General features: G+C 43.4%; 5 protein-coding genes across 6 annotated transcripts; 1 reads left to right on the top strand and 4 right to left on the bottom strand.

Annotated features, from left to right (window-relative positions):
* Positions 1–6,251: 6,251 nt before the first annotated feature.
* tmem97 (transmembrane protein 97) lies at positions 6,252–17,353 on the bottom strand. 2 transcript variants are annotated; one of them, XM_079271278.1, is made up of 14 exons: positions 17,267–17,353; positions 17,141–17,176; positions 16,945–17,012; positions 16,761–16,854; positions 14,826–15,030; positions 14,299–14,437; positions 12,832–12,930; positions 12,526–12,686; positions 12,270–12,407; positions 11,282–11,393; positions 10,765–10,864; positions 9,869–9,968; positions 9,085–9,232; positions 6,530–6,577 (listed from the first exon to the last, which is right to left on the bottom strand). In XM_079271278.1, exons 3-13 carry the CDS (start codon positions 16,979–16,981, stop codon positions 9,119–9,121), a joined length of 1,299 nt encoding a protein of 432 aa, XP_079127404.1. In that variant the 5' UTR covers positions 16,982–17,012; positions 17,141–17,176; positions 17,267–17,353; the 3' UTR covers positions 6,530–6,577; positions 9,085–9,118. The 2 variants fall into 2 exon arrangements, with proteins under 2 accessions (XP_079127405.1, XP_079127404.1); XM_079271279.1 differs by lacking the exons at positions 9,085–9,232; positions 9,869–9,968; positions 10,765–10,864; ... (8 more) ...; positions 17,141–17,176; positions 17,267–17,353 and adding exons at positions 7,675–7,819; positions 7,956–8,087 and having other exon boundaries at positions 6,252–6,577.
* Positions 17,354–18,339: 986 nt separating this feature from the next.
* On the bottom strand, positions 18,340–72,427 carry usp32 (ubiquitin specific peptidase 32). Its single transcript, XM_079271684.1, has 34 exons — positions 72,291–72,427; positions 59,977–60,104; positions 56,107–56,212; positions 53,917–54,035; positions 52,781–52,940; positions 43,676–43,807; positions 43,394–43,501; positions 42,868–42,983; positions 41,427–41,489; positions 39,718–39,801; positions 39,540–39,601; positions 39,342–39,444; positions 37,833–38,019; positions 37,050–37,228; positions 35,481–35,621; positions 34,564–34,729; positions 32,287–32,444; positions 30,306–30,387; positions 30,111–30,185; positions 29,636–29,774; positions 29,444–29,549; positions 29,130–29,303; positions 27,267–27,441; positions 27,020–27,171; positions 26,310–26,421; positions 26,018–26,217; positions 25,583–25,767; positions 25,033–25,119; positions 24,675–24,795; positions 23,385–23,576; positions 23,012–23,237; positions 22,374–22,804; positions 22,170–22,262; positions 18,340–21,515 (listed from the first exon to the last, which is right to left on the bottom strand). Exons 1-34 carry the CDS (start codon positions 72,346–72,348, stop codon positions 21,342–21,344), a joined length of 4,794 nt encoding a protein of 1,597 aa, XP_079127810.1. The 5' UTR covers positions 72,349–72,427; the 3' UTR covers positions 18,340–21,341.
* A 1,151-nt stretch (positions 72,428–73,578) lies between these two features.
* Positions 73,579–75,951, top strand: LOC306779771 (uncharacterized protein; the record flags this gene model as incomplete). The annotated part of the gene is given in 7 exon segments (XM_079271774.1): positions 73,579–73,637; positions 74,217–74,312; positions 74,918–75,030; positions 75,393–75,516; positions 75,609–75,781; positions 75,884–75,889; positions 75,892–75,951. Coding segments are annotated over 7 exon segments (612 nt in total). The 5' UTR covers positions 73,579–73,597.
* Positions 75,952–91,069: 15,118 nt separating this feature from the next.
* appbp2 (amyloid beta precursor protein (cytoplasmic tail) binding protein 2) lies at positions 91,070–102,470 on the bottom strand. The gene is made up of 13 exons (XM_079271205.1): positions 102,242–102,470; positions 99,923–100,011; positions 98,859–99,010; positions 97,694–97,817; positions 96,620–96,788; positions 96,397–96,486; positions 96,226–96,293; positions 96,033–96,138; positions 95,825–95,949; positions 95,351–95,436; positions 94,107–94,297; positions 92,866–93,031; positions 91,070–91,957 (listed from the first exon to the last, which is right to left on the bottom strand). The coding sequence occupies exons 1-13, from the start codon at positions 102,377–102,379 to the stop codon at positions 91,695–91,697; spliced, it is 1,767 nt and encodes a 588-aa protein (XP_079127331.1). The 5' UTR covers positions 102,380–102,470; the 3' UTR covers positions 91,070–91,694.
* Positions 102,471–103,575: 1,105 nt separating this feature from the next.
* Positions 103,576–111,885, bottom strand: LOC306780273 (protein phosphatase 1D-like). Its single transcript, XM_079272582.1, has 6 exons — positions 111,313–111,885; positions 110,148–110,376; positions 108,717–108,841; positions 108,037–108,218; positions 107,610–107,834; positions 103,576–106,766 (listed from the first exon to the last, which is right to left on the bottom strand). The coding sequence occupies exons 1-6, from the start codon at positions 111,836–111,838 to the stop codon at positions 106,386–106,388; spliced, it is 1,668 nt and encodes a 555-aa protein (XP_079128708.1). The 5' UTR covers positions 111,839–111,885; the 3' UTR covers positions 103,576–106,385.
* Between the last annotated feature and the right edge of the window lie 12,719 nt (positions 111,886–124,604).

Raw genomic sequence — 124,604 nt, 5'->3', positions numbered from 1 at the left:
AAATAACACACACCAGGGACTGTGACAGTCGCCTCTGTTGAGGACGACCCGCTCCTTCTGGCAGCAGACACGTGAGCTCCTGAGGAACAGGCACTGGTCTCCTTACAGTTACAGCTGCAAGGAGAGAAGGATCACAAAACACAATCAACAGTTCATAACAGATATGAGCACAGTGAATATGACAGATGTGTTTACATGTTGGATGTATTTACCATCTACTTGTGAACCCTTCAGATGAGTTGGTGCAGCCAGTGTAGCAGATGGTTCTACAATGGAAAACACCTTGTCAGTAATTTATATTTTGACAATATACAAACACAACTGTTAGTATCGTTACTTCACCTTTCTCAGCCGTATCCAATGACAGACTGTTTCTCACATTAATATATAAAGAATATACTTCATTCATACACGTGTGTTTGTCTTTCAATGGGTTAATATTCAGTGGCCAGTCATTGTGATGTAACCTAGGCAGGTGAAGCAACATGGCACACTTCAAACACATGCATTCAGGTGTTAGTAACACAGCAGTTTCAGACATGCATATTGTTTCTTTTTATCCATATAAGAAAACAAAGAGTGATACGTACCCTCATCATGACTGGTATCAATTCATAGTCACAAGGACAACAAGCAGAACACCTAAACATGAGACAGAACGGTTCAATGCTTCATGTGGGATAAGAAGTCATGGTCCCATGCTTGTCTGTTGATGGCAGAACGTTTTTGGTGAAAAACCTCTTTCTGTTCCCGGAGCCTGTTGTTGTCTGGCTGTCATCAATGCAGAAACTGTCACGGGAGTTCACAGATAGGACCCAAACGCAAGACCACAGGAGACAGAAGTGAATGTTAAACAGGCTTTATTTATAGACAGGTGGGTGCAGGTGTGGAGCCCGTGGTCCGACACCCGAGTGGCAGATCGACAGTGTGATGTCCCGTGGCTCGACACTGGAGAGTTGACAGATCGACGGTGTGAGTCCCGTGGCTCGACACTGGAGGGCTGGTGAGTTGACGGCGTGAAGTCCCGTGGCTCGATACTGGAGTCGACAGAGTGTAATCCGTAGACCACAACGAGAGCAGAGCGGCGGAGCGCATCCACAAACACAAGGAGGGCAGAGCGGCGGAGTGTAATCCACAGACACAAGGAGGGCAGAGCGGCGGAGTGTAATCCACAGACACAAGGAGGGCAGAGGATGCCACGGGGTTTCAGCCGGTTAAAGACGGTACGACCTGACACTCCCAGACTGCAGGGCCAGAGCTTATATAGTGGCAGGATACTCATTAAGGGGCCCTGAGTCTGGTGTGTCAGGCTGCAGGAGGTGATCAGCTTGAGTGTCCTCAGCCGTGCACGATTAAGGGTGCGGCCATGGGAGGTGTCTGGAGGCAGAGGACAAACACAGAGCACATGGCACACAATAACAGACAGGGGAATGACAGAGCACATGAGGAGAGGAGATCAGGGGACACACACACCGGGTCAGACAGGGATCCTGGATCCTGACAGAAACAGCTGGTAAACAAACAAAAAACATATCATATACACTGAATAGAACACACGATTAACCGGTCAGCAAACCGGCTGAACTGTAACTGATTTTAAATCTTCAGGTGGTAGAAATGAAAGACATCAAATGTTTACTCTCAGCTCTGCACATGTGGCTTTGAAGGAGAGATACTCAGCATCCCTCTCTCCAGCTCTTCATCTTCATCCATCACTGAGATGCAAACAGACGAGAATTAGAACTTCATTAAATTAATATCTTCTTGCACTTCTTGTACATAAACATTATTTTAACAGTGATGGAGAAAGTCTACACATCTTGTACTTCAGTAAAAAAATATGTATTAATACCACCACATGGTGTAAATACTCTTTAAGTGAAAGTCCTGCATTCAAATCTTACTTACTCAAAGTCTGACTTCAGTAAAAGTACAAAAAAGCATGTGTTCATCACTTTAATGACTTTATATACTGCTGGTAGTTTAATCTGTAATAACACATCATTTATTAGTTGAGTATATTTTGTCTGATATCCTGAATCTGCCAAGTAACTAACGTTAGTAACTAATGCTGTCAAACACACGTGGAGCAGTTAATGTACATAACTATGAACTACATGCATTAATGACGATACGTGACGTGATACAACGGAGACGTGCGTGTTTATTTAACGTTAACGTGATTGACATGAACCACCGGGTCCGGTCACAGCTTGTTGTTCTTTTGTTACGTGTCCGTAAAGTAACAGAGTATATCTTACGTTCACCACAACCTCAACCGGCCGCTGCTCAGCCTCTGTGTTCACTGACATGCGTAGTAAACGCAAACTCATTTTATTTGAATGCACGTTCGTGTTAACTTGTGATACTTTTGGTCACAAAAACGCATCAAAGTCGGACATGAATTAACCGGTATGAACCGTTAACGGCTCCAGATTACGTTACGTTGTAAGGTAACGAACTCATACAGAAGTCCGACTTCGACACAATATAACACAAAAAAAACACAACTAACTTTATCTTTGAAGCTTTCAAGTGAATGTCAGACAGCCCAGACTAATTGTCATGACATTTTAATTCATTGTTATTCATCTTAATGACTTACCGTTCAACGTAGTGTCCACCCAGCGAATAGATCCGGAAAATGCGGGCTGTCCCCGCGGGTTTACGTTGTGCGCAGTCACGCTAACCATTCGGCCACGGAATGTAACCGTCGTTAGGAGCGTGAAAACAAGTATATATGGCTTCGATTAGACAAAAGAGATGACATGTGATGTGTGGAGGACGAAATTGTTTTTAAGAATAAATAAATGCAATAATAAATGTATAAATGAATACAGGATGCAATAATAAATGTATAAATGAATACAGGATGCAATAATAAATGTATAAATGAATACAGGATGCAATAGGAATGTCTAAATAAATGTATAAATACAGAAATGAATAAAACACAGAATACATAAATGCGGAAATAAGTGTTTTTGTCTTTCACATTTTGTCTTTTTTGTGACAGATGTTGATGAGTTCATTCATTAATATTAGTTCAAGATTAGTAAGCTGCTTGATGCAAATGTTTTGCAGGCCCTTGGAAGAAGCTGAAGACAAGTTAAACAGTTACGAAGGGGTTAAAAGAGACACTGATCTGGCCTTTGCTAACTGAGAGGAAAGACACAACTCAAACACTGTTTGGTCAACTTCCACATCCATATTGGCACTGAGCTGAGCTGACACAATTCCCCTCCTCTTTACAAGAGCATCTGATTTACAGTGCACACCACAGGTAAGTGACCCCATGATGCTAAGTCAAAAACACTCCTCTGAACTCTCACAAAGTACTTTCTCAGAAATGACCCTGAATAAAAAATGAAGGAAATCTAGACATAATTAAATAAATAGAATCAGGTCAGATGTTTTGTTTTCAAGCAAAGGAGTAACAAAGGTGGATTGAGTGTTTGTCCTAAAGATGCAGTTTTTGACATGAGTACACTCACTCACTCACTCACTCACTCACTCACTCACTCACTCACACACACACACACACACACACACACACACACACACACACACACACACACACACACACACACACACACACACACACACACACACACACACACACACACACACACACACACACACACACATTTATACTGTGTGTATATATTATACACACTAGAAAAGTCTTGGAAGCAATGGAAAAAAATCAGCTTGTGTTCCACCTGTGTCCCTAGACACAGCCGTATATACTAGACTGGCCGTATATCACCCTCTAGACCTGCCCACATCACATGTTTAGCCGTTTTGCTAGGTTTTCAATGTCACATCGAATCGAACGCTGATAAATACTTAGCCAGAGAGAAATGAGGTGCAGTTCCGTTTTCAGCCACAACAAAGTGTCATCGGGCTAGTGGCTCAGTGACCCCCTCTGGTGGATGAAAACATAACTACAATAGTACAGAAGTAGAATTGTGTCTTCAAGCCACCCTGGCATTATTAACACAACCTGAACACATATCAGGCTACATAACGATTCAGGCCTGTAGGCTGGGGACGCTGGGGTTATTTAGAAACATGGAGGGGTCACATTCTTCAGTCAAAATGTATTATGGTCTGTACAAAAACTAGCGGCTTGGGATTGATATTGATATGAAATATCTTCCTTTGGGGAATATAAATATGCTTGACCCAATTTTTTCTTAATTTAGCAAAATATATCTACTCAATGCATCTGTCATCATGAATAAAATGTCCTAAAGTTATCAAAATGTAAATGACTTAAACAAGGAATCTGACATGGCATGGCTGTGGCATCCAATCAGAAGATCAGCAATTCGATCCCTGGCTCCTCCAGTCCATGTCGATGTGTCCTTGGGACACTTAACCCCAAATTACTCCCGAGAGCTGTGCCATCGGCGTATGAGTGGGAATGAATGGGTTAGTTAGTCCTGACGGGCAGGTGGCACCTTGCATGGCAGCCCCTGTCATCAGTGTATGAATGGGTGTGAATGGGTGAATGATGACATGTCGTGTTAAAGCGTTTTGAATGGTCGGAATACGAGAATATACAAGTACAAGTCCATTTACCATTCTAAAGCATCACTACTCAGTGCTGCAGACACATGTGGCGGTCGTCGGGTGATGATGGAAGAAGACACTTCAATGAATCAGTTATTTCAGCTGTTAAAAAGTAGCTTGAGGTAGCACTACACATCCACAGCTGCACCTGTATTTTCCTCCTCTGGTGGTGTTTGAAATCGTGTGAACTGCTTGTCCGAGTTAAAATGTGTTGAGAGTGGTCCCTCACTCGATCTCTCCTCTGTATGGGGCTCTCTTGGCCCACTGGAGCCCCAAGCTTGAGCCCCTGTTGGGAGGCTACATCGTGAGGTACGGGCACTGACACCAGTCAATCAAAACTCAAGTAACAACAGTGTTCTAGTTAGTATTGGTACAATTTCAATGTGACTTGTCTTTAACAATGCAAGTGTTAATGTGCTGATCATAAAGTAAAGAGACAGTCGAGATAATATGTGCACATGTGGAGACAAGACACTGGTCTAGATAAAAACGAGAGAGTAGATAAGCTGATGAACTGGGGCTGTTAAAGGCACTATGTGGAACATTGAACTATTATGAAACAGTCTCAATTTAATACAAATGTCCTTATATGACCAACATACGTCAACGAGAGCATCAGCAAGAAGATTGGTTATTTCTATCCAAGTATTCTTAATGCTGGTCATCGGTGCCACCGGGTCAGACTCTGTGCAGTCAGATAATACCATGAAGGTTCACCAGCAACTCTTTCAGCTCAGACTCCAGCAGGGCCTCCTGCAGCAACTAGCCCACCCCGGATGGACCCAGATCTGGCTACGCTGCTGCTTTCAACATGTGGTCGGAAGCTCCGGCTGGAGGAGAGCTCTGGGCCCGGCAGCAGCTTCTCTTCCTCCGATCAGGAGCAGAGCTTCATGTCGCTGCTCCACCGGTTCCCGCTGAAAGATCTGGAGGCTTTTCCAGGGCTGTGGAGGCAGTCATGAGCAGGAGAGGAGATCCAGTAATACCAAGACTGAAATTCTGCCACTGTCAGTGTTCAAGTGGATGTCGTTGAAGACCTTAACAAGAGCAGTTTCAGTGCTGTGGTGCTGCCGAAAGCCTGACTGGAAAACATCAAAACTGTTATTTACGACCAAGAAGTTGTTCAGCTTTTGAAAAAACACTTTCAATTATTTTACTTAAAAATGGGAGGTTTGATATTGGCCGATAATTTTTCATCGTTGCGGAGTCTAAACTAGCCTTCTTTAGGAGCGGTTTAATAACTGCAGTTTTTAGGGCTTGTGGGAAGACACCTGAGAGAAGGATGCGTTTACAATATGTAAGAGATCAGTGGTCATGCAGTTTGAAATATGTTTGATACATGAATATGAACAGGCTGCCAATGGCGCTGCTGACAGCAGACATCTCTTGCTTTTGTTTCCAGAGTCACTGACTAACCACCAGGGCCACACTTAGATCTTTATAGATATGCATAAATACATATCAGGAGAACAACCTGTATATCCAGATTTCATACTGAGTCCCTTATAAGTGTATTCATTTCACTTTGGTACTGAAAAAAGACAAACATTTTTCAACAATTTGTTTACTTGCTCATTCTGGCTGGTTTAACCAGAGACAATTCTTTCTAATGACAGTGTGACTCACACAGCCTCTCAGATAGGCCTCTATATCACCTACAAATGGTACATTGAGAAACGTAGGATATCTGCTAAAATAAGAGTGAATCAGCTTTAGTCTGGTGTTACGCGTCACTTCTTCTTGGATTTGGCTGGCTTGTGTGCAGACTTGGAGGTGGAGTTGTATGTGGAGGACAGCAGCATGGTGATGAGCAGCAGCATGGGTACCAGCAGATATGGTAAGTATATGGAGACCAGCAGCCAGCGCTCCTGCAGGGTCTGGGGACCAGGGTGGGGTTTCATAGGGAACTGGTACAACAGGATGTGAGCGAGGATCGGGACCAGCGTGGTGGCCACATGTGTGGAATACACGATGGCAGGAGTCCTGATCCACTTACAGCCACCTGAAACACAAGAAACACTTTGAGTGATCAAAAGAAGCTCCAGGCTGCACAACACACTCTGTGGTAAAAAGTAAATCCAGTAACAACTCTTGACAGACAAGTCTTTGGATTATCCAGACTATGGACACATGGACTATGTTTTTTGAAATGATGTTGATTATGTTGTACAAATGTTGTGTAAAATAAATTCCATTCAACATTTATTTGGGTTTGTAGCAGAAAAATCTGCATGACTAAATACTAATTTAAAAAATTTAAATTCACTGAATATACCCTAACTGAATTGGTATTTCATTCCCCACAAAAGTGTTCTGGGTTTCTTGTATTAAAAAGGTGTTAAATTGAGAGCATATCTACGATTGAGCGATTGCCTCCACATGGCTCTCAACATGGCAACAGCTGAGTCGGCGGCTGTCAGCTAACGGTGCAAATAACGGCAACAGTGCTGACGAGGCCAACAGTGTTTACCTCGGGGGGAACCGGAAGGTGGCCGTTACGGTTCCAGGGTGACGGCGTGAGTCGGGATGCCATTATCAGCACTAACCGCTGTACGAGCGCTGACTCCATAACTCCACTATATTAATGCTTTGACTTTTGAGTGAAGCACCTTTAATACTGCAAACATTTGAGTGGGATCATTTCCATGTTCCTAAGGCATGTGTGATATGAACCAACATTGGTAGTGACTGGTCAGGGCTAATTCTTGCAACTCAAACAACAAAGGACCGAAAGGAGATGGGCGTGTCAAAAGCATTTTCAATGGTAAAAATCAGTTTAGCCACTGTGGAGATATAAATGTCAAATGAGCACATATTTGAGTGATTTCAACATATTGACTCAGGGAAACAGACATTTCACATTTGCCCTAAAGGAAACCATTGGTGAGAACATCAAACCGTTTGAAAGGTCTCCTTAATGTGTCATATTAGCAGGATTTAGAGCTGGGGAACAATCGTGAAACAATATTTCAAAAGACCATTCATTCATGCTGATGCGCGTTTCTGTGTCAATAAGCAATTAATAACAGACGCGTTCAGGCACAATATAAAAAAACTAACTCAACAGCGTCTCCTCCACCACGTTCTGTACGGACTGACCTTTCAGGAAAGCATACGCTGCTACGGGGAAAAAAGGCGTTTGAAGCAAAGCCTCGCAGATAATGAAAGACCTGAACCAGACTGGCGGATCCACAACCATGGGGTCTCTGAACTCCTCTGCGTACCACTTCAGAAGATCTCTCAGCTGGTGGAGAGAAAGACTCAATGTGTGATTTGTCTCGCAGAAACTAAACAGTTGATTGTGACGTTGGAACTTTTTTTGTCGGCTAATTTACAACTGATTGTAATTTGGTGTGTTTTCTGCTGGGTCTGACACTTACCGGCTGAGGATACACATGTCCAGGGAGCAAGGCTTGTAGGTCGATAAACAGTGTGATAGGAATATGAGAGGCGAAATAGAAGAAGAAGAGTATTTCCAACACACGGACAGACATTATCTCTCACTTATTCGCTGCAAATCACAGATAACAAACTGGGACTAAGTCCGTAGCAGACGCGTGTTACAGAAGGTAGAAACGCGTGTTCACCACGACGAATCCCATTGGCTGGCAAAGAGAGAAGGGGGCGTTCCTGAACCCAATGCTGCTTCAGGTGCTCTTCGTAAATGTTGCTTTTCCTCATACAAATATTTATGGAAACTCAAATGTAAGCATTTTACAACCGATTTTTTACATTTCTTTTAGTTAGTTATTTTTTCTTCTCAGCATTATCTATTTATGTAATTATTCAATTCACTTCAGACTTTATTAAGGACACACCTCATCTATCCATCTATCTAAATAGATATAAATATATATACAGTATATTTTGATTGTATATAGTTGGTATGCATATTGGTTGAAATGTAATTTCGGTTCTGCTGATAATACATTGCTAAAATAATGTGTTCTATATGTTCTTGATTTTGGAGGAAAATTAAGAAACAATCAAGGCTGAATGAATTATTAAAATAAAAACCTTGAATTTAAATATAAAAGTAGGGAATTACAAATGTACTATTAATAATAAATAGGAAAATGAGAACACACAAGAGGTTTATTTCAGAAAGTAAACAAGCTTCTATGACAGCAGAGCAAAAAAACGACACAGAAATTGAGTTATCAAAAGGATGGATGAAAAAAGATTGACATGAAAAAAAAATGACTTAAGAAGAACATGTAGGTACGTCATTTTACCAGGCTCTCTGCTGTGATCAAAGGTTGCCCCCGATCAGATAAATGTAGCTTATAAATTACAGAAGAAGAATGACTTTCCCTGGAGAGGTTCCAGTTTTTCCACTGCTTGTTATTACACACACACACACACACACACACACACACACACACACACACACACACACACACACACACACACACACACACACACACACACACACACACACACACACACACACACACACACACACACACACACACACACACACACACACACACACACACACACACACACCTTCAGAATTGTGCCTCTTCTGATGCCTTGGTATTTAGATGGGACTTGTATCTTCCACGATGATGCTGGCTGCCTGTAGACATTTAGCTTCCTGATATTCAGCCTCATCTTTCACCAAAAGCTGAGGACTCTCAACATCCACATAATCCTGCAAAAAAACACAAAAAACTTCTATGTATTTAAGAAAAATACCACTACAATCTACTGCTTTTCCAGCTGCAGAAACAAAACTGTGACGTAACATAAGCAGCTCAGAATAAAATATTTACATTTTCTGTTCCAAATGCTGTGGTCTGATGGGTTGCAAGTTGTTTTTGGTATATTTCAATAGCCAAACAATGGATATTCAAAGAAGCATGTTCTATTTTTGTGATTGATTGACAAGTCATCTCATAAGAAACATCATAACGAGCCTTTAAGATAAACGGGTGTTTAAAAATAATGAACTCAAACTGAAACTTTCACTAAAACTGCAGAATAATTTTGTCCTGGCATCTTTGAAAATATGATGCGTTACATAATACGACTTTAATCAAGTATGTAAAGTCAAATGGCTGTTTAAAGTCATATGACCTAAACCCTGCAGTCTAACTTAAGATACATATTATTAAGGTTGAGACTATTTCTGGCACCATGAAGGTCCCCTGAGGTTTGTTTTCTTTATTTCCTTTACAAATTACAACAAGAGAAGGATTGAAAAGATGAACAAATGACACAACCTTCAAAAGATGAATAATCAATTTTGTAAAACAATTAAAAGACGGCGTAGCCAGCCGTTCCTTACCGCGTCGTTTTCTATGATGTTCTCCAGCATGCAGACAATGTCAGTGAACGAGGGTCTCAGAGTGTACAGCGCCAGCCAACATTCTCGCATGATATGAAGTCTGTAGGGTTCCAACAAGGGATTCATCGTGTTAGGAACTACTAACTATCATACTTCATCCTAAAAATGTTATAATAACAATGTTAGAGTGCTAAAGTAAAATGACTGTCAAAACTGATTCAGAATCAGATAGCAGATTCAGACTGATGGTTTGGGTTGATACTGTTTTAGTCTAGATCTGGTATCGAGTACTCATGATGTCTCTCTGATAACAAAGAAGTGTCTCCCTCAGTACGGCTAACAAGTTAAAAATGTTATTTTATGAGCTGCATATCATTAGTTCACGGTCAGGCTCAGGCTTATGTAGCTGATCTACTTCGCCCCTATTCAACGAATTACTCCTTTTTATATTTTGAGCTCCCTCGTGCCTCTCAAAAGTAGAGGAGGGGCCTCCCTCTCTGCCTCTGTGGACCAGCCTCCTCTAGTTAGCATCCAGTTTGAGGGGTTAACCCTGAAAACGGACGAATGAGAATCGGGGTGTGCTGCACCGACAGACACTCTGTGTCAGAGCTTAGCTTCTGTGGTGTAGCCTGCGCCTCGTTGGTGGAATGTTGTCCTAACTCCTGGCTGGGCAAGAAAATATATGACGTAGAGTTAGCTGCCCATCACTCGCACACATTTCCTTCAGGAAGCTTTCAAGGTGCAGCATATTTTTTGGACTTCTTGGTTACGTAGAGGATTGCATTACGATATTAGTAATCCAATCCATGAAACAATGATGTATACATTTGCAGATAAGGCTCATGGTGTACATAGACTATCATTGAAATGCTTGTTAATTCTCAGTTTGCACTTACATCTCTGGACTGCAGCCTTCAGGGTCTGCGTTCTTCTGACCAATACAGATGTGGTACACCACTTCCTCTGAGGTCTCAAGGTTTGGGTATGGCAGTGCACCTGAAAATATATTGCAAAGTAAAAAAAACATTCATGACATTTTATATCGATCACTCTCGTCATGTTTTTCTACTTAAGGTCTCTGACTACCTGCTGTCTTTTAAAATGTACCATGATTTCATTTCATGCTCTTTGGTTTTGTAAATAATAGGCATCACCTACTGTAAGAACTGTCAGAATCATCAAGATCACATACATCAGTTTAACAAATAGACCAATATTGGCCAGACTAATGCCATTGTTTTAGGGTGGGAATGAATGTGATACTGCCTTGAAATACATTTACAACACATACGTTTAATTACAACTAAAGCACTCAAACAGGGAATGAAAAATCTCTTCTTTGGCCTTTGGTTTTAGCTCATATATTGAATCATTTATTTTGCATTTCTGTTATTACGTGTGCAACCAACTCACCAAATGTCTGCATCTCCCACAGCACGATGCCAAATGACCACACGTCCCCCTTGAAGCAGTAATAGTTGTTCTTGAAGTACTCGGGTGGGTACCAGCGCAGCGGCACCCGCTGCTGTACAAGTAACATACAATGGAAAAGGTCATCAGTATACAGTGTCAGTGGTAACTGCAATATATTGATATCACTGTCGTAAACTAATGAGCTGATGGTGGAAGCTATGAGTAACCTCTGGGCTACACGAATGACACCTTCACAGCTGGTCTCTCTCTAAATCAAGGCCTCTTTTTAGAAACTGTTGTTTTCTGTTGCAGAACATAGATTCATTTTGCGCAACAGAAGAGCTGATAACAGCCTTGGTAACAAGTTAATATGGTTTCAAACCAGGTTCATAAGTTAAAGTCAGCTACCGGTAGTTCAAGACATTTTCAATCAGCCGCATGAGGACTTCCTGTCTGCAGCATACGGGCTGCCAACCGTACACTTCCTGTCATTACCACTTGATAGAAAAACACCGACCTTACTGAAGTGCCACAAGTTCGCACACACATTGTTACCAAACAGTTAAGCATGTGTGACAAGTTCATATGGTAATGGTAAAATGTGTGTGTACAAGTTTGTGTCACGTGTTGCATTGTTGTGTTGTTTATTTTCCAAAACAATGCAACACGAGACCTGGCATCCTGTTGTACAGTCACTTAAACCAGGTTTTCAAAATGAGAGAAAGTAGTTTAGCAGATTAGTTTGGAGTGTAACTGCTGGCAGAAAATGACAACCCTGTCAGTTTCAACACATTTATATAACATTTATATACAATCTGTCACTTGTTTAAGTCAAATCTTCTGATGGTCTCATGCTCAGTTATTAGGGTTGTACAGTAGCACATGACAATTTAAACTTGACAACTCGTAGGATGAGTGAAATCCCAGCCGCATCAACAGGAGAGTTTACTCTGCGTGTGTGTGTGCGCGTGTGTTGATACTGTCGTACCCGTGGGTTTCTCCAGCGGCTGCTGCGACGGCTGGTCATGCGTGTTAAGTCTCGAGCCAGGCCGAACTCCGCTACTTTCACTTCCCAAGGAAACCTATTGACCACGATGTTCCTCAGAGCCAAGTCACAGTGCACAATCTGCAGGGAAGACCACAGCGACACCGCTTAGCATGCGACTATATAATAGTATAGTAGCATAGTAAATCATTATTCCGCAACCGACTGAGCACTTCATAACAGCCTGTAATGTTGTTACCATTTTGGAGCGCAGGTGCTGCATGGCCAGAGCGATGTGGTAGGAGGCAATGGTGAGGAGGCTGTGCAGCTCAGGGTCTGCGCTCAGGTGCACTCTGTTGGTCTGCAGGAAGGTCCTCAGAGTGCCGCAGCTCACATGCTCCATGATCAGAATGTAAGGCTCTGCACAAATCAAAGCAGAGAGAGGATGGAGGACTAACAAGGAGGAACATATCCAAGGGCTCATCTACCTTCATTGGTGATCTTTAATCGGAAAGTGATTTCAATCTTGTAGAGGAATAACAGTCTGTGGATAAATGTCTCTGACCCTCAGTGGTGTTCCACTCCAGTAACTGGAGGATGTTCTTGTGGTGCACCAGTTTCCTCATGATGGAAACCTCCGTGTCCACATGCTTTGGACGGACACCTCAAGGAAAGAAGAGGGAAAAATAAGAGTGAAATCCACTGAATCTAGGAGGACTCAAAAGTGAAATGTGAAGGGGCTTCCAACATCGAGTCCTGTGGATAATAATTAGTAACAATATGAACTGGAAAACGGAAAATGACTAAAACAGCAAACTAGCAATTAAAATCACTTCCAAATTCAGTTTAAATTACCATCTTTAGTTCGCATGTCATTCATAATTAGTCACATGTCTGTTCAAACGCTGTTATCTCGCCGTCAAAAGTATTCATCTCATTTCTCAAAAGTGTCATTACCGGTACTGTCATGTACTTCACATGAGCGCTGATGTTTCTGGACAAACAGTGCAGTTTGGATTGAGTTTAGATTTCAGAGACTTCTACATGAAATGGAAGATAATTTATTCGCTGCTACCAGCAGCTCTGGAGCTCACTCTGTCGGGCGCTCCACAAACATTCTGCATGGAGGTCAAGTCTGTGGGATGTTAAGTTGTGCGTTTGTGTTCATGCCAATTGTCCTAAGTAGAGCAGCCAGGATAATTGGACTGTGCCATTCTGCAGCAGCAAGAGGGGTGTTGTCGGGAACCTTTGCTGTCGTCACACCCCTGCAATTGACTATGGACTGGGCCACCTTGTATCTATCCTGCAGGTAGGAGATGAAGAATGTAGTATCCCTTGATCAGAAGAGCACTCACCATGTTGTTTAACCTAAGTTCTGTTTAATTGTGTTAAACTGAGATTTGAGTGTAATTATGTTAAGTTTATACAGTTCTTATAATTTGTCCATTTTGCTTGATTTTGTCTCCCATCCTAAATATCGTACATATTTTGGGTGAATAAAATCCCTATTTTTCTCACTTTACCTGCTCTCCTAGCTGTATGCGTACCCTGGTCCCTCACAGACCCATTGTTGTTATAAAAATATGAATTATCTGATTTAAGAAAGAACAGTCTTCAAAACTGAACGTAAATATAAAGGAGAGCAGTACTTCCTGTGTAAAATGTGTGCGATTGCTGCTCGCACTGATACGGACTGTTACCTTTATATGAGTCATAGCATCCATTTTACACAGACTTGGATATGATTCATCATCGTCATCATTCCTCAGTGTGAAATCATGCACATGTTAAAACATATGTAGCCATAACCATTTCTGATTTACAAGTTAGCAAAAGAAGATATGGAAGAATAAGTCGTAAGCAACATGTGTGTTGTAGCTGTACACCTCGCCATTTACTTGGGCTGATAAATTTAGGTTCTTCTGCCCCTGCACCATGACTTTCACCTCAATACTTGAGTGATTATCTGCCTCCATGGCAGCTCTGCCTCAAATAAATGCTTGTAGGTCGAGATCTACAGAGGAAAATGTACCTTCCTTGCTGATCTTGCAGGTGAACATGTTGTGGCCTTTACACGTCCCTCTGGTCATCCTGGCCTGGTAGAAGACCCCCTCCTTCCCTGCTTTGATCAGCTGCAGCAGGTTCAGGTCTGACTTGATGACACGAGGACCCTTGAAATAAATGTCAAAAGAGTGGACTTTGCAACATCAAATCAGAGCAGAAAAGCAAGGGATTAGGACAAGTGACTGAGAGGAAACAACACCATCCTGGTCAAACTCATTTTTGCCCACATTGTATAAGAATTGTGATTCTGGCTCTATCTTGAACCACAGTGATACCATCTGTCGCACAAAAGAGACATGATCAGCACTAATACTGTCAATCAACATTGTTGAGATGATGCAGATAGAGAACATGGTTCACATATATCTGTCATGTGAGATTTCCCTACGCTGCTTTAGCTGACTGCTAGTGGAAATCAGGCACAGGTCAAATATCTGATAGCAGAAAATATGAGCATTATGTGATGAGATGAAGTGGGTGTTGTATCAGTAGTACCTGCTGCAGGCCTTTCCACAGCCCCCTGGAAGAGGGCCTGACTGTGCTGCTCTGCTGCAGGGAAATGAGGGGAGGACGCTCCTCCGCCTCCCCCGCTGCTGGCACCGGCCTCACAGGCATGATGGGAGCTTCCAGCCGAGGAACGGCATCCAGCAACAACTTGCTACCTTGCAGCTCTCGAATGGTCTGGACCAAAGAACGATATCTGCAAGAAAGAGAAGTGTATAATGTAAGACACCGTACACTGTACAAGGTTTAAGGGAAAAATATTACAGCAAAAGCTCAAGGCCGCCGTACCAGGGGTGTTTTGTTTGATGGAAAAATAAATAAAATCTAGCTGATGAAACAAAAGTTGGCTTTTTTCTTTTTTTTAACAATGACTGAAGAAAATGCAAGCTTCTCTCAATATGTACACATACGTCACTCTCTCCAGGCTCGCATGTGTTACTTGAGAAATCATTAACAGGACCATATAGCCGACCCCCTACCCCGCTGGCAGACTACTTCGGCCAGAGGAGAACAGACGGAGAGGACGCCTGGCTGGTTAGCTCACTCGTCTTTGGCGTTCCAGCCTGCTCTCCTGCCGGTTGAAGCGGTGAGGATGGAGGCGGAGCGACCCAGAGCTGCTGCTGGTCTCCAGCAGTATGGCATGAAAGCAGCTCTGTTGAGGGCCAAGCTTAGCTGTTGCAGAACAATTAGAGATGGAGAGAAATGTTGCCAGAGTGCTAAACTATTATGGAGAAGAAGATATAGCCTGCTGTTGTGCTCATCCTCTGCAACCAGTAAAGCACCAAAGCATGGCGGAACCAGCAGGCCAACCAGCGGCAATGATTCCACCATTAGCAGCTCTGTTGGGCTGTATAGAACAGTGGTAATGCTAATATTACCAGGCTAATATGCTCACGTTGACAATGCTAAGTTGCTGATGTTTAGCAGGTTATAGCCGGATATCTTTCCCATCTCGGTTTCCTGTGTTAGCATGCTAATTAGCAGTAAACTCAAAGTACAGCTGAGGCAGATGGGAATGTCATGCTGTCTTTCTTCATGCAGGTTTGGTGATAAACCGCAGTACAGGAAAAACTTTGACCTGATGGTGGCTCAACAAAGTGAATGCAATTAATTCTGAGGGAAACATGAAATGTCTGTACTAAATTTCATGGCAATCCATCCAATAATTGTGGAGAGCATTCACTCAAACCCAAAACGTTCAACCTGCTGGTGTTTTGTGAGGGGAGCCTGTGGAAATATATGTTTGACAAATAAAATGTTTTTTTCCAAGTGATGACATACCTCCAGGTATAGCTCCTGGTAGCTTGCTACTAAAAGGGCTTGCTTCCAAAAGGGCTTATCAATTTGGTTTTTCAACTCTCAATATTGTACAATGACCAAATAAAAGACAATATATGGCTTGAGACCACCCAGCTGCTGGGATACGATGAAGATGGTAATGTAGCTGATGGGACCTTGCTAACGTTAGTCACAGAACGGGGCTAGTGTTAGGATACAATTCTCAGTGTCATTGGCTTATATTGTGTAGTTAATGTTAGACCAAATTTGCATTCAGATTTTCCGTAGTCACGCACTGCATTTCCGCATCACAATGGTGAGAAACAGCTTTAATAATGACTGCGTTCCATTTGATCTCGGCTTATCAGGACGTTGCCATGAGGTTAGTCTGCTTTGACAAAAGTATATAATTGTGAAAACTAAAGTTTTCCCAATACCAGAACCAGGTAATAGAATAAACTTTAGTTTTCACAATCTAGAACAATAAATTAAACTGCACTTGTTGAAGTAGTCTTTAAAATGTGTTTTCAGCTTATAAAACATTTGTTTTATGAAATCTTGCCTAGAGTGCAACTTTAAATCAGGCAAATGAAAAGACACTGACAAATGACAGTAAATTCCTTGTGAAATCCTTTCAGCCTCCCTTACTTTCTGAGGAACACGATCCCCAGCAGTGCGACCACCAGGACGGTGAAGGTCAGGGTCCCTATGAGGCTGTAGACAAGAGAGTCCAGGGCCCGACCTGAAAGCCAACGGGACAGAAACAGTCAGCTCCAACATGCTCTCACAACGGGTCACTGACCACAAGTGGATGTAAAACCATAGAGCTCACCTGAACACGCACTTCCACTTGTGGAATTAGCAGACATAGCGTCTCCTGCTCAACGACGTCACCTCAGTCTGGAAAGTGATATTGTAGCATTGAGAATGAAAAAGAAGCAGGAACAACATGAATGATGTATAACCACAAATCAAACAAATTGGACTTTTTTTCTCGATTATTAATTACATAGAGGAAAAAAACTGACGTTTTACAGGTTTGGTGGAAGTACATCCTGTCAAACCTGAAGCCCAGAAGAAGAACGCAATATAAGAGACTTATTAAGATCATACAATCACATGTAATGCTCTATTAAGCTACTAAACAGCCTTACCTGTGTTTTCTGATGAACACCAGTTTGATAATTGACTGATTCTGATAAGAAGCCAGCTGGAATCGTTACATTGAAGCAGTCTGTCCGTCTCCGATCGGTGTTTATTCTGTTTCGAGCTGTACTTAGAACCCTTCAAGAACCCAACCATGCGTTGCGTGAACCTCGAGCCTGTCTGTGTAGTCACCAGCATGAGCTCTCATCGCGTGTCAACCACAACAGAAGCAGAGGAAATGAACAGAAGCAGCAGGTGGTTTGAGCTGCATGACACTAACACGTTCTACATGTTCCTGATGTTGAGCATTTCAATAGACTGAACCTAAACTTTGCTTAAATGGGCAGTGAGTGGGGATGATAAAGCAATGACTGGTCACTGATTCGTTTATTAGGGATTCAGAGGTTTCAGATGAAACGAAAATGGAAAACGAGGCACATGAGAATCCCAGTTTAGGCCGTAAACCTCGAGTCACTTCAACAGATTTCAATGCAAAACCTAAAATATGTGTGGAGCTAGTTGTTGAATTTCTAGGATAAATCGTGGGAAGGAAAAAGCACAAATGCTTATTTTCCAGACATTTTTAACCCTCATTGTGATGTAAGATCCATGACAGCAGTTCAACAATGTAAAAATACACCAATACAAGTAAAAGTCTTGCTATTAGTCAAAATTCAACATTATCAAACTTGAAGTATGAAAACAACAGGTGTCCCTGTCTTTGTTAAATGTGCACAGTATATTTTATCACTGAAGCACGGTCATGTGTAGCAGCATTTTAAGGTTGTAGCTGCTGGAGGTGGAGGAAAAGCCCCTTCACATGAGAGAAAGGTCTGTTTCAGCTGCAGTGTTTACTTCGGGGAAGTGACAGAGACCCTGCATGTGGTTACCTTCGTCATCCGCAGGCAGACCACCGCTGCAGCATACTGGAACTACAACCAGGAAGGAGAGCGGGGCAACGTGTCGTATTGCAGGTAGACAACTGAGGCTGATGGGAATCGGGTATTTGGTCATAAAACAACTTCAGCCAAAGACGCATTAAGGTTATTGACCATACAGAGCAAATGGTTATGCAGTCGGTCTTTATTTATTAAGAGGAAATAAGTTCTCCCAGCAAACATTAGGTCTTAAATCCACAATCACAAACCTTTAGCATGGGAAGAAAAGGTTTGAGATGGTGGAGGAACAGCAAAGGTTGTTGTCAGCTAATGCAAGTGTGAACTAACATGACGCTCCATGTATTGGACAACCGGAAACTTCAGATTGGACAAGACCAATCCCCAAATGTACAACTCATCCTGTTAGGAATTAGACTGCATTGCTTAGAGCGCGCGCACACACACACACACACACACACACACACACACATTTGTTGCTTGGGTATTTTGTTACAGATCAACGGTATCACTCCATATACAACTACAAGTACGGTATTTTGTACAGTTCATACTGAAATACAGTTTTCATTGGCTTATTTACAAAACACATTTTTTTTTATGTACATGTTTTCATGTCAGTGCAACGTCACTTTCTTTCAACATACATCTTACAAAAGAATTCTTTAAATTAACACGTCTGGTTAAATAATATGAGGCTACAGACATTCAGACACTGACAGACTGCTCAGTAGTAAATTGCACTGCCTGCCGGGGTGGGGGGGGGGGGGGGGGGGCTTAATATATTATTTAACTTGGATCAAAGAAAGGAAATATTAAATACATATTTATGCATTATCAATCTAATATCAGAAACTTTTTTCTCCATACAGTTTGAAATGTATGCTTGCCTGTTGCCAAATAAGTCGAGCGATTAACAGGAATTCACTGATTTGAAGTGCATCAGTTGAAACCGTCTCCACTTCCTCTCTAATTGGCACCGAAGTTTTTGTTCTTTCTAGAAATCTTCCAATGATTTTGCAGTTTGATAAAACGTCCTTTATTGGACATTATTGGCTCTGTGGGACTCATTAGGGCTAAAGTGACCCGCGAGGGGACATTAGGGCCACACATTGGGTACAGTGCTACTTTGTTTTGACGAATTAGGTTATGGTAAATAAATGAAACACATTCACTGCAGAAGTATGATATTAAGTAAATTACTAAAAGCAGTAAAAGTAGATTTCGACATATGGGCCCATGAGAGTCTGGGACCCTGAGGGATGTGCCCTCTTTGCCTGGTAGCTAATCCCGTAAAATCAAGTTTTACTGAAGCTTCCACGGATATTTAGCGGGACGCCATTTTGAAAATCAAATTCACCACAAGGCGAAGGTGAGCGTTGCATGTTTGGCAACGTTGAGAAGAGCAACTTAACACCCGCTGAAGATGTGTTTTCTGGTGACAGGCGCAACCAAGCACATGAAACAGGACTGAACCTCCAACCAGAGGGGGCAGTATAACCCCCTCGTGTTCAACGCAACTCAACAAAGTTACATGTACGCAGTGAGCACTGTGTGAAGAAAAGAGTCTTGTGTGCCTCCAGAGGGAGCTGTTTGAAGTCTGATGAATGTCCTCAAGTGACGTCACTTGAGTCAGTGTCGGTTGGGGCTAAAGACTACAAGTCTGAAAATGTAAAAAATAAATCAGAGGGTGCGGAGTGAAACAGAGGTGAGCTTACCAGACCTCTGAAGCCGTTTGACCGCTACTAGCATAACATGCCCAAATGTTGAGCTGCATTGTGGGTAATGTAGGCGCAAAGTATCGACAAGCTGAATGTGTGGAATAGAAAAGATGGTACCTCATGTTCTGCCAAATCTATTTTGATCTTTTAAAAACTGGCCTTGGTGGGTCTGACATGGCTGTGAGAGTGCGTTGCTAAATCAGTGGAGGACTCTGAAGTTACTCTTTAAACGGTAGAATGTTAAAATGACATGTAAAACCATTTTGTAACTGCAACAAAGTTATCCCTAACTTTCCAGGGAGCGTCATCAGTATCACAGATGAGTTTGGATCTCAACAGTTAAGAGTTGCAGCAGTCGAAAAGTTCATGTTGCTACAGCGTGGAAACAAGCCGGATGCCTGGTGAAGCTTTGAGGCTCACTTCCATTCCTAACCTGACCTGGCCTTAAGAAAAAGAAGAAGAAAACGCTAAAATAAATCTTTTATAAAACACATTTGCAGAATCCCCCCCCCCCCTAAAGAAGTATTAAACATATACTGTATATGAATCTTTTGAAATCATGGCACCTGTCCTAAACAAACCCAGACTGATACTTCTCGAGTTTCAGAGACGTTATGGGTACACACAGGTCAACATTGCACAAATCACCACTGATGTTTGGCCGCTGTGGAATGAAACACAGTTTTGGCAAAATGCCTTCTTTTATGTCCATCAGGACCTGTGAGCGTGTCCTAGCAGGGGGAGATATCTTTTGAAATAATAATACTGTCACAGACTTTTAGGGCCGACAGACTGCAGGAAGCGATGAGGTAGTGCGTGACTTATGTTTCCCTAGTATCAATATACTAGATTCCTAACGTCAACATCATGTTGATCTGTGGCATCAAATATCAGCACAGGCTCTTTAACCCGTGGGCCCCGTTTGCTCTCGGCATTTCAAACCCAACCTGTATCCAATCATTGGCTTTGCATTTACATCTGGACATTGCGAGGCCTTCTCCAGGTCAGATATCCAGGCTCAGATCACATGATCACTCCCGCTGGAAGTGCTTTTCATTCTGACATCACAAGTGATGAACGCACAATCACTAAGCAACATCACTTCATGACGTGGCCATACTGGCATACATTCAGAGATGCGTTAGTATGCAAGTATAATGGTACATGTTTGTTATGGCGAGGGTTGTTCGCAATGGGAGAAGAGGCGGTTGGGGGGGGGGGGGGGGTTGTCAGGCTCAGCAAAGTACACAAGTTTAGTGCTTTCACCGGGGCTTCATTGTTGTCTTGGCAAACCTCTGCACTAAAATTTGCGATGAGTAGAAAGTGCTGCGACGCATGTCTAAGGGCAGGGACCACAGTCCGACTCCAGTCACTGGCAGTTCATCTGAATCCTTCAGAGTGGTCTGAACGTCTGCTGCTTCCTGCTCAGAGCAGGAGTAGTGCTGGCTGACGGAAGACAAGGGCCATCACTGGAGGACACAGTACTTCTTGTAGTCGGACTCAAAGTCTTCATCCATGCTACTGGTGTCAGCCATCTTCTTGCCATCGATCTTTGGCAGGAACTGGGAGTAGTCCACTCCCTGCTGCTCGTAGAAGAGGATGTAGGCCGAGTCAGCGTCGATCTCCTCAGAGTGCACTTCCTGTGTGAATTATTCATTTTTTTTTTTAAACAGAGGGTATTTGATTGATCTTCTCACGGTACATGTCAATGAACCTCTTATGTGTTGTTACAAAAGCTGAGCCAATTAAGACATGACAGGCAGATTTAAGGTGTGTAGTGGCATTCATCTAAAGTCAAGAATCTCCAAGTACTACATATTACAACACATTTTATTCCAATCAATTTGTATGAATTAGTTTTAATTTGTACACCTTTATCATTGGTGTAATGATAAAATCACTGTCATATAACTGACCTTTTGCTACCCAGACCCATTCATTCAAAGGTTCAGAGCATTAATTCAGCATCAAACAACTATTCGCTGGATAAAGATATGCTGGAGCAATGTGAACCCCAGCAGAAAATGTCTGCGCTCTTTATCCAAACTTCTCTGTGCTCTGATTGGACCGGCAGCATGTTGGACTGCATCCACATCCACCTTTTATGTTGCTATGTCGGTCAAGCTTTCCAATCCAGCACTCAATATATGCAGGTGACAATAATAATGGAGGCAGATTTACCACAGTGGACTCTGGACTTCAGACAGAATGATGCAGATTCATTTTTCATTGGTGACCGTTGGAAAGTATGCTTTCATTTCAGAAATAGACTAAAAGGTGTGCTCATGTCTTACCTTACAGCTGCTGTCATTATAACAGTACCATTTCTCATTGGGGTTTTTGGCATATGTCACATAGTGGCCTCCTCCCATGATTCCTGAATGGCACTGAGGACAGGAAGCAGAAACATATTTTAGACTTGTTTCACAGCAGGAAGAAGCTTATTGAGAAAGCCGATTACTACTTGTATGGCAGTGATGTTGGTGTGCGATACTTACTGATATTGCATAGAGGTTGTAGATGGCGTCCAGACACATGTTGTCTCTGTGCTGGACCAGCAGGTTGTCAGGCTCCAGGCTGCTCTCTGTGCTGCAGTCTGAAATCAGCCCATTGCTGTCACCATTCACCAGGACCACGTCACAGTGGCTGCTGGAAGCCTCGCTGCCGGAAGATGTCTCTGAAGTGAACGCCCCTCCTGATCCAGGAGGGGCCGATGCTGTGCTCTCCTCCGCATCGTCCCGTGACTCAGCCTCAGGATTAGCAGCTCCGTCCAGGTTCTCCTTGCTGTTAGAGAGGCGGTGTCTGCTGCCCAGCTGGGGCAGGCGTAGCCGGCCTGGCCTGCGGCCTCCGCTGCTGGTCTTGGGGCTTCCGGAGGGGCTGCTGGTCCGGCTAAGAGAAGGCGCTGACTTCCTGCTAGAGGCAGGGGACGCTGTTGGGAAAGACATGTATTTAAAGACAGCTCCTCTGCCATCGGGCCATTAGCTGCTTTGCTCATCTATACTATATTTAGTTTCACAAGCTGTTGGCTCTTCATCAACAAATGCATAACACTAAAAATGCATTCAAAATGTGAGTAGTCTCAGAGCATGAGCGGCTAGCAACAGCTAAAGACCAGGCTTAAATCAACATATGGTACCTTTGGGAAGGTTGCAGAAGCCAGCGGGGGCAGAGATGGAAGACAGGTTGTCTTCTCCGACCCTCAGCAGACCCTCGCTCTCACTGCGGGAGTGGAGGCAGTGCTGCTCCAGGTCTCTGGGAGCCAAGAAGGCGCTGGGGTCGAAATTCTCCCTCGGGAACTTGACAATTTTCTGTGATTTGATCCAACGGCCATTTACAAACTGGAAGCGCTTCAGGTGGACAATCTGAAGACGAGAACACACATCACGCATACTGTGTACTCTGAACTACGTTCAATACAAACGGTAAACACGACTGAACAGCACATTTAGAACCTATCCCTGCGAGGCCAGAGCTAAGGTCTGACACGGACTTAGAAGTGTGCCACTGACCAGCATGGGCGGCAGCCTCCAAAGGTCCAGCTTCTTCGTGGCCAGCCGGTGCTTCTTGCACTTGGAGCAGTAGTAGAGCTCGTCCTCACCCAGCTCTTCCTCGCTGGTGAAGGCCTTCAGACAGCTGTCCAAGCTGATGGGCTCAGCCTGGGCCCGACGGGACTGCTCCACACTGCAGTGCTCCTCTACAATCTGCAGGGAGACCATGGTGATACTGAGAGGGGGAGGAGGGATTCTTCTTTTTCACAACCACCTACTGAAACTGTCTTTGAAGGTAAAGCCAATCGATTTCTGGAGTAAAACGTTTGAGCAGAAACCACCTAATAATTCGTAGTATTTGTCGGCATCTAACCATTTGTAGTTTTCAGATTCAGCAGGCCATACCAAATTATTTGACATTGTATGCAAGTTCTGTTATCAAACTGTATTTTACCGGTTTTGTTTCGCTCAAAATACAGCTAAAGTAGCATTTTTTACAAATATCCCCAGAGACATGTACCACAACACTTACAATATGTACGTAAAACAGCCAAAATCACATTACCACCTTCATGGCACGGCCTATAAGTCCCTGGACCCCGTGTAGCTGAGTGAAGTGAGCATTAAGCAGCTCTGTGTGGTCAAACGAAGGACCAAAGCACTTTCTGTTTAGCAGCTTTACTTATCTCACTTCGCTCTTTTCTTAAAACTTACAGAATAATACAAGACTTGAGCTGAACTCAGTCGGCCTCACTCTGAGCCATCTGCAGTCGAAGGCTCACTCTCACTCCTTAAATGTTGACAAGATTATCTCGTTGTAAGGCTCAAAGATTAATAAAGAGCTTATTTTATGTGTCTACTGCAGTACGGAGATAAAAATACAAGTGCTGGTGACAAATACTGAGTATCCGCCAAGACAGTTAGAGTCAGAGATAAAAAACGAGGGAAAGAAAAACTGTGCCGAGTTCAATATTGTGTGAAGGATGTAACCATTGCCGTTGCACTTTTCTTCATGATGAGGTAAACAGAGCATCAAGGTGAGTGGCTGATAATGAACACAGTTCAACCTATGGAAAAGAAAGGGCTACTCACTCAGAGATAGTCTCTCTGGAAAAAAATGAAGAAAAGAAAATAGCATGATCACACAAAATGTTGTATTGCTGCTTTCATTGAAATCCCTCGACTACTCTATATTATACTGGTGCTCCCAGCCGGGGGGGGGGTGAGAGTGAGAAAGAGTGTGCTATGCTTCCCCATGTGTAATATTATGGTCATGCCAATGAAGCCTCATTGAATTGAGCGTGTGTTTACCCTCTCCTGGGAGGTCTGGTAGCGGAGATGCAGGGCGGTGGGGTCCCAGTCCACAGCTATGTAAGCATTTCCTACAGAGGTCCGGTCCTCTGTACACTCTATTGCACAGCCTCGACAGAACCTGGAAACACACACACAGACGGGTACGGCTGCAGTTCACGTTCAGGAACCAAGACACTTCTAACATCCCGAGTTTAAGTTAGCGGAAACCGATGTGCCACACTTGTACGAGCCCAATACATGGAAAAAGGAAAGATAAAGTTAAGAAAAGAATACAGAAATGTCCTTGCATTGGGCCCACTGTCTCAACACCACATACATGACTCCCTTCTCTGTTTATGAAATACTCTTGTCTTACCTGTACCAAGGACACCAGGAACAGGAGTTGCCATCCTTACCCACAACCCGTAGAGTGAAGGGGTACTGGTAGCCCATACTGTCATCGCTGCAGGTTAGAAGAAGAGAAAAAACTGTTCAAGCACACCGTCTGCGTGGATCCATTTTTAAGAGTTTGTTGTTTGTTTTTGACACTGGACAATCAACTGGCTCACGACGCCATGTGTAACAAAACTATCTCAGTCTTATTCTTCCAGTGGGGCCCTTCTGGTTGAGCCTGGCGTAAATGACACTAAACAAAGGAGCGTATATGGATCAGGCTCTCGATAGCTGAAGGCGATAAGCTCTGATCCTGATTGTGCGGATCTCCTCAGGCCACTCTTAGTCTTCACAGCTACAAAAGATCTGACTATTTCCTCTTGGTAAGTTCAGTGCAAACATACTAGCATAGCATTGTGATGTGTTTAGGTTAGCTTAGCAGAATGAGCGGAAGCAGGGGGGGGGGGGGGGGGGGGGGGGGGAACAAGCAAACACAGAAACATGTGTGTGAAAGGAGCAGACGGTCAGCCCACCAGTCCTGGGCGTGGTTGCTGGCTTCCTGTGGGGGCAGTGGGCTGGCCAGTCGGGACACTTGGATCCACACGGCATCGTACAGATCCTTCTTACTGGTGTGGACCGTGCAGGGAACTATGAGTGGCATGCCGAACAGACTGGGCCGGTTCTTCTGAGATGACAGGAAGTACAGCTCCGTACGCATCTGAGGGAGCGACGCAAACGTTAAAGTAACAGTTACATCTCGAACACACTGTTCTGGCTTATCTATAGAGCAACTGAGATGAACTGTTTTGAGGATATATGATGTAAAGAAATGATTTTGAATCATAAATAATTCTGCAAGAATACAGTACATCCAACAGCATTCAGACATTCAGCTGTAAAATAGCTGACAGTATTTTGTTTGCACATATTGCACTGTACAATACTGCTTTAGAACACGGAGCTCTCACCATCTTTCTGTGCATGGCGATGATGTATCCAATGAAGGGGCTCTCCTGCATCGGTGTGACATGTCCATTGGCAACCCCGTTGGCGAGGGGCGTCTCTGGGTGACAGGGCAGCATGGTGCCGGGCCCACCGTTGGGGATGAGGACAGGCTGACTGCCCAGGTTGTCTTTAGCAGCAGAGCCATTGGCTATGGGGGTGATGTCTGATGAAGGTGAGAAAAGAGAGAGAGCCGTGGATTCAAACGGATCCACGCCGACGAGAGTGCAAAGGCCGAGTGTGAGCGAGCAGTCTCACCTGTCAGAGTGGGGGAGCTCAGTGACGTCGGGGAACCTGGCATGGGGATCTCAAATGCACACATGAAGCCGTTAACGGACAGCCGGACCTTGTGGTTGTCCTGAGGAAAGTTCTAAACACAAGGGATTTGGACATCAGACTGCAGCACCACACAGCAGTGTATGTGTAATGGATCAGTTATATAGGTTAAAAAACACTGTTGTGAAAAGTGCCTTTTAGGCAGCGAAACGAGAAAAAGAGTAGTGGAACCTGACTATAAAGACCATCACTGTGAAACCTTGTACCCTTCCGTAGACAATCTTTTTTGATTTTGCACGCGCACGCGCACACACACACACACACACACACACACACACACACACACACACACACACACACACACACACACACACACACACACACACACACACACACACCCCCCCCCCCCCCCCAATCGTCTGACGTTTATTCTTCCTTCTGTGTTATCTAATGCCGCCACATATATGCAAATTAGCACGTGATGTCATCGGTCTCCAAAATGTTTGCCTCCATCCCAATACAATGTATATAAATTGAATTTTGTTTGTGGTGCTGGAGGTAAGAAATCATGATTTTTGTTGTAATTTGGAGTAAACGGAGCTTTTCTTTGGTGTTAGAATGATGATGTTGCCTCCTGCCCTCTGTGGTGCTGGCTACACTCGGCAGCCTGACCAGTGGAACAGTCTCAGTACCTTGATGTTGGAGGTATGGACCTCAGCCAGCAGGATCTGCTCAGGCTTCAGACCGCACAGCTCACTCAGCTGTTTCTTCAGGCCTGTGTACTTTTCATCCATATTCAACCTCAGGCCGTAGCGCACAGGTGTGGAGCCGTCCAGTTTAATGACTATAAACACAGCAACATTATATGAGATTCAGGCTGTTTGAAAATCATTTCAAAAAAGGATCACATGATCAGCATCGTTCCTTCAGCCGCCTCACCAGTGATCTCCAGATGCATGGAGCTGTCCATGGGCAGGGGCAGAGACAGGAAGTTGAAGGGGTCGAAGCGAGCGCTGATGTGTCCGCAGGTCTTACACTTCACCTGGGACTTGAGCTGACCGTGGAACAGATCCACCACGATGGAGCGGTTCCTACGGAGGTGGTTCTCCCATGCCTATAGGGTGAGGGAGATTTGACAAACAGACAGAATGGTGAGATCACACACCACTGATCCTGCAAATCCATCCCTCAGAACATACTGAAGACCAATAGAACATCAATACAGCAACATTGGCAATTTAAAGGAGAACTTTAAGGTATTGACTTCTCTCTTCGCCTCATTTTTTGACTCTCAGAATGAACAGAAGAAGATGTGACAGCCCATTACCTCAACAGGCCCGATGTTCAAGTCATAACTGGCCTATTCCCCTTCATTGACTGTTACTTAATTAAGATAAGATCAGTTAATCCTTTATTAGTCCTTCAGTGGGGAAATTTACAATTATTCGTCTTGCAAAGGAATTAATCAAAACGTTGAACATTTCAGACATTGCTTGCTATGTCATTAAAGTGAAACAGACGAAAGCCATGCATATGCTTTCTCCATTACGCACCCTCCATTCCACTGCGATTCACTTCTTTCACTGTAACGGCTGTCTGCTGCGGCTGAACACGACACTACGAGAACGGTGACATCGAACCCAAACAGTGATGTTGCAGCCTGGATGGCTCAACATTGATAATTGACCTTTCGCTAAGCCCCGCCCCCTGCTGCTACTCTGTCAGGCTACCATGGAGCCCACACTGTCACTAACTGCCCTCCCTGCACCAACATTATCGAATTTTAGCCAGTCTGCATTTGGGGGGGGGGGGGCTTCGCAAAGAGTCAATTCTCCGTGGGTCTTCTATGACCTGTGGGCGGCCCCTTGCACATTGCCATTTCATATCTTGTATCATAAAAACATTGATTATAGACAATCTAAAAGGTGCAGTCGGTAATTTTAAGAATAACTTTTTTTCTCATATCTGCTCGAAATGTCACTATATTCTGACAAAAGTTTATGAGACACATACTCTGAGAAAATCAGGTTCCTCTGCCTCCTTTTGGTGGAAGTGCCCCTCAGGGCATTTGCGGGATTCCACGGCGCCCAAAGAACAACCAAGAAGAGCAACGAGCCTCTACGCTGCTGTCAATCACTGCCTGTCAACTCTGATCAACTCTCAAACTAGGCAACGCGGATTAATTATAAATCAAGATTCTGTTACTGTATTAACTATTTCTAGCTTGAAATGTTTTCAGAAACATATTTGAATTACTGTTGAGCTGTAAAAGGAGAGTTTGCTCCAGCCGGTGCTCGGTTTTTGGTGGTTGGGTGACAAACATTCTCATGTTACAGCGAGTAAGTTAATCTATTTAAGTTACCAAATGTAGCTTTAGTGTTTTGGTAAATACTGAAGCTCTGAAACAAAGTCTTCAGAGGCTCGAACAGACTTTGTTGTGTATAAATGCATCACATAAAACATTAATACTGTAAAAACATGAATGCTTTTTTGTCACTGTATTTACTGTTTATAGAACATGGACATGAAACACAATTGTGAGGCGCAAATGTTATTCTGCACTTGGAACAAAGTGCAGACTAAGCCAGCTTGTATTTCGCTGGACGGGGAAGACAGAGCTTTTAGAACATGGTGATGTCAATGATGGTTGATGTCAGACAAGATAAGGGACTGTGTGGCAGTAGAATCAAAGGGGACAGCTTTCTTTCTGCGATTGCAGATTTGAAATATAAATATAGCTGAACATCCAGTGTTCATTTTATTTGTAGACGATAGTATTTGATGAGCAGTGTGATCTCTGACCTCAGAGGCCACCTCCCAGTCAGGCCGGCTATCGCTGTCCTTCAGCTCCACGTAGGGTTTCTCATGCACTCTGTTGAGATCTTCATGCAGACCATCCAGCAGGAAGGCTAGCAGCTCCTGGGAGTCCTGCTGCTGGAATCCATTAAAGCGCGGGGCATACTTTGCTATTGTCCACTGGAGAGGAAGGAATGACATCATAAAGTAGCACTTTAACAAGTTTAGACGGCACAGAGATTGTAAGTCAAGACGGACCAAAGTATACCTGACTAAAGTCTTGAACTATCCATGTGGGAGACAGTGATGAGGCTGCTTACCCTGAGTTTGAGTGGAGCAAGGTTTTTCTGTGTCCCGCTCCACAGCTCCATCACCAGGTCACCATAACACTTGGCCATGTGACCTCGCATCCCGATGGGGTTTGTTCTGTGAATCAATGCGGGCCGGTTATATTGAGGAGTTCAGGCTCAGGGTGGCAAGATTTATACCCAAGTGATTGACTTAAATGGCACCTGTTGAGCTCATAGAGGTGTCTCCCTGAGATGAAGTAGTCTGTGAGAGGCTTGGTGTTGCTCACACACTGGATACTGGAGTTCATGAAGCAGGTGTTGCCAAGGTTACTGAGGCCAGTGGCGCCTTTCTCTGTGGGAACTGGGATGGAAACCAATGTGTAAAAACACTAAAAGGGCTCACAAGTTCTCTGTACTGACCAGCACCAATGACCTGTTGCTATTGCATATTATGACTAACTTTGATGTCAAATCTTGCATATATCTACATGGCTGTAGGATCCTACTTATTGACAATCATTTCCCTCCCACTATATGCTACAAAGAGTAGAAGTGTGATGATTGACAGATGTCCCTTCAAATGTAATATCTGCTGGTAACGGAGCACAGTTAATATCCACCAATGCGAGCCGACTCAAACTACCACTCTGCCCGTTTACAAATGCACAGTAAGATGAGTGTCCCTCATCCAGCTTACCTTTGTGTCTGTCCATCTTACTACTGTTGGCAATGAAAGACATTTCCTCAGGCCAGCTCATGTCTTTGTTCCTGACTGTGGAGGAAGACAATAAATGAGTTCACTCGCACCGTCATGTACCTTTATTTAGACGAACCTGGAATATAACACTATTAGGAGCCTGAAGAGAGTTTGGTTAATTCTGCTTTGTCAGACCTTCAATGACAAGCTGCTGCTCATCATAGATCTTCAGGCTTTCCAGTGTGTGATCTTCATCGTCCAGGAGGGTGAGGTAATTCTGCAAGACAGAGCAGGAACTTTTGATTTATCAGCGCCATAAAATCATGACTGTCCTTTCTTCTGCATCAGTTCATGTTTAAGGTACCATCAGATATGGTCGTATTAACCTGCTAATAACTGTATTGTTCCCATCCACGTGAGGTGTGTATAAATGTCAGTGATGGGACTCTACCTGGCCCCTGGTTAGCTGTGTGGTAATTTAATTTAACATGGATTAATTTAGGAATATGCGTCATGTAAGCACAAAACTGAAATAATGAAGGTCTTGGAACTAGATTTGACGTGGGGACCCTTTTCAAGCTTGGGCCTCACATTTAAGTTATAATAAAAGCCCCGCTTTAGGGCCCCCAGCTGATATTGTGCCTTGGTGGGATATAATCCCAAATATATTCCCAATTCCATGAGCACAAAACACACACAATATGCATGTTGGTTTTTTGGAGCCCCTGGCGCGTTTAAGATGATATATTTAACTGTGAATGAGAGTGATACAGACAATTTTGGGAGTCAAGTTGCCAGAGGCGGATTGATTTAAATCCCTAACCTTTTATGGCAGGTGTAGGAGCCAGGTGTGGCCTGTGTCATTTGGTATGCCCTTTTTTGTCACTTCCGGTACACTTCCGGTAATTGAGTCATGTGGTGCTGGGAATAGTCACAATGGGGGTTTATCAGCTGTCAGAATCAGACTAGGGGAAGGATTGGAAGGAGAGGGGGTGAGAGAGGGAGCCTTATTTTTTGTTGACCGTTATTTCACGTTATTCGCATTAGTACTGTCATTATCTGAGTTATAATTGTATGTTATCTGGAATCAACGTTTATTTGTTGCCCACGAAATAAACACTCCGAACTCATCCACGGGATTCCGGAAATCATTTAACGTTACAGCCAACGCGTCCGCAAGTATAAATCTCCCCACTTAGCCTCTCGGTGACTAAAAGGAAAATTGCCGCTAGTCACCTACAGCAGGTATAGTATTTTTTTTGCATAAAAATCCTGTAAATGTCCCCACTGCGGGACCAATAAAGGATTATCTTATTTTGTCTTATAAAATGTATAAATTGTGGTCGGACATGTTAAAACAGTATTTAGAGATTTTGCTGGATTGTCCCAGGGCCCGGACTCCAGAGGCCCCAGGATCACAGTTTTTAAATCAGTTTTTTGTTTTGTGGGAATTTTCAACACAAAAGCAAATTATCATCTTGGTCCTACAGTATAATGTAAAATAAAATGTAATCTTAAAGTGCTGGACCTGTGTCACAATCTAGTTTTCATAGATTAATTGCCTGGGACCATGTTGTGGTTGTTGTTGTTGTGGTCCAAGGTGCCCAATAACACCGTAATCCACCAATGTTTAGATACAAACGTTTCTATTGAATCACAGGCTGTTAGTGTTGAACAGTTCAAATACATTTGGAAAATGGATGGAACATGAATTTCAAATACAAAACTTAATGAAAAAATTAGAAGTTTTAAGTGTTATCGTGAACCTCCCGCCAACATTATCCAGCAAATACTCTGGCACATGCCCAAGAATTTGAGAGATGTAACCAAGAAAAGGAGAAGTGAAATCAGCAGTAGTGAAACTGAGGTACTGTTAAATAAACCTGGACGTAAACAAGATTTCCCACAGCATGGGTACTGGCGTTACAGGATAATCAAAAGCATCTACGAGCAGCGTGTAAGCCGAATGCAACCACTATGATCCAAGGGCTTTTAATAGTCTTAATTCAGATGCATGGAGCAATAGCATTTTTGTACTAATCCACTCCTTATATCTACTCGAAAACATATCGTAATCTAAATTATATTATATTAATGCAGGTTTTTTATCTGGCATTTCATGAAAAGTCAAATATATTAAAGTCAAGGCGGCTCTAGTGACAGCTTTGTGACCCACCTCACTGTTGTAGAGCCAGAGTCTCATGTCCTCCTCCTTGATGCGGAGCCTCTGGGACAGGTAGAGGTGGATGTCCTTGATGGTGGCCATGCGGCTGAAGCAGCCCGTGTAGGCCAAGACCCTCTTCAGGGGAGCGTTGGGGGACGGCACGCTACCTGCTAACGGGCAGGACAGGAACATTCACAAACTGACCCACACACCAAGCCACAGCACAAATTTGGGGTTTTGTTCATTTGACTTTTTTGGCCCTTGTTTGGCCCTTGTGTGTTTCAAAACTCATGTTGGCTCCACACAAGCTCACAACAACAGCATTCTGGTGACTGAGGATTAGTTGTAAGGAAGCAGCAAGAGGCTTTTTTTGGTCAATCAGCACAGATTTGATTGGTCAATCAATTTAGTGGATTAAGTAGACTCAGATTGGATGAAATCACATACAAACCAATCAATGCCATTCCTGGTTATTACAATATAAACAGACACATTTAAAAGCTTTACGTAACCGGCTTCAAAATGATTAATGAAACTATCAGATTTAAGCAGACTTTTAAATGTTATTATTTCCCATCTACACAGCTTTGCTATTCAATTCTACCCTCGACACTTGTTTGAGTGCTCTACTCGGGCTGTCAGGAAGACATTCTGCGGAACATGATGGATAAGTAGATCAATTTGAGATATTTAGCGACAAGGCTGAGTCTTAATGCCCAGCAATGACAAGCCGCTGCTTATGAGTCATGATGGTAGCCAAAGCTCCACTGGGGTCTGAAACCCGATATGTTGGCTTGATTCGGACCAGCACTCCCATGCCGAGTGCTGATGCCCGATTACCCTGGAGTAAATCAGTGCAGTTCCACTTTGTGCTTTGTCATCTGCTTTCTTTTTGCAACGAGACATTTCCAGTTCCTCTATATATCCATCATACAAAAGGAGAAATACTGAAATCCAGCTTCAATTATTGTGTGAGTGAGTTGGTCTGTATGTAGTTTTTTCATTGTGAGAACGAACATTGGATGTGATTTGACCCTTCGCTAAGCCCCGCCCCCCACTGCTACCCCTTCAAGCTGTCAGAGCTACACTGAGCCCACACTGTCACTCACTGCACTGCATAAATATTTTCTCATTTTTGGGGGAAAACATAAAATGATTAAATTACCTTGAGTAGCTAGCGTACCGTAGTGCTACCACTAATTAATGATGTGCTAACATACTTAGCTCATTTTTGCTCCTCAGGTTTTTACGTATAAATGTATTTCTCTCTCCAATCTCTCCAGGTAACGAGTATCACTCCTAACGGTAACACATGGCTAGCTCCAAAGCCACACAACCAACATCAAAATGAAGGAAATCTGAAACAATTGCTGCGAGAGTCTGTCACAGACTTATAGTTGTCTGAACCTGGCCGGAGCTGGCCGATGCTATGATTGGCCAGTCTGCGCTTGAGGGGCGGGACTTAGAAAAGGGTAAATTAACTGAAGCGAAAGGGACTGAAATAAAAAAGTCTTGATGTGGTACAATCAACAGTCATCGACATGGAAACCTCAACAACAGACCAGCGAGCTTTACGAGCTGCCTCATCCAAATGCTCCTGGTCCAAACCATCCAAACCAGGTCCTGGTTCAACAATATGAAGTGAGCCAGAGAGAAGACTCTTCACTCTGTTGGAGTTGTTGAACTACAGAAGCATTTGGACGTGGACTTTCATTTTGTTTGCTTTCCTCAATTATGGTGATTTATTTTCCTGAATTTCAGTTTTTGTGTTGTCATTCTGTTTGACTGATCAGAAAGTTCTGAGTGTAGAAATACAGCCGGATTAGACAGACATTCAAATTTGATACGTTTTCAGGTGTTCAAAGAACAAAGCGATTTTCCAAAGCCCAAATCCTCACAGCAGAGTAGATATACGCCTAAAATTAAGATCATGTCCCAGACTGTTTCAAATATTACACTTTAAACGATTTGTTAAGTTGGTCATGATTTAGAATACTTCTAATGCAGATGAGTGAAGAGCACTAGAACAAGTGTGGTCAAAACATATGATACTTGAATGGCAAGGTCTGTGAAGATTGAAATAGTTTGAATGACGAAACTTTTAGATCAGCAGTCTGTCCCCTTCATGGGCCATTGGTTCATTCTACTGCCCACCCCAGAAACCTGCCAGGGCTGGATCAGTCCACTTTAGGAGGATTAAAGGGGGGGGGGGGGGGGGGGGGGATGCGGGGTAGCTCAATGAAGCATTTGTCGACGGCTTGCTCTGGTCTTGCTGCAGGCTTACGTTACCTCTTGGTGGGGGTAAATACGGTGGGAACATTCGCAGGCTGGTCATACCCATATTGACCCAGATGTTGGACTGGGGGGAGCGCGTGGCCGGCTGCTGGCGGAGGAAGAGGAGGTAGCGTGGGAAGAGCTCCAGCTCTGCTTGGCCTGTCTTGCTCTCCAGGATAACCTGCAGGGGAGGAAGGGAACGTTTTATACTTTCCATGCATTGAAACCAGAGTGCATCTCACGCCCTCTGTGTGCTTCCTTCCATCTCCTATCTGTATGAATGATGTGCATCCGTTTATCTTCTTATGCGTTTGTGTGTCTTCTTTCTAAGTTCCATGGTGGTCGGCAGGATGTGTGGCTCAGGCTGCAGCAGTCTGGTGAAGCTGCTCCCCCCAGATCCCTTTCCTTCATATATGTCTACTATGTATACTTTTTGTCATTTGGATTGCTGGTACTGTCAATTTATGTTGGTTATTCTGTGCACACTGCATCTTTTGCATGTCTGTCCATCAGTTACTCTTCCTTCGGATGTTTGTGACAAAGGGGAAGAAAATGTCTCCTGGTTTTTCTGAGACATCACTTTCATGAGAATGGGACGGGTGGACGTGTGTAGATGGAGGGACAGACAACCCCAAAACATGATGTCTTCGGCCCTGGGGGGATTAATACAGAATGCCTTCCTTCTTCTCAAATTACAAACTGACTTCTGGTTTCCTACTACATAATGACGAATGATTAGTGATATTGCCCTCACGTTCAGCTTTAGTTCACAATAAAGTTGTTGAGATAATCGCGATGAACTGCGGGCCTTTGCTGAACCGTGTCTGATTGCCTGTCCACTTGTGCTGCTTGCCCGGCTGCCCTTGCATCACAGCGATAGTGAGGTTCATCAGCTGTTGGGAGGATGTGTATTACAGACTGCATTCACTCACCGGTCGCGGCAGGCTGAGGTTGGCACCGTACCAATGGTAGAGTGCCCTCCACACCGGCTCTGGCACCGTCTCAAAGTCTCTGCCATGCACCAGCTGCAAGGAGCGCTTCAGCCTGCCCCCCTCCATGGTTAACGTAGGGGCCTGCAGGGGACCAGCACGGACATCAGCATTTCAATAAGTGCACAAAAGACCCTATTCTGCCAACATGGATGGCAGATAATAGACACAGTATCCTAATGCTATGCACAGGCTGGCAGCCTGCAATCACTACAGCATGATGTAGAGATAAGACAAGAGAAAAAGGAAGCACCATCTGGTCCCTGAGAGCCTTTGCCAGATGAGGAGGAGTGCCTACCAAGTAGGAATCTCAGATTGTTTTTTCTGTCAAACCAAAGAAGCTGGCTGATGGAACCATCAGGTTTTCATCTACAGACAACAACACAAACTGCTGCAAACACAACAAGATTATTTTCAACAGAATGAAAATGTGTGTTGTAAGCAGAAAGTACAGCTTATAACACACTCCAGCCTAAAAGTTATATTTCTGATTATACATTTTTATCTGTTCATCAAATTATTTCGAAACGTTTTTCATTCACAAAGCGTCCGACACATCCTGAGCTGTTCCATAAATGTGCCTCTTCACTTTCATACATCAACACTTTGTTTCTTAAACATGCACATTTATCGAAATTCAGATATGTTTTCTCAAATCATGTGCACTTAAACTTTGTTTTAATCGTCACATAAATGCATCTATGAAATTTGATCTCTCCATCCTATGAATTAGGATTGGATTGATGCAAAGTGCCCAGTGAGCAACTTCAGGGTTCAGCGTCTCGCTCGTGGGAAAGAGGAGCCGGGGATTGATCTGCTCACCGTGTGATTAAAGGACGACCCGCTCTATCCCCTGAGCAATAAAGCTGGAGCCAGGGCATGGCTAGCTTAGCTTAGCATAAAGACAGGAAGCAGGGTGAATAGATAGCTTGGCTCTGTCCAGAGTTAAAAGTACACAAATCTCCATGAACAGATTCTGCATTCACATGTAGAATCTGTAGGCAACGGGACCACATTTTGTTATTGGAAGCGTTCTGGTTTCTGTTTGTAGTCCGTGTAGTCTTGACCAATCACGTTCGAACACGCTTTGGTTGAATGCAGGCAAACAGTCCGTGTGGAGAGCGAAAGAGGCAGAACACAACGGCCAAAATTCAATCTCGGAACCCACCGGCTATCGCCTGTCGACGATTTCACTTTCTGCTGGTTTGGAATGAGCTTGGAACTGGTACTTGTGAAAACATCTGGTCGTAAACATCGTCTCTGTACTCCCACTCCAGTCTCGCATCTCAAGTTGCTAATGGCAGCGTTAACAACAAGCCCCCAGAGGCCTGGAGGACTGCATTCAAAGTACAGTTTGGGGGCTGCATGTAACCATGGCAATATTGATACTGGGCATTTAAATGTATTTAAATTGGGTCTTTTTCTGTACTTTCACACTGACTTTGTACTAATCATCAACAAAATGAACTGAGCAGCAACCGCAATCTCTCACACACACACACACAAACTTGCCTTCATGGGGTCGGTATTGACCAGAGGCTGGTTATCGATGGCTCCAGGTCTTTGTGCTGCCAGCTGGGAGGGGAGGTGGCCGTTGGCTCCAGAAAAACACTGATTATTGTTGTCTGATACATTGTGCTGACGGGCAAAACAGCTCTCAGTAGCAGAGGGAGCTACCTGGGGGCTCAGGGCTGCTGGGACAGAAGGGATGAGAGGGAGCAACCCGGCCACACACACACACACACACACACACACACACACACACACACACACACACACACACACACACACACACACACACACACACACACACACACACACACACACACACACACACACACGGAGGAAAAAACTGTTTTAATCTGTTGTCAAGTTGGGATGCTTTATGAGTATCAAGTCATGTTTTCCATGAGTTTGGACGTCGTAAAGATGCCAGTATAAACGTTGAGTATTTCAATGATACACTAAATACACTAAACTAAATATTGTATCAGAATACACCCTAAAACAAAAAATCTAAAGCATAAGCCCTTGATGACACATTTCTCTTATGATCAACTGAATGATGGTCCACAATCAATGATTCTATCCATGGAGCTCGTTTTGATTCTGGCGGTCCCTGTGGACAGACGTGGTAGTGTTTCCCTGCACCAGATGCCCTTTAGAAAATCTCCTATTTTACTGCAGCAGGGTTTGATCTGCACTCTACTGAGTGAAGTGTTCTAGCTATTTGTATCATTATTATTATTATTGTTATATGCGCTATCAACTGTCATGTGAAGCGTGTTGACTGACCGGTCTCTGTGGCCTCTGAGGCACTGGAAACGGCATCTGGGGACCTCTCCTCAGTGGGGCTGACGGAGCTGAAGGTTCCCAGTCCTCCCAGTCGGTCTGGTGGGGCGGGCTCTGTAGTGGCTGTGGTCATTGGAGAGCGCAACGAGCTCAGAATGGACGGCTGCTCCACCACGATGCCCTTATGCTCCTGGACAGGGAGACAATAGCAGGGAATTCCCTGTCATTGTTTAAAGTGATATCTGTGATTAATGTGTTGTTTGCTTTTGTGGTAGTCACTGCTACTGTCCCAGACAGTGTGATGTCATTGTGCAAGATGCAGTAAAAACCTGGTCTCATGAATATATGTAAGTATTATCTAAAACTGTAGCATTCGCACTTGAAAGTTAGGTAAATGAAATGTAACATTTACAGAAATCTGTGAACAGACAAGTGAGCATTTAAAGTTATGTATAGACTGTGTGTGTGTGTGTACACACACACACACACACACACACACACACACACACACACACACACACACACACACACACACACACACACACACACACACACACACACACACACACACACACACACACACACACACACACACACACACACACACACACACACACACACATATACACACACACGTATATATATATATATATATTTTGAAATGTTTGAATATCAGACAATAAATCTATTCGTCTTTTAACCATATACTGATATACCTGAGGTGAACACCTTGAGACTTCCCTTCTATTTGAAAGAGCAAGTTGGAACTACAGAAGCACCAATGCATTTAGTATTTTCACAAATCATTGTAATAAGATACTAAGCCCTCCTAAGTCAACCTTCACAACTATACGCTGCATATGAAGCGACACAGGCTCCGACATTGTTAAAGGGAAAATTCACCACCTTTTATGTGGATGTCCAATCAGTGTTAACGGTAAATGTAGCCGATTGAAGCAATAAACTCCTCAGTGCTGCTATGTTGACCCACAGAAGTTTGCAGAGTCGTTCTTCCTGCATCCAGAGCGGCCATTGACATGACTGTGACGTAGCTGCTGGAGGCGAGGAAGAACCAGGGGGTTGTATTTCAGCATGGATTTCTAGTCGAGGCGTGCTCCAGATGCTGCTCAAAAACAGAACTTCCTCGTACTCGTCTCCTGTATATAAACTAGCTACGTTTCCAACAGGGTAAAAATGGCATCCCAAAGGATGTTATGGACGAGGACACATATCAGTGTTTGGAATCACTTGGCTGTTTAGCCGTATTTACTTGGCGAGAGACGGCCGATGAAATGCAGAGAAGAAGCGCTGAGGCTGCGCCTGCATTAGGCGTGCAAGAGGAAATGGCCGACCCTCGTTGTCAGATATAGCATGTAGCTAGACTACATTTACTATCAACAATGATTGAACATCCACATAAAAAGGTCACACATTTTCCCTTTCAGTACATTACAGCCCACAAAGGTAAGTAATGGTGTAATAACAGTGTTAATATTGACAGTGTTGACTTACATATTTAACGTAGTCCTTCCACTGCTGCCACCACAGCATGGAGATGAGAAACCAGTTCTGACTTTGCTGCAGCCCATGTCTGCTCTCCCTCTCTAACCAACCCCTACACACAGACAGACAAAACGTCCATTAGGCCCAACAGCATATTCTTCAAGGTTGTATACAGTGACATGACAGATGAAGAGGATCGGTGTGTACCTGATGATTTGTCCCTCCTCCTCAGGACCACCAGGCCTGAGCCCCAGGACTATGTGGCACACCTGGACCAAGAGAAACACACAAAGATGGTCAAAGAACATGGAAAACGTCTCTAGACAAATACTGCATACCAATACGAGTTGAACAACTACTGTACGGCGTATGTGGGTGTGCTGACCTGGAAAAGCAGGTTTAGGAACTCATTGGCCAAAGCACTCTTCACACTCCAGATCTGGTAGTCTTCCAGGGTCAGGTTACCCAGCTGGTGAGGAGTAAACAACACACATCAGCATACACTCATCTACCGTTCTCAAAATAGACACTGCACGGATGGAAGAACGTCTATTCATCTGCCATGGTCTTTGTTGGTGAAAATAGCTGAGGGGGAGGTTGCTGTGGGTGCACTGCGCAGCTCCCAGTGACAGCATGTGGAACTACAGGAAGGGGAAGCTGGGGTTGAGTGTACTTTAGCTGAATCAAGGCTATAGAATCAAACTATATTACAGGGTAGAAAGCATAAAGGATCAACTTCCCGACAGCTAAATCAACTAGAAAAAGCATTTCCTGCTGAAAATGCGTTGGAATGCTGAAAACTGAAATTAATCGCAAAAACATTGCTGAAAATAGATATCCAATTCAAAAACAAATTGCAAAAAGCTTAATAATTCAAAAAGTTTAAAGATTACAAATCTGAAAAGTCATATCACACCTCTCCTGAAAGAGCTGAACATTTTGATATTTGAACAGTTTCTGTGTCTTAAAAAAATTCATCAGTGGTGATATTTGTAGTAGTATAAGTTGTAGTAGAAGTATTATTAGTAGAAGTATTAGTAGCATTAGAATAACTACTAGTAGTAGTAGTGATATTTGTAGTAGTAGTAGAAGTTGTAGTAGAAGTATTATTAGTAGAAGTATTAGTAGCATTAGAATAACTACTAGTAGTAGTAGTGATATTTGTAGTAGTAGTAGTAGAAGTTGTAGCAGAAGTATTATTAGTAGAAGTATTAGTAGCATTAGAATAACTACTAGTAGTAGTATTAGTGATATTTGTAGTAGTAGTAGAAGTTGTAGTAGAAGTATTAGTAATTAGAAGAAGTAGTAGAAGACGTAGTATCAGCAGTCATAGTAATAGCTGTAGTATTGGTCGTAGTATTTAATATCACAGTAGTAGTAGTAGTAATAGTAATGACAGTAGAAGATGTAGCAGTAGTAGTACTAGTAGCAGTCGTACTAATAGCTGTAGTAGCATTACTACTTTTAGTAGCATGAATAGCAGTAGTAGTAGTAGCAGTTGTAGTATAAGTAATAGTAGTAGTGGTAGTAATAGCAGTAGTGGTAGTAATAATATTGATGGTAGCAGTAATAGCAGTAGCAGTAGTAGTAATAGTAGCAACAGCAAAAGTTATAGTAGAAGTAGTAGTAGCAGTAATACTATATTAGCAGCAGCAGTATTAGTAAGAGCATTCTTTTTTTTTTTAACAAAAAAGCCAAACTTTGAGCTTAATGTTTAAATACAGTTAATCCATGGGGCTTTTATTTTGAAAGGGTGGTGCTGGGTGGGGGAGGGAGGGGGAGAGGAGACATAATCATAATGTCTGACACACATAAACAGAGGTTATTAAATGACAGGCTTCATCACAAGCAGTCCAGTTAGAATTCACTCTGGGGGGTTGGAGGAGGGGGAAAGACCTCTAAAGATCCCTAAGACCTGAATGACTGTATGAGAGACACAGAGAGAGAGAGCGAGAGCGAGAGAGAGAGTGTATGTGCGCGTGTGTCTGTGAGTCTGTGTGTTTGCTTAACAGCATTCCAACAATAAAGAAACAGGATAACAATAGTTGGAATGCTTAACAGCATTCCAACAATGATGATTCTGTCGAGTCTTACCTTGGTTGTGTCGTGCATCTTTAGGATGCCTTCTACTATGTCTGACACGCTGCTGTGCAGTTCCTGCAAGGGAACAAAAGATATGAGCATGAAGTAGAAAACAGCAGGCACCTTATCCTAAGCTACTGCTGTGAGGCGGATCACCACAGTCCTGAGTGTGAATATGTGAGATGAGTAATTCACAGGATTCTGGGATGTTCATCAATATCTGTCTGTTTGTAATGGCATGAATGAGAGAAGCCCCAATCGACAGGGCAGCGGCCGATCAGTCTGAAATATCAGGTGTTATTGCCCGTCATATTTGCACACATGATGATAGTTTGACGTTGCGCACACAGCGGCACATGCACAACAGAAATGTTTGCGCATGCTGTCAATTATAATTCTTAGAAAGAAAGAAGAAAAGTTGGAACCGGCAAGAAAATTGCAATCGATGCATCTCCACCATAAATACCATATCAATATTTTCTGTTTCAATTCTTGTGGCAATCCCTGCTCTGTCCTGTCCTTTTAGTACACCCAGCATTTTCATCTGCCATTATTACCTCATCATAAACTGCCATGAAATCAAGCTCTAAACTAAAGGTTTAGGAAATTCTATTTCATTCTGAGAATGAGATGAGCAGATCAATATCGCTCACATGTCTGTGTGTACATGCACGGTGGACAACAGCCAGGCGCAGTGACTGTGTGCAGCTTGCCGGAGTGAGGTTGCCAGATTTGACACCGTTGTGTCTATGCAGAGACCTAAACCTGTGCTCACCGACCACGTCTTGAAATCTTAGCTACAGTCACAGACCCTGGGACCCACAGCCCACAGGAGGGCTGTTCACATGGTCCAACTCTACCATCTACAAGGACGCTTTCAAAGGAATGAAATCAAAGCAGTATTTTCAGATTGTCTAGCATGTTACTAAAATTGTACAACATGAAACCTTTTTTTTCTGGGCTCAAAATAAATAAAGACATGAATACATGATGTACAACCTTGATAGCTAGATGGAGCAGGGCCCTTTGTCCACATACAGTTCATACCTACATCCAGTGTGTGTGTGTGTGTGTGTGTGTGTGTGTGTGTGAACCATAGTACGGTACATGTCAAAACATTTTTCCCCAAAGATGGTTTCTGTCATCTTAGGTAGCTTTTTATCACACTGATGAACATTCATTTCTGACACGTTTGGTTTTCGTTATTTGATGCTGTAAAAACGGAGTGTGACATCATCATTGATAGCTGTGACTCTCTTTCGCTAATAAGCTGCATCTGTGTTCGGCTCGTGATTGGTTCTGGCGGGTGGATGGGCGGGACCTCGATACCGCGGCTCCATCCCCCAATCACAACTGCTCCCGTATCCTGTCTATATTGGCCTCACCTCCGAACTGTGGGAGGAAGTGAGGATGTGTCGTCCATCTGTGTAAATAGTCGATGGAGTGAACTTACAGGGAGTGTGTCCGTGCGATTGTCCTTCCACACCTCCAGCAAAGCCACCACCATTTCATGGAGTTCATCTCGAGACAGAACCCCATCGCGGTCCACATCAAACACCTTGAAGCAAACTGTCGGTGAAAGAGAGCGATGTAGTGGTGAAAGACAAATCTGGTTATGAAGAACGATACTGCCTAGAAACCCAACACCAGCTGCTTAGCCTACGAGCAGGAAAACAAACTATTTCAAGCACAAAGGAAAGTTCTGATGACAAATCCACACTTTCCAAAAACATTTTTGCTTCTTTACATTCAAAACAGCTGCAAAGAAGAAAGGCTTTGTAGGATCACCTGAGGCGTTTGGGATATATTTATTTTTTTTGATTTTTATTTCATTTATTTATAATGTTTACTGAGATGAGATTCCTCCTCTAATCCCCAACAGGTTTTTAAAATCTCACCGGCACAACATGCTTCTTTTCTTTTGTTGTTGTTTTATTGTGCAAACAAATGAATCAAATCAAATATCCGTTACTGCTTACATTTCTGCCTTTCAGCGACGGGCCCCCTGCAGCACGCAGAGAGTCCACAGGAGATCTCTTTAAAGTCGATGTGATTGTCCCGATTCTCATCGAAGGCATGAAACAAGCCTAGACAACAAGATCAACATCAGATCATTCTTATACTCGGCAAGTCTTGAAAGAGGGATTGGATTTAAAAGCCGGTAAACCTACATAGGTCCACTATGACCTCATCAATAGATTTCCCTCTATGCACTTGACCCCCACATTAGACATAACAAATACAGGTTCCTACAGTCTCACCTTCACTCAGTGAGGCATGGATGGGAGGAGAGACCAGTGGGACAAAGGTTTCCAAGTCAAAGCGGCCGGTTCTGGACTGGGCTTTCAGTAGCCAGTAGCGCTTCTCCAAGTCGATAATGTCCGACTCCTCCACTGCAGGATCGGAAACGGAGCAAGCCAAAGTCAAACACATACTCAGTGCAACAGTGTTCAGAGGGATCAGTTCTCTGAGTGTTCACAGATGTAAGACAAGTGGGAAGTTAAACTATTGGAGTCATTACTTACAGGTGAAGCTGTGGTTAGCTTTCAGTCTATACTGCATGTGAACGTGGCTGACAATAACAATACGATTACAAACGTATGTCCATGTCAAATGTCATTATGCAATGCAGCTATAACGCAGCCTTAGAACATATATGGTGAGGCTCATGATGCAAACGCAGAGGTCAGTTCAAGTAGCAAGATGATGGGTATTTAAATACATGTAGCTCGGGTGGATAGCAGGATATTGTATCCTATAGGTAGGTACAATAAGGTACGGTATATGTAGGCCATATCATATAAAAGTTAAGCGACACAGAAGATAAAGCAGCAATGCGATACCGTGGACGTATGTGTCGCGGTTTCAGTTTTAGAACCGTTAAACCCCTGATTAATTCATATAATTACGTTAATTATTATTAACCATTTGTTTTAAAGTTTATGAATGGAAGAGTCCTGTTCTTGTATTCACCTCCTGCTCTTTTACATCATGTGAAGAGCAGCCGAGCTCCTTTAACAGAGTAAGGGATGCAGAGAAACCTGGTAAACACGGCTAGCTATCTCATAGTGGACTATCCTGATTCCTTGGCGATACTGTTTGTATGTAAATGGTTTCTAATGTTTTTTTTTTTTATATGATTGTGTGAGAAGAAACCTCCCCATGACAACTTTGTAGCCGGATAAAAGCAAAAATCCATACTTAGAGTTGAAATGTATCAAATTCTAGGGTCAGACTAAAACTGAAAAAGAAGTCAAAGTAAGTTGGCTTCACAGCAGAACAGCAGACCGAGAAAAGTCCAAACACACTGGGACTCTAATAAACCTTTACAAACATGCTTGATGGAAACTGGTCCTAAAAGGATTAGAAAAGGATCCTTTGACAGACAATGAATCAACAACAAGTTACATGACGCAATAGTTACAAATCAAGAAACCCAGGTATGCTGCTGCGAATGAGAGCACTTACAAGTTGTGACAAGGTGAGGAGCAGATTTAACGTGAGAGTGGTCATGATGCCTCAGCAAACCCCAGCTGGGGTTATGTAACCAGTGGGTGGAAGAGTATTTGACACAGATCAGACCAATATAGCATGTGAGGCCCTGCCAGGGTCAATGAACCAGCCTCCCTCTTTCAACATGCTAATCCACAGTTTACGGTAATAGGATTCAGCAGCTAGTCAGCTAGCACAGAGCCAAAACATATGACAGGTGTCAATTCACAGAGACAGAAATCAAATGGCAATCAACTCCCGGCACAAATGGGACTGTGTTTCTCAGGCAGGCGATTTAACGATTTCCTGAAAGCTTGTCTTCAAGCTGCTGTTGGTCACAGTTCCAGTCAGACGGGAGGATGACCGTCGTGGTCGGCTGCTGGTGAAGCAGCACACGTCTGTGAGGGGTGTTCCTCTCTTATCCAGGTTCTGACTCCCTGTTGTCCACAGGTGAACATCAGGGCAGCTGTAGTTGGCCTTTTTACCGCCACGGTTCAAGTCAGCTGTGTGACGCAGACGTTTCAATCTAACAGATTAATGGGAGCACCGAGTACCAAACCAGTGATTTACAATGTGAAGGGGACTGTATGGAAATGGAATGGAGGCAATAATATGAGACTATGGACTAAGGCAGACTTACTCAACAGGCGGCCCGCGGACCGCATCCGGCCCGCGGACCCTTATTTTGTGGCCCCCGACAGTGCCGAGTACTTTAGTCTAGCATTCAAAGAATCCACCGACCGCACAGACATCGCGCAGCTTATAGTCTGGGTGCGCTTTCTCAAAGGGGACACATTTGCCGAGGAAATGCTGGCTTTGCTACCGCTAACAGGGCAAACACGGGGAGAGGATATTTATTCTGCAATGATGAGCTTTTTTCACGGACCAGGCAAAAACATTAAATTAAAAAAGCTGGTTTCTCTGACTACTGATGGGGCTCTTTCCATGGTCGGAAAGGAGAAAGGATTAATTGCTTTGCTCAGAAAAGATCCTGAAACGCCGGACTTCTTCTCATATCACTGCATTTTGCATCAAGAGCAATTGTGCAGCAAGCTGAGAGGTGGAGAGCTCAAAGTGACAATGGACTCTGTGACACGAACAGTCAATTTTATTCTTGCACACGCATTGAAACACAGACAGTTCCGTTCCTTGGTCCAAGAGTTTGAAAGTGCATACACTGACTTGGCGATGCATGCGGAGGTCAGGTGGCTTAGTCGCGGAAAGGTCCTCGATCGCTTCATGGAGCTGCTACCAGCTGTGCGCATATTTTTGGAAGCGAGGGGCCGACGTGATTTACTGGCACCCCTGGAAGATGACACATGCATGCACAACACCGCTTTTCTGACTGATATAACGCGTCACTTGAATTCACTCAATCTTAAGCTTCAAGGAAAACAAAAGGTTCTGCCGATGATGATGAATGATGTGGCTGCATTTGAAACCAAACTGAGCCTGTTTGCGCAGCAGCTTGAGGTAGGAAATTTCACACACTTTCCTGTTCTACAGGCCCAAGTGTCACAACCAGGTTCATTTTCACCCACCCCTTACTGCGCCTACCTCATGGAATTGAAAGAGGAGTTTTCCTCCCGGTTCGCGGACGTTAAATCCTTGGAACCCGTGCTGGCATTCACAGAGAATCCCTTTGCTTGTGACGTACAGGCTACTTCAGTCTCAGTCACATCTGGGCAATTTGGAGTCGAAAGGGTTGCGTTTGAGGAACAACTCATAGAGCTGCAGCACAACAACATCCTCAAAGAAAGACACAAGGAGGAGAGCATTGACACATTCTGGATATCCTGTGTTCTGAGGAACACATACCCTGCATTAATCCTGTGTGCTCAGAAAATCCTGATCTGCTTTGGATCTACTTATGTGTGTGAAAGCTCCTTCTCTGCCATGGGAATAATAAAATCAAAGCAGCGTTCCCGTCTAACTGACAGACATTTGGCAGACTATCTCAGAGCAGCTACAACTGAGCAACAACCAGATCTGAAAGGACTTGTGAAAAGAATGCAGACTCAGAGCTCTCACTAGGAATAAGTAAACAGTTGTTTGTTATATTGTTATTGTTATTAATATTTGTGAAATGCAGACTCAGAGCTCTCAATAGGAAAAGTAGCAATTGCAAACTTTATCAATGTCATCAATGCAAAGCTATTCACTCCAGTGTTAATAAAACATCAGCTTGACCAACACTTGTCATCCTTGGAAACGCAGTCGCTACACTACATTTGTTACTGAAATTGAGAATATTTGTTAAATATTCCATGATGCTTTGGAATGCATTAAAAATGACTAGCAAGACAGCATATTAAACAGCAGTAGTAAATACAGTGAATAAAATGGTACAAATATATGTTAATAATAATTTGTGGCCCTTTGCACCTGTTGTGGTTTAAATGTGGCCCTCTTGGCCTCCGAAGTTGAGTACCCCTGGACTAAGGTATGGACTAAGGCATGGACCGAGCGCTTGAGACTCATGACTACCTTTCCATCTCAAAGCTGAATTGGAAACTGCAGCTAACTCAACAAAAACAGGGAAGAACACGTCTGAGGCAATAATCATAAAACACGCACACGCTCACCCACGCAAGACTAAGAAGCAGAATAATCAAGCTCTGAATAGCAGCTTCAGTTAATGCATCAGTGATTATTCCTGGTAGACAAGGAGGGAAATAGGTACTTGTGTTGGTCATGCTGAGCATTCCTCATGACAGCTGTGCTACCGTCTGACTCCTAATCTAGAAAAGTCATTACCCACTATGGATCGCCTCGTGTACATCTCCCATCTATCTTAGCTTCTACTAATATCAGTGTAGAGCTGGAGGTTACATCAGTGCAGAGCTGGAGGTTACATCAGTGTAGAGCTGGAGGTTACATCAGTGTAGAGCTGGAGGTTACATCAGTGTAGAGCTGGAGGTTACATCAGTGTAGAGCTGGAGGTTACATCAGTGTAGAGCTGGAGGTTACATCAGTGTAGAGCTGGAGGTTACATCAGTGTAGAGCTGGAGGTTACATCAGTGTAGAGCTGGAGGTTACATCAGTGCAGAGCTGGAGGTTACATCAGTGTAGAGCTGGAGGTTACATCAGTGTAGAGCTGGAGGTTACATCAGTGTAGAGCTGGAGGTTACATCAGTGCAGAGCTGGAGGTTACATCAGTGTAGAGCTGGAGGTTACATCAGTGTAGAGCTGGAGGTTACATCAGTGTAGAGCTGGAGGTTACATCAGTGTAGAGCTGGAGGTTACATCAGTGCAGAGCTGGAGGTTACATCAGTGTAGAGCTGGAGGTTACATCAGTGTAGAGCTGGAGGTTACATCAGTGTAGAGCTGGAGGTTACATCAGTGCAGAGCTGGAGGTTACATCAGTGCAGAGCTGGAGGTTACATCAGTGTAGAGCTGGAGGTTACATCAGTGTAGAGCTGGAGGTTACATCAGTGTAGAGCTGGAGGTTACATCAGTGCAGAGCTGGAGGTTACATCAGTGCAGAGCTGGAGGTTACATCAGTGTAGAGCTGGAGGTTACATCAGTGTAGAGCTGGAGGTTACATCAGTGTAGAGCTGGAGGTTACATCAGTGCAGAGCTGGAGGTTACATCAGTGCAGAGCTGGAGGTTACATCAGTGCAGAGCTGGAGGTTACATCAGTGCAGAGCTGGAGGTTACATCAGTGCAGAGCTGGAGGTTACATCAGTGTAGAGCTGGAGGTTACATCAGTGTAGAGCTGGAGGTTACATCAGTGTAGAGCTGGATTTCAAAGCTTTGTAAAGGTGGCAGAATTAGAGTGTGGCAGTTTACTCTGGCAAATGCTTAACTACCTTAACTGCATGAGTGTTAAATGAGTGTAAAGGGCATGTGACGCTGTTGTGAAGTGGAGCTTCTAATGACGACCAAGACACGTCTGGTTTTGAACGGAACACTTTACTTCCTGAAACTGCAGCATTACAACTGTTACAGTGAACAGACCGCGCTTTTGCACCCGACATATGATTTTTCACTTATCATCATCATCATTGTTGTTAGCATCAATAAGACATGTACCATGTTACTTCTCGCTCTTCAAAGTAAAAGCACTTCCTGTTTCATGCTATTCACAATGAAAGTAAATCCGGTCAACTAAGCTTCTCACATCTACAGCTGAACAACATCAACAATGTTACCCAAGCAACATGAGCCATATTGATTACGTTATGCAATCAAAACAATTCACAACAGACGCAACCTTTCAGTACTTGACTGTTTTCAATCTTAGGTTCTATGAACACATCTTGGTTGTGACCATGAAGGTTTTGGAGGTTTGACATCCAGCCCTATTCACAACAATGACAAATATACATTTCTATTCATTTCTCTGTAAACCAATAACAAAACTAACCAGAGAAAGTGCCCTTATCTATCAACGTGAATCAAAAGGGTGAACAACCAAACATAGTTCCAACAAAGCCTTCCAATGGCTGTTCCAGAGGAGAGCATGAACATCAGTCACAAGGTCTCCACACTGAAGAGCAGTCACTTTACTGCTGCTGTCTCTATGGCAGGGGCCTCGTCTGGACCTAGAGGTGCGACTCTCCCCGGGTGACAGCAGAGACACCATACCATTATCCAGGGAACATCCTTAGAGAGGTGCTGCCACAGCCAGCATTACCATAGCAAACTCCCGGTGACAGCGGCTCACAGAACCTACGTCATCCTGTCCTCATGGCCGTTATTCCCACAGATTTCTACGCTCATAACACAGCGACGGTGTCCGCTAGCAAAGGATTCGAGCTCCGCCATGAGTCAAGCTTCGCGTTCTTGTTCTGGCAAGAGTTAAGAACCAGGTTTGTGTCGGTCACTCTCTCTCCCCAACAGACACTAAGTTAAGAGGATAAACTGGGAGCAGGCAGATTAAAGGCAGCATCCAGCTTTTTTCCAGCCCTCTGTCCTTAATTGGCTAAATAAAGCCGGGCTAAATTTACTCGTCCGACAACTTTTAAAAACTGCATTACTGTCTACGTTTACATGCACACTCGCATTCTACTATTATTCCAAATACGACAGCCCCCATTTCTGGTCGGAAGGAGAAACATGATGTAAAGTAGCTAAATGGCTTTCACTTGCTTTCACTTTTCCATAGTTTGACCTAATAAACGACATGTTAGGGCATCGACCCGGAAAAACACAGCCGAGAATGAATATGCACGGCTGCATGTAAACAGGATTTTAGCGGATAATTAATTTCATTCAGCATGTAAACAGCTTATTAGGAATATTGTGTGCTTCGTAATAAGGGCAAAAAACAGGATATTTGGTGCACGTAAACATAGGCACTGTCGATTGTTTTTATTTTCCATGCACCGGAAATAAATGAATTTCTACAGTAAACGGTCTTACAAGGACGGAGGCTAAATGTTGACATGTATAACAACACAACTTCTCTTGGACTTGCAAATATATGCATCTTGCCAACATATCAAGTCACACAAACAAGAGGACGGAACAACTGTGAAGCACAGTCGAACAACCGCGCCTCGAGTCCACAGGTGCCACATTTACCTCCTTATGTCCACTCACTTCCCCACTAAAGTCATGTCCTGTTCTGTTGGGGTCTAAAGACCAGCAAACAGCCACCAGTTGTTTTGAGAGAGAACTCTGCCAGCTAGTTCACTATATACTGACAAATACAAATTAAATGCAGTATTTCCATGAACAAGAAGGTCAATAAAAATAAAGGCAAAATGTTTGCGTGGAATTTACGCCCGTTCTGATTCACTTGGCATGACTTCATTTTCTGAGGTCATTTTAATAAAGCAAAGAAACAACCATAAAGAATATAGACTGCTGCCACTCAAAGGTTTGGGGTCACCTGACACAAAAGCTTGTTTCCTTACAGTCAGTTGGCTGAGAGGACTGCTCTATACTTCTGAATTGTCTTTCATGCTTCTAGGTTGTTGAAAGTCCTCTTCACAAATATATGATATAAAAAGGGTTTACAAAAAAGGTCTTGTTTTGTACACGGAGAACAAAATGTTGGACAACGGTTCAACGAGCCTGACAATTGTGAAAGAGACAAAGATCCCTCTGAGCAACAGTTGAATAAGAACAGAAGAAATCGGTCACTGGTAAAAGAAACTAACTGGAAGCTGAGCATCAAAATGTATGTGGCTTTAAACAGGAACAGCTTCCCGTTTCAGTGTCAAGTGCACAATAATAATAATAATACAGCCAATAACAAGCTGCAATATGATCAGGTGTGTCTCTTAAGCAAAGCTATTCTTAAAACGTCACAACAGAATGAGAAGGTTGGTGCAGGGTTAGCACTGTTGGAAGATCAGCTGAACACACGATGGGCGGACAAATCACAGTTTGAACCTCTTCAACGTAACCTTTGGGCGGAGGGCCCAAAATATTTAGAGCCCAAATGCACCGCTGGGTTCAGTGATGATCGAGGGTCACGTATGCTTTTCTAGACAATCAACGGTTACGAGTATTCTCCCTGACATGTTGCACTGTCTGGACGTGGGTTTGAACCTTTTAATTATTCTTTTTGGGCCAAAACTGTTTCAAATGAAAATAATAGTCTGAATTGTACTTTTTTTAGTCTCTGTTGAAATAGTCATAACATCACAGGGGACCCCAAACTTTTCACTGTATATTTACACTTGATCTGCAGTTGACCCCTGAATAACTTCAGCAGCTGAATACCATCCATGTTACCACCGGTTACACCAACATTAGGCAAGAATACCACCACCCACTCAAAAGGTTACTGAGAGTCAACTGTGGCAGGTGAAGCTGTCTTCAAATAAAAGAAATTTGGATGCCACAGCTCTCAAGCATCTACAAACACATTGACCAGTGCAGACTGCACCGTGCAGACTGCACCGTGCAGTGCAGAGGGTGTCAGAGAGGAAGCGGAGGGAGGAGACACACCTGGTCTGGTGAAGGAGAGAAGGATTCATGAAAAGGCAATCGGGCTCATTAACAGAGCCCGGGACCCCCACTGACTCTGTCATCCCCAGGACAATTTCCCACCGGTCACTCCCCCGCACATCCCTTCTATTACGCTCAACACTTTCACACTACACTTACATCTCACTGGTTTATAGTCCTGTTACCTGTCCGCTTGTGCACTCGACTTCACTTTATATTTCACTTTATCCTATATTCCACTTTATCTTATATTTTCTGTAAGTGTTTGTACTTTGCATTGCCGATTGTTGTTGATTGTTGTTATATGTTGCGCACCTCCCGTCATGTCAAATTCCTTGTATGTTCAACATACAATGGCAATAAACGGTTTCTGATTCTGATTCCTAGCAAATGAACTCAAATCAGACGAGCTAAAACAGGCTTATATTAGAAACATGTCTGTATTCCTCACTGTTTTTAATAACATGATTTATGATCTGCTCCAATTTGATCAATTCTCAACATTTCCTCCATGTTTACCTGCTGTTGTTTACCTGCCATAACTAATTCTACCAGTACAAGGACAGTCGTGTCCTACTCTGCTCATCTTAGTTCATCAATTTAACAGAAGTACTGTTTCCATTCCAGCAGTTCCAAGGGCATAAGCCCTATGTTTTATGTTATATTATGTTTTATTATCATGTCTCAGGTATGTCACCAATAAAAGCTTGGTACACCTGTACAGTAATGTCTCACATGGTGAATTCAGCACAATGTATATTTGCATTGATTCCACCAGTAAGACAATGTCGTGATGTCATACTCAGATGAGTGGCACAAGTTACTGTTCCCATTCACAAATTCATCCCAACGCTGCTTCTTTCTTTTTCACTGGTGTTGAGCTGCTGTCAACAAGTAAACACATCTGCCTGTGTGGACAATCAATGTATGCAGACACATTGATTGTGTCGGGTGTTTTCGGGACTCACAGTGTGTGACGCCAGCCAGTGTCTGGTAGAAGGTAGGTGTGTCGCTGTCGTCTGTGAGCGTAACACACACTCCTCCAGACAGAAGCCATCTGGACAAAGTGAAGGCCTCCTTGTTCTGTAGCAGCCAGTTCCTGAAGCGCTCATAGTTCACCTTGTCGCCCTGTCACAGCACACACACACGTCAGATGTTCTGCATATTTACTCAGTTTCCAATACAAATTTCTGTCTGAATTCAACTTTGAATACAGTGAGCTCTGACTTGGAAACACCTTACAGTACCAGGTGGTTTTGATAGAACCAGTAATACCCTGTATTAGATTCGAGATAACTTTTCAATTATTTGGAAAGTTCTGACAAATTTTTGAATACTTTAAATGCTGCATACATCACAATCAAAGTTCCATGCACATGAATTGTATTAGACTGTAAGCAAAGGTCTTAGAGGTGGACGTCTCAAAAGCAGGCAAAATGTAATCAAAGCTATCCACATGGGACAAGGGATGTAAAATACACTGGAAATGTGGAAATTAACCAACAGAAGAAGAACACAGAGTCAAACAGAACATACAATGCTTTAGGGTGTGGCTATCTTGTGATTGACAGGTCATGACCACAGTATTGTCTTGTCTGCGACGTGTTTTTCATCTTACGAATTTAACCCTTTCACAGTTTGTTTTCAGTTCATGAAAGTTAATTGTAACATTTCTCCTCAGATCTTCTTCTGGTTCCAAAAAACCAAAGAAGGCAACGGCCGAAAAAGTCAAGATCGACTCAGTATCAGCGTGTCCCCGGATCAGGGTTCCTATAAAACTTGATCTGGAGATCCCTGATATTAATGTTATCCAACAGTGTGGATCTTTTTTGTTTTACTGTGTTGTACTTACCGAGGCTATTTATGGTAGATCATGATTTGTACTCAAACAACCTGTAGAATAATAGTCTTTGTATCATATCTGTGGAATTGGCTCCATGTGGCAAACGTAACCTTTATGACCATGTGACTGTACTGGTAAAAACAAACTAAAAGATATGAGCCAAGCAGATAACGAAGGTGAAATGCAAGTTATGACTAGGATGGTTGTAGATGTTCATATGTATATCCATGTGGTGACAGGCAGCCTGTGGTGTTTGCTGACCTCACTGAAGCACTTCTTCAGGGAGGTCGGGACTTCTCCATCCAGGACCTGCAGAACTGCTTCTATATCTTCCCTGGCTGCATGTCCACCTAGATCGCTGGCAAACAGGCTGAAAAGGTCTGTGAGCGCGGAAACGGAAACACACACACACACACACACACACGAGATGTCAGCTTTATCACAGCAGGGCAGGCCTCTTGGATGTAGCAGCAGTAAGGACGACAGAAGCTACAATGTCAACAACGTCCTGATGGATTAGCCTGCATGCAGCACATCCACCACAGCCAGAAGAACAAGACTAAAGAGAGAGAGAGAGGCAGGCAGAGGAAGACCAAGAGACTAAGCGGTACATTTGGGCAAAATACATCCAATCACAGCTCTTAAAATGCTGACGTACACTATTAAGGGGAGGCAAAACATGAAGACGGGGCTTTGTAGAAAAATATATTCAGTAGCTTAAAATCAATTCAGTCAAATTCTGGGACATTTTGGGATGAATTCAGCAGTGACAGTGCAATGCTTTGTTCCCAGCTGTTGTACTAAAGTATTCAAATTTGCTGCAGCTCTGATTTGCGCAACTGGCTGGCTTCTTCTCCATAGCAACAGCAGGCAGGGGTTCATGTGTAGCATTTAGAGGCATCCGCCACGTCAAAAACATAAAGCTACAGTATAATAAAAGTATCCAGGAGGCTTCTCTGTTTTATATTAAGGAACACTGAGGTTACATTTAAAAGAAAACTTGAAAAGATAGAAATACTTTAGAATCTGCCGGTGTAACTGCTGCAGGAGAATACTGCAGAAGCATTACCAACATTGCTCTGGCTTGGCTTTAATTCAGATAAACTGTTAGCTGATGAGTTACACATTTAGTTTGTCATGATTTTATTAAAAACACGGAATGGATTAAAGAAAAACCTGAGGGCTCCTCCAGCTTTGGCTACTGATATTAGAAGTGAGGACGTTTATGATACTATATGTGGCACGGTTCTTAAAGCCTGCGCTGAGCATTATTAATGTTAAAGACTAAAACCCTGCAACATTAAAAGACTTTCCTTCCAGATGGTCCTTCCAGCATGGAAAAAAACCGCCAATTTGTGCAGGAAAAAGAGTTCTTCTAACATCTCCTCCGAGATGGCGACCTTTTATCAAAATTGTATCGAATGAGTTCTAATCAGGCTCGGATGCCTCATCCAAGTGGCTGATAAGATGTCAGGCAGGAGTAACGCCTGATTGATACTCCTGTGGGTGCGTGTCTATGCGAGCTGTGTGGCCACCTCTCGCACATAACCATACATAGCACTGAGGGGGGTTGCGTGTGGAATATAATTGTTGGAATGCTGTTAAGCTTAATGCTTAACAGCATTCCAACAATTATACGCTGACATACAGACATCTCTTGCCAAATATAAGTCTATGGAAAAAGTATTTTTGGGCTTCAATGTACTGCTGTGGATCGGGGCAGCAAAATGTATTTCAGCCACCAAAAGTTAGTTTTAGTGTACACTATATACTCCACTTCATCTTGCTGTCAGACAGCCCTTTCTGACCTGAAGCCTACTATATGTATCCAGCTATACTGTCTTCAGAGCCACAGGTCTCCGTTGACAAAACCAGTAATTGTAACCTCACGGAACACAATAGTTGCTGGTCTACCGTTGCCTCGATTGGTTAGTTTCAAACTAAACTCATCTTTCAAAACCCAAAAGTCCCACAGTAACACAAACAGACTAAACTACCTCCCTGTTCAGTGAGGGGAAATGTTTGTCAAAGGAGTCTTGTGGCTTTGAAGAGATCATAGATAACGTAGTCAATATTCTAAATATAGAGCACACTTGAACTGAGATTGATTTCTTTTAGTTGGCTACCTTACGTTTTGTCCACAGCAGTACAACGCTTTGCTTCCATGCAGTAAGTCCTGTCTGCTTCTCCAAACTGCTGCAAATCTAGAGGTCTATGGATCAGTACATATAACCTCACACTGTAACTGAATACTTCAGAACACTTACTGAGTAAGACCAACTACAGCATTTGCTGTAAACCCGTTTTCTGACAATGATATGAAATATGGTATTTGTAGTTTATGGTTATGGGTGGTTGGAAACATCTATACACTGCGACGTTTAGGAGAACAACAAAACAAGTGTACATTACCAACACAGACTTCCTGTTGACGCATCAGGAACAACTTACACTTGGCCTTCTCCTCATCGCGTCCTCTGGTCAGAAGCACCAGACCCACGATCAGGTTGTTGAAGTGCAGCCCTTTGGACGAGCCTCCGAATGAGGTGTAGATCACCTGAAACACATGCAAAACACGGCACAATGTGAACACAAATAGAGAACCGCATAATCACCTCATGCTCACCCTGTATCCAACATGATCAAAAAGTCCATTCATTTTATTATAGCACTGACAACAGGGAAACGAGTGGATGCGTCACCAGTGAATTTGATAACAGCATGTCCTCATGTCCACATCAATGCAACTGTTTTTAATGAAAAATGAAATGGGTTGATATCAACATCACAAACACCTGGAATATCTCCTACAATCTCATAAAGCAGCTGTGTAATTAATGTGATGCCTATTATGAAGTAATGTGCTGAGAATGAGAGGCTGTGTGAGGACATAATTGTTGGAATGCTGTTAAATGTTACTCTTCTACTCTGGACTGCAGTCGCAGCAGGAAGGATTGTTTTTTACAGACAGCAGGGGGCGCAACACTGCACGAGCAGGGCCATGACAGATCGATCTTTACTTTGTATGTACACTTTTGTTCTTAAAGCGCTTTTCAATTTGAGAGAAACTTCTGCACATGCTTGGTAAATACAGCAAACACAGCAGCAACATGTGTGAGCTTTGTGAAAGATTGTAGAAATAATTAATTTCTTTCAGGTAAGAATACAGGAAGAGAATAATACTTCTGTACACTCTACACTTCTACCATCTGCATGGAAAACATCAGCATGAATGGAATTGATGCACAAATACAGTTGTGTCAAATGTGTGCATTGTTAATTCTATAAGTGTCTAAGTCGACTTGTTTTACTGGCCTTAGAATCATATTAAAGGTTGCTTCATGAGCCAGTGCCTGTCATGCTAAAAACTACAAAAAATTAAATGTATCACCATCAGCATAAAACTGTTTCTAACCTTCAAACATGTAAATGTCTCAGGGCCCTGTTGTCATTTTGCTAAGCTGCACTCAGAGCACGAAGAAGGTTACAGAGCAGTGTGTGTGTCTGAATGAATGCATGCATGCATGCGTATATATATATATATATATATATATAAATAAATAAATAAATAAATAAATGTTACTGGGCTTAAGTGGTTACGGGCAGAACATCCGTTCACAACAAGCCTCTTCTTGGCAAACCAGCTTGAGATGCATATGGCGCCAACTGGACTGGAACGAAACCAAAGCTTGCGCAGTCGGACCACCTGCTGTGCGTACAGTCCACGTGGTCACAAATATGGGGCTGCGTGCCGACGTCCACAAAGCGCAGACCCTCGCGGACATGGGTGGATGACCAAATTAATGTCACGTGGGCCAAAGCGGACCCACACGGACCCTCGCAGATACAGAAAGTCCGATTTAATTTTAAACCTCACCTATTACATGAGTAATGATGGACGATGGAGTGTGTGTAAAAACAGCATCGTGTCTGCTCTCAGGATAACTGAATCTGTTTAACATCTTCAATCAAAAGAAGAATGTGTTGAAACCCAATGTAGACTTGGTGTCACTGAGATTTCTGAATATTAACAAGAACATGTCTGCGTCTCCACTGACTGATTAGGCTCGGCTTCCTTTGAACTGTCAGAATGTGCAGCAGCCATGTTTCTGTTTGAGCAGACCAGCAGTAACCTTAGATCTGGACCGCTGTCACCGCAGTAACTGCTGCCATGGTGACAAAGGAAAAGAGGAAGCAGAGATGCTGAGCGAAAGAGAGAGAAGACACATGCTCTGATGTTCAATAGTAAATGGATGCATTCACATATCTGGACTTGCTTATTAGCCAGTAAAGCGTCACGAACCGACACCAGTAAGTTAAAAACTAAAATATATTTTGAAAATTATCATCATTTATTAACTATCATTGTTGTTTGGCCTGGCTCAGCAAAAACATGAAGAAATACTGTATAGTATGCAAGGCTTTTACCCGATCGGTACTGAGCATGTGCAGCTCTCAACAGAGAGGAAAAAGGAGCGAGAGGGCTCGCTCGTCAGCTACCGAACGCTCAAGCAGCATTCTCAGATACGTCTTCCTGTTAGTGTTCTCCTGGTATCCTCTGCTTGGAACCACCAGCTAATATTACCAACTATTGATCCCTATGTCCCACCACACACACACATACACACAAACAATATCACCCAAGTCTTCTCCACTTTGAACATGTACTTCATCAGATATCCTCTCTCACCTCAGTTCTACAAGGCAAGGCAAGTTTATTTGTATAGCACATTTCAACAACAAGGTAATTCAAAGTGCTTCACATAAAACCATTAAAAGCATCAAAACATAAGGCAAAAGAAAAGGAGATTTAAAAACTATTAAAAAACAGTGTAAGAAATAAAATACAGTAGTAAAATGCAGAAATGCAGGAAATTGATGAATATATTAATTGAATGTGGTTCAATTAAAGGCAGCAGCAAACAGAAAAGTCTTCAATCTTGATTTAAGTGAGCTGAGGGTCTCAGCAGACCTGCAGCTTTCTGGGACTTTGTTCCAGATATGTGGAGCAGAAAAACTGAACGCTGCTTCTCCATGTTTAGTTCTGACTCTGGGAACAGATAGTAGACCGGTCCCAGACGACCTGAGGGGTCGGGATGGTTCATAAGGTAGCAGCAGATCAGAGATGTATTTTGGTCCCAAACCATTCAGTGCTTTGTAAACCAACAGCAGGATTTTAAAGTCAATTCTTTGTTGGACAGGAAGCCAGTGCAAAGACCTCAGAACTGGAGTGATGTGATCCACCCTCCTGGTCTTAGTGAGGACTCGAGCTGCAGCGTTCTGAATCAGCTGCAGCTTTCTGACGGACTTTTTACAGAGACCTGTAAACACACCGTTACAGTAGTCCAGTCTGCTGAAGATAAATGCGTGGACAAGTTTTTCCAAATCCTGTTGAGACATAAGTCCTCTAATCCTTGATATATTCTTCAGGTGATAGTAGGCTGATTTTGTAATTGTCTTGATATGGCTGTTCAGGTTGAGGTCTGAATCCATAACTACACCTAGATTTCTGGCTTGGTTTGTGGGTTTTAACATCAGTGACTGAAGCTGAGCGGTGATTTTCAATTGTTCGTCCTTGGTACCGAAAACAATTACTTCTGTTTTATCTTTGTTTAATTGAAGAAAATTCTGGCACATCCAGTTGTTGGTTTGTTCAATGCAGTTACCCAGCCCTTGTATGGGATTATAGTCCCCTGGTGACATAGTTATGTAGATTTGTGTGTCGTCTGCATAATTATGATAACACACATTGTTGTTTTCCATAATCTGAGCTAGTGGAAGCATGTAGATGTTGAACAGAAGAGGCCCCAGTATTGAACCTTGGGGAACACCACATGTCATTTTAGTCAGCTCTGATGTGTAATCAGCCACAGACAAAGTATTCTCGGCCCTTCGAGTAGGATTCAAACCAGTTAAGTGCTGTGCCAGAGAGTCCCACCCAGATTTTTAGTCTTTCTAGGAGTATGGCATGGTCGACCGTGTCGAATGCAGCACTGAGATCTAGTAACACTAAGACTGAACTTCTGCCATTGTCTATGTTCAAGTGGATGTCGTTGAAAACCTTAACAAGAGCAGTTTCAGTGCTGTGGTGCTGTCGAAAGCCTGACTGGAAAACATCAAAGCAGTTATTTACGGTCAAGAAGTCGGTCAGCTGTTGGAAGCTGTCTACAGGAGACACATATTGCAGGGGACACTGGATGCTCACCCCTCACTTAATCTATCCTATTGCTGGTGGCTACCTTCAGCGTCTCACTGTAACTATCACTTTAGATTAACCATCATGGTCAATGGTACACAGCGTGTGACATTATTGTGGCTTACCTCTGCAACTTTAGGGGGAACTCCATCTCCCAGCACTTCCCTGTAGAAGCACTGCTGGGTCATGTAGTAGGTGAGGCCGCTCGTTCTCTTGAAGGCATCTTTCAGCCGCTTCAATTCAACATCAGTGACTGGACAGAAAAAGACGGGAGAAGAAAAGAGATCATAAGCAAACAGTTTTAAAACAATCTGCTAACAGGACCAACAGTAAGTACAAACAGGAACAGTGTAATGCTAATGGGCCTTTAGCAGTGTAACAGTGTAATGCTAATGGAACTTTAAAAGCACTGTTTTCAACCGAACAAAGATTTAAGTTTGTCCTGAGTAACCAGGACATTGTTTTTGGAAAGTCAAGTTGCTAATGCAATCTTCTAGGAATTGTCAAAAGTCTCAAAATTCCCAGAAAAAAAAAAATCAGGAACATATGCAACACTGCATAGGATTAGGAAAATAAAACTGAGAAAGGTTTCGTGTTTTGGGTGAAACAAACCAAAAATAGACCGACAAAATGCTCAAAATATCTCAAATAGACATCACATCTCACTTTTACACACACACACACGGGCTTTGAACTGAACAATTTCAGTCATCAACACTGATATGTGAATGATGAAAAAGCAATAATCAATAGATGGTCATGATAGCTCAGCCCATAACTCATATTTCAGTCAGTCAGAGTCAAATGCATCAAAGAATTGACCATTTGATTGACCATTTGTAGCAAACGGTGACAGAGACAGGCAGAAAAGGCCTCTGCTGTCATACAGAGCTCTTAACGTATCTGAGCAGCAACAAGAACTCAGTTTTCATACAAATCGAAGCACATCAGAATGAGCCTGTGATGTTGAAGGGAGCTGCAGCAGCAAAACACTGCAGCATGACGGTAGAGCAGTAGTGGTGAAAGGTGTCAGGTTACAGTCTGCTTGTTTGAGACGATCCAGGCCTGAGCTCAATCGAGGCAAAGCAACGCAGCACGTTAGATCTCTGCCTGAGTTTATCCTGACCTGCTTTGGCGTCATGCAGATATAAGCTAAGACAACCCCATGAGATCAGGGCGGCTGCAGTATTGGAACCAGGCACCTCACTTGTTATCCACCATTGTGGTGTCTGCAGCAGCATCGCTGTGCTGGTGCACCAGACAGTGAAGTGGTGTTACTGCTCTGGCACAGGTTGGCATTTGTAAAATACTAGTACAGTGTAGTTATTACACTTACTCATTAGCAACCTTGCTAATGGCTGAGAGTAATATGTACGTTAACAGCCTTGCTAACGCCAGGATGTGATATGAAGCCAATGTTAGCGACCTTGCTAAAAGATGAGTGTAATATGTAGACAACACTGATCACCTCACTAAGCGCTCAGTGTAATATATAGCTAAGATTAGCAACGTTGCTAACACAGAGTATAATATGTAGCCAATGTTGGCAGCAGGAATATTTTAATGCATTTTTATATTTAATTCATCAAGTAGTGCAACATATATTCAGTAACTTGCCTTGTCCTTCCAGACAAATAGGGAATACAATATTAAATAACAGAACAAAAGGTTAAATGCTGATTTAACGTGCCCAAATTAAAGCCTTCTTTCAGGACCATGGATAGCGCCACTTGATCAAGCGTGCCAAAACACCTATTTAGAAACTTCAATATTTCATAGAAAATAATGGAAATACAGACAAGTCATCAGCTGCACCTCAGCAGGCCTCTCTACTTCAACTCTTTTCACATGGGACTTTTGCTACACTTCTGCAGTGGCAGAGATGTGGAAATGCGTGTGGAGATTTGTCTGCACCATCTCTTCACACTGTGCCTCAGTAGCAATGCAGCCTCCACACAACCAGTCAACGGCAGCGCCCAATGGAACGGACAAGACTAGCCGTAGTTAGGACAGCTGATGAAAGCAAGAAGAGAATACGTAGCGGTCCTCCAGAAGCCTCATTGTTTAAATTGTCAAAACATATCTGTCATTGACATGTTTCAATTCTTCTTTAAAAAGAGATGCTACATGGTACCATCATGGATATTTGTGGGAATGTATCACACTTATTCTTTTGAGCTCTCTCTTTTTTCACCCAAGCAACCACAACTCTCCATCAACCATCAGATCACGTTACTGCTATTTCTTATTGGCTCTACTCTGAACCGCAGCTGAGTGAGTGGTAATCCATTACATTTTCTGTCAATGCTTCACAGTCTAGCCCTTTCACAACATCAATGTGAGCGAATTATATTACTGTGCTGTTCCTGTCATATGGAAAAGCACTCAGGCCGTGCTGCATCTTCAGCTCGGACTCTACACTTCTACCATCTGCATGGAAAACATCAGCATGAATGGAATTGATGCACAAATACAGTTGTGTCAAATGTGTGCATTGTTAATTCTATAAGCTTCTAAGTTGACTTGTTTTCTTTCATTCACAGCACCGCCGTGCTGTCTCCTCTATCAAAAACGATACTGCCTTGCCTTTCTGGTTTACAGATACTTAAAAAATGAAATCATTAATAGTTTTTACTCAACGGTGTACTTCAACAAATATCTCTATCTTCCAAAGTCCAAATAACAACAAAACTGAATGTAACCTTGAGTATAACAGTCAAGATTTGATTGCAGGGTTCGACAGGAACAGACACACACACCTTTTACAAAGTATACCTTGGTTTGCCTTGTGACCTTTTATTCTCTCCACAGTAACCATTCATACAGCTGTAAGACGTTACTCTAGCAGAGACTCAACAGTTTCCCTTTGACTCAGTCAGTCAGTTGGCTTTAAAAAGCCAAATCAAATGCCCTCGGCTCCATGAATCATTTATTTTTTGGCATTCAAATACATGACTTGTATTTTGCTGCGCTCTCTTCCAAAACCTTCGTCCTAACCTAATCTACTGCTACACTACAAACAAAGGGATCTGAAGAAGCAAATTAAGCAAATAAAGGAAACAATAACAGGACGCTGGTGTTGACAGAATTGATGTAATAGAGGATTAATGAGGACTTGGTGGGAATTGAACTGAATAGAGCTGTCAAAATGAGGGGGTCAGCTGATAGTGAGGGTATTATTATTTGTTTTTTATCTATTTTCACAATGGAGCTTTATAAAAATTCTCCCAATTATCTCATATATTTAATATATTGTGGAAGATATATGACCGGTGAAGCATCAAAAGAGGTGTAAGTGCAGACTGAATGTGTCTGTAGCTATTCAGGCTTTTCTCCTGTCAGTAAAGATTAGCGAGGCCTGGAGTGAGGCTTTGTAAGTGTTCGAGCCAAATTTGAGATTATAATTACCACTGTATTTCTTTGTTTGTACATTGGGTGGCGCTGTATTCCTGTCCTGGGCTCAGGTGTATAAGTCCTGTAATTGCTGTGTTCGTCAGGTGTTTGACCCCGGAAGGGCAAATGGTTTTGACCGCGATACGCTACACATTTACTGCATTGTGGGAAAGAGTGGCTTTCGTGTAAATTGTTTCCACGACGAGAATAAATGAGCTACAGATCATCATACAAAGGTCTCTGTGATGTGTCGAATGCACCACACCTCACAGGTAGTTTAGCCTGCAGCGAGCGCGTCAACCAGGTGAGTCCGGAGGGCGCAGCACCTCAGGAGCTTACAGCCACACGACTGGGCTTCTTTAACAGTAAGACTTCCTGACTAAATAAGCACGTGACACTGGAGGGAACATGTTTACTGTAACTGCATTAAAGGAATACTCTAACAATTTTGGGAAATACCCTTTTTTCCAAGAAGCGTAAAGGTTTCTTCTTGCTGCCTGGCAATCTCACAGTGACAACAGGACTCCAGGAAGCAATCGCACCCAACCAGGAAATAGTCCCGCACTCCACCCCTCAAATAATCATGTGCTGTTTTTTTACAGCTCAGTTTTTGTAAAAAAGTAACAAGTGAGACATAACCTGTTAATTAGTGAGCTTCAGAGGTGATGGTAGGGAAGAGCCAGCCGAGCTGCTTAACCACCTGCTTCATATTTAGATCGCACACACACACGAATAATTCACAGATCTCGTTGTTGAATTTTGTGGGACATGTTGGAGAGCACAGGTTCACAGAGTAGTCAGTCATAAGGCTTGTTTCACGGTGTGAAAAACATGAAGTGCATTAGCATCATGTTGTATCGTGTGACTAAGAACATTTTACGCAAAGCAGAAGCAGACTGACACTTGGTATCGAGGATATGTTTGACTTGCAATGCAGTAGAATTAAGTTATTTTGGAAGATACCAGTTTTATAAGGCCCTATCTATGTCTCTAAGTTTTTAGACAAAATCCATGCTGAGTGTGGAACGGCTTAAAGCTACATTTGAAATTGAGTATTTGTTTCCCGGATATGAAGAGACGTCTAAATTCTATTCTATTCAAATGGCACAAAAATGCTTTACTGATATGGCTCTTCTAGACTTCAAATTTGAGTGGATCTATTGTATCAATCATGTCACAGCTGTTCATTTTTTTTTTTTAAATAACTGTGTGGGAAAAAAACATTTTTGAGCCAGCATGGGTCCGTACCGACTGTGGCCGCTACACTAACACCGTTACCAGCTGGGCACTGTTCTAATCTGGAGGCTGTAAACTAACTAGTCAAGGATCAAGGATGTGCACACAGCCAGAGAACAACGACAAAGACATCTCTGGACAGCACCTTGCTGGTAAAAACACCACAATGACTCAAGCTGTGTGGAGAACACATCTTTGTGTGGCATACCACAATGAAAATCTTGTTCAGATTCAGATTCAACTTCACTGTCATTGCACAGAGTACAAGTACTAGGACAACGAAATACAGTTTTATCATCTAACCAGAAGTGCAGAGGTGGTGCGGAGATCGATGTTGCCTTGAAAACTAACGTATGGAAGCACTTCACTTATTCTCCCGCCTGACTCGGGAAGGATGAGGTAAATTCATTTGTTTTTTTAATCGTGAATCATAACAAATAGCAGATAAACAGTGATTCATCAATAAATCATGTATATAAACATTTTGATGGATCAAGAAGAGTTGATAATGGTTTCATAACGGCATCGTAGCCCTCTGAATCGGAATCAGATGGAGTCGTTTGGTGCCTGGAGAACCCCACCAATCTATTGTGTATAAATCTTCACCGGTAAACTTGAATGACTAACGATCTCCATGATAATACAAGCTACCTGAACTCAAAAATCTGACTACAACAGTCTGTGAAATACAAAGCTGAAACCTTTTCAATACTACTGTGTGACCCAACTCCATAAACAGAACATTATAGGTGTGCTGTAATCCACAATGCAGCTCGAACACAGACTTCCTGAATGTCTGTGGCATGTTACACTGCATGAATAAGACTTTCCCTTACTCCGAGCTCTTCTACTCTTACTTGTTTTAAGTCACTGCATCTGTCGACAGAACACCACCAATTGAATTTCAGCCTGATACACGATTCTTTCAGCCCAACATCGTTGAAACAGAGTTAATGTTGGTAACGAGAGCATCAAGTTATCAGACCGATGGTTTGAATGGTGAAACACCAACAGAGAGAAGAGAAACAAGCGACAGTGAATGGCACGACAGACTCACACTGAGCCGACATGAAACCAATTCCCCACTATGTTCCGTCACTGCAGCGACACAGAATCATCCACATCGCGATACGTCTTACAACTGGATTTCAACAGCTCATATGTATCATACAGGACTTAATCCTCATTCAGAGTGAGGACATCGGAAACAGCAACCTTTAGGATTCATCTCATAACCCATTGGCTAAAGAAAAGGTAAATAAAAGGGCATGAGGATTAAGTACAATACATACCAAAGTCAGCATTGTGTTCATAAGAAATAACACAGAAAGAACATGAAAGAAAACACGTTCACGTCGTTCAGGACCTTCCCCTCTCTAAGACGCCATCCTCACCAGAATAACGGCTAAACGGAGTTTCTTATAGATTTGCCATTTTAATCGCTGAGAATATCAGAGCATCTCGTAGATTTGTGACTTTAATTTCCGATGTTTACTTGGAATATTACATCCCTCCCCTGGCTCTGTAATTATTGTTTTTTACTTCAATGGCCCAGCATGACCGTTTATGAAATGAATTTCTTCCTTCCAAACATTGTTCCATGGATTTTCAACATAATCATGCATTTACTAAATCCCTGCACTTGTGAGTTTAGCGGGGGTTGATGACTACAGTCTCAGCTGGCTCTTGTTTCACTTCAGTCAAGTGAGACAGAAACATCTCAAGGCACCGCTACTGAAAATCAAAACAGCCCATTAAGAAAAGCCTCGTCCGACCAGATAATAGCTCAATTGTTACAATTAGACGGACCAACGGGGAGGAAAACAAAGCGTCCACATTATAGAAAACACTGTGTATTGTTGATGCTGTCATGCAATGGGGGTGTTATTGGACACTGGGCTGCATCAACTGCAATGGTTACCATTCAATGCAGAGCAAACAATGGGTCTGATTTCTGCTACTGCACCAACACACTCTCCATCCGCACACAGTTTACAGACAAAGCCTGGGAACATAATACACAATGGTTATTGGCAGATACACAGCAATGCATGCTTAGCTCTTCTATGAGTCTCCATTGGTGTCTCTGGGTCCCACGGTCTGTCTGTCTGTCTCAGCAGGTTTTCAGTGCTAGACCACCTGACTTCATCATCGTGGCAGCAGAGCAGCAGCCAACAAAGCCTCCTGCTGTCACTCAATGTTTGTTGTCCTATGAAATATAAAGCGGGTGTGCTCGCCTGCTGCTACCAGCAAGACTGGAAACACTCGGACAGGGAGTACCAGGCGTCTGGAGAGGCAAGCAAATACTAAACTCACATGAGCCCCGGCAACCTTTTAGTCATGGTCAACAGAAGCTGCAGGCACAGACATACAGGGAGTGCTGTTCTTAAAAAGCTCACTTCACCTGCAGGCATGACGCCAAACATTCAGCATGAGGATGCTGTTGAATGGGGTTGGAAAGAGAAAAACAACATAGAACAAAGCTATTTACTCATTGTGATACTACTATGCCCTTGGTTCAGCATAGACTCTTTTTTTCCTGCGGTCCAGTGACAGTTGGGGAAAATGCAATTAGGTGTCTTTTCAAAGGACGTTAAAATGTTGAAATTCTCAGTTTCAAAATCAAACCAAATTATTCCCATTCCCCTGTCATGCCATTATTTTACAGGTCAGTGGCGCTGTGTTGTGGCTAACCTGTGCCTTACTTAACTCTGAGTAATGACTGATGGGGTATTGACTGATTGGTCCAGTGTGACTGAGCTTTTAAACTGGGGGGAAAAAAAACTGATGGAATGAAATGGACTCTTTGTGTATTTATCCTACTGTTTTTACCGAGCAAATGTCAATGTTTTCTGCATGCACTGGGACTAGGCAGTAGCTGCTTCAGCTTCAGGGTCCTGTATGATGCATGCTGGCTCACTGTCACGGCTTACTTGGACACTTGATTAGAACAGAGCCATCGTTAATGTTGTTGGTAACATCTGTGCTCCTCCTACTATGACAAGTCAAAGCTACCATGGGTGCTGTTATGGGAGCTACAATAAGGGTGAAACCGATGAGAGCCTCACAGCTACGCGCAACATCAACACAACCAATATGATGAGGCACCTAAGCAGAATAAAGTCCTCACACCTATTTAGTCCTGTAGCTCACTTTGGAAGAGGAACAGCTGATTCGTGATGGGAGCTCTGGGTGGCAGTAGCTCCGTCTGTGGAGACGGACCATGGACTGGGTGCTGGAGAGGTGCCAGCTCGCCTCCTGGGCACTGCCAAGGTGCCATTGAGCAAGGCACCGTACACCCAAACTGCCCACTGCTCCTAATACGAAGGTGGGTTAAATGCAGGTTAAATGTGTCCATGCGTGACAATATGATTTGATTTGGAGAGGACAGCTAGCTAGCGTGTCTATCTGTGGAGCTGGCAAACGAGCCAGCTACTAAATGAGTACAATTTAACAACTTAATGCTTCACCCACACACTCTTGTCACAGTGCAGGAAAGCTACATTGCTATCGCCAGATAAATGACAACGTGGAAGCATGGCTGGCTAAGTAGCCAGCCCTCCGCTGCTAGGCTTACTGGCGTCGCCATGCTAAGCTTAGCAGCAACATTTCTCTCCATCTCTCCAATAGATGAGCCTTCTGTGTGGCAGCCTGTGAGGAGGTTAGCTAAATGCTAAGCTAATATACCAGCAACATTCTCTCTCCATCTCTGAAACGCCGAGCCCGGTAGCTCACTACAGCCTAGACTCACAGTCCATCATCTCAAATGGACAATATATTATGCAAGTACATATTTAGATTCAGAATATTTGTGACAGCCCTATAATATAGTATTTTATAATACTTACAGACAATAGCTTAGCCACTTGGACAATTGTTGTCTCAGATTACGGTAGTATTCTGTATTTTTTAGTCGAGGCTCCACCATATGGTGTGCTGCATTGTTGTGAGGAGAGAAAAGGAGAGCAGACAACACACACCCTTGTTGTGCTCCTTTCCTTATACTGAAGGTTTAGGACTATGCGTTATTGATTTATGAAAGTTGCCGGCCATGTTTACATAGCAAACAGCATACTGGAAGCCTTTGTGGCAGCATTAGGCCAATCTACATCCGCAAAGCAGAGAGCACAAGGTAAGAATGCAAAGCCGCGGCCTATCACCTCGGCTGATAAAGCCCGCCGACGTCGATAAGAAATGCGAGGCCCTGCAGTCCTCAGGTGACGAGTTAGAGCGATGACCGTGACTGTTGCTTTACCAAACTATGTGGTGGTCAACCACACAAGTTCAACTGGCCGGTGAAGGTGTTCCAGGGACTCTCTGACATCTATAAAGTAGAGCCTGAATAGTATGAACACATGGGATATACAGCCTGTTTAAAGACATGCATCCTTTTACATCCTCCCCAGCTCTAACAATACAAACAGATACACATTTCAGCTAGGGCCTACAGGGTTCAACGTTATATTTATTTTTCACTCCAGACATCCAGCTCCAGAAAAATCACTGCGTTTAATCTTTTTTTCTGTGTAATTTGCTAGATTTACTGGCCCAAATTGGCATACTTACCACGGGGCAAGTGGGCAATCCTTATTGTCAAGCAACATAACGCATGTGTGCGTGTGTGTAAGAGTGTGAGTGAGAGAGACAAGAAAACACTAAAACTGCTTCACCATTTAATTGTAAATTCAGAAAACAGTTACGCAAACAGTGTGGGATCATATTATGTCGTTCAAGATAATTGCACTCAAATAAAAAAAAACAAAGCAGAAGACGACCACACATTCACTTGTCCTGAAAAAATAAATATGTAATTGTCATTAATTATTTACGGTATGAACTGTGCCAGAACAACGTTTTTGCCCTCCAGATATAATTGAAATGAATAAATTAGATGATTTTTAAAGAATGGAATTGATAGACAACATGTGTTTGTTATTATTTCCTACTTTGTTGACGACAAAGTTAATACTGTTAGAAGTCCCATTATTCATGTCTATGTTTCACACACTGTGCCAGTTAGTTATGCTGCCCAGCTCGAGCGGCACCTTCTAAAATAGACTAAGCAGCACGTATTTTTAGCGGAGAGCCGACCCTGGGACGCTTCGTAGCTCGCTGCGGAGAGCCTGGTTGGATCACAGGCTGTCTGGATTGGCCGCCATCAGTTCCAGCAGCCGCTCCGGCTAGCATTATGATATATTTTCTCTGTTTTCCTTCATATTCTATTCTTATTTCACCTCTACCATAGATTGGCTTCAAGTCTCCCAGCAACTTCTTTATTATAGAAAAAAGATGGATTAGTGGGGCCCTGAGAATATACGTATACTCAGCGTAAAGGGCAGGCTACTTCAGGAAGTACTCTTTCTACACAGTCAATTTCATTTTAAAAAGGAGATTCCTTTAAACATCAACCTTGATGCACATAATAAAACTGGCCTGCTGGATCATTTCACAATACCACAACGTTATCAAGGCTTCCTGATTCCTGACCAATCATTTATTATTTGAACGTACATTGAAGGCCACAATGAGCACAGTCAGATGCCCACAGCTATTAAATTAAAATGTCATCCCACCATTTAAAAAGAAAGCAGACTTTGGCCTCTGAAACGTAGACGCCCAGCCTCCAGCCTCCTGTATCCACCACCTGTGTTAGCGCGTCACTAAAGAAGTCCGTTGTATGCCGATACAGGTTGATACAATTCATAGAAGTAGGCTATTCAGCATCAGTGTGACGATACGATGACCTTATGGTACCCAGTGTTTTAAGCAGCCACACTGATTATGTTCTATATGATTTTCTCATATATTATCCATTTCTTTATTGTAAAGAGGACATGAATATCTCTCGAATAAAAAATTTAAATCCCCGTTCTCACTCTAGGCATATGTTAGCAATCACACATGTCGCGGTTAGAAACTAAATGAACAGAGACTGCATAATCAACCCTGCAAATGTAGTCTTGAAAGAAGTTCGACCCTGGGTTTAGCCTACTGCAGGAACACATCTAAGCCTAACCTCTCACCCAGGAGGTCCCCTGCCCACTATCCTGCTAGACTGAGCTTCCATGAAAACTGACCTCATCATTACGGCAGTCGAGCCCTTGGTGGGAATTAGGAATGTTGCCATGTAACTGGTCAGATAAGGCTGGATGGCTGGATAATTCCACCGCCCGTGTGTGTGTGTGTTCAGGAATTGAGGAATGTCCAAACCACCACAAGGAGCCGATATTGAAAAGATGCAATTTAGGCTATAGAACCGGCAATACGTCGAGGTGTGTTCAAACATAGGCTTCAGTGGTAAAACTATGAAGAATCCTGGCTGAAATTAAGTTGCACACCTTTATCATTGAAATAAATATGGATGCAAAGGACAGGTCTGTCTAACTTCCCTGTAGAGCCCTGGTTAAGATGGCGGTGGCCTGGATGGATGTGTAACAGCCTCTCATAGCCTGGAGTCAAGGCAGGCAAAGGTCAGCTACAGGACACCCAGGGAGTAAAGTGCAACAAGAAGGGGATCAGGGATAAGATATCCGCCGTGCTTCCTGATAAATGCTCACCCACATCTTACACAAGTGCACCAACACTCAGACGATACATGCATCAGTTACACAGTTACCCAGCTTTGTGCTTTACTTGACGTTGCGGTATATACAGGTCTGGGAGACCCTACCATATGTTTTGGGCTCCCCCAGTGGAAAAAAAAAAAGAAAAATGTCCAGACTTCGACTTTAAGCAACTAATTGCAGCGACAGCAATGGCAATGTGAAGCATAGCTGTTTGTTGTTCAGCCAAACGCCCTGACTACCGTTACACAGCTTGCTAACTACTACGTGTACATTAGTGGAAGCGACCTGACAGTCCGCTGGCACAAACATTGACGATTAAGGTTGGCCATGTCACACGGCTGGGTTTGAAATCCGACAGACGAAGGCTCACACAGACTTGGTCTGGAGGCACGTCCCTCTGGGAACTTAGCTGTAGCGACCCAGCTAACTGTCTAGCTAGTAGACAAGTAAGCTAACTCAGCTAGTTGCAGCACATAACGCTACATTAGCAGTATTCAACATTAGCTACCTAAAGTGATAAGAGCTAGGCTGAGTGGCACACTGTAGGTGTGCCACTCAGCCTAGCTCTGTCGTCCAGCTAGAAAGTGAGCACACATTCGAGGCTGTTTGCGCAACTGTTTTGCCAAATAGCGCTACTGTCAGTCAGCCCATCCCTCTCCAGCCGACACTAGCGCCTCTACCAACGCTTTGGTAGCTATATGGCCAGAACGTCACGCCAAGCATAGTCCAAAACATCTGACAGTTTTACGTGACCTTGCTTGTAACAGAAGGCAGACTCCTCATAAAAGTACCAGTCAGTAACATTTCCACATTGCTCGGAAGAATAACCCGGTTCGGGATGAACAGAATCCATATAACGACGTTAAGATACATATTTAGCGTTATGCTGTAATTCACGTTACTAGGAAACGCTTCCTACTGCATCCCGAAGTGCGTGTTGGTGGAAGGAGACTGCAGACAATATAGACTTAGCTATTGTTAAACTCAACATGTACTTAAATTCCGTGAGGCTTTCCGACATCTTGCTATGCCGAATGTATTCATATATCGTGGTGGTTCCGGAGCCAGTGTGTTATTTTACTGAAAGGGGTCTACCTTATCAAACAACCATGGCCACTAAAACCTCTAGATTTTAAAAGGGAAGTCAGGACGTTGTCCTCTTGTGCACCGGCCTAGCCTAAACGCTGACAGTTAGCTAAGCTCGCGCCACTGAGGTGAATCTAGCCCGTTGCTTTTCGGCTTACCTCTCTTGACTGCCTCGTCATACGACAGGAATCCGATCCTCGACTCTTTGGCCCCCATGCTCCCCTCATTTCATTGCGATGTGGATAAATAAACGCTGCGCACTGAGTTGATCACAATTGTTTTGTCGCCGTATCCGTTTATTGTGGAGTGGGTTGCTGCTGATGTGTGTGTGTGGTGAACGGGTGAATGTTTTCAGCGACGCCTCCATACTGTCACGTGAGCTGACTCTACAGGTCAGTTGATCAGCGCCTCCGGACGCTTGTAAACACACTCAGCATGCCAGACACAAACGTCTTTATGTCACCATCAATACTTCATGAAGTGCTTCCCCTCTTTCTCGCGATTATGAGTCAAATGCATTCGACTCCTAATGCGCAGTCAGTCACACCAAGCTGTCAATATATGTGCGTATATGTAAAGGTTGTAAAGAAGCGCGGGTAGCACCACCTTGTGGCTACTCTGCTAAACGACGCTAGTTTACATCTATACGTCCACCACAGCGACCTCTAGTGGTACCACGGATGTATAGCTTGGCACGTAAACCAGGAACAAGCACCGAAACCAGGGAAGTATGTCGTGTTCTTGATTTATAGTTTGTATGATGTATTAAGTTGCAGTTTAATTCAATTGCACATACAATACCGTAATTTCTCTTTATACTGGGCCCATCTATATATATATATCTATATATATATATATATTTTAAATGTCCCAGTTTGATGCTGGCTGGCTCACAGGCGAAGCACTCTTGACATAGAACATCAAATATTATAATAGTATTATATTATATTCATGACTTCCGCATGTATCCAACACACGAACGACACCTTCAATACATTTCAACTGTTTCATTTGTTCGTCTTCTATTTTATTCCACCAAAAGGACACTAAGGGCCAAAAATGAATCCTTAAATGTAAAAAAAGACATTTACTGGTCCTCAGTGGACCGTTCATGTTAAATGTTGTTTTAATGCTGCCCTCCTCTGCGGCAGGTGCTTCTATGTGTCCATGTTTTAGAATGGAGTTTGGCGTTACGCTTGTTCGTAAGACAGCTTTGCCCGCTTCCTACGTCACCTTTAGCCGTAGTTGGCGTGAACAACATGACAGCGCGCGCAGCACCACACAAAGCTGCCCGAGCTGACTTCAGCAACTCGTGGAAGCCGCGGGACTGAAAGCATGAATGTATCTCATCATAACGTGCGTGAGCTCGTTTTGATGCCTCGATAAGTCGTCTTACAAAGCAGGTTGCATTCTCTATTTTCTTTTCCGGGATAAGGCACAGCTGTCCCGCTCAACTGACACGGAGATGGGACTCCAGGTTCTGCTGTACTGGCCGAATATTATTGGTGAGACACATTTGGTTGAATTTGAAGACATTTTATTTTATATTTGTGTTATGTGCGGGACTGTCAGGTCACTGTGACATGACAACCCGGGTTACTTGGCCATTAGCCGACTAAACATAGCAGCCAGACTGCTAGAATATTATAGTATAGTATATTATATTATAGAATAGTATATTATAGTATAGTATGTTGTAGTATATTATAGAATAATATATTATGGTATAGAATAGTATAATATAATATAGTATATTATAGAATAGTATATTATAGTATAGTATATTATAGAATAATATATTATAGTATAGTATAATATAACATAGTATATTATATAATAGTATATTATAGTATAGTATATTATAGAATAATATATGATAGTATAGAATAGTATAGTATAGTAGCCTTTATTTCGATGATGATTGGCAGGTCATTGACACTGAAAGATGTCCCTGATGATACCGTAATTAATTTGAACTGACCTTTGGGTTTAGGAAGTGCTCTATGTCTGCCACTGAATTGAAGAGTTCCTTCACCTGGCTGTCCTAATACCTTGTGTATGTATTGTGTATTTGTCTCTTTCAGGTTACGTTAGGATCGGCCTTGTGTTTGCTGCATGGGCTTCCTGTGAGACACCAGCAGTCTTTGTCCCTCTTTACTCAACCTACATAGCACTTGATGGTAAAGGCTCTGAGGCTTTTCACTGGTTTATTCTGGCATCAGTACATTCCAGTCGAACCAATGTTGTATTGAACTTTCTTATTGTTCAGTGAACATAAAATACAGCCACAGGTGTAACTAATAACATAAATAATAAATGTCTCACTGTCATGTCTTACTGGGACACTTGGACACAACATTGTTAATGCTATTAGCAACAACTGTGCTTTAGCTGTGATAACATGTCTGCTGTGAAACGGCCTATTGTGCTGCTGGTAGATGATGTTCTGCACCAATTTAAGACTGTATTATTAAAAATGGCAGGTGTTATGACATTAATCACAGCCACATACCCTTATGGTTTCTGTTTAGGTCTCTGATATTGTGCATGCTAACTCAGCGGCATGCCTGCCTATGGTACTCAAGTGGTGTGATTGATTAAAGGTATTATTGATGAAATGCCAACAGTGAGACGGAATGAGTGTAGAGCAGAGTCTAAGGTTTTGCATGTAGGTGTAGTTGCGTCCTGTTTCATAACCCCAAAAGGCCTCGCCAGGAGGAATAGTTGCTGAGTGCACAGGACATGAACATTGTGTCTGCAGTATGTGATGATGTTTTCTGTGCAGGAGTGGACGGCTGGGTGGCACGGAGGCTGGGCCAGACCTCCAGGTTTGGAGCCTGGCTGGACGTAGTGGTGGACAACCTGGGCAGAGGCCTGCTGTGGAGTCTGCTTTTTCAGGTGGCTGCAGAACACACAACACAAACAGTGTAGTATACACATGCACACCAAGTGCTCACATGAGGCTGTGAGCTTCCTATACGATTATCAGAAAATGAATCGTTTAGAATGAACCTTCGATTTACAGTAGCTACACATGAAATGATTGCATACAGCTGGTACAAAGGAGCCGAGTATCTGCCAAGAAATAAATCCTCATTAATCCTTGCTGCACCAGCAGTAGCCTTTACTGTTCTCCGTCTTGGTTTTTGTGACATCAAGCAGAACACCCACGTGGTACGCTCAGCCGTGTGTGTAAAGGTTATTTTAAGCAGAGGTGTCCTGCACAGCATGGTGTTAAATGTTTCTGTGTCCTATTGCAGTGGGGCTGGCTGGTGTCTGCTTTGGAGTGGTGTGTGTTTGTGTGTAACCACAATGCCAGAAGTGACCACTGGAAGAACAGTTTCATCACCAGCCCTCCATTCATCCAAGCCGTCATGGCAAACGGTAACAAGCCTGCCACTGTGAATACGTTCATGTTGATGTGCAGCTCAAGATACATCACAAGATTTCATGAACTGTGTATCTGCTGCTGTTAGGGTTTCGAACACCTCTTGGCACATGGGTGGTGAGCGGGCTGCACGGCCTCCCCCTGTGGCTCTATGGGTGTCGGTGGGGTTTACTGACCCACTGGCTGGGTCTGCCTCTCTGGATCCAGGCTCTGGGGACCGTGCTGCTGGCTGCAGGTCGCCTGCTGGCTCTATCAGTGGAGGTAGGAATCACCTTTGATGAGCACAAACATGTAGACAAAAGTTGAAGCTGTGTTGAAATAGTTGCTGCCCAAATTTCCGAGTTAATTGTATTATTTCTGCAGATATGGTGTGTGTGTGGACACACATTAAATACCTCACCAATGACGAGCCGGAAGAGAAAAATAACTGAAAGCCACTCAGTCCCATACTGCCCTGTCTATGCTGGAACTATGAGTTATACTGCCCTGTCTATGCTGGAACTATGAGTTATACTGCCCTGTCTATGCTGGAACTATGAGTTATACTGCCCTGTCTACACTGGAACTATGAGTTATACTGCCCTGTCTACACTGGAACTATGAGTTATACTGCCCTGTCTACACTGGAACTATGAGTTATACTGCCCTGTCTACGCTGGAACTATGAGTTATACTGCCCTGTCTACGCTGGAACTATGAGTTATACTGCCCTGTCTACACTGGAACTATGAGTTATACTGCCCTGTCTACGCTGGAACTATGAGTTATACTGCCCTGTCTACGCTGGAACTATGAGTTATACTGCCCTGTCTACGCTGGAACTATGAGTTATACTGCCCTGTCTACACTGGAACTATGAGTTATACTGCCCTGTCTACACTGGAACTATGAGTTATACTGCCCTGTCTACACTGGAACTATGAGTTATACTGCCCTGTCTACACTGGAACTATGAGTTATACTGCCCTGTCTACACTGGAACTATGAGTTATACTGCCCTGTCTACGCTGGAACTATGAGTTATACTGCCCTGTCTACACTGGAACTATGAGTTATACTGCCCTGTCTACACTGGAACTATGAGTTATACTGCCCTGTCTACACTGGAACTATGAGTTATACTGCCCTGTCTACACTGGAACTATGAGTTATACTGCCCTGTCTACACTGGAACTATGAGTTATACTGCCCTGTCTACACTGGAACTATGAGTTATACTGCCCTGTCTACACTGGAACTATGAGTTATACTGCCCTGTCTACACTGGAACTATGAGTTATACTGCCCTGTCTACACTGGAACTATGAGTTATACTGCCCTGTCTACACTGGAACTATGAGTTATACTGCCCTGTCTATGCTGGAACTATGAGTTATACTGCCCTGTCTACACTGGAACTATGAGTTATACTGCCCTGTCTATGCTGGAACTATGAGTTATACTGCCCTGTCTACACTGGAACTATGAGTTATACTGCCCTGTCTACACTGGAACTATGAGTTATACTGCCCTGTCTATGCTGGAACTATGAGTTATACTGCCCTGTCTACACTGGAACTATGAGTTATACTGCCCTGTCTATGCTGGAACTATGAGTTATACTGCCCTGTCTACACTGGAACTATGAGTTATACTGCCCTGTCTACGCTGGAACTATGAGTTATACTGCCCTGTCTATGCTGGAACTATGAGTTATACTGCCCTGTCTACACTGGAACTATGAGTTATACTGCCCTGTCTACACTGGAACTATGAGTTATACTGCCCTGTCTATGCTGGAACTATGAGTTATACTGCCCTGTCTACGCTGGAACTATGAGTTATACTGCCCTGTCTACACTGGAACTATGAGTTATACTGCCCTGTCTACACTGGAACTATGAGTTATACTGCCCTGTCTACGCTGGAACTATGAGTTATACTGCCCTGTCTACGCTGGAACTATGAGTTATACTGCCCTGTCTACGCTGGAACTATGAGTTATACTGCCCTGTCTACGCTGGAACTATGAGTTATACTGCCCTGTCTATGCTGGAACTATGAGTTATACTGCCCTGTCTACACTGGAACTATGAGTTATACTGCCCTGTCTACGCTGGAACTATGAGTTATACTGCCCTGTCTACACTGGAACTATGAGTTATACTGCCCTGTCTACACTGGAACTATGAGTTATACTGCCCTGTCTACGCTGGAACTATGAGTTATACTGCCCTGTCTATGCTGGAACTATGAGTTATACTGCCCTGTCTACACTGGAACTATGAGTTATACTGCCCTGTCTACACTGGAACTATGAGTTATACTGCCCTGTCTACGCTGGAACTATGAGTTATACTGCCCTGTCTACACTGGAACTATGAGTTATACTGCCCTGTCTATGCTGGAACTATGAGTTATACTGCCCTGTCTACACTGGAACTATGAGTTATACTGCCCTGTCTACACTGGAACTATGAGTTATACTGCCCTGTCTATGCTGGAACTATGAGTTATACTGCCCTGTCTATGCTGGAACTATGAGTTATACTGCCCTGTCTATGCTGGAACTATGAGTTATACTGCCCTGTCTATGCTGGAACTATGAGTTATACTGCCCTGTCTATGCTGGAACTATGAGTTATACTGCCCTGTCTACACTGGAACTATGAGTTATACTGCCCTGTCTATGCTGGAACTATGAGTTATACTGCCCTGTCTACACTGGAACTATGAGTTATACTGCCCTGTCTACACTGGAACTATGAGTTATACTGCCCTGTCTATGCTGGAACTATGAGTTATACTGCCCTGTCTATGCTGGAACTATGAGTTATACTGCCCTGTCTATGCTGGAACTATGAGTTATACTGCCCTGTCTATGCTGGAACTATGAGTTATACTGCCCTGTCTATGCTGGAACTATGAGTTATACTGCCCTGTCTACACTGGAACTATGAGTTATACTGCCCTGTCTATGCTGGAACTATGAGTTATACTGCCCTGTCTATGCTGGAACTATGAGTTATACTGCCCTGTCTACACTGGAACTATGAGTTATACTGCCCTGTCTACGCTGGAACTATGAGTTATACTGCCCTGTCTATGCTGGAACTATGAGTTATACTGCCCTGTCTACACTGGAACTATGAGTTATACTGCCCTGTCTATGCTGGAACTATGAGTTATACTGCCCTGTCTACACTGGAACTATGAGTTATACTGCCCTGTCTACGCTGGAACTATGAGTTATACTGCCCTGTCTACGCTGGAACTATGAGTTATACTGCCCTGTCTACGCTGGAACTATGAGTTATACTGCCCTGTCTATGCTGGAACTATGAGTTATACTGCCCTGTCTACGCTGGAACTATGAGTTATACTGCCCTGTCTACGCTGGAACTATGAGTTATACTGCCCTGTCTACACTGGAACTATGAGTTATACTGCCCTGTCTATGCTGGAACTATGAGTTATACTGCCCTGTCTACACTGGAACTATGAGTTATACTGCCCTGTCTACACTGGAACTATGAGTTATACTGCCCTGTCTACGCTGGAACTATGAGTTATACTGCCCTGTCTATGCTGGAACTATGAGTTATACTGCCCTGTCTACACTGGAACTATGAGTTATACTGCCCTGTCTACACTGGAACTATGAGTTATACTGCCCTGTCTACACTGGAACTATGAGTTATACTGCCCTGTCTATGCTGGAACTATGAGTTATACTGCCCTGTCTACACTGGAACTATGAGTTATACTGCCCTGTCTACACTGGAACTATGAGTTATACTGCCCTGTCTACGCTGGAACTATGAGTTATACTGCCCTGTCTACGCTGGAACTATGAGTTATACTGCCCTGTCTATGCTGGAACTATGAGTTATACTGCCCTGTCTACACTGGAACTATGAGTTATACTGCCCTGTCTATGCTGGAACTATGAGTTATACTGCCCCGTCTACACTGGAACTATGAGTTATACTGCCCTGTCTATGCTGGAACTATGAGTTATACTGCCCTGTCTATGCTGGAACTATGAGTTATACTGCCCTGTCTACACTGGAACTATGAGTTATACTGCCCTGTCTACACTGGAACTATGAGTTATACTGCCCTGTCTACACTGGAACTATGAGTTATACTGCCCTGTCTATGCTGGAACTATGAGTTATACTGCCCTGTCTATGCTGGAACTATGAGTTATACTGCCCTGTCTACACTGGAACTATGAGTTATACTGCCCTGTCTACACTGGAACTATGAGTTATACTGCCCTGTCTATGCTGGAACTATGAGTTATACTGCCCTGTCTATGCTGGAACTATGAGTTATACTGCCCTGTCTATGCTGGAACTATGAGTTATACTGCCCTGTCTATGCTGGAACTATGAGTTATACTGCCCTGTCTACACTGGAACTATGAGTTATACTGCCCTGTCTACGCTGGAACTATGAGTTATACTGCCCTGTCTATGCTGGAACTATGAGTTATACTGCCCTGTCTATGCTGGAACTATGAGTTATACTGCCCTGTCTATGCTGGAACTATGAGTTATACTGCCCTGTCTACACTGGAACTATGAGTTATACTGCCCTGTCTATGCTGGAACTATGAGTTATACTGCCCTGTCTATGCTGGAACTATGAGTTATACTGCCCTGTCTACACTGGAACTATGAGTTATACTGCCCTGTCTATGCTGGAACTATGAGTTATACTGCCCTGTCTATGCTGGAACTATGAGTTATACTGCCCTGTCTATGCTGGAACTATGAGTTATACTGCCCTGTCTATGCTGGAACTATGAGTTATACTGCCCTGTCTACACTGGAACTATGAGTTATACTGCCCTGTCTACACTGGAACTATGAGTTATACTGCCCTGTCTACACTGGAACTATGAGTTATACTGCCCTGTCTACACTGGAACTATGAGTTATACTGCCCTGTCTACACTGGAACTATGAGTTATACTGCCCTGTCTATGCTGGAACTATGAGTTATACTGCCCTGTCTATGCTGGAACTATGAGTTATACTGCCCTGTCTACACTGGAACTATGAGTTATACTGCCCTGTCTACACTGGAACTATGAGTTATACTGCCCTGTTTAGATCATGTTGGCGGCGCGAGCAGTCGCAGCGGCCCCTCGCGGTCCCGGAAAAACAGTGTTTTCGTCTTTTTCGTCTTTTTCGTCTAGTTTGTCTAGTCTGCCGCTGTGTTCGTCATGCCCGACGGACTTATATCGCAAAACACAACAATACAGCCGTGAGTTTCTTCTTGGAAAAAGTACAACTTTCTTCAACTTGGAAGCCAAACTCTCCGTGGATCTTAGCAGCCTGGGACTTCTCTGCTCCCCCCATTGTGTCAACCCCCACCCGGTAAGGAGACATCGCAAGCGGTGCGAGAGGAAGCAAAAGCGGGGAAAGCGTGGAGGTATCCGGGCTAGGCTAACGGCTAGCCAACACAAGCCGGCAATTCCAACATTACTCATGGCAAATGTCCGTTCACTGGACAACAAGATGGACAATATACGGCTACTCAGAACCAAGCGTGAGGTGAGGGACTGCTGTGTTTACGTGTTCACGGAAACATGGCTCCACCACAACATCCCGGACTCCGCTATTCAACTGGACAAGCTAACATGCTACCGAGCAGACAGAGACATAGTTAGCGTGGGAAAGTCCCGCGGCGGCGGTGTGTGTGTTTACATCAGTGATGCTTGGTGTCGAGACGCTATTGTTGTTAACCAACACTGTTCCCCGCTGGTGGAGTTTATGGTTTTAAAGTGCCGTCCTTTTTACCTGCCGAGGGAGTTTTCAGCCATTCTACTGGTGGCTGTTTATATACCTCCGAGCCCCAACAACAAGGACAGAGAGGAGGCACTCAGTGAACTTTACAGAGCCATCAGTGAGCAACAGACAGCACACCCAGACGGCATTCTCATCGTTGCTGGAGACTTCAACCATGCTAACCTAAAAACTGTTCTGCCTAAAATATACCAGCATGTTGATTTTCCAACCAGGGAAAACAACAAATTAGACCTAGTCTACACATCGATCAAGGGAGCGTACAAGGCGTCCCCCCTCCCCCACATTGGCCTCTCCGACCACCTCACTGTCTTGCTGAAACCGGCCTACAGAGCAAGGGTAAAGGTTACCAAACCGGTTTCAAAACAGGTACGGGTGTGGCCAGAGGACAGTACTGCTGCACTTCAGGACTGCTTTGGTACTACAGACTGGGACATGTTCAAGCAGGCAGCCACCTACAACCATCACATTAACATTCAAGAATACACAGAGACAGTCACAGGTTACATCACCAAGTGCATTGATGATGTAACTACCACCAGAGCCATCACCATCCGAGCCAACCAGAAGCCATGGCTGACAGGGGAGGTCCGCACACTGCTCAAGGCTCGCGACACCGCCTTCAGAGCTGGAGACCCAGCTGGGCTGGGAGCAGCCAGGGCTGACCTGTGCCGTGGCATCAGGAAAGCTAAACGACTGTACACCAGGAAAATCACAGGACATTTCAAAGACAGCAGGGACTCACGGAGCCTGTGGCAGGGCATTAGGACCATAACGGACTACAAACTACCGCCACAGACCTGTGACAGTCACACCTCCCTGCTTAACAACCTCAATGGCTTCTTTGCACGCTTCGAAGCACAGAACAACACACCTGCGCAGAAAACCACCCCCCCCACCGACGACCAGGCTCTGTGCCTGTCCCCAGCCAGTGTGAGGAGCACACTGCTGAGGATTAATACCCGCAAGGCTGCGGGACCTGACAACATTCCTGGTCGTGTGCTGAGGGACTGCGCAGAGGAGCTCACGGATGTCCTCACCGACATCTTTAACACCTCCCTGAGCCAGGCTGTTGTTCCCACGTGCTTCAAGGAAACCACCATCATTCCTGTGCCGAAGAAGTCATCTCCAGTCTGCTTCAACGACTACCGCCCCGTCGCATTGACTTCTACCATCATGAAGTGTTTCGAAAGGCTGGTCATGAAGCAGATCAAATCCACCCTTCCTCCCTCCCTGGACCCGTTTCAGTTTGCTTACCGAACTAAACGGTCCACAGAGGATGCAATCTCCTCCGCTCTACACCCAGCCCTCACACACCTGGACACTAAGAACTCCTACGTCAGAATGCTGTTCATAGATTTCAGCTCAGCATTCAATACAATCATCCCCCAGCAGCTTGTGTGTAAACTTACAGACCTGGGCCTCAGCCCCTCTCTCTGCAACTGGTTGTTGGACTTCCTCACAGAGAGACCACAAGCTGTTCGGGTCAACAACAACACTTCGAACACACTAACACTGAGTACGGGGGCCCCCCAAGGTTGTGTGCTCAGCCCCCTTCTCTTCACCCTGCTGACCCATGACTGTAAACCCAACTACAGCTCCAACCACATCGTGAAGTTCGCTGACGACACTACCGTGGTAGGTCTCATCAGCCACAACGATGAGACTAACTACAGGAAGGAAGTGAACCAGCTGGTCCGTTGGTGCCAAAATAACAATCTCTTCCTCAATGTGGGGAAAACAAAGGAGATTGTTGTTGACTTCAGGAGAACCCACTCCCAACCCCCCCTCCCTCTGACCATCAATGGTGCTGCTGTGGAACAGGTGAGCAGCACCAAATTCCTGGGTGTGACAATCACAGATGACCTCACCTGGAACAGCAACACCACTGCACTGGCAAAGAAGGCCCAGCAACGCCTGTACTTCATCAGGAAGCTCAAGCGAGCAGGAGCCCCCCCCCCCCATCATGCTCTCATTCTACCGAGGCGCCACTGAGAGCATCCTCAGCAGCTGCATCACGCTGTGGTTCGGAAGCTGCACCGCCTCCAACCGCAAGAGCCTGCAGCGCATTGTGAACTCTGCCCAGAGGATCATCGGAGTCTCACTCCCTACACTACAGGACATTTACAACACCCGCCTCACCCGCAAAGCACTCGGCATTGCGGGTGACCCCACCCACCCCTCCAACAGCCTCTTCAGCCTCCTGCCTTCAGGGAGAAGGTTCCGCAGTCTCCGTTCGAGCTCTACCCGGCTGAGGAACAGCTTCTTCCACCAGGCGGTCAGGATGCTGAACTCTCTCCCTCCCTCTCTCCTCTCGCTCCCCCTCTCTCCCCCCCTGCCATCTCTCCCCTGACCTCTCTACCCTCCCCCTCACCCACCTTTCCCCACTGCCTCAAATGGAACATACCAGGACATCTACTCCCCCTCACACCCCTTCCCTCATCCAGCACCAGTCACTTTTTCTATTTATTTATTTTAATTTTTTATTCTCTGCTGCTACGAACAAATACCCCCCTCACACACCCTTCCCTCATCCAGCACCAGTCACTTTTTATTCTCTGCTGCTACTTGTTAATCCTTTATCTAGGCCCTTATGTTCTTAACTTTATTCTATTTTATTCTATTATATGTTATATGTTCATGTCTATATTACACTGTGGGACTGCGAGAAACGGCATTTCGAATTTTCTGTATGCATAACACATGTGGAAACTCTGACAATAAAGTGAACTTTGAACTTTGAACTTTGAACTTGAACTGTCTACGCTGGAACTATGAGTTATACTGCCCTGTCTACGCTGGAACTATGAGTTATACTGCCCTGTCTATGCTGGAACTATGAGTTATACTGCCCTGTCTATGCTGGAACTATGAGTTATACTGCCCTGTCTACACTGGAACTATGAGTTATACTGCCCTGTCTATGCTGGAACTATGAGTTATACTGCCCTGTCTACACTGGAACTATGAGTTATACTGCCCTGTCTACACTGGAACTATGAGTTATACTGCCCTGTCTACACTGGAACTATGAGTTATACTGCCCTGTCTATGCTGGAACTATGAGTTATACTGCCCTGTCTACGCTGGAACTATGAGTTATACTGCCCTGTCTATGCTGGAACTATGAGTTATACTGCCCTGTCTACACTGGAACTATGAGTTATACTGCCCTGTCTATGCTGGAACTATGAGTTATACTGCCCTGTCTACACTGGAACTATGAGTTATACTGCCCTGTCTATGCTGGAACTATGAGTTATACTGCCCTGTCTACACTGGAACTATGAGTTATACTGCCCTGTCTATGCTGGAACTATGAGTTATACTGCCCTGTCTATGCTGGAACTATGAGTTATACTGCCCTGTCTATGCTGGAACTATGAGTTATACTGCCCTGTCTACGCTGGAACTATGAGTTATACTGCCCTGTCTATGCTGGAACTATGAGTTATACTGCCCTGTCTACACTGGAACTATGAGTTATACTGCCCTGTCTACGCTGGAACTATGAGTTATACTGCCCTGTCTATGCTGGAACTATGAGTTATACTGCCCTGTCTATGCTGGAACTATGAGTTATACTGCCCTGTCTACACTGGAACTATGAGTTATACTGCCCTGTCTATGCTGGAACTATGAGTTATACTGCCCTGTCTACACTGGAACTATGAGTTATACTGCCCTGTCTACACTGGAACTATGAGTTATACTGCCCTGTCTACACTGGAACTATGAGTTATACTGCCCTGTCTACACTGGAACTATGAGTTATACTGCCCTGTCTATGCTGGAACTATGAGTTATACTGCCCTGTCTACGCTGGAACTATGAGTTATACTGCCCTGTCTATGCTGGAACTATGAGTTATACTGCCCTGTCTACACTGGAACTATGAGTTATACTGCCCTGTCTACACTGGAACTATGAGTTATACTGCCCTGTCTATGCTGGAACTATGAGTTATACTGCCCTGTCTATGCTGGAACTATGAGTTATACTGCCCTGTCTACACTGGAACTATGAGTTATACTGCCCTGTCTATGCTGGAACTATGAGTTATACTGCCCTGTCTACACTGGAACTATGAGTTATACTGCCCTGTCTATGCTGGAACTATGAGTTATACTGCCCTGTCTACACTGGAACTATGAGTTATACTGCCCTGTCTACACTGGAACTATGAGTTATACTGCCCTGTCTACACTGGAACTATGAGTTATACTGCCCTGTCTATGCTGGAACTATGAGTTATACTGCCCTGTCTATGCTGGAACTATGAGTTATACTGCCCTGTCTACACTGGAACTATGAGTTATACTGCCCTGTCTATGCTGGAACTATGAGTTATACTGCCCTGTCTATGCTGGAACTATGAGTTATACTGCCCTGTCTACACTGGAACTATGAGTTATACTGCCCTGTCTATGCTGGAACTATGAGTTATACTGCCCTGTCTACACTGGAACTATGAGTTATACTGCCCTGTCTATGCTGGACCTATGAGTTATACTGCCCTGTCTACACTGGAACTATGAGTTATACTGCCCTGTCTATGCTGGAACTATGAGTTATACTGCCCTGTCTACACTGGAACTATGAGTTATACTGCCCTGTCTATGCTGGAACTATGAGTTATACTGCCCTGTCTATGCTGGAACTATGAGTTATACTGCCCTGTCTACACTGGAACTATGAGTTATACTGCCCTGTCTACACTGGAACTATGAGTTATACTGCCCTGTCTATGCTGGAACTATGAGTTATACTGCCCTGTCTACACTGGAACTATGAGTTATACTGCCCTGTCTATGCTGGAACTATGAGTTATACTGCCCTGTCTACACTGGAACTATGAGTTATACTGCCCTGTCTATGCTGGAACTATGAGTTATACTGCCCTGTCTACGCTGGAACTATGAGTTATACTGCCCTGTCTACGCTGGAACTATGAGTTATACTGCCCTGTCTATGCTGGAACTATGAGTTATACTGCCCTGTCTACACTGGAACTATGAGTTATACTGCCCTGTCTATGCTGGAACTATGAGTTATACTGCCCTGTCTATGCTGGAACTATGAGTTATACTGCCCTGTCTACACTGGAACTATGAGTTATACTGCCCTGTCTACGCTGGAACTATGAGTTATACTGCCCTGTCTACGCTGGAACTATGAGTTATACTGCCCTGTCTACGCTGGAACTATGAGTTATACTGCCCTGTCTACACTGGAACTATGAGTTATACTGCCCTGTCTATGCTGGAACTATGAGTTATACTGCCCTGTCTACACTGGAACTATGAGTTATACTGCCCTGTCTACACTGGAACTATGAGTTATACTGCCCTGTCTACGCTGGAACTATGAGTTATACTGCCCTGTCTACGCTGGAACTATGAGTTATACTGCCCTGTCTACGCTGGAACTATGAGTTATACTGCCCTGTCTACACTGGAACTATGAGTTATACTGCCCTGTCTACGCTGGAACTATGAGTTATACTGCCCTGTCTACGCTGGAACTATGAGTTATACTGCCCTGTCTACGCTGGAACTATGAGTTATACTGCCCTGTCTACACTGGAACTATGAGTTATACTGCCCTGTCTATGCTGGAACTATGAGTTATACTGCCCTGTCTACGCTGGAACTATGAGTTATACTGCCCTGTCTATGCTGGAACTATGAGTTATACTGCCCTGTCTATGCTGGAACTATGAGTTATACTGCCCTGTCTATGCTGGAACTATGAGTTATACTGCCCTGTCTATGCTGGAACTATGAGTTATACTGCCCTGTCTACGCTGGAACTATGAGTTATACTGCCCTGTCTATGCTGGAACTATGAGTTATACTGCCCTGTCTATGCTGGAACTATGAGTTATACTGCCCTGTCTACACTGGAACTATGAGTTATACTGCCCTGTCTATGCTGGAACTATGAGATATACTGCCCTGTCTACACTGGAACTATGAGTTATACTGCCCTGTCTACACTGGAACTATGAGTTATACTGCCCTGTCTACGCTGGAACTATGAGTTATACTGCCCTGTCTACACAAAAACGTGATAAATTGTAAGCAGCAGACACCCGTCTCTGTTCAGGGATCAAATTATTGTCAGTTCTGTTGAAGTTGTCTGTGAGTAATGGAAGGTTATTTTGTGTCCCTACTTCCCTCCTGACATGAGAGCACTTCATCCCAGGGGCATTGGAGGCTGTTTGTCAGGGCTCTGTGGATGGACGGGCAAGTTTTTCCAAACTAATGTGGAGAAAAACATTTCTTCATGGAGCTGTGCAGGTGTAGCCGTGCTGCCAGGTAGCTTGCAACACTTCAGTGTGCTGTAGAGACCATGTTGGCGATTAGGTTTCTGCAAGGGTAGTAATATTTTCCAGAAAGATGTTTGTGGGGTTTGAATATCTTGAGACTTTTGTTATCTTTTTGTAATATGGCCGTGAATTCTGCTTTCTCTTCGTTCTGGACTTCCAGCAGTTCGAGAGCATTGATGTGGGAGAGACCCGATGAAGGCTTTGTTTCAGGGAGGTTATCCTGTTGCCATTACTGCTGCCTTGCAATAAAATGCTGAAAGACAGTCCTAAGAAGAGTGGTCCTTGTGTACCTACTGTACAACAGTTAGATGACACACATTCAGGATTGCACTGTTCAAACACCAATGGGCTTCTCTAAACTGCCACGAAGTAGGTTGGGTATAACTCTACTGTCTGAATAGCATTGCCTGCTCTAGCAGAGATTTCTATTAAGTTGAGACACCCAAGGCAACACCAAAGAACAAAACGGATGTTGTCTATTTTCAGACTAGTGGAAAGAAAAAACATCCAAAATACACATTTAGCCGTTTATTTTTAAACAAATTATTTCAGAAAGCTTGTATTCAAAAAATGAATTCTCTTCATGTCATTTATAAACTGGGGACGTTTCATGGTGGTATAGATTCGGTCATCTTTATTTACCATATTCACCTGCAGTGTCCTGACAAATGTTTGAATTGAACAATAAATATCTTCAACTGCTGCTTCTTTCTGACCCATAAATCGCCAGTTTAGCAGCACTCACTCACACACACACACACACACACCATCTTTCCAGCCTGTATTGTGAAGCTGTTCACAGAGGGGCTTGTTCATGGAACATAAGGCCGAACAGCCAAGGAAGGAAACTGAATGGGTTGTTTTATTAAATACATTTAGGTACCATCAACTCTTCTTGTATATTTACGACAGTTGTTTGGCCAAGTTTCGTTTAATTGGGACGTGAATGAATTCTAAGGTGCGAACACAAGAGAGAGAAACGCATGTGGCTTTTGTGATCAATGATATACGTTTTAATGTTTTTGCAGCTAACAGTGAAGCAGTAACAGGACAACAGTGAAACATCCCTCGTCACATTTGGTGTCGATCAGCTGAACTTGGAGAGAGAAACAGGGCTGTTGGAGAGATCACAGCTTTATTGAACATCTTTCCCCCCACCCACCCACCCCACACTGGAACTATGGTATTCCCTTTCAGATATCAGGAGATCACAATGAAGACCAGTAGGTATTGTCAAGTCAAACCACGTCTCGTGCATTCCACCGGACTGCTCGTCTCTGTGTTCGTGATAAAGGACAAACACCCGCAGACACTTCAACATTAAACCAATCCCATCTGTGGATCCATGTCTTGCTGCTGGCCGAGGAGAGGATGTGACCGTGACGTACCGACAGTGAAGCTGGAGGTTGGACAGAAAAGGCTTTGTGTTCAAATCAGTGAAAAAATAGCCTTTTCTCAGACTTTCACGCTCGGTACAAAGAACAATCCACCGCAGAAATCACTTAACATTGGCTCCAAAACAGTAGCCCCAATAGACCAGAATGCAATGCAATAGGTCGACATGTGACCATAACTGGAGGAGAGAATAAACACTAGGATGGATTACCCATGATTACATCTGAGAGTGTGGAGTATCTGACGGTACAGCTTTACATTATGTTTTACTTTGATGGACACAAAGATATGTATTGACCATTTGTCACAAGCCAAACTGTTGCAATACGCCGTTTTCTGTAAACTGTCCAAATATAATCTGTTATCCGAGTACAGAACGTTTTGGAAGTACAGACTGCAGGTAACATTCATTTCCACCTCTGCCCTGGAAACCGTCTCGCCATCTCCCCAGAGAGAGGGCGTGCTTGTTGAGGCCGAAGCACCGAGAGTGTAGCTGAGCGTCCTTTTAAGGGGGCTAAGGCTGGACCTCCTCAGCTAGAGCCACTCACATCCCTGCTAGAGGGAGGCGTCTGAGAGCACTGAAGCAACAGCAAGGCAAAGCTGGTTTCCTTCATTCACTGAGACGAAGGAAACAGTGGGGCGCTTAACAAAGGCGGCACATGTTCAACACCGTTGCAGATATTAATGCCTGAATTCATTTTAAAGCTGGACAACATTTTCCATCAGTGAGAAAATCTCGTTATTTCTCTACAGAAATACTAGTTTCACTTCATCCATGACCACACACAGAGCACTCTTCATTCTGCACTGCTTAAAGGGTCAGTTCAAATTATGAGAGCATCTATTTCTAACTTACCTGTAATGGTATTTAGCCATGCAAATAGTTTATTCTGTTTCACCAAGGTTTAGAGATCACCATCTGACATATCGGCCTCCACCCAAATACAACACACGTGTATGGGATTTCATTTGTAGCATTTTAAAGTGTCACTACAGCAGTGATGTCGCACAATGATTCCCACGGTAGGAAGAACACACATCTGTATGACAGAAAAGATGTTTAAGCTTTCAGAATACTGTCTGGTTTTACCTCTACGGGCCTAACTCGGTAACTTGTAAACTTCTGGTAAAGTGATCTGATCGTTTCAAAGTGCTACATTTAGACAAGCGCCTGCCTGACGCGTCAGACTGATAGAGATTCACGTTCATAGACATGAGTCATAACAAATGGGCACCAGGGCAAGATTTAAGAAAAACAAAAACCAGATGCTATTGGTGGTGTTCAGGGTTATTTCTCCCATTGGTTCATTATGATTAAAGAGCAGCACCCTTTCAAGCAGGAGTTAAGCTGTAAGATGAAACAACTGATGGGCTTCAGTGTGGTCAGGCTGATGGAAAAACATGGTCCAGTAACCAAATATGTGAGCCTTTGCATTCATGGGATGTTTGACAGGAGGGAGAGGAACAATGCACAGGTCAACGACACATGCACACAATATAGGTCACCATCGTAGGGCCCCTAAGGGTAGAATAGTGTATTTAGCACTTAAGAGTACGGGTCCGTCTACAGGCAGATAACTGCAAGCTGGTAATCATCAGTGGAGCACTTGGACACCCAGCGTTCTATCCGCAGGCGCACGCACACGCACACACACGCACAAAGGGAGGCGTAGAAGCCTCTGTACATGTAGCATCTTCCTGTTCACTCCTATCCAAGTCCCTCGTTTAAAGTAAAAGTGTGGAGCCTTTCTTCAGACTTCATGGCTCTCTCAGTAAGAAAAGCATATACAAAGGGCTACATAAACACTTGTTTACATATAAATTGTTGGCATTTTAATTTTTGTCAGTACTAAGCTGGAAACAGAGATAAAAACTGATGAAATATATCGTGAAAACAAGAGCTGTGTGCAACGTTATACCCACTGGATGAACACATTCCACTGTTTGTAATCTCTCTCCAACGAGCAGTTCTCTTAAGGTCCACTTTCATTTCTTTGCAAAGGAAAAAAAACAAAAAAACAAGTGTACAATCTGCTGTATTATTTTACTGTACAAGTGTCAAAAATATCTGACATTTTCTTTCTCTGATCCACCAAGTGGTGACGTTGATTCAAAGTCTTTCACAGATGAGCTTGGTGTCCAGTCACTGTTGTGTCGAGAGCCCTGGAGAAACATGGTTCCATCTGCGATGTGTCTCATGGCATTCAGAGATACACCGGTTCAAATACAAAAAAAATATTAAAATCTCCTCCGATTCCAAAATTAAAAGAAAAAAGGCGAGCGAGAAAAGAGATCATTTGTCATCCTTACAGGATGGTTGAGGGGTTTTCCTGCTCAGTCGTGGTTCCTCTTTCTCTCAGAGAAACGTCCGCTCTGTGGGGTGAAGCTGCATCTTGGTGGTGTAGAAATGTCCATGAGGTTTGATAATGGTGTCTCTACTTTGTTTTTTTGCACAGCTAAATGTGTGTGTATGTCTGTGTGTACTGGCATCTGCAGAGACTATAAAGCCAACAAATCGCCGGTGACACTTGAATTGACTGTGCATTACTAATTGACTGTGTGCAACTGAAGCATCACATTGGTACTTAGTACGTGTCCTCACCAGACTAAAGCCCACGTGTCTCTTATTCCCTCTCTTCCTTCATAAAATTCAGCCGAGACAGGGCCGGGTGGGGCCCAGGCTCTGAGCCAATAGGAACGCTTGTACCACCTCATGGGTCTGCTGGGGCGTAGTGTTGACATCCTCCAGCGCATCTGCCACGGCAAACTGCCGGTCCCTCAGCCGGTTCCAGTTGGACAGTACGTTGTGGTATTCAAACACCTTCTCATAGTTTCCCACTGAGTTGTAGAGTTTGATGAGGCCTCGGTAGTCGTACTCCAGCCCACTGTAGCCCTCTCCAAACAGCTTCTTACCTGTGAGGACACAACACACATCACACCGTGTTTCATCATTCCAGAGCGATTCATTGATCGGTCAAACCACTAAGCATGCATTGTCAAATCTTCCGATAATCCATTAGTTGCAATCAAGCGGCAACTCACCCGTTTAAATTATATTGAGGCTTAAAGTCAAGCATGATTTGAGGCCACTTTAGCTGTAATGAACAAACTATTAAACCCGACACAGAGCGTACAGCCCCAAACAGACACCACACAGAGGTTGTAAGGTAGCAGGGTTATTTAACCGGCTCTCAGAGCTTCAGTAGTTTGGTTGAATTCTGCGCAGTCTTGTCCTGCTGCAAGTTTGTAGCTCCAGTAGCAGAGGAGAAATGCTGACCTCTATTGTTTGGCACATGTATTACACATGTATTACACATTGTACTTTATGTCCATTTTTTGCAGAAATGTTAAACTTGCCAATTGATACTTTACTGCTTTACCTTTTAAAAAAAAAAGCTATTTTCTGATGTTTATGAGATCAAGTGATTCATCCAGAAATGTTCTGCTGAACAGGCTGCTGGTAGCTAACTGGTTGCCCCACCGTGGGCTATTCAGCCATGGGCAGACATTAAGCATCAGAGGCTAGTGTCAAGAGAGACAGTGGTTTTCTGGAATCCAAGAGACACAGGAGTGATTGCAGGCCTGTGTTACACAGCTATCCAGCCATGATTAAACCAGGCTCTGTGGGATCGAGAAGCAGGCTTGCTAAATCACCATGGTGACCTATGGAGAACGGCCAACTGGCTCTGAGGTTCATTTCATAGGAAGTGTTCCCAGCCTGCTTATTCAGCAGCTCAGGTATCATTTGTACAGTAAAGAGAGGAAGTAAGAGCTGAAGAACAGCCAGCATGTGTGACCCATCCATCCCACCCATGTCTGACCGATAGCGATGGAGCGCAGGTAGAGCCTCTCTGCGTCCTCGTACTGGTTCATGTCGTAGTTGTAGAGGGAGGCCAGGTGACCCACAGACAGAGCCACCTCGTAGTCCTCGTGGCCCAGAAGCTGCTCCTTGATCTGGATGGCTTTGATGTGCATCTCCTCTGCCTCCTGGTTACACAAGCACACAGAGACAGAGATATGGATCTCACACCAAGGTAAAAATGCAAAGCCAAGTCACTTTCTCATGCTGTGAACAGCTGGTCCTACTGTGCTATGATTGGTCAGCTACACCAGGCAGACCTGGTCCCTTGACGCTGGGTCAGATGCATGTCTGTAATGGCCCTTTGCATTTGACACAAATTATGTCAATATCTTCTAGACAGCTGAAGCGTCAAACTATCTTCAGATGAACGTTAGAATGCATTTGTACACATTGTGTCCCTCATCACTTCCACTGAGAGCATGGGGGGGGGGGGAGATCTGTTAATGGCCAGTATGAACCGGAGAAAGGATCACAGCAAGCAAGCCCTATTTCAATGGACATGCAGGCACATGACTGTAGTCTTCAGACATTTTAACCACAGGTCAGTTATCAGTAGAGGTGCTGAAATGACTTGATTCTAAGGCGAATCAGATACTGGTATTGAAAAGATGCAGCTTTCTACATTATAGATTGTTGTCAGATGTCTGAAAGCACTTCCTAAATAAAGAGAGTTTACAGTAAACTCACTGCTTCTATCAATTCTTGAAGATGGACACATGAGAAAATTGTGGCTCTAAATCAGCCCAGAGCAAAATGAAAATGCAACATCTGGGTTTAACCACTAGAGGGCAGTTTCTATGCACATTTTAACACAATATGTAGAATTCTAACACTTTGCACTAAAATGTCAAGATTTGGACCTGAATCCATCAACAACACTACTACAATGTAGTAACACTACTACACAACACTACTACACGACTACAATGTAGTCGTGTAGTAGTACAATGTGTATGTAGTAACTACATACACATTGGTTGTTAGCTGAAGAAAGTGTTGTCGGGGGTTATGGGTTGAGTTACTCTTTGATGCCTAATTATTTCAGTGAAAAAGAATGCGAGAATTGGATAGGACACACACACACACACACACACACACACACACACACACACACACACACACACACACACACACACACACACACACACACACACACACACACACACACACACACACACACACACACACACACACACACACCTTGAACTTCCTCATGGACTGGTAGAGGCGTCCTAGGTTGCCGTAGTGCTTGGCAGTCTGGACGTTGAACTCTCCGAAGGCCTTCTTTGCCAGCTGCAGTGAGGAGAGGTGAAGGTCATGAGCCTCTTGAAGAAGGCGCTCCTCTGTCTCCTTATTGTGACAGTCGATGGCGATTTCCTCCAGAATAAGAGCTGAGGGAAACACACCGAGCACATATTAGACTTCTCCCCAGGACTGACCAGCAGAGCCACAGCGCTATGTCATTCTTTTGTGAACCATCACCTCACTGTTACCTTCTCAAGCAGTGTACACACACACACACTAAAATATCATGTTTAAATAGTTAAAACACCACATATATATCGGAGGCCTAAGCGCAGGTCTGCATTCAATTATTTGGACTGCACATATGAACTGCCTTCGCGATCCAGCCCAGCCTTGAATATACACAACTTATGTAAAGAGCATAAAGCAAAGGGAGCGAGGGAGTTAGGAGAGACTACAGCGGGTGACTATTGGACTCGACTCAGCAATCAGTGAGGCTACCTGACATTAGCATTATTGTTACCAGCAGGGGGAACTTCGGTCGCATGCATCGACATCAGCATCTTGCTGACCCGGTACTCACACAGGGGTCTATCAGCAATCTAACGGCATCATGAATCACATTTATACAACCACAGCGGCACAAAATCATATTTTCCCCATTTGTTTTAGTGAGATGAAATCATAAACTAGGACGCAGACATTCAAAGGTTCATTTGAATACATCAATAGAGGCTCATAATGTGAAAAAAGACATTTCGTAAAGCCCTACATTAAACAAAGTACACGGAGCTGTTGTTGCCTGTTGGGCTTCAGTTTGTGACCTTATGATACGAGTATATATTTTTATGCTAAGTGTAGTATCTGAGGGTTTCTGAACATTACTTGTTTTAATTCATTTCCAATAATAAATACATTTTGCATAAAGGAATAATATTTGTCCACTCCCATGTTAATAACAATGTTAAATCCGTGACAAATCTTCATTTAAAAAGGTACATTTTGAACCGATGAATTGCAACTAATGTGTGCTGAACTGTGGACAATCATGCGATTAATCGCGGTGACATATTAATCGGTGGAGAGCCCTCATGACCTTTCCTTAGGGACATTCCATTATCCTCGCTTTAAGACAGATGCCTGCCTGACACCCCCTGTACCCTCCACACAGTGGGCAGAATCCCAGAAGCTCGCCTCACCTTTGACTCTCTTGGAGGAGGCCAGCAGCAGATGGTCCTCAGGCAGAATATGAGTTATGATGTCTATGGCACGTTCCGCATGGAATCTGAGGGACAAACAGCAGCTGATCCAAACATTTCATGACCTTAGACTTGACTGGGAACTGTATTCTACTCAGGATAAACACTTCCAAGAAAGTCAAGCGTTTCCCATGAGGCAAGCTGTTTTGAAGCTCACATCAGGGTTAGAGAGGTCAGTGAATCATTCAAACATACAAAGAAACACGATTGCCGTCATCTAACACTGTCTAAAACACAGATATTGCTTTTTAACATATGAAATGGCACATGTCCAGAGCATAACATAACTCCTGCAGAACAGAAGGGCACAGTGTGACTCATGGTCTTGTGCTACATCTACAAGGGAGCTCATGTCTGATGGAATTAGCTGGCTGGTGTACAAACAGTGCAGTTAGTGAGATTCATTGTACTCACAGAGCGTTGTCAAATTTGCCAGAGCTATACTGGTGCACATATGAGGAGTAGGCCAGGTCTTCATGGGCGGTGGCAACGTGGATGTTCTTCCCCCCGAACACAGACTGTCGGATGTCCAGCGCTGTCTGCAATTCGAACAAAAAGAAAGAACTTTGAATCTCACACAAAAACAAAGACACATAAGTTGACGAGGAGCCTTACGACTTACCTGGTAAATAGCAACTGATTGGCATATGTTGTCTACATTTAATAAGTAAAATCCATAATCTAGCAGCGTATCGGAGTACTTCGGATGCTTGTGTCCAAAATGTTCTCTGCCAGACACAAAACAGTGAATCAGAACTCCGGATCAGAAAGAGAATGAGAACAATGTAGAGTCTCTGTGAGACACAGTGGGTTACCTCGCTAGAAACACGGCATGTTTGATCAGCTGCTCTGCTTTCCTGAACTCCCTCTTGACCACGCAGGCCTGCAGCAGAAACACGACACATTTCTTTACAACACTGCTGTCCTGCAGACACATCCCAAGAACAACTCCGTATTATCTTGTAACATAGAAGGACATAGTTAACCTTGGAGGCTTGCCGGAGGACATCAACCACTACTTTGACAGGCAGCCCCGGACTAATTTCCTTCATGGCCTCTATACACCACCGGTACGCCTGGAAAATGCAGGTAAAGGACATCTGGAGTGGAACAACTCTGTGATGCTGTAAACCACTCACACGCCATCATTCAAATCATTTCAATGAGAAGCACTTGCCCTGATAGCGTACAATGGTCAGACGTGTTTACCTCGTCGTAGTGGCTTTTGGCGAAGAGCAAGGCACAAAGCTCGCCGTACAGCGCCGCCTTGTTGGCCAGGTGGCCGTGTTTGGCTAGCTTGTCCATGTAAGACTGAGCGAGCTTGAAGGTCTCCTCCCCCAGGTGGTACTTACAGTTGCCATTGCGGACATGAAGCAGCCTGTGCACACAGCGGAGAGAAACTCAGTCACTGGATGTCGACATGAAGTCAAACATTCTAAAAGGAGCCACACACACACACACACACACACAAGAACGATAGTGAATATTCACATCATGATTTGAATCTGAATAATTCTAACAGACCTACAGCTAATGAACTAAAATAGTTAGGAAATCTATTTCAGCAACTTGACTCCAGTTTACTGTAAAAAGAGAAACACTGTGGGGTTATTTCTGTACTTCAAACAATATGAACACGCTTTGTCTGTACAGTCTGAAAAGTGAACAAAAGCTGTCAGAGAACAGCAGTCGAGTAAAAAGTACAATATTTACCATGTTTGAGTTGCAATGTCAATACCCGCGAGCACAAATCTACAACTCACCCCAAATCATATTTACATTGATTTGCGCTCATACAGACCCCCCCCCCCCCAGGAGCTTCTTGATGCCACCGTTTAGAATATGAGCATGGCAGATCAGGTTAACCCGGTGAAATCTTTCCATTCATTGCAGCCTTAACAACCTCAATACAAGTCTGATCTGACCCAAAATAGCAATTGATCGCGCTCATCATATGTGACCCTCCTACATACCATGTGTCCATGTGTAGCCCCGTGTGTGAGAGGCAGATCATTCTTCATATTACTTCTGCATTACTGAATGGGTGTGATAATGACATGGGACGGATACCATATTAAAACACAAACACACAGCAGCAGCTACAGTGGTCGGCGTTGCGCCACTAAATGGGACAAACATGGAGGAGAGATTGCTGAAGTGAAGGAACTTGCTGTTTACAGATTTATGGTAAAAATGAACAGAAGCTGACGTCCCGAGTCTGGGGCTGGAGAATTCATGGTAGATTCAACCACACACGAAGTGTCCAGAGCGTTTGAGACTGACCTGACGCAGCATTCCACAGCCCGGTAGCAGTGGAGGACCTCACTGTGGAGCGTGCACAGCTGCAGGCACGACAGAAACACTTTCTCTGCATCTCCATACCAGCCTGCATCCGACAGGAAGCCGCCTACAATCAAGAGGCATCAGGTTAGCCCCACCGTCTCCCAATCAGTGGGGAGATAGGTTCAGTATCACCTGTAGTGATTGAAACATATGCTCTATATTCAACTAAATGAAATCTTGCAGTGCAAACTATGTGGGGACTAACACATCCTACGGTATCTTCTCTCACAGCTACTTGTGGAAGAGAAAGAAAGTCATGTGTAGAGCTCGGTCACCAAACACACATCAAGTGGATCATTTAGACGAGAAGACTGCGCTCACACATGTCCTACTGCCTCCTCTTATCAAGAGAAACGTCTCATTTTTCAAAGGCAGTGAGGGCCATGGGTTGCTAGCCAGCCAAGGTGAGCAGTACCTTGGCTAACAATCGTCCAACCAAGATGTTATAGAATAGGACGACATATTCCATAACATCAAAGATCAGATATCCTCTCTAGAAGCTGTGCTGGCTTTGGGAACACAATGAGGACATGGTTAACCTGGAGAAGCTTGATTGGATAAACCCACAGGGCTAGTGCACATCTTTAATATCATTCGCAATTATATGTGGAGGCACCGTTTTATATGTAATGTCAAGTCTGCATCAATGTGGAACATTTAACTATATCTGAAGTCATCAAAGTTCCTATCGACTGCTGGAGATGATTGAGCTCATGTGTGATCCCTGATGGGTTCTTCACCAGTGCTAGCCCTACCACAGCGTCAGTGGGAGGAATGAAGGGCCTCCAGAGACACACGGATGCACTCTTCTTTCTTTCTAAGAACTATACACAAACATTTGAATAACTTTTCTCTTCTGAAAAATGTTAATAAAATGTTATGTTCATAATAAACAACGACAATTCATTATTTTCTCCAAAAGCGCACACAGTCACATGACCTCTGTTTTACTTTCCCAGAAGACAACCGGTGCAACACATTTATTTTGACCAGTAAAAATTGAGATAAATAACACTGATCGGCTGGTCACCGCTCACAGCTGATCAGCTGACGACGGTGCATATCTAATGACCACCACTGTCAGAGACCCCCCCCCCCCATTTACCCAGCACAAAGCCAAACTGGATGGCCTTCTCTTTGACGTGGGCGTCAGACTCTGCGATGTAGGAGCAGCGGCGGCTGAAGGAGTTTGCCAGAACTGAGGCCACTTTCACACCGTGGTCCATCAGCGCCTGGAAGCAGTGGTGCAGGAGGTGTCTGCAGGGGAGAAGACCAAAGAACGGACCGGGTCAGTGGAAGGCACAACCATGAGGTAATGACCAATAGGTGGTTTGTTACATTTAAGCCTTCACCGATAAAAGAACGAACCAGCAGTCTGAACAGACATCACAAACATCTGGCTAATCAGTGAAGAACAATGCTGATGACTACTGCCTTTGTGTTCTCATTCAGCCCATCACAGCACAGATAACACTGTAAAACACCTCAACCTGAAGAGTGACCACGCTCTTATACCAGTGTTACATTTATATACTTTCACAAACCCTGATGGAACTAACCCAACAGGTCCCAGCAGGAGGAGAACGCACAGGGAGCGCAAGGCACAGTCACAGACAAAAACAGCTCGTTCAAAGCAGGTCAAAGGAGTGATGGACCGGGCCGAACAAAGCCTCATTAGACAGTCCACTTCTGGACCATCAATGTCATGGAATTTATTCTTCCAAAAGAAAATAATGCTAGCTAAAGTAAGCATACTAGGGATGCAACTAAAACATGTTTTCATGATTATCAGGTAATGTGCTGATTTTCAGAAGGGTCCACGAAGACATCTTCAAATATCTTGAATTGTCCAAATAACACTCCAAAACTCAAAGATATTCAGCTTGACATCATACAAGACCATGAAAAGCATAAAATCCTATATACCACATACCCATGATGCATCAGTGGCCCTTTGATTGAAGTTTGATTTAGATTTTTCTGACTTATGACTACTACAGGATACATTTGGGAAGGTCCATACATGAGGGAAGCGATATCAAAGCAGACCCTCTGTTTCGTGAATGCAGCTTTCAGCACAGACTGCTGTTAACTCTCTGTGTGAGGGACCAGTCTCCAGAAGCATCCTGTAGGACGACTGACGGGTGAATGGTCCCCTTACATCCTTACCTTTTGTCTGAAGCCCGCAGTACTTTAGCAAACACCTCCAGCTCACAGAACTCCCCCCCCAGCTGGCAGAGCCGGCCCTGCTGGTACAGCTGAGACACAGAGATGAGGGAGAAGGTGAGGCGCTGACAATAATACACACGTTGACTCTTCCATTAGGAGCACAATGCTGAGTCTGGAATTAATGGACAGATTAGTAACATGTAAAGTGCGTCTCGGTGGAGACGTACAGAATGTCTCATCTAAAACTGATACGCATCTGTTACGCTGTGAGAGGAAAAGTTATTCCTATTTGTCATTTACATTAGTATACACTAATACTTCTGGAATTGATTGATCCTGTTGAAAGCAGCGTGGATACCGAGTTGTGTTCCAGTGATCAACGTTTCTTTTCTCATATCCTACGAGGGTGGAGCAGCGCCGACTCATACCGGTAGTTCTCGTCCTTTACACAACTCTGTGCTCTGTTGCTGCTCGCTGACCAGGAACCAGCTCCACCGTTTCATCTGCGCTCGCCGTATGTCACGCACCACCTCGCTCGTTGCGCTGACCTCAGCACGTGTCGCTTCCTGCGTCCGGATAAAAGTTTCGAAGCAGAACTTGCACTGAATCTCAGTGACTCACAGCAGCTGATTCCAAACAAATATCTCCAAAAGCTGGAAATGAGTGAGCGTGTTTGTGTTTTCGCTCCTCTTGACTTGAATTACAGGTAATTAACCGTAGTTTAAGATTACGTTTATATTATGTTGTAATGGCAATATAATATATATTTGTATTGGATTCTAAATGATTTGTTTAATATAGTGCAAGGTAATATTTCACATATTTATACTGTTCATGATAATGCATGTAAAATAACAGAAATCAGTATTCAGTCACAACTTAAAGTGTTTTCCCTTAAAGCTGCAGGTCATTTAGCATGTTATGTTGTTCATGTTTTTAAAGGGTCATTTGTAGTATTTGTACAGACAAAAAAGTAATTTACTAGGAACACTTAGGGTAGAAAGAGAACTAAAACATGATTTTACAGAAAGTACTGTATGATTTCACAGATTCCTTTCTGTAAAGCAGCATGGGATCACGGGAGGTGTTGTCCTCACACCACACCGCTATGGCGTCGATTCTCTCCTTATTTAATGAGTAACGGGTATTTTCCGTTGAATATAGTGACTTACAGTTTAGTGTATTGTGTACTGAACGACTGCACAGTAACATTATTGATCATTGTTGGGCTAAAGGTTGGGCTCAGTTGGTTGCAGCTGTGGATCGATGAGGACAGCTGCAGTAGCAACACTGGTACAAATATCTGCACACATCAAACTTCATTTTCAGGAGTCTTATTCTTCCTGTTCTGAAGAAGAGCTGCTGAGTGAGACGAGCCTCGTCAGATGTAGCGGTCTGAAGCAGGCAGCGGTGGAACTATCCGTGTCACACTGATTCATTTGATCTTCTACACATCCTTCTGTTGTACTGCTAATTGTTTTGTTGGGGCTGCAGTTATCGGGTAATCTCTTCATGTGGTTCTGCTGTTGCTACCTAAATCTAACGTTGGTTAACAGTACCATCACAGTACAGCACCAATGGGATCAGCTAGAAACAGTTTGATGTCACTTGGATGTCCCAGGAATAAATGGTGCATTCTGGTGTCTGGTTCTGGAGGTTTGTCTATCTATGTCCAGTGGCCAGTATACATCATAAATGAGCATAATAGGAAAGTATAAGCAGGTATAGTTATATCTTCCATATCTGAAGACCAAACGTTATGATCTCAGTATTTCTATGTCTAGTCCTGATTATGGCTCGAAAGCAGCACTGTTTTGACATTTTCTTTCAATGTGGCAGGTAATGAAATGTAGATAACACATATCAATGCTTTCAAAGTTACAGTATATTGCTGCTGTTATGGCAAATTGACATCCAACTGCTCTAATAAACTCTGATGTGCTGTAACAAGTATGTCTGAGAAAGGCTCCTAAACGCTGTTAGTTTAACGCTACATGAGTTAATGTAACGATCAGTCACACGGTCATTGGTGTGATCGGCTAACAGTTACACGATCGATGCCGTCCATGATGTCCATGGCTTCACTGTCAACAACCGTTCATTGACCTTATACAGATATACTAACTCGCCATGTTGTGCTTTAGCAGAATGGAAGCTAACAGTTAGTCAGCTAGACCTACAAAAACCTGTTTCTCGTCTTCGAGAGCTAGCTTAACGTTCTCGTACTGTAGCTAGCGTTAGCAGTTAGCGGCTGATGACAAACTCCTACAGTGTGGTGGCTGTCAGATACACCCGAGCATCTCGACCGCTGAGTCTTACCTTATAATAGACATCAAACTGTATATTTTCTGGGAGCGAGCGGATGTCCCTCCTCGATCGGCTGTAGTTGTCCACCACAGCCGAGATAGCGGTGTTGTACAGTGTTTCTGGGATCCATTCGAGCTCCACCGCAGCCATGTTGTTTTCCCTCTCCAAAAAAACCCTCCCCGACTCTCCCTGCACGCGCTACCTCACTGCGATGAAAGCACTTCCTCCGCGCGTCCTCATACAACACTCGCTTCAGAGTGAGACTACGTAGAAGTGTCCTATCACCAATTTACCGACACGATTCTAAACCCGCTGCTCCATCTCCATCTTTCTCCTTCATCTCCTGTTACTCGTCGACCCGACACCGTCCCGACGCACACACTTCACGAGCGCTGACGCAGTGACGTAATCGATACAAAACAGCCGCGCATAGCCCCAGTGATCACGTCTATAAACAAAGGAGAAGGGCATCCATACAAATAGTCACATCAGGGTGTCCTTTGGAGTTCAGCCTGTCTTTATTTCAATCGGTGTACGTTGTACTGTCCGGTTCTTTGCTTTCCTAACATTGGGAGTTAGATGACACATTACAATAGTTAGAATCCCTCCGTGATGTATCTGATGTAGATGCAATCATATTCAAATTAAAGCTGAAAGTTAGTCAGTAATGACAAAAAAAAGTGTCACAGTCCAAAAACTCACACTTTTGGAGATTCAAGTAATTAAAGACAAAGGAGGGTTCGACCATTGGGTGGTGGTGTTGAGACTTTAATATAAACTGTATAATAAATGATGTGGGGAGTGATACAACACATGGCAGTTCCAGTAGTGGAATAATTGTTGGATGGGAATCATGTAGTTTGTATCGGTGGTGGCAGAAACACAAGAATAGTAAATACAAGCAGATGTGATGCTTGTGACCAACACCGAAGCAGCAATGTCACACTCTATGTTTATCAAGTTTATATTGCATATATTTTGACATGTACATCTTTACAATGTAATTATTTTTATTTGAATCTCCCCCTCCCACTTTATTGTACTTAATCATTTATTCTTCATTGGTCCATTGTATTCCCATGTTTTGCATTGGTTTTGATCCCTGTGTATGGATGTGCATGTGGATGTATGTGAGCATTTGTAAGTTCTGTAAATTGACAATAAACAAAAGTGTGACGGGTGTGAGAATGAGAAGGAAGATTCAAACGCAACGTTAAAGTTGTAGTAGTCAAACAAAGCGGCTGAACTGTAAAGTGAGGGATAGTATGTGTGACAGTCTTACCAGCAGAAGAAATGTCAGTCATCACTTTACTTCAGAAAGCTGTTTATTTAAATAGGGTCATTTCCAGAGAAGTATTTTTCACATTTACACTGTACACATGCACGTTAGGCTGTTAGCACAGCCGTCTGAATCAGGGGCGCGAGTAAATGAGTACACTACGATTTATGACAACAAAACATATAGAAAAGTCATACAGGGTCCCGAGCAAAGTAACAGACTGTATTTGTGGAGAGGATGTGTCAAATCTAAACATTATCGCTCGTTTCACATTTACAAATCCACAATTCTACCAATTCCTGTTGATGCACTTAGCTCAATTAAAATGCATTATCGTGTAACAAGGCTTTACAAAGACATTATTTTCTTGCAGGTAATATTTCTCATCTGATTTTACAGTCGGTCCTGTAACAAAACCATCAGAGGCAAAGGGGTTCAGCAAACTGTCCTCAGATCAGTGAGGATTCCCTTCCACCTAATAAGCTTTAAATGATGTGACCTCACATATCCTACATTTGCTGTTTTCATTTTAGACTCAGATCACTGCTCGCTGCATCATTTCCATAACGCATAAAAGCAGTCTTCTCAAAGATAATTCAGTTCACCATGACAGTGCAAAAAAATCTCCTAGTGTATTTACTCACAAACGAGCCGTGTGCTTACATCAGTAACCATACAACTGACGCTGCAGCAAGGAGGGACAGTGGATTGTATGAGGAGAATGAAAATGAAATCTGAGTCAGCCTCAACAAAACAAAGGACACGTATTGAATCCCGTCTGTAGGGGCCGACATGCTGAAGATGGAGCCGTATTCTTACTGACAGACGGTCAAACAACCGGACAGAGCGAACGCAGAGGGAGAAGCCATCATTATAGACAGACGTAGCAACTCCTGCAAACGCTTCAGCACAGACGCTGTTGGAAACAGAGCCATCCCTACCTGATGTAGGACGAGGTGGAGCGAGGACACCAAAACAACTCAACTCTGACACTTCATTACAACTTCCAACATTGTAATATGATTAAGAGAGTGAATCCCTCTATCCCTTCAGATGCATTGTGCAATTACAACTTAAAAACATCTTCCATTCTGTCATATGCATACTATCAAAGAATAAAAGTGCTACCAACACCTATTACATGTAGTTGTACATCAATACACACAATGTAGTAGCTTACGGGTCTGTGACTGTAGCAGCACCTTCAGTTTGAATTCAAGACAAGTGAATGACAAGTGATGAAATAAAATGATAAGAATAAAAATACATACATATGTTTAAACCCAGGGTGTGATGTGAGAAAGTTAGGTTTTAAAGCTCCTAATTATGGATATTATGTGATACAGTGTATTTACTTGTAGGAGTTTGAACCAAGTAGTGTGTTTGAGTGTCTGTGTGATCAGGTTTGAGGAATGTGCTGGAGCGGGGGTTGTGTGAAAGTGGCTGGGTGAGGTGTTAAAGAGTAACAATGGGGCATCGGCCCAGGAGGGGCTTGTTGGACTTCAGCCAATCAATGAGCTGATCGATGAGCTGAGGAATGTAACTCTGGGGGACAAAGGGTTTGAAGCTCTGGGGGATTTCAGATCTTCTGCGTACACTAGAGTATGTGCGGATCACTTTATAAGTGGTCAGTGATTTTATTTACAAATTCGTTTGTGAACAGTATTTAATAAAGGAAATATAAATTAAACTTGGACATGAGAAGGTTACTGAAGCTTCATCGGCCCGTGACAGCAGTCGGTACCAGAGACGTGTCGAGCGTGTACAACAGGCCAAACACAGAGATGCAGCCTCAGCATTGCTTGATGCGAGTTTAACGTCAGATCATATATATGTATGTGTGTGTGTGTGTGTGTGTGTGTGTGAGGGGGGGGGGGGGGGGGGGTGAAGTTAGGGGTTAGTTTAAAGTTAATTCCTACACACACGCACACAAAGACATGCATGTACAATGTAAACAACCACACGTGTCTGTTTGCACTGAGTAAACATTGAATATTGCTAAATATCGGACCAGATCTGTATATATGTTCCCTTCCAATGACGAGATGAGAATTGTCGACGACCGTTGCTTTGACGTCTCGGACCCATCCACTGACAAACTGATTATAAGCGTCGAGCCCTTTGTAGCACTCCAACTCGTCTTTTGTGTAAGGACTGGGGGTGTTCACGAGATACGTGTAGATGTTGGCGTAGTTTACCGATGGAAGATAAGTAGGATCGGCACTGAAACCATCTGCACTCATCGTATAGGGATCCAAGTTACCAATAACCTTCAATTTGGCCAGGTAGCGAACCTTTGATGCACTATCCAGTGATTCAAAGTATGGTATTTTCGCCGCACTTCCTTGTTTACTCGCCGCCATGTAGGATCTGTATGTACTCCAACATGGCCGACCGACCTCGTAACTAAGGAGATCGTGACGTCGGCGAGACCACTCTATATGCAGAAAGCTGTTGTGGAGCTCATCTTAATTCTCACGTTTTATCATCGAACAATAAGAGAATGTACAAAAATATATATTTCTTTTACATGAACATTACCAATTACTTAACACTCAACTGTAAAATTCATAATAATTGCACCGGCATCATTAGTCATACCTATTTCTTACAACAGTTACCAGTAAGAGGAACCATTAAGACACCTATAATCATCAGCAAACAAACTAGATCTGTGGTGTGAAAATGAGCACTCCTTAAGTCTTCATATGTGGTGCTGAGCAAGAAGACACGTCTCTCCACAGCCTTCACAGCAAGGCTGGTTTGCACAGTGAGAATGTGCGGGACACTTGCAGACTTCAGGAACAGAAATGCCACTGGAGACACGGTGGACTGTGGAAGGCAGCAGGTTGATGTATGTATGTGTGTGTGTGTGATTCAGCACACACACACCGTGGTCTTGTTATGCTGCTGGAGAATGGGTGAGACGTTACTGGACTCCTTCTGTTTCTTCTCTGCGTTGTGTTGGACCAGCGGCAGCCTGTCAGCAGTCCTGCGTCGGGCCTTCTTAGCTGTCTGACCCGGTGACGATCGGTCAGTAGTTCTTTTAATGTCGGGCGTCCTGTCGCCAACTGTCCTGTCAGTGGGACCGGACTGACTGGGTAACTCAGCGCCACTGTTCGGACTCAGTGGAGTCAGAGTGAACATGTCGGACAGATTTGTGTGGTACAAGCTGTTGCTTCCCGATAGTCCGTCCCGTCGCTCCAAGGCAGGGAGGAGCTCACACATGGCCGAGGGAGAGTCTTCCTCTAGAGTGCGCTGCAAAAAAATATATTAAAAAAAATGTAAATAAATGTAGATGATTCTCCCTCAAACTCGACAACATTCACAAGACCACACAGCTATTCATGTCTACTTCAAGTGGATACACACTTCAGGACAGTAGAGGACACAATGCTGTTCAATACTACTGCATTGAGCTGAATGAAGTGTGTTAGTGTGTGTGACACTGGACCTTTTCTTTGCACATATGCAGATACATGGGAAGGATGTCATGTATTCATTGTATTGCAATGGAACAAAGGTTGATTATCCTGTAAACAAGTTGAATTGGCTGGCAAAATATCTGTAACATGATATTGTTAAAATGTTCCGTTTCTAAAGCATTTAAATAGCCAGTGTCAGTATGGCAAGCAAAAACCACGCATTACAGGCCGCGCCTCATTGACGGCGGTTGCTGCTGGACGATGGATATACCAACGTTACAACCAAACTCTTCTTCACTTCCTGACAACACACCCGGGACCAGGATCCACACAGTCCTGGTCTGAAGTGGAACACGTTACAAACGGGCCACACAACCCCACAAAGCTGTATGCATAACGCCAGGAGCCAGGCACTACATAAGCAGGCACTGCCCGAGTGTTTATTAGTAATGCAATGCTTCTGCTATGAACCTTTGTTAGGCACCGACGATGTGGGAATTCAACACTTTCTCAACTTATTATTGAAAATTGACTGAAAATAGAAAATTTAACCGGAACCGTGTTGAAATTAGAAGTCATAATTTTCTTATTATCCAAAATAATGTCTCAATATCCCACATTGTGGTTTCATCATTTAGGGAATTCTTGGGTGCAAAATAAGTCCTCCTGCCCTCACCTGAAGGAGCGGAGTATCAGCGCGTGATAGGGAGGTGGGAGGACACTGGGACACCTTGGCTAAGTCCAGCAGCACCTCCTCATGGTGCAGCACGTCCTGGGAGGTCCCGGGCTCCTGCAAGGCGATGACGATGGCGCTGGTGTTGTCAGCGCGCAACATGCGCTGGCGCCACCGCAGCAGAGCGTGGCTGACCAGCTGCCGGGCACTCGATACCCCGCATGGTGCCTGCAGCATGGAAGGCTGTTATTGGTCTGATATGAGCTGGACATTACATAGACTATTACTCTGGTAGTTTACTTGTCTAGTGCTTTAATCTACTACAGACCACAATCCAGGCAGCTAGGAAAGGAAGGCATCCATCTATAATGATCCAAAATGATAAGAGCTAAAGAGTAACTGCTCTTTGCTGGTGTAGCTCTCCACTCACCATAGCCTCATCATTGTTCTGACACATGGAGATAGCCTCTTGAGGCGGCACCATGTTCCACAGACCATCACTGCCCAGGATGATGTAGCGGTGTTTTCTGGGGTCAAGGGTCACCACACTAGTATCTGGCTCCGGAGAAACCACAAACTCCCCGCTGTAGAAGTCATAGCTCCACAGATCACCTGTTGCATCAGAGAAACGGAGCTGAAAGCACGCCTGGCTCTAACAAACACTGTCCGTGATGACTGCTGGGCGGTTGCCTTTTCTCTCTCTCTCTCTTGCTGTCTAAAAGCTCTGCACAAAAGATCACTTATATAAAATTGTGCTGCAAAGCATTTGATCAACTGGATGACAGAGAGCGTTTACCAGATTTTTTTTATGAACACAAAAATAATCAAAAAGGTCAGTAAAAGTCTCAATCAGAGAGCAATGGATCCCTATTTTCCTGACTAGATTAGTCATTTAAACTAGATTGAAGCCCAATGGATTTTGATCACTGGGGTCCAAAAACTCTGGAATGATGTACACTCCTTTGTCAAAACTCTCTGAATTCTCTTACATCCCTGATATAACTAATAGCTCCTTGTTATAAGACGAGATATAAAAACAACAACATTATTCCAGTCATTCATTCGTGCCACCTTATTTGCTGCGATAACCGTGATAGTAACTTTTCCTACCCAGAGCTCGGGCTACTGCCAAGAAAGGTATCTGGTCAATGACAGTGCTCCGACGCACTGGGCCGTTGTGACTCAGCCTCGGCCTCTTCCAGACAACCCGGTTCACTCCAGATTTTTTGATAACACTGTCAGCAGATAGATAGAGAATACAATAGGTAAGATAAGCCACTGATTGAGTATCCAACAATTTCAAAGTCCGTTTTAGACATTATGGGTGGGTTGCAACAACAAGGTCGACACTATGCTGCCAGCGGGATAGAATGAGCTGCATTTGATTAATGCAGGAAACTGGAGGGGCAAGTAGAAATATACAGAATAAAACTGGCAGTGCTGAAAGTAGTATCTTCCCAAATCTGACAAGAATATGGCAGCATTGTAACTGATGTCACAAATAAATATGTCCATTTCCATAATCGGGTTGTCCTACGACAGTACTAAGAAATAAAAGCGTTCCTTCAATAACCGTTAATGCTTCTTTTCTCCTTCATAAAGTACAGTTAGCCTTCACCATGTGGATAAATGATCTGTCCTGTAATTATTTCCAACTTGAAATAAAGGGAAGGGCCGGTCAGCCCTTTTTCAGTAGCTGCAAATCTACAACGACAAATCAATCATGGTCACTTACGTGGAAGAGGACTTGCCTTAACATGTTGAGGTGAAGTAGGATGAATTAATATCCATGTATACCAAATATGACCGACGTTAGAGTCCACGGCCCTACTGCCCAGGCCTCATGTTTTGTCGTAATATGATTTCAAAGCAGCACTTCTCCCCACCACCCTTTCCATATACTGCACGCTTGGCATTCCCGATAACACGACTAAACCTTGCATTGTTGTCTAAATCTTGTTATATGTTATGCAGTAAAGCAGCATTATAGTTATGTATACAGCACAACTATAAATCCCCTTTAAAGCTGTGGAGTTCACCATGTCATGTAAGGATAAAAGTCTGGTTGTTGTCATCCAGGCGCCTATCACTACGACCACATCTTATCAGTAGACAGGCCACAGACAGCATAAAGGACATTGTCCTTGAAGCAGACAACATTTTGATATGCTATTGCGCAAAAGAGGTTATAAGTGCTTTTTTGTTGTAAATGGGGTCTGGTGGGGCCCTGGGAATGAATAAGCTGTTACTAAACTAGCATTTGTCTCGATCCAAAAAAACAACAACTTATTCACCCTGGATTTCCACCATCTGCTGCAGTGTGTGCTTAATCAACTTGCAACTTAAATTTACTGTCAGAGCAAATGATGAACAGTTTGAATCAAGTGGAAACCTTGTGGCAGCTAAATCAGAACAGGAATCTCCAACTGAAACGTTAGTTTTGGTTATGTGTTCTGAGCAATGATGGGCTGGCCTGGCTGCAAAAACCCTCCTTCTAATGTTAATATGTAAAGACAGGACGAGTTGTTGGTGAAGCCTTACCTCCCTCCCAGACCTTCAATACGCTCCCTCTCTCTGGGTAGTTCAGGTTTGTGGTCTTGTGTGATTTCCACAGCTCTGATGTACGGGTCTGAAGGGTCATCCTGGACCCCTAGAACCACCGCCGAGTCCCCGACGTGGGCCACATACATGCGGTTTCCGCGGATGAACACTACGCTGGCTGTGGTGCCCGATGTGCTCGGAAGACCTGTGAGTGTCTTTGGCCATTCAGCTGAGAAGATGAAAGAGAGAACGTGTATTTACTGAGCTATAACCGTTCCTGCTTACAAACGGAAGTAAACTGAACCACACATAACAGCACAGCAAAATGATGGGCAGAAAATAAATGCTCCTAATTTATCTATTGCTAATCTCCATATATATTCCAAATATTTAGCCTGATGACAACACTGTGACCTTTATTGGACGCAGCCTGTCCTGGAGCACGTCTTTCCAACGTAATGCTAGTCAGACATGTGCTTTACTGTGTGTTGACACCATTGTGTGACCAGCTGTAAAACAGCTGACATGCCCGGGCACATCCAGCCAGACAGCCGCTGTCTGCACGACACAGCACACTCTGGCTACGTCATGATTGGATAGGTTATCTAATGGGTAATAACAAGATATGGACGTGTAATAGAATAAACAACATCACACATGTGAGTCCAAGCAAACAATACAATATTGGCCGGCTTGTGGTTTGGTAGGTTAACTGGTCTCCTATGTCCGGCTTTGTTTGGAGCCAGTGGCTACTGCTAACCTCGTTAGCTCGGCTGCATTTGGTTGCTAAAACCATTCCTGGTAGAGCTTTATATATTCAAAGGCAACACACATCAACAAAGACTAGAGATAGTGCCAACATATTTAGGTCGGCCTTTTGTTAAATGTACATAAACACACATTCAAATGAGAATGATATTATTGAGCACAGAGAATATCCTGGTCAATTCGGCTTTCATGTATGGACCAGCAGTGCGCCCATGTAACGTTAACAGTTACAACTTTTAGGATGTAAGGCTAGGCCACAGACCGACCTACAGTCCGGTTGAGAGGTTTGGTGTGATGTTCTTGCTACTCAAACCGAGGGAGAGGCACATAAACAGCCCATATTGACAGCTGATAACGTTTTATGTCATGACATTGTAGTTGATAGTTGTAAACTTACGTAGCTTTTTCCACATAGCGTGATGGCAGGCTACAAATCCTTTGCGTATAGCAGAACAGACCTCCATGTCACAGTCTGACCAGAACCCCCGCTGCTTCTTCATGAACTCCCATAAATATTCTCGCGCAAACTGCGCAGCCTCGCGACCCCCGTGCCCGTCGAACACCGCGAAGAATGCAACGGAACGGCGGGAAGGACTCGCTGGGCTCGGCTGGGGTCGCGACGGGCTCTGACCTCCCGATAAAGTCGCTTCCACTATTATACCTTGGTTTTCCGTTCGCACGGGTTCACATGACGCATCTGGAACGTGCAGCGACACATCGGGCTCACCAGTCCGCTCTGGAAGCGTGTCCGCAGCCAAAGAACTGAACGTACAGTCTCCCCCACTGGTCTCTTCTGGCTCACCCGACGTCGGCTCGTCTTCGCCCGGCTCTGGCTCTACTATGACTTCGGTCACATCTTCCATGTATTTCCTGCCTCCTTGGTCGGTAAAAACACTCACCCGCATCAATAATGCGTTTTCCATAGCTCCAAAAATGAGTCGCTCTCCAATTTGTCGGTACGGTTAGCATATAAAATACCTGGAGAGTTGAATTTACTGCAGCGCAGAGTCCTGCCTTTGTTTATGTTCCAGTGTAGTAGGCATGCTCAAACGCGTTGACGTCAGAATCGGTCTTCTTCTAGCACGTTGACGTGGCAGCGCCAATGCAGCTGTTGCCCTCTACAGGTTGGCCCCCCAACACAAGCAACGGTTGGGCAAACGTGTAAATGTGCAGCAGAAATATGTGTAAAAACAAAAGGTCAAGTTGCAACCATGGTTGAAAACAGCAGGCCATACTAAGCATTCGAAATAAAAGAGTAAAATTGCCCCTAATTGTATTGGAGACTTTACTTACCCACTGAAAACGTGCAGAATGCTCAAGTATTTAAGCTGGTGTGCTGTATTGTGTCATCAGAAGACTGTTGAGGGCCTCTTACACTCTCTGCACTGCAGGAGGAAGCATCGAGCATCCTGTGGTCCCCGGAAATGTCTTCTTGAATTTTGGCAAACTGAGACTAGACTGATGAGTGCTGAAAGCAGTCTGACCAAAGCCGAGCATGAGATGAAATTGCCACCTATAGCTGATAAACCTGTTTTGTAACAGCATGGCGATTCACTTCTTTTTTTTGGTTTATCTTTTTGCAGAGTGGTATCCAAGAATAGCAATGGGTTTTTTTTCCTAAATCTTTCATCCTTCAATGTTTTTTGTTTAATGATCACATCTTTACTGCCAGCATGGCCTATTAGTTGTATGTGTGGAGGAAGCATTGTTTTTTCTGTCTAGCAAACCCAACTTAATGCTTAACTACCTTATGAAATACTTATTATTCCTGAAGTGTTTACAATCCGTCTTATGGAGTTCATCTTCTTACCTCCCTGACCGTTGATGCTTTCTCAGAGCTGTTGGATATGTGGCAATGCTTTGATCTGTATATGGACTGATTTAAAATCCTGTGTTCTACAAAGTAATCCTCATGACTCGGGGAACAATAAATCATCGTAAGTAAGAATACTTCAGAGAATCCATTCAAATAATCTTTGAATGACCAAATGAGAAATGAATTATGAACAAATAGACGTAGCATACACTTTGTAGGTATGTTACATAATATTACTTTGTTGATATATTGTAGACTATTCTAGGTCACTTTCTCAACAAAACAAGCTCCTACTTACTTTTTCCGGCCAAAGGGAACACAAACATGGTTAGTAACAGAAATTATCTTTGAATTATTGAATTAAGAATTTAATATATTTTAAATGTCACTATATCTTTTTGGGCAATATTATTAAGGCAATTTTAACCCGCAGACTTTAACCAAACTGTCTTTGGGGAGTTTCCCTGGTCCCGTTTTCATGAGGTTTGCTGGATGTTGGATGTTCTGTATTTAGGTGTCCAGCGCAGTGCCAGTCAATTTTCAAGCGAAGGTGGTAAGTTCCTCTTCTCACATCAGCTTTCAGTGATATCTTTAGTGTTGATTACAGACACTGAGGGGGATGCATGACGTGTGTGGTTGCTCCGATGACGTTTCTGGGAGGATTGTCAGCCCGTCCCATCGTCGACTCAATCCGAGTCGCTGTCTTCGGACCACCTCGGTCTCTTCATAGCAGCCTCCTGCTCGTCGTCGCGCGCTTCCCTGCGTTGTTTACTCTGATGGCCTGCAGTGCTTTGACCAGTGCTCCATTTCTTCCTGCTGCTCCCACAAGAACAACCCTCGTCTCCACTTTCTACTTCCTTGTGTCTGGTGAAATACTTGGCCAGTAAAGTTGATTCTGATTTTAATGAACAACTGGATTGTTGTTACTTTCTCTGTTGTTCGAGTTATATGGAAGCTGAATGATGAAACCGAACAGTATCTGCTTGGTTAGACATCAGTGGTTGTAACATGTACAGTATTTTTTGTATAAAGGGTCATTTTCAGCTGAAAGTGTCTGTCTTCTTGTGTTCACCCCCCTCCTCTTCCTCACATGACTTCATGGATGCTGAACCTGCAGACTGACTCTTTGTCTCTGTGTCTCATTCCTCAGCCCACTTACATAATAATGAGCCGGATTGAATATTCACAGCTGTGAGGTTCAGCTGCAGTTGGTCTGTCTGACCAGCAGGAGGCGGTGCAGACAGCAGAGCAGACAGACGGCTGGTTAAACCATTATGTAACGTCTCTGTCTTCCCAGTCCCCCGTTTGTCTTTTATATTTTCATCCACTTATCTTTCATTCAGCCTTCCTCTCTCTCACTGTAACTCACGCCTTCTCTCTGCCATCTCCTTCCTCTCTGTAATAACGAAAGACATGCAACTGGCTCTTTATCCCATGCACATGCACACACACTCACACACACACACACACACACACACACACACACACACACACACACACACACACACACACACACACACACACACACACACACAATCCAGACAGTCATTAGACAACTGTCCGACCTTCACTGCCCAACATAGCCCACAGGAGACACACCACAAACACATAGTCCGTCTAAACATACACACACACACACACACACACACACACACACACACACACACACACACACACACACACACACACACACACACACACACACACACACACACACACACACACACACACAGAGCCTCCCTCTTGCCGTGCTGCTCGTCACCTGAGGCGGTACAGAAGTCTCTGTGAATAATGTGATCTCTCTTCAGGCACGCTTGATTTAACTCAGTTCTGCAGGATTTCTTCCTCCTGCAAAGACCTTCGATGGATCCGTCCGCCTTTGCTCCCTCCGATGAATCTAACGCACCCCCAGGTTCTTACAGAGGTTGATGCCGATCTCTTTTTTTTTTCTTTTTTTTATACATTTTTTATTGAAAGACACGAGACAATATTAAGACAATACATAGACAACAACAAGAGGATGACAAGAACAGTGGGATAAAAGCCAGCAAATATCATATAGCCAGTGTGTGTGTGTACATGTGCGTGTGTGTGCGTGTGTGTGTGTGAGAATGTCCTTGAGCCTTTTGAGATGGAGGGAAAAAAATATAAAAATAATAATAATAATTAAAAAAAACAACAAACCAAAAAAAATGAAAAACAGGTAAGTATGTGTGCATATGGATGTTCATGTATGCATGTACGTGGGTTTCAATTGGTTGTCCGGCAAGAAAAACAAAACAGAAATCAACAACAGTAAAAAATACACAAAACATATGTATATATACACCGGTATATATACTATACAAATTTCAATATTAATAGAATGGGTGGTGTCACGTTTGCAGAAACATAGTGAGGGATGACCAGGTGGAGTGGTGTTCTGTTGTATTGTATATGATGGATGAGGTTAGATTTTCCATTGAAATATATTCGATCATTAAGTTTCTCCAGTGTGCGATGTGTGTGTTATTCCTTGATTTCCAGTTCATGAGGATAGTTTTCTTGGCGATAGTTCGGGCCACGAGGAGTAATTTGTAGTTTGTTTTACTCAGATGTATTGTTGAGATGTCTCCTAGTAAGCACAGTGAAGGGGATAAAGGGACGAGGCAGCCCAGCAAGACAGACAGTGACTCACTTATTTCTTCCCAAAAGTGATTAACTGGTGTGCAGTGCCAGGTGGCGTGAACAAAGCTATCCGGGCTGTTTTGAGTGCAATGTGGACAGATATCTGACGTGAAACCCTTTTGAAATTTTTTTTGCCCGGGGTAATGAATTCTGTGAAGTATTTTATACTGTATTAGTTGTAAATTGGCATTTTTAGTCATGAAGTAGATGTTATTGCAGATTTGGTTCCAGAAATCAGCATCAGGAGTGATGGACAGGTCTGATTCCCATTTTCTTGAAGGTATGGATGATGTTTTGTCAGACTGTGATATTACTCTACATATTTTTGAGATTAACTTTTTTGAAGAGGGGACATTAATTAATTCTGAGGTTGAGGGGGGTAATTCTAGATTAGTGGCCTTAATGTTAAGTTTGGATTGAACGGATGATTTGAGTTGCAGATACTCCAAAAATTGATTGCTCCTGATGCCGTACTTCTGAACCAAGTGAGGGAATGAAACCATGGTGTTATTATTGAAGATGTGTTTCAGATGAGTGATGCCTTTAGCGGACCATGTGTGGAGATTAAGAGGTGTCTTGTGACTTAGAAAGTCAGGATTGTTCCATGTGGGAGTAAAATTTGAAGGTGCAAAAGTGATGTTGGTGATTTTGTGGAATTTCCACGGCTGTCAGAGTTTCTGCTATTGTTAGTATATTGAAACAAGGATGTCCTTACAAACTGTCTGTTCTCTATCTAACCATGTGTTGCCTGATTTGCTGGGGTGGATCCATTTAAGAATGTACTGAAGTTTATTTGCTAGAGTAGTGAAAATAATGTGGAGCTTCAAGTCCTCCTTGTGTTTTTGGTTTTTGTAGAGTGGCCAGTTTAATTCTTGGTGTTTTATTTTTCCAGTCTAATTGAGTAATGATTGAGTCAAGCGACTTGAACCAGGAGTGGGTGGGTTGAGATGGTATCATTGTGAATAGGTAATATATTTTAGGAAGTATTGTCATTTGAACTGTAGCTATTCTGCCCATGAGTGATAATGGTAGCTTCATCCAGCGGAGGAGGTCGTCATTTATTGTTTTAAGTAATGGAGTGAAGTTGAGTGTGAACAGCTCTGACAGCCTGGGGGAATATTTATTCCTCAGTACGTGATGGCACCTGTGCAGAAAGGGATAGGTGGTGTATGGGCTGCCCCATCCCAACTGTTACTATCTAATGGAAGGATGGATGATTTACTCCAGTTAATGGTGTAGTCGGAGATATTAGAGAATGCTTCCATGACTTTAATAGTTTCCTGTAGTGATGAGTAGGGGTTTTGTAGGAAGAGCAATATATCATCTGCATAGAGACTGATCTTGTGATGGGTGTTGAGTGTTTGAATTCCTTTTATGTAGATGTTCTGATGAATAGCTGCAGCTAACGGTTCAATGAAAATGGTGAAAAGTGAGGGAGAGAGTGGGCATCCTTGCCTAGTCCCCCTGTGCAGTGTGAAGCTTTGTGAGGTTTGTCCATTAGTGATGACAGTGGCTGACGGTGAAGCATACAGAATTTTAACCCAGTTAATAAATGATTCCCCAAAGCCAAATCTTTGTAATGTGCTTGTGAGAAATGTCCAGTTTACTCTGTCGAAGGCTTTTTCTGCATCCAAGGAGGCTATGATGGTACCAGTTTGTTGTAATGATGAGTAATTGATTAAATTAAATAGTTTATGGATGGAGTGACTTTGTCTAATCTATGGGTTAATGCCTTCGTGATGATTTTAATATCTACATTGAGAAGATAAATGGGACGGTAACTAGAAGGAAGAGTTGGATCTTTGTTTGGTTTGAGGAGGAGTGATATACTGGCTGTGTTCATGTTGGGTGGAAATTGATTTGAATTTGATTTGCCAGATATTTACCGGATTTATTGCTATGGTGAAAATGTTCTTGTCTAAGTCTGTGTATGAGGAATTGAGTTTTATTATTCATAATTTCATTTATTTGGAATTTGTACTTTCTTAATTCGTTCTGGGTTTCCGTTGTTGGGTTACTTGCATTAATGGTTTCGAGTCGGTTGATTTGTTGTTCCAGTTCAGCTTCTTGTTGTTTTTCTTTCTTTTTTTTGTAAACAGAGAATGAGATGATTATTCCTCTAAAAACTGCTTTCCATGTTTCCCACAGAAGGGTTGGTGATGACTCTGGGGAATCATTTATTTCTAAGAAGGACGCCCACTCTTTTTTAATAAGACTATCAAACTGAGGGTCTTTGAGAAGAGATGTATTGAAGCGCCATCTAGTGATAGGTTTATGTAGGGTAACTCTGTTCCAAATAAATGTTACGGGAGCATGGTCGCTAATAATGATAGGATGGATCTTCGAGTCTGAAATATTAGATATGATTGAATTGCTGTTGAGGAAGAAGTCAATGCGTGAGTATGAGTGGTGAACTGGTGAGAAGAATGAGTATTCTCTTGAGTTTGGGTGCTGTAATCGCCAAATATCGCCACGACCGAAATCACTCATGAACTGTTTTATCATGTCTGTGGATTGCCAGGTACGCTTATTATTAGGATTTTTAGATCTGTCCACTGATGGGTCGATAACTGTGTTGAAATCACCTCCTATTATGACAGTTACAAATGTTTGAGAAGGATAAAAAACAATTACGAAAAAAGGATGGGTCATCAGTGTTTGGGCCATAAACATTACAGATTGTGACTGGACTATTGTTGATGGATATGTTTACAATGATAAAACGGCCTTCAGGATCGGTGATGGTGGAATTATGGTCAAAATAAACTTTTTTGTTAATTAAAATACATACCCCTCTTTGTTTTGTGTTATAGTGAGCCGAGAATGAGTGAGTGAATTGTGGTGATTTAAATTAGTTGTAATCTGATTCTGAGAGGTGTGTTTCTTGTATTAAGCATATATCTGCTTGCAGTTTAGCCAGATGATTCAAAACTTTTATTTTTTTTGCCTGAGAACCAATTCCACGGATATTCCAGATTAAGAATTTGATAGATGACATGTTGATTGGGTTAATATTAGGGGCGTAACGGTTCACAAAACTCACGGTTGGGTTGGGTACGATACAGTGGAGCCACGGTTCGGTACGTTTCGGTACAGTAGAAAACTATAAATGCCAGAGAAATGTACTTGATTTTAAAATATATTTATTCATTACAACTAACATCATGAAGTTATTCTTTGACTTTGAACAATGATGGAACTATACCTGAGTGACTCATCTTCTGGGGTGTCTTCTTAGCAACACATAAGCATAAAAAACAAAAACTGCTCCTTAATGTTATGTAGTATTGTTACTTACATCTTGCTTACAAAAATTCTTTTTTTTTTTCAAACGTATTCGGTTCGTCATGCGTACCGAACCGTGAGCCTCGTACCGAATGTCACTGAGTGAGTGAGTGTGCACCTCTCTATCTGTCCTCAGCTAATCTTGCATTCTGCCGCAGAAAACTGCATAATATTGTGGGTGCCCAATTATGGCTGCATGCTCAACGAGCTCTCGTGGTTTGCGGTGACTTGCACTTTTATCACAGCAACTTTTACCACCAGAACAACCAGACTTCAGAACAGCTTCTTTCCTCCGGCTGTGAGACTCCTAAATATATCCTCCTCCCTCCGCATATACAGTATTTCTCAATTGCTAAAACACTAAAACCCATTGGCTGAACAAAGTTCTCAGTTGCCTGAACTCATTTAGCTAATTGTGCAGTCTGTTGTCAATACCTTAAACTGTGTCACATGGTAAAACACAATTTGCAGATCTCACTTCGACTTTTCAGCAAAACTCTAAACACATTCTCAGTCTCAAAACACATTCTGCACTCTAATGCACATGTCATCCATACTGGTAAACACAAGTGGCAACAATCAAATACAAATAGAGAACACATGTCATTGATTAAACACAATCACTCAAAATGGATTTCACTTGTATCAAATGATGTGACACAACCAATATTAGCCCGTTTAGAGAGCAAACAGGTGGTTGAAGGTGGGAAGTCTGAGAATGGATAGAAGAAACAATGTGAGAGGACGAGGACAAGTGCGTATGCGAGGTGGGCGACGAGGAGGAAGAGGAGGGCAAGAAAGAGGAAGAGGAGGACGAAGAGGAAGACAAAGAGTGGAAATATCTGATGAAATTCGAGCAACAGTCATAGACCATGTTATAGTCCACGGACTGACAATGAGGGAAGCAGGACTTAGACTGCACCCCAATTTGAGCCGATTTTCTGTGTCCACCACAGTAAGGACATTCAGAGAAGAGAACTGGTACAGTATGCTACTGTATTTTTGTAATTGCAAATTGACTGTACTCCACTATATGCAGCTGTTTCAATAGACATTTGTAAAGTTCATCACTGTATGTATTGTACTGCATGAATATTTTTCTACTTTTTGTAGAACTGCAAGGCTGCCACATGCAGGTGGAAGGAGAGCTATATTCACTCAGGAGCAAGAGACCGTTAGAGTGGGCATGCTCCTTCAAGATCATTTAATACGACTCAGAGAAATCCAGGAACGAGTGATACAAGACAACACACACTTCCAGGGAATCGACAGTGTAAAATAAACACATTGTATGGCCTTGAACATGGTGCTTTCTATTTGTTACAGTAACAGTACTGACTGCTCAATAGATTTTGACTGGTTGCAGGTTCATATCAACAAAGAACAAGAATTACAGTATCACAGAGACAAAGGACACGTTTGTGAGATGCAGGGTACAGTACTGTAAAAATAGGGGTACAAGGAGGAGGAAGAACAAAAGAAATTGCAAAGAGCAAAGCACAGTAGTCATTTCTGATCAATTTTGAGCGACTGTAATGGAACATGTTTTCGTTCATATGAAATTTTGTTTTGAGATTAAAAATCCACTTCTCCCTGAGAACTATATGTTTTGAACAATGTGTTTTCTATTTATTGGTGTATTGTTTACTGACTGCTTGATGGTGTATATTATTTTGATCACTTTGTTTGTGATTTGAGAGCAGTGTTTGATTTTGAGCACAGGTAAAACTGTTTTGAGGCGAAAGTTTCATTTTGCAAGAGGATTCAGAGGTTTTGTAAATAGTGCTTGAAGATGAGGTTTTGTGTTTAGTTTTGAGAGAATGGGTGACCGTTTCAAGAAATGTGTCTTAGCAATCGAGAAAAACTGTAATATGGTTTCATGGTTTTGTTGTGTCACAAAATGGAACTACAAGCTGCATTTTGTTGTGCAACCTTGTTGTAAAATGACAATAAAATCACTTTTGTGAAATAGAAATGACCAATAAGAGGTTTTGTCCCAGTTGTGTAAATTATAGCAGTACATTTACTTATTTAGCAAAACCAAAGTTTGAAACACACAAATCAAACACAGGGATGGCCAACGTTTCCAGTGGAGGAGAATTCCTAGAGTACAGTAACATCTGTCTGTCCATCACGTTTGTCCTCCCTGCTGAAGCCCAGCTCAGGATGTGCTGTGCTGTCCACCGAAACAGGGCATTGGATAGTCACCTCTAGTCCACTTCAGGTGAGGTGTGTATCCAGCCAGCTGCAAAACAGACATGTCGTGCTGGATTAAAGCCATGTAAATACCTGCTCAAAAGCTATAGGGTGGGGGCATTGCTGGGTGGTGGTAGACTGCTGTGGAGGTTTCCCAGCAGACTGCTCTTCCTTCATGGCAATGGCAATTTTGTCTGATGGGATGAGCTCAATATCAATAATGTGGGCTTAGTCTTGGGAGTCTTTGCTTGCTCTCTCAATTGCTGCCGCCAGGTAAGCAGCATATATCAGGGAATTGTCCGACATCAACCTGAATTTCTTCCTGCAAACACACCACACTGGATTTTGAAGATGCCCATCAGGGCAACCAATCTAGGTCGTTTAATCTGTAACAATGAATCTACAATGCATCATATTTCATAAACTGAGCATATATATTGTATACAGAAATGTTGATCTTTGAAGTTATATATTTGTAACACAGTAAAAAGTACAATATTCCCCTCTTAATTGTAATGTAGTACAAGTCTAAAGTCAAATAAAATGGAAATACTCAAGTAAAGTACAGAACTTGAGTAAATATAAATTCCGTACTTTCCATCCCTGCCTGGGACAAATAGGGTTTTTCAACGCAGATCGGCAGAGATCTTTTCCAGACGTGGTTTGTGTGCGAGTAATTGCAGAATTGCGGCAGTGTATGGTTGATTGCGTGCAGCGTAATGTCTCAGGGAGACATCAATTATTGTTTCAATGTATGTTTTAAATCTCCTTTACTTTTTACTACTGAATTTTATTTCTTACACTGTTTCTTTACTTGTTTTTAAATCTCCTTTTCTTTTGCCTTATGTTTTGATGCTTTTAATGGTTTTATGTGAAGCACTTTGAATTACCTTGTTGTTGAAATGTGCTATACAAATAAACTTGCCTTGCCTTGCCTTGCCTTCAAGTCAGAAAAGAGCTGTCCAGTAACGTTAATGTACAGTAAGCTTTACAACTTAATTTTACTATTTAATTTTAGCTCTCAGCATGCTGTTACATAACTTAATTGTTAATTAATGAATACATAAAATGAAAAATATCTTTGTAAAAGAAGGTGGCGGACTGCTCCACTCCAAGGTCCCCCCCTTTCCTGTCATCCACTTAGTAAACTGTTAGCTTTACGTTAGCTTGCTAGTGTCATCAACAGGCAAGTTAGTTTGTCAAATATGTTCAAGTTAATTAGATTTTACATGAACTTAATATTAGTAATGTCCGGCCTAACTTAGGAAGTCTCACAATCGCTCCTGGAAAGCAAACCGTAATATAACGGCATACAGTGATGGGACATGTAACGTTAGCTAGCTAGTCGTGGGCCACGGGTTATTCATTCAAATATCTACATATCTAAATGTATTTGTATTGACGATAGCTATAAAGGACTGACTTTTGAAATGTTGATATGAAGAAGTCAATTGAAGTCGCTCGTTATCCAGCTGGTGACTTTGATTGGTCAATTCTCGGTCGTCGCTGGGGGACATCTTGGTAGCGATATGACTGCTGATTGGCCACCATAGAATCTTTGTGGTAGCAGACAGACTTAGCAGACTTAGGAAACCTGTATTTTTGACAGTTGATCTTCGTGGAGATTTGGAAATGATGGTTTTAATTAAGAAGACATTAATGATACAATAATTTAAGGTTTGTTTGCCAGCCTATCAGCTTTTCACAGTCAGCCACGGTGATTTGGCTCTCCTGTTGCATTAAGTAGTTTTGGTTAACTGTTTCATGTTCGAGATAACGCCTGCTTAGTGAAAACATGAGAAAATGTCACCTGCAATCAACGACAAAATAAACTGAATATTTGACCCCGTTTTGTCATTTCTCTCTTTAGTGTGTCAGATAAATGTACTCCTACGCTCCTATTTGCTGCCATTACTGTAAAAAAAGATCAGAACTGATATTGCAGTAAAGGTCAGGAAATACACACACACACACACACACACACATGTACAAGTGTACATTTAAACAAAGTAAAGAGCGAAGGGAGGAGAGATTGAACGTGATCATGCAGGGTGTGCGTGTGTTAAAGAAAGAAGTGGGTGTGGTGTAAATATGGTAAGGCTCCGGCCAGCTGATTGGTCCGTTTGGGTGTACATACGGCGCTTTGATTGGCTGGTTTGCGTCACAATGGGAGCTTAGATTGACTGACAGGCGGACAATGTCCGTGTCATTGGTGGGTTCAGAGAACAAAAGGCTGTTTGGGCATTGAGGCGGAAAGGTGAGTAGTGTGTGTGTGTGTGTGTGTGCAGTTCATTGCGTGGTATGGGACGGCAATATGTTTTCTGCAGCCTGTTGGAAAAATAGGATTTGAATGTGAAATATGTTGTAAAATTATTTGAAACTCTTAATTCTGTGTTTTTGTTGCATATACGCCTGGATATAATTTTTTATCCATTTTACTTAGAAAACATTCAATGAACAACACAACTGATCAGCACTCTGTGTTATTGTATAATGACTGCAGCGCTCATCTCTGGATGATGCAATAACCAGCTGAATCTGACTGAAACGTGCCACAATCAGAGAAGGCTGGTCCACACAGGCATGAGATTGTTGATCCTCCTCTACCATTGAGAGGCAAGAGGGAGACAAAAAAAAGAGTCATTGGTTGGAATAAACCATTAACAAATTTCAGAAAATGTCTAATATATTTTTTCTCTTCCATCCAAAACCATACATTTTTGAAATTTTGATGCTTCAACTGCAACACCTGCAGGACAGGAAAGAAGGGACAGGGCAGTCTGTGTGATGGTGAAGAGCAGCAGAGGACGGGCTCCTGCTATACCTTAGAGCTGGACCTCTCATTTTAATTCTGTGTTGTTTGTTTTCATGCTAATCTGTGCCATAAAGTGACACCTCAAAGGAGGTTGTATTCCCTAACCAATCAACCTCCAGAGTACAATGTTGACATCGCGTTGATCCAATGATCAATCCATCCCACCCTGGACGATCTCTGCTTGCCCCCTTCCCCTCTGGAAGAAGATCCAGGACAATCAAAAGCACCACAAACATCCAAGAGCTGTAACCTCTGTTCACTCCCCAAGACTCACAACTCTGAGCCCCCCCCCACACACACACACAAACAAACACACATTACGCACTTCTTCATCATATTGCACATATTGCAGTAGTGCACATACCTCAATATATGCTGACACCTACATCGCACTGGTCCCTTTATCTTATTTGTTTTTCATTTGTACTGCTTGTCTGGTACATATTCTGTACCTTTATGTTACACTAGGCCCCGCCTGGTGTGTGCTTTAGGCAGTAGAAGAGGTGGATGGCTCCGCTTTTCATTCCCCATGTGAAACTAGAAGTCAACATTCATGTTTTTCTCACGTAACTTGTGTACTTCAGTAACGGCACTTCCGTAGTTATTTTAGACTTGTCTGATGTGTTTTTTTTCCCACAAAACCATTCAATAACCTCATTAGAACTTAAAATGACATCTAAGCCATATCCATCATTGAAACATCCAGAATCTATATGCGAATATTTGTTAATTACAAAAGTTGAAAGCCTGATTTAAGGTGAGCACAGAGAAACTTCAGCAGATGAACGTGAGAACAGACAAACATCATTCTTTGTTCTTTGTCAAGTTCAATGAGAAAAAAAACATATTTCTGAGTTAGGCAAGACCTAAGACATAAGGATAAAGACTCATTTGAGGAACAAACATTTTC

The sequence above is a fragment of the Melanostigma gelatinosum genome, assembly GCF_949748355.1.
Source record: "Melanostigma gelatinosum genome assembly, chromosome: 7".
Lineage (NCBI taxonomy): Eukaryota > Metazoa > Chordata > Actinopteri > Perciformes > Zoarcidae > Melanostigma > Melanostigma gelatinosum.
Note: the sequence above shows the minus strand (reverse complement) of the source record. Positions and strands in the feature narration are given on the sequence as shown.

Excerpts from the sequence above, each read along its gene's own strand:
- LOC306780273 (XM_079272582.1), bottom strand. The coding sequence starts at position 111,838 with ATGGAAAACGCATTATTGATGCGGGTGAGTGTTTTTACCGACCAAGGA. Across the intron at positions 107,835-108,036 it reads AGAACAATGATGAGGCTATG|GCACCATGCGGGGTATCGAG; the intron begins GTGAGTGGAGAG and ends TCCATGCTGCAG. Across the intron at positions 106,767-107,609 it reads CTGATACTCCGCTCCTTCAG|CGCACTCTAGAGGAAGACTC; the intron begins GTGAGGGCAGGA and ends ATTTTTTTGCAG.
- appbp2 (XM_079271205.1), bottom strand. The coding sequence starts at position 102,379 with ATGGCTGCGGTGGAGCTCGAATGGATCCCAGAAACACTGTACAACACC. Across the intron at positions 96,487-96,619 it reads CCAAAAGCCACTACGACGAG|GCGTACCGGTGGTGTATAGA; the intron begins GTAAACACGTCT and ends TGCATTTTCCAG. Across the intron at positions 93,032-94,106 it reads AGTCCATGAGGAAGTTCAAG|GAGGCAGAGGAGATGCACAT; the intron begins GTGTGTGTGTGT and ends TTGTGTAACCAG.
- usp32 (XM_079271684.1), bottom strand. The coding sequence starts at position 72,348 with ATGGGGGCCAAAGAGTCGAGGATCGGATTCCTGTCGTATGACGAGGCA. Across the intron at positions 43,502-43,675 it reads CCATGCCTCACTGAGTGAAG|GCTTGTTTCATGCCTTCGAT; the intron begins GTGAGACTGTAG and ends CTTGTTGTCTAG. Across the intron at positions 26,218-26,309 it reads GAGCTCCCCCACTCTGACAG|ACATCACCCCCATAGCCAAT; the intron begins GTGAGACTGCTC and ends CACCTTCATCAG.
- tmem97 (XM_079271278.1), bottom strand. The coding sequence starts at position 16,981 with ATGTCTGCTAATTCCACAAGTGGAAGTGCGTGTTCAG. Across the intron at positions 12,931-14,298 it reads CTGCAAGATCAGCAAGGAAG|GTGTCCGTCCAAAGCATGTG; the intron begins GTACATTTTCCT and ends TCTTTCCTTGAG. Across the intron at positions 10,865-11,281 it reads GTGGGAGATGCAGACATTTG|GTGCACTGCCATACCCAAAC; the intron begins GTGAGTTGGTTG and ends ATATATTTTCAG.